Raw genomic sequence first — 144,179 nt, forward strand, 5'->3', positions numbered from 1 at the left:
TCAATTTTCGAAATAGTGCCTGCCTTATACCATTTTGCCAATCAGTCCTCGCCTTTCTCCCTTTGGTCTAGGGATGCTTGGCTCAGGCTCGCCCATTACAATGTGCTAAGTTTGAACAGGCACGTCTCGGACAAGCTATCAAGCCGAGCTTGATAAGGCTCAGTTAGTTGGAGACCATATATATATATATATATATATATATAAAATAAAAAAGGTCATTGTTAGTGGAGTGGGTAGGGCGTCCAACTTTTCTTCAAAAGGTATTAGGTTTGAATTCTGTTTTTTATTTTTTATTTTGCTAAAAGTTAATCAAAAGAATTTTTTAGTATGTATGTATTTTTTTCAGTCATAATAAAGGAAAGACATGGTTTCGCTTAATGGTGGGTCACTTTATTATCATTAAAAAGGTTGGTGATCGAATTTCACCATCACAAATTTCTTTTCCAAGATTCTTTTTAATACAATTGAAGCTAGGCTTGGCTCAAGCTTAGAATCGAGTCGAGTATGGACAATGCTATACAAGCTCGAGCCGAGCTTGAACAAAGACATTTTGAACTGAGCCGAGTTCGAACAGCTCAGGCTCAGCTCCAACTCCTCTAGTGTGCATCCCTACTTCTGTCAACCACTAGTTTGACCATGGTCAAACACTGACATAGTTCAACTTGTCTCCAAAATGCTCTTCATCAAATGATTGTTAGTGTACTTAGCTTTTTGAAATTTAATCCCTACCTTCTTCAAATTTCATAAATTGGTCTTCCTGTAAGAATCGACCAGTCAATTTGTCTGCCTTTTAACATTCCGGAAAGCTAACAGCTGTTAACCTCAAAGACTGATTTGCAAGGGTTAATGAAAACGCAGGGACCGATTTGCAAAAACGGCATAAGAGAGGGATGATTTTGCAAAATAGCTATAATTCATCGACCAATTTGCAAAAAAATGGAAAGGTTTGATTCTGTCTATATGTTTTGGTTGGTCCATAGTGACAAACGTTTGTTTCGTCAAAATCTCGTGAGAAATTGAAATTTTTTCATAAATCTCGCATTTTTTGGTGAAAACTTGGTAATAAAAAAATGAATAAAAAAATAAAAAAAAAATCTATAAGAAAATTTTAATAAAAATTATTTAAAAATAAAAATACACATGTTTTTCATGATAAATTGCCGTTTAAAATGTAAATATCATGTTTAAATTATGGTATTTATGTTTTGTTTTGTTTTGTTTTTATAAATCTCATGATATTTTGAAAATCTCACAATAAATTGTCGTTTTAAACTTTCAAGCAATTTCTCGCGATATTATTGCTTCATAAATCTTGCCATATTTGTTAATATGGGTTGGTCTCATGTTTTTTGTCCCTCTTGTCAAAGCTGCACAAGGGCAAACCGGTCATCTTACGGCTGCAGTGACATTGAGAGGGTGAGGAACTGAGGATGGCTCTTAACCTCAAGAACTACTTTGCAAGAGTTAAAGCAAAAAAAAGGGACCAATTTGCAAAATAGTTTGAGGCAGAGACGATTTTGGATTGTGCATTTTTTATTTGTAAACACGGTCTTGAAGAAATTCTAAAGTCAATTGCTTATGATGCTTACAAATTTTGCGATAGAACCCCTGTGATAAATATTGCGAGATTTATAAAAAATATCGCCGATATATCGCGAGAAATTGCCTAAAAGTTTAAAACATCAAATTCTTGTGAGATTTTCAAATGGTGACAAATATCATGATATTTATATTTTTAAAAGATATTTATCATGAAAACCCCAAAGCTTTATATTTTTAAATGTGTTTTATTTATACTTTCTTATAAAAAAATATTTTATATTTTTAATTTATTTTTTATTCCCAAGTTTTTTCCGAAATAAATGCAAATTTTATGAAATTTTTCAAAATCTTCTCAGTTTTTTGCCTGCCTAGATTTTGGCGTTTTTAACTTTTGTCACTATGGATATAACAGGGTTTTAGGCATATAGACAAATCTAGAAGGGCAGTTGGCCCAGATGGTATACCTATCGAGGCTTGGAAATGCTTGAGAGAGAAAGGTTTAGAATGGTTGACAAATCTTTTTAACAAGATTTGGCGGTCAAATAAGATGCCTAATGAGTGAATGTAGAGTACTTTGGTGCCTCTATATAAGAATAAGGGTGATATACAAGATTGCACAAACTATCGTGATATAAAACTCATGAGTCATACTATGAAACTTTGGGAGAGGGTGATTGAGTCTAGGTTGAGGAAGGTTGTCATGATATCAGAGAATCAATTTGGTTTTATGTCTGGAAGATCAACTATGGAAGCTATACATCTTCTTAGACAACTTATTGAGAGAAATAGAGAGAGGAACAAAGATTTGCATATGGTTTTTATTGATTTGGAGAAGGCATACGATAGAGTACCTAGGGACGTTATCTGGTGGACAATGATGAAGAAAGGTCTTTCTCTCCAGTACATTAGTATAATTAAGGATATGTATGAAGGAGTAGTAACCAATGTTCGCACTTGTGGAGGGGTGACAACCAATTTTCCTATAACGGTTGGGTTACATCAAGGATCTGCTTTAAGCCCTTTCCTATTTGCTATAGTAATGGATGAGCTTACGAGATCAATTCAAGAAAATGTGCCGTGGTGTATGTTGTTTGCTGATGATATTGTTTTGATTGATGAGTCTAGAGCTGAGGTTAATGCTAAGTTAGAATTATGGAGACAGACATTGGAAGCAAGAGGTTTTAAGTTGAGTAAGAGTAAGACAGAATACATGAAATGTCGGTTTAGTAAGCAACGAAGTAGTGATGAGAGTGTAGTGAAGCTTGGTGAGCAAGAAATACCGGTAGATGATTGTTTCAAATATTTGGGATCTATCATTCACAAGTATGGAGAAATTGATGGAGATGTAAATCATAGGATAATGGTTGGGTGGATGAAATGGAAAAGTGCAACTGGAGTGTTGTGCGATCGTAGAATGCCATTGCGGTTGAAGGGAAAGTTTTATAGGATGACTATTAGGCTCGCTTTACTATATGGTACGGAATGTTGGGCTGCCAAGAGACATCATATTCAAAAAATGAGTGTAGCTGAGATGCATATGCTGAGATGGATGTGTGGAAATACAATAAAAGATAAGATTCAGAACAAGGAGATACATGAGAAGGTAGGCGTTTCACCCATTGAAAATAAGATGAGAGAGAATCGTTTACGGTGTTTGGACATATTCGGCGAAGGCCTAATGATGCTCCAGTTAGAAGGATGGAGAAATGTGAAAATATATTAGTTAAAAGAGGTCGGGGTAGGCCTAGAAAGAAATGGATGAAGGTGATAGGAAAGGATATGAATGCTTTGAACCTCACCGAGGACATGGCATTGGATAGAAATGATTGAAGGAGAAGGATTCATGTGGAAAACCCAGAATGATTTTCTTTTTTGGTTCATATCGCCGACCCCAAGTTTTGGGATGAAGGCGTAGTTCCTGTTGTTTGTTGTTGTTGTAGACAAATCTCGTGAGATTTATGAAAATCTCATAAAAAATTACTCAAAAGTTAAAAACGGAATTTCTCATGAGATTTTCAATTTCTCGTGAGGTTTTTTTTTATCGACCTCAAAAGTTGCTGATGGCCACCCCCAAGCAATCCTCGACCTCGACTGGAGGGTCAAGAGCGTCACGACGCATCTCACAGCCCAAGACCGTCGGCCGCTTCCTAGGCGACTCAGTCATGAGCCAACATAGTGGAAGGCCTTGTACTTTGTGGTTCTTCTCCTAAGGCAAGACTGGTGCGACATGGTGAATCTTTGCGTTTGCAGATCTCTGCGGAACGTTATGAGGAAATGCTGATCCCAATCAAGTGAATGTTACTTGCTGGTTTTTCGGACGGTGATTCTTGCAAGAGCATCGAATATAGCTATGTCTTTCAGGAACTACGCGCAGTTTGAAAATTTGCTTCCCCTGTCAAATTCTCTGTGGTTGAACCATGGCTTATTTCTGATTCGATTGAACTCCATAGAAGAAATGACCCAGATCTTGCTGATCCAGCACCGGAGACATTTTGCCATTTTTTTTTCTAACAGTGGTTTTAAGTCAAAGTGCCCCCAATTAAAGCCCTTTTCTTGCTAGATGAACCATGTCGAGCTGATCCAGGTGATCTGATTGAGCAAACAAAGGACACCCTTATGATTTTGCATTATGTAATAAAATACAAATAACATGACAAAATATTGGGAGGGGGTTGTGTGTTCTCCCGCTAAGACAAATTCGTGTGTTCCCAGGTGTACAAAGGAATATCTTGGGACTCATGATAATTCATATGCCAATGTTACCCATGATGATTTTATAATAAAATAACATATAAAAAATAGATATGTGTTCGATGAAAATGTCTTCCCGTAAGATAGATATGTGTTTGACGAAAATATCCTCCCATAAATAGCTTTGCAAATTCCCGCAAGTCTAGGTTCCCGCCTTGGTTTCTAGCTTGTGTTACAACACATTGTCGCCTTTTTGTTCCTGCCTTGTGTTACAAAATATTTTTGGGTTTGTTCCTACCTCTTGGAGATAACTATAAATCGATCGACTGGTTCAATCATTGATGGTCGTCATAGGGGGATTTGTCGGCCATCTCTTTTTACAATCTTCTTTTTTTCTTCATTTTCGTTAGGCGGTATGAAAAAAGCAATGACGAACAAACATTCCAACAAGTGCCATTAAAGTGTCGTGAGTACCTTTTTATGTCATTAAGCTATTGTTGAAGAATGTATGTCATCGTGTCATTAATGCATTGTTTTGTTATTGCAGGTGGATGTTGGCTTTTCGACGGTTGGAAAATTAAAGATATTTGTAGGACGCTAGGACCTGTTGACAAGAATGCTTGGTTACATATGCGAGGAAGAGCCTCTATCCTATCCGATATCGTCCATTCATTCAGTATATGCAATGTATCACAAATCGCGGTTGTAGTAACATACTACCGATTTGTGAGATATTATTTTTTTTATTAATATCGATTTATAAGCTATTATGTTGAATTGTCGTATTGATTTGTAATATATTATGCAATATGTATATCGATTTGTAAGATATTATGTATTTTCTAGTGTTCATTTGTAAGATATTTATAGTATGATTTTAAAACGTGTGCCTGCAGAATTTATATTACTGCGCGCTTACGGTGGTGATTTGCGCATTCAAATCGCTTCTCATTTAGCGATTTCTATTGAAATTGCTTCACAACATCGTAGATATAATTAAATCATTGTCACATGAATCGCTATCGTCAACATATATATACGATAAATCGTTTATTTTATTGGCATGGTAAATAACAGCTCGATGCATAGTATAAGCAAATAGCAAATCGTTGTTGCTTTTATACTGTGATTCATTCAATTGTTTCTTTGACTTGCTTAACTAATAGATATATGTTGTTATATGCATCTTAAATAAATTGAACTAAACATATGCGTTGGCTAACACAAATTGATATCTTGCTTATGATAGTGGTAATGATGCGCATGATAAGAAGGGTGCAAGCATTAGATTCACTCTTGACTTGAATGTTCCAGCAGAAAAAATGCAATTTGATAATGAGGTAGACGATCATGACAGTACACTTGACTTTGTTCCTGTAGAAGGAACACAATTTAATAATGAAGAAACTGCATACAAATTTTATAATGATTATGCCTTAAAACTTGGCTTCAGTGTTAGAAGGCATTCTTGGTCAAAAAATGCACATGGTGTCGTGGTGAGAAAGACATATGTTTGTTCTAAGAAAGGTTGAAAGAAGTCAAGTGAAAATTCAACAAAGAGCAAGCCAGATTCAAGATGTGGTTGTTCAGCGAGAATGGTATTAAGAAAACTTTCGAATGAGAAATATGTAGTTCGTACTTTAATCAATGATCATAACCATGAATTAACAATTTTATTTATGACTCCTATGTTAAGGTCACATCATAAAGTAACAGAAGCGCATGTTGCAATTGCTGACATAGCTGATAGCGTTGGCGTTGCACCAAAGAAAACATGCAATTTGTGTGCGCACATAGACGGTGGTCGCAAGAATGTGTCATTCAAACCTGTGTCATTCAAACCTGTGAATCTAAGAAACCACTTGAGAAGGAAGATGACAAATAACATGAAGAATATAGAAATATGTTCTTTGAATGATTACTTACATAAGAAATCAAGTAATGACCCGGGTTCCTTTAGTGCAATACAACTGAATGAAGATGGATATATTGTGAATATGTTTTGGGCAGATTCAAAGTCAAGAGTAGATTATGAATGCTTCAATGATGTACTTATTTTTTATACAATAGTGAAGATTAATACTGAACAATGGCCATTTATGCAGTTTGTTGGAGTGAACCATTACTCATAGAGTTGCATATTAGGCGGCATTTTTTTTTATAACCAGACCAAGGAAACCTTTGAGTGGTTGTTCAGAGTATTTACACAGACAATGAATAGGAAACACCCTAAAATTGTACTTACAAAGGGTGATAATGCAATTGTGGTTGCAATGTCTCATGTATGGCGATATGCGTATCATCACCTATATTTGTGGCATATCTTTCAAAATGCAACAAAGAACATAAAACATATATTTAATCAGAAGACAGGGTTTGATAAAAAAATTATAACATGTGTACTTAAGAGCATAGACGAGGTCACCTTTATGTCTGATTGAGAGAAAATGATTTAGATGTGCGACCTTAAAGACTGTGTTTGGTTACAAAATTTATATGCAAACAAAGAAAAGTGGCCATTGGCATGTGAAAGACAATACTTTTGTGCAAGTATGATAAATACACAAAAAGTTGAATCTATGCATGTCACACTGAAGAAAACCTTGTATTCATATTTAACAATGTTTTGCTTCATGGAATAATATCATTTATTTGTAGACGGTCTTAGATAGAATGAGCTTAAACAAAATGTGAAATGCTTCAACACACTCCCTGTAACTTTAAGCATGAAAATATTGATGCGACTTGCAGATCTGTATACACTAACTGTATTTGAATGAATTAAGGAGGTTATACAGGTCATAAATTGCAACATAGAAGAATGTATGCAAATCGAGAATATACACAAATACTATATTGTATGGGAGGGCGAAGAGCATTCGAAAAAGCAAGAAGCATATGCTACGTACAATGTTGAAAATAGAACAATTGAATATACATGCAAAATGTATGAATTCAAAGGTATTTTATGTCGTCGTGCATTAAAGACACTTAATCAAGAAAAGATACAAGAAATACTTGAGTCATATTTAATGTAAAGATGGATGAGACAAACAAAGATTGAACTACTGGATACAGATAATGTCAGTGCATGTGATGTTGATGAGAAGTGCCGCATAGCCTCCCGTTAATAACAATTATGTAGGTCACTTATGCATGTTACAGATTTGACATCGAAAAGTGAATAAGCCTATGTATGCATGAGAAAAGTGTCAAGAGAGTTACTTGAAAACGTGCAGTTAATTCACCATCAGTTTGTTGTAGTTCATGAAGATGAGTTTAAGAAAATAAGAGCGAACAACGAAGGTGAAAATCATGCTTCTCCTGACCCGCATGAGAAGTTACGTCGAAGTGTAAACATCATCTTCAACAAGTCAAAAGTCAACGTTATAGATTATGATAGAAAAATTCACCTAGCGAAGGGTATAAAAAAAAAAGTTGCATTTGGTCGCAGTCGTCGAAGGACAAATGGTGCACTAGAATTGATTGGTAAGAAAAGGTCTAAGAAACATCCAACCCCTAAGCAAAAGCTACCAAGCCTTTTGCATGAACATGTATGTAATACATTATATTGCTTCCTATGTAAATTGTATTATATGCAACTTATCAATATCTAACTTGTGTAATTTCCAACATTCAGCAATACCCTACAGACGTGCACTACAAAGTTGGAACATTCAATCCTCCCAACCAGTTTGAGTGAAATAATGACATCAATTTTACAAGTGTTTTGGTATGTAATCAGTGTTGGGAGGATGTTCACATTTTTTGTTAAACTTAATGTAGTGTTTTATATTATTCTATTTCATGACAAGCTCAGTTCAATTCAAAAGTGAGCAATGGAATACATGAATCGCGTGTGAATTCTTCAGTTACATAATTGTATTTGATTGTATTAACATGATCGATCATTGTAATATGTATCCTTCACATATATAAATTATCGTCTCATCTAACCTACAACGCTACATCATTTTACATCTCGCTCATTTTAAAAATTGCTCACAAAGTATATAATAAACAAATAAATTATATTACGCATAAATACATAAACTTTATTTCATTTACAAATCGCTATAAAAAGTAGAATATCGAGATAAGATCTTCATAATATAAATCGTTTTATAGCCAAACTGTTGGTCATGATGTATTGTAACTAAATACTCATATTTTTTTTAAATGAATGTGGTTATAAATCACGTCGATTTGTATTTATGAAGTTATGAGACAACAATGTCTTTGTTTATTTTTGTGAACGATATCAATATGTAATATCATAATTTACTAATTTTGATTTGTAACTGTTACTAAAATATTATTTTAATATAAAACTAAAATCGGTATCAAGTTGGAAATCGATTTGTATTTATGAAATTACCTTAATTTGTACTTTACTAAGTCTAAACATTGTGTCAATTTGTTTATTGTTTTTCTTTTTCGCCTTTTATGAATCAGTCATTGTGTAAATTGCAATATGACATATTGTTCATATAGACAAAACTCGTAAAGGTAAATCACGATAAGATATTCAAACAGATTTGGTGGGATGGGATGTATTTGATTGAATTGATGAGTTTAGGTGGGGGAGTGATTGTATTGGGTTGGTTGTGAGACCCATTTAGCTATCATCAAATCCAAACCCAATTTAAACTATTATATATATTTTAATTAATATTATTTGGATCTCAAATAAACCCAAATTTTATTTATTTAAGTAGGATCCATTTGGAATTTAGATAGATCCAAAACTTAATATATTCTAGTGAAATTCACAGTACACTAAAAAGATTCATTTAGATCATAAGTGAATCCAAATCTTATTTTCTTAAGTAGGATCTATTTGGGTCTCGAATTGAATTAAGATCCAAATAAATTCATTTTACCTTTATGAAATCTATTTAGGTCTCAAATAGATCCAAAAGCCTTATTTACTTATTGGAATCCAATTGGATCTCTAAATGGGTCCAAATGTTAATTTACATAATGAAATCTAATTAACTCTTCAAGTAGATTCAATATCATATTTTCTTAGTATGATCCAATTTGGTCTCTAAATGGATCTAAAATACTTTTTGCATTATAATAGATCTATTTGGGTCTTAAATAGATCCAAATCTCTTATAAGTTTTGTTCAAACCCTGATATGAGTCTAAACTCTTTCCATATCTATGATGGTCATGTATTGTATCTAAGCCAAACCATTGATCATGATGTATTGTAACTAAATACTCATATTTTTTTAAATGAATGTGGTTGTAAATCTCATTGATTTGTAGTTATGAAGTTACCATAACAATGATATGTCTTTATTTGTCTTTGTGAAAGAAATTGATTTGTATTTATGAAGTTACCTCGATTTGTATCATTGAAGTTACCTCGATTTGTACTTTACTAAGTCTAAACATCGTGTTGATTTGTTTATTGTTTTTTATTTTTTGCCTTTTATGAATTAGTCATTGTGTAAATCATGATAGGACATATCGTTCACATAGACAAAACTCGTAAACGTAAATCGTGATTGGACAAATTGTTTCCGCTTTATGTCCGTAGCTGTAAAGATCGTGATTGAACACTTCTTCTATAAAAAATAAATCGTGATATCTTATAAAAAGAACTATATAATTATAGAATGTTACGTTACAACAAAGAATTATAACTGGTTGCAAGCCAATCAGTATCAAGCAAATTGTGATAGCACGTAGCCTTCATACGTACAAATCGTTTCAGCCTTTTATCAATCATTGTGTAAATCGTGAGAGAAAAAGAGCTCGTAAAAGCAAATCATAATTTTCACAGTACATAATGCTAAATGCTTCTTCGATGTTTATTTATGAAGGCCGAACATTACAATAATTTGTTCAGTGGCACTTGCGTGTTATATTTATTAAAAAAAGAATTATACAATTCTATAGTGTCACGTTACAAAAGAGAATTATAGAATTACAACAAAGAATTATCGGGATACAAAAAACCACATAATGTTTATTCAGTCACGTTGCACAAAAAGTTGTTCCGTGAATAAACTGTATTAAAAGTAAAAATAGTTGTCTCATCTAGTCTTCATATATACAAATCGTTGTACATATATTGTATTTGAATCATTGCGTAAAAAGTTGTTTTGTGAATAAACTGTATTAAAGGCAAAAATCGTTGTCTCATCTAGCCTTCACATATATAAATTATTATACATATATTGTATTTGAATCATTGCGTAAAAAACTGTTTTGTGAATAAACTATATTAAAAGTAAAAATCATTGTCTCATCTAGCCTTCACATATACAAATCGTTATACATATACTGTAGTTGAATCGTTGCGCAAAAAGTTGTTTTGTAAATAAATTGTATTAAAATTAAAAATTGTTGTCTTATCTAGTCTTCACATATACAAATCGTTGTGCATATACTGTATTTGAATCGTTATACCATATAGTATCGTATATCGATTTACACAATGACGTTTATGTCAGAGACAATGATTTGCTTTTGCTACAAATAACAGTTTTACTTATTGACGTATTTTAGTAAAAGTGTTTTATTATGTAGCTCATCAGCACAATTTACAACCACATCAATTTACATAGTATCCTATGTTAAAGGATGAAAAATATAGATCTTTTCATTCTGAAAGTATATATCAACATTTATCAGTATTTATCAACATTCCTCTTGAAATTAGGGTAATTGTTGAATTTTTATTTCAACCTACAGAGATTTACATAATTTGTATACACAGTCTTACAAAATTTATATACAGTCTTACAAAATTTTTATACACAATCTACAAAATCTGTTACAAATCTTTGTATATTGTATTACTCTTGAGGGGCTCACGTCGTTCATTACCTTCTAGGTATTCTTGTCATTTGAATTTTTTTATCTTTTGCAATTAGAAACTCCATCATTTTTTTGCACAGTTCTGTGCAAAATCGAGATATATCATCCTGCAACAAAAAGGTAACGTGAGACTAATATAGAAATTGAGTCTCCAATAATATAGGATAATAAAACATGTTTAAGTTTAGAGCGTACAACGTCGAAATCAGGTTCTTATCTATTGTATATTGCTTCAATATACTTCATTATAAATACACCATAATCGATGCTATTATTTTGTAAATGAGCATCGAGTGCGCATTGAAACCTCCACTCGTCAATGTTGACACCCAAGATGTCTTTGACAAATCCCACCTATGGTCAATGCAGAAGCAAGTAAATTCTGGGCCATCGTATAAGTAAATTTCGTCCTTCCCATTTATTATGGAAAGAAGAAACTTTCTTCATTGTGGAATTGCTTCCACCAGAAATACATTGACCCAGTCCTCCATCGATATTCCTAGAAGGGCCGTGCACTTGTCTCTTGTATTATAGTTTGAATCCCGTGCTAGGACAACACTTTTATGACACTTAAGACCCGTAATCTGCACTACATCTTTTAGGGTCATGGTGATCTCAAAACTATCAAACTGGAATGTGTTCGTCTTATGATTTCACTTATTGACCAGATGGGTCATGGTGTTCCAGCATGTTTCAAAATAATGCTGGTCTAGAAGGCCGTCAAAGTGCATATTTCGTAATAGGTTCTTCTGATATTCACTCAGTTTTTCATACCATGACAAAACTATAGGCCACTGACACCACCCTCTGAGCTTTTCACCTGGTGCTCCACTTCTCTTCTAACCTCTCTGTAACACAAAATAACATATTATTCGTATCAAATCATAATTAGTCTCATTTATAGTTTTACACGTCGATGTACATAATAATCGCTATATATAATAATCGTTGTACACTCACTGTCGTTATAATCGTATACACAATAATCGATATCAAAGTAATTGCTATACATACTAATCACTATTACGATAATCGCTATACATAGTAATTGCTATCACAGTAATCGATATATATAGTAATCGCTATCATAGTAATCACTATACATGATAATACCTATCATAGTAAATCGTTATGTAATCGCTATACGTATTAATCGCTATACATAGGTCATAATAATCACTATACATAGTAATTGCTATACATAGTCATCGCTATCATATTAATCGTTATACATAGTAATCGCTATCACAGTAATCACTAAACATAATAATACCTATCACAGTAAATCGTGACAGATATGAGCAATTTACGTACCTTGGTCACACTTTTCTGCTCTTCATCACAACCCTCCATCATTTGTCTTTCTTGTTGCTCCATCATTCGCTCATCCTCCTCTGCCTTTTTTGTTTCCCATTCATTCTCTCCTCCTTTGCCTTTCTTGTTGCTCCATCGCTTCGCCGCCTCCCTCCTCTACTTTTTTACTTTTTCCTTCATTCGCTCATCTGCCTCCCTCCTTTGCTTTTCTACTTCTTCCTTCCTTTCCCTTTCCTTCTCTTCCTCCTTATGCTTTTTTCTTTCTCTTTCTTTTTCTTCCTCCTCCTCCTGCTTTTTCCTTTTCCTTTTCTTATCTTCCTCGTCCTCTTTCTCCTTCCTTTGCCTTTCATTCTCTTCCTCGTCCTCCTTCTCTTTCCTTTGTCTTTTCTTCTCTTCCTTGTCCTTCTTCTCCTTCCTTTGCCTTTCCTTCTCTTCCTCATCCTGATGCTTATTCCTTTGTCTTTCCTCTTTCATCTTCATTATTTGTCTTTCCTTCTCTTCCTCATCTCGATGCTTATTCCTTTGTCTTTCCTCTTTCAACTTTATTATTTGCCTTTCCTTCTCTTTCTCCTTCTTCTTCTTTAATTGCCTTTCATTCTCTTTCTTCTTCTCCTTATTCTTTGCCTTTCCCTCTCTTCCTCCTCCTTCTCCTTCTTCTTCTTTAATTGCCTTTCTTTATCTTTCTCCGTCTTCTTATTCTGCCTTTGCCTTTCCTTCTCCTCCTCATCCATTTGCCTTTTCTTCCTTTGCTTTTCATTCTCCTCCTCCTTCCTTTGCCTTTTCCTCTCGTCCTTCTCCTTCATTTGCCTTTTCTTCCTTTGCCTTTTATTTTCCTCCTTATTCTTCCTTTGCTTTTCCTTTTCTTCGTCATCCTTCTTCTTCTTCATCATCTTTAGTTCTTCCTCATCCTTCTTTCTTTGCTCTTCATCTTCAATATCTGATGGACCAGGCTCTGCATTATACAATTCCAATGCTTTGTCCATGTCTTTATTATTCTCAATCTTCATTATATTTTGGTACGTTTCATAACGCCCATATATATCAGATTGGTGGATAAATTCTCCAATAGTCATTCCATCGAACGAAGGGGACTTTCTTGTCTTACGAATTTTAGTCATTGCTAACCTGCATAACACATAAATTTAACCACACCATTATATATTACAACCGCCTCCCAAAGTATATATCATTATAAATTATCACATTTGTTACACAATCACCAACATTATAAATCGTCAAAATATTTGGCTTCATAAGTAAACATCGTTGTAAGATTTAACAAACTTAAGTACAAATTGATATAACTTCATAAATACACATCGCTACTGCATCAAACATATAAATCGTTATTGCTTCAAACATACAAATCACTACTTATTTAAATGTATAAATCGTTCATGCTTCAAACTTATAAATTGTTATAAAAATTACACCTTTCGTAAGTACATATCGTTGTAATATTTGGGCTTCATAAGTAAACATTGTTGTACGATTTAGCAAACATAAGTACAAATCGTGGTAACTTCATAAATCATAAATACACATCGCTACTGCTTTAAACATATAAATCGTTTCTACATCGAACGCATAAATTACTACTACATTAAATGCATAAATCATTGCTGCATTCCAACGTATAAATCATTATAGAAATTTAGCCTTCATAAGTACATATCATTGTAATGTTTGGCTTTCATAAGAACAAATTATGTTAACTATTTTTCGATGCTCAGAAGATTGATATGTACAAATCGATTTGTTTTGGTAAGAAAATATGTATTATTTAGTATGAATAGTACAATCAATTGTAATATTTAGCATTCAGATTTACAAATCAATTTATTTACATAACAAAACCTTACACGAAACTCATCGAAACAACATGAGTTTTGGTAATTCGACAGTGGAGGAGAAACACCCAGAAGGTAGATGCAGACTATAGAAAAGGTTGCTCAGGCGACAACAGACGATGACAAAGAGTTCTCCGACGGTAATAGACGACGATAAATGGTGCTCTAGCGATAGTAGACGACGACAAATGGTGCGTCATCAAAGAGAGATCCTATTACAACAGATGGTGCAAAAGTTTACTTCTTAAGGCAAAAATAGAACGTTTGGACTTTGAAGAGTTAAGATCATCCTCCCTTTTTTGGATGAAAGATATTTTTGTTTTTTTCTCAAACGGTCGTTTCATGGAGAGAATGACGAAAATGGTACTTAAGTCTTTGCAACTGCACCATACTCCAATGTTGAGTGATGCCAACACACATGAGGATATGAGCCCCATGTGCTTATATATGTGGCACTCATTCGGACCCCCGAAGACGAACCTGCGTGTTTGAGGGGAACATATAACCTGCTTAGCAAAATATTAGGCTTTACACATGTATTTCATCCATACTAATCCAATGGATACCTTTTTTAACTTTTTTATTAGAAGAGGAAAATATTTGCTATTGCCAAGTCTCAATAGTATGTGCACTCTAATCAACGACATGTTTTTCTCATTTTTTTTTTACATTGTGAAAGATGTCATATGCAAGTCTGAAGGGCTTATTTGGTGGAAAACTTGTTTTAGATGAGCGACTCATAATGTGCTAAAATTTCAAAAATATGCTTTTATATTGAAATTAAGCAAACCAAAACCAAGATGTAATTCTTAACAAACAAACTATGTTGAATGCATCTATTAACCAGACAAATCTTGGGGTTAATATTGGCTACAAAACTAATGAGTAGAATTTTGTAGATCAAATGTTACGGATGTCATCTACGTGGTTTGTTTAGTATAAAATTTATTTTGAATCAGCTAATTGTGAAAAGTAATTAGCTTTTTAAAGGAGTTCAAAAAACAACGCACAATATGTCAAAATTTCATAACTCAAAAAATCACAATTTTACATCAGAAAATTATTATCCAAGGGTTGATCCCTATGTGGTTAGATCGAGTCAATACAACTTGCACTTATGATTTCTAACTCATATGTTCCGTGCCTTCAATAGTAGCCCATACTTATCTTGCACCTATAATTTTTAACTATACATAGACAGTATGATTCAGTGGGCAACAAATGATACCCTGTTGACTAAGGGGTGGCCATCGGGTGGGGCCGGCCTGCCCAACACGATTAGGACCTGATAAGGGTCCGACAGGCCTGACCCATGCCTCGGCCTGACTCATTCGTACTTGGGCTTGGGCAGGACTCGATCCAGGCCCTACCCAGTTAACCGGTCAGGCCTGTCAGGTTATATGTAATTTACACAAGGACCCGGTTCTATTACAGCCCGAGTCGGGTCCGGGCCTGCAAATTGCAGCCTGAGTCCGATCCGATTCGGGCTGGGTACCCTAAAGCCTGCGGGGCACCCGGCCTCCTGTCAGGCACCCTAAATAGGGATGGCAGTGGGGCGGGGCAGGGGACAAGGTCTCCACCCCTGCCCCGCCTCAAGATTTTATCCTCCACCCCCGCCTCCATCCCCGGCGGGGATGGATTTTATCCTCCACCCCGCCTTCATCCCCGTTTCATGTCCTCCATCCCCGGTTCAAACGGGGATGAGGCGGGGCGGGGAAAAGTACACATCCATCCTCGGACCGGGATGGGTTTTAACCTTCGTCCCTGCCTCCATCCCCGTTTCATACCCTTCATCCCCGGTCCAAACGGGGCGGGGCCCGGCTTTCCCCCGGTCCACTGCCATCCCTAACCCTAAACAACCATCAAACCATAATTATCTTGCTAAACATTCAGCCCACCGACGGTTTTAAGGTTTCACACAAAATGAATTAAGGATTGATTGCAAGCTAATAAAAGATTAACTATAACTAACTAATATTTGTTTTTTGTTAGGGCATGTAATGTAAGTGAAGATGCCTTTTTGAGAGTGACCTCAAACCAAATAAAAAACAAACAAAATTATGGACAAAATTGTTCGATGGCATGTTAGTAGATATTTTTATAATTTACGTCCCTATCTCTCTCTCTCTCTCTCTTGGGGGGGGGGGGGGCATATAGATTTTGCCTTCCATTTCTGACTCGGAGTCGTACCATTTTGCTTGTGGATCTCATCAAAGTACACAGATTTCATCACCCAACATCTCTCTCTCTCTCTCTGGAGTGAGATTTTGATTTGGGGGGCGCATAGATTTCGCCTTCAATTTGTGATTCTGAGCGTACCATATTACTTTGTAACTCTTATCAAAACACACAGATTAATAACTCTCTTTCTCTCTCTAAACTCGGGCTTGACGACAACCACTGATGGTGAGTTTCCCCAACTTCCGATCCGTCAAAATTTGCTTCGGTCACTTTTTTTTTTTGATTTTGCGTTCCATGTTTCATACGTCGGTTCTTCCGATTACCATCTTCGTCTGGATCGAGTTCTTCATTGTTTTATCCTTGTTTTGCTTTGAATAATTTTAAACTGTGGATACGTGTGTGTTCTATTCTTGTGTTTGTGCGTTAATAGAAGGTTTTGGCTACAATATGTCTATTCTGTGGTGATGGGTCTGGTATCGTCTTCGCTTGGACCTGTCGATGAGTGTTTGCAAATGGGGCAAAATACGGTGCCCATGAAAACCGTCCTGATATATTTTCTTTTGGAATTTGTGATTGTTGTTTTGGTTTTTTTATTGCCTTGGAACGTGAACAATTTTGGTTATGTATGTTTTTTCTGTTTTCTTCTGTTGGTGGTGGGGTGTCGAAAGTGGAAACTATGGCAAGTAGTATGTTTTTTCTGTTTTCTTCTGTTGGTGGTGGGGTGTCGAAAGTGGAAACTATCGCAAGTAGTTGGATCGGGCAAGTGAATTTCATAAAGAAAATTTTGAAGTGAAGGTGTTGATTGATGATCTGGGTTTTAGTCTAAACTTAAAATCATTGTGCTTTCTTTGAGATTTGGCATACGTCAGTTGTGTATTGTTGGATATGATGGGTGCGGATGAAAAAGAAGTGTCACCATTTGACAGTGATTAATTTCACAAAGTCTATTCGTAGCTTGGAATTGTTTGCTATGTTTCACACACTTGTTTTTTGAGCTTTTGATGAAGGAAAATGAAGGAATTTCGTTGGTTACAGTTCATGAATGATCAAGGTAATTATCTTTTGCAATGATAAACCTTTGAAATAACATCAAATGTGAACGCTGTTTTTAGATATGATCAATAAAAGTGTTGGGAGGAAGGTTCAGGACCAGCATGGTTCTTTTTTTTCTGATTATTTTGAATAAAAAAAATTAAATGAACTGAATGTTGTGCTGCAAGGAGAGGACATGACTGAAGGAGAATCTGGAATGAGGAGAGTGGTGACAAAAGAAGGATTAAATTTTGGATACTGTTCTATCTATTTATTGTTGGCATACCCTGTTTTCTTTGTTGCTGCTGATGATTGTGTAGCAACTTACATTAAGGGTAATAGAAATGTGAATCGTGCTGGAGAAGACAGAAGAGAGGAGGAAGATAAAGAAAATACAACTTGAGCAAGAAATTTGTGCAGAAACAGGATTTCACGTTCTATATTCCATAGTATTGGAGCTGTAGGGATGGGGAAATGCCTAATCCAAGAATTCATGCTCTCTTATGTTGAGAAAATTCAAAATCTTGAAAGTTCTTAAATTTTTTGCCTGCAGAATATCTGTTTGGACCCCTGCCTTGCAGATACTGTTAGTATGTTCTGGCTTTTTATTAACGAAGATGGGATCCCCTAAGTCCAAAACTCCAAATGATATGTACCATATGCTGTTTCATATTCACACCTCATGGCAAGGCCAGGGCTTTTAGCTTCCAATTGGCAGCTTGAGACAGAAAATTCAAAAGGCATGCTATTATTGCACATCTTAGCCTTGATATGTGCATTGCTGATATAGCTCAAAGAGAGAAAGTTTTTTGCAATATGAACTTGAGTTGGACTGTTGGAGGAACCCGTCTGTGGGTTAAGAAAATCTTTCTGTGCTGATTATATATATATATATATATAGGGAAGTGTTGCAATGCACAACCGTTTGTGCATCCTAGTAACATGCACAATTGATTTTAGGACACTATATGCCCTGAAAATGGCTTCCCTGTAATTCTTTTGTTGGGATTTCTTGTCATTTGCTTAAAAATATTTTTTAACATGAAAACCTAATGACAAGCCTACCCTTCCTTTAAGATGTCAGCTCTTTCCCTAACCTCTCTCCCCTTCATTCAATGGCTGCCCACCCATGATTGTATACCTACCGGAAAATTGTTGGAACACAATCTGCTGTGACACCTTCTACCATCTGGCCTCATTCAGTAGTTTCAATATTTCTCTCTCTCTCTCTCTCTCTCTTCAAAGAAACAAGAGGAAAACAATTGGATATGGATCTAAGTCTGAAGTTCACACTTGAAGGTCTATGTTGGTTGCAACCTAGGAAGATCTAAATGCGGTAGCCTATACCTAGTGATTTTATTTAGTGCTATATATTATTTTTTTCATTTGACATATTAAAAAAAACATAGTATTTTTTGTAAAATTCACAACATCCACAACTAGGAGTTGCCTCCATGAACAAATCACAGTCATAGCAAAATGGTACAGCGCTCCCCAACAAACCAAAAAGGGTCGTTATAATACAAGGTAAATTCATAAAAAAAAAATCCTCAAAATTATACTCCCAACTACAAGTTTCTAGCAGAAGAGCCATCGAACAATGTTGTGTTCCCTGCTGCCTACTAACCATCATTTCAAATTGTAAGTGAAACAGCAATTCTGAAATGCTCGGCATCTTTGAGAAAGAATGACTATGAATCATGCCACATGCAAGCCTACTCTGAGTCTCAACTGAGATGTTGCAAATGAGGGATATGTTAAAATATGATGTACTTATATATATATATATAGATTACGACACATACACATATATATGATATATATATGTCTATGTGTCTATCTATATATATAAATATATATATATATTTATATTGTAAAACCCGATAAGGGTATTTTCGTCATTTCACCTGTACACGCATATCTTTGATATGCTTTTTCTTTCTTTCTTTTTCTTTATTCTTTTTCCTTTTTGTCTTTTTTGTTTTTTGTTTTTATTCAATTGAGAGGGGTCCACATAGAGTCGTTGGACCCCTCCAACAGTCATAAATATGACCGTTGGAGGGGCTCCAATGACTCTATGGGAGCCCCTCCTTGGGTCCCTTGCTGTGTATAAATAAGGGGCACAGCCCCATGTATTCCCCAAACTTCCTGTGAAGCATTCTATGAAGTGAAATATATTTTTTATCTCTTTTTTGTGCTTCACCACTTTTGTGGTTTATTTTGCTCTTTAGTGGCCTCTTGTGTATGTGCGTGCTTCCGTGCTTTCGCTTGGAGACATTGCTCTTTTCATTTGGCACTTCATTACATGGTATCAGAGCCTTGGTTAAGAAGGCTTCATTGGATCCTCTCTTGACAAGTAATACCTCTCCCCTCTCTTGTCTTATAAATTTTTCTTCTAATGGCCAACAAAGATGCAAAAATCGATCTCTCATTCAAATTGGATGGGACCAATTATCGCATGTGGGCGGCCGCTATGGAGAATAATCTCAAAGGTAAAAGGCTTTGGGGTTATGTATGTGGAACCATTCCGGAACCACAACTAAAGTTAACTAAATTTGAAGGAGGTGAAGAAAAAGCTTTGAATGAAGAAGAAAAGGAAAATGCTATTCTTGATTATTCTTCTAAAATGGAAGATTGGGAAAGTGAACATGCTAAAATCTTAGCATGGTTCATGAATAATGTCGAATTGAAGATTTGTGCAAACCTTGCAAAATTCAAAAAGGCTAATGAAGCATGGTTTTTTATGAAAGGTATGTACACTCAAATAGACCTTGCTAGGCATTTTTTTCTACAAAAGGTAAGAGCTATCAAGCAAGGTGATATGAGCATTAAGGACTACTATAGTGCCCTATCCTCTTTATGGAATGAACTTGTTCTTCTCGAACCGCAATGGGAAGGAAGTGCTATTGCTATGAGACAAGAGCAAATGGAAAAAGAGAGGTTCTTTCAATTTATTCATGGGCTTCGTCCCGAATTTGAACAACTTAGAGGATCTCTACTTCATAGGGCCTCTACTCCTCTAAGCGATATTTTGGCCGATTTATGTCAAAAAGAAACCCGTTTGGCCTTGAAAAGAGATGTTGATGAAGTGCATGCCGTGTCTAGACCCGACAACAATGTAAGATCATATAAACCACCACATTTTTGGAAGAATAATGGTGGTGGAGGAAGAAAAATCATTTGTCATAATTGTAATGAACCGGGCCATATTCGTCCCGATTGCCCTAAATTCAAGAAGAAGGTAGCTTCCGTGGGAGAGACTCCAATCATCAATGAAGATTCAAAGAAGGATGGTGACATAAAGGATTCCATCGCTCATCTAACCGAAACTCTTCAACAATTTATGAAGATGAACGCCTCTACATCATCATCCTCACCTTCCACTTCCGGTGCCGCCATCTCTTCTTTTCCAGGTATGACTTCTTGGATTCTTGATTCGGGTGCCTCTTTCCATATGACTCCAAATGCATCACTTTTATCAAAACCAAGTCTCAATAAATTTAAACCATATGTATCCACCGCTGATGAAACATCTTTAAATGTTGAGGGTATTGGAAACCTTAAGAAAATTTATGACCAAAACAAAGAATTTTTTGTTCCCCAAATCCGGATCATCCCAAAACTTAATCTAAATCTTTTTTCCGTCTCTCAAATTACCGATTTTGAATGTAATGTCTCGTTTTCACCAACCCATTGCTATGTGCAGGATCTCCGGTCCGGGAAGCGGATTGGGCAAGGCCATAGAAGAGGGGACCTTTACTATATGGATTTTTTGTCTTTGCCATCCAAATCATTTTGTAATCATGTTCAATCCAAAGATATTGAGACTTGGCATAAGAGACTTGGACACCCTAGTATTTCCAAATTGTACCTTTTTCCATTTTTGGAAAAATTTTGTAATACAAATACATTTACATGCAATGATTGTATTCTTGGGAAAATTCACTCTCTTCCATATTCTCATAGCAATTTTGTGTCAAAAAGGCCTTTTGAACTTGTGCATTCCGATGTATGGGGACCGGCACCCGTTATGTCCAAAGGAGGCTTCTCTTACTATGTTTCTTTTATTGATGATTTTACTAGACACACATGGGTTTATATTATCAAGAATAAATCCGATGTCTTCACTAATTTTAAAGAGTTCCACGCTCTTGTTCAAAACCAATTCCAACACAATATAGCCACTTTTAGATCCGACTCAGGAGGAGAATACATGTCTAAAGATTTTCAAAGTTATTTTAAAACAAATGAAATTTTGCACCAACGATCTTGTCCTAAAACTCCGCAACAAAATGGTCTTGCGGAAAGGAAACATAGGCACTTAATCGAAACCACAAGAACTCTTCTTGTGTCTAAATGTGTTCCTAAAAACTTTTGGGCCGAAGCTCTTCTTACCGCAACATATCTTGTGAATCGTATGCCCTCTTCTTCTTTGAAAAATGTTTCACCCTTTGAAAAATTATTTAAAATTACTCCCGATTTTAATAGACTAAGAATCTTCGGATGCAAATGTTTTGTACTTAGTCTAGGACAAGATAAGTTGTCACCTAAAGCTATTGAATGTGTGTTCATTGGCTATGGTGAGAATAAAAAAGGCTATAGATGCTATGATATTCGAAACAATAAATTATATGTGTCGAGAAATGTAAACTTTATTGAAGAACAAAATGGTTTCGATATTCACACATCTAAGGAAGACATCGATTATTCTTTTCTATTTGACTTAGCTCCTAGAATTGAGTCTCCTGAGGCTATTACTTGTGATACTAGTTGTGATGGAATTTTACATTATAATGATATACCACAACATGATAATACCTCCCAAAATGAAAACCTTAATAATATAAATGTCTATACTCGGCGGATAGGAAATGAACATCAACCTGCTATTGACAGATACTCTCAAGACTTCTCTTTAGAAGAATCTACTGACAACAATCTACCTAGGAGATCTTCTCGTACTAGTAGGCCACCACAAAAGTTTGTGTCCTATGAATCCTTTTCTCCGAATTATAGGGCCTGTCTTATGTTAATACATTCATATCACGAACCTACCTCATTCAAGGAAGCTAAAGATCACCCACATTGGATTGAAGCTATGAAAATCGAATTAGAGGCTCTTAACAAGGCCCAAACCTGGAGCATTATTCCTCAATCTTTAGGAAAAAAGGCAATTGGGTGTAGATGGGTATATAAAGTCAAAACCAAATGTGATGGGTCTCTTGAGAGATACAAAGCTCGTTTGGTTGCTAAAGGCTATGCCTAAGAATATGAGATTGATTATGAAGAAACCTTTGCTCCTGTGGCCAGAATGACTAGTGTACGAACCTTAATTGCTTTAGCATCCATCAAACAATGACCTATATACCAACTTGATGTTAAAAATGCATTCTTAAATGGAACTTTATGTGAAGAAGTTCTTATGGACCCTCCGCCGGGTCTTGAAATTGGGAAAGGTAATATTCTAAAATTAAACAAAGCTCTTTATGGGTTAAAACAAACACCAAAAGCTTGGTATGATCTTTTTAGCAAAGTAGTTCTGGATAATGGTTTCTCCTCATGTTACACAGATACTGCTTTGTTTGTTAAATCCTCTAATGAATACATAACAATTTTGTTATTATATGTTGATGATATGATTATCACAGGTAATGATAAGAAAGGTATTGATTTTATTAAAAATATTCTTAAGAAAAATTTTGATATGTCTGATCTGGGTTTTTTGAGGTATTTCTTAGGAATTGAAGTTGCATACTCCCCCAAGGGGTATGTCCTATCTCAGATGAAGCTTGCCTCTGATATTATTGCTAGGTCTGGGCTGACAGATGACAAAAGGGTGGAGACTCCAGAAGTGATCAATGCCAAGATGAGAGCCAATGATGGCACTCCTTTAGCAGATCCCACACCTTATCGTCAATTGATTGGATCCTTAACATATTTATCTATCACCAGGCCTGACATTTCTCATGCAGTTCATAGTGCAAGCCAATTTCAGACTGCTCCTACCACCACTCACATGGCAGCAGTAATGAGGATTATCAGATACTTAAAAGATTCCATCACTAAGGGAGTATTCTTATCCTCTTCTTCACCTCTTACTTTACTTGCGTATACTGACTCTGATTGGGGGGTAACCCCGATGATCGTATTTCTACCACAGGTTATTGTGTGTTTCTTGGGGAGTCGTTTATCTCTTGGAGGTGTAAGAAGCAGCGTAAAGTTTCTCTCTCATCTACTGAAGCAGAATATCGTGCGATGGCCACTACCACAACTGAGATTATATGGTTAAGAAGCTTACTTAAAGATATGGGTGTCTCATTCTCAACTCCCTCAAAGCTGTGCTGTGACAACAAGAGCGCCATTTATATTGCTAGCAATCACACTTTTCATGAACGAACGAAGCATATTGAGATGGACTGTCATTATGTTCGAGATGAGTTTTTACGAGGCACCATTCAACTTCCATATGTTCCTACCGAATATCAGTTGGCGGACTTCTTCACCAAAGCTTTGCCTTCGCCTCGCTTCTTCTTCCTCCTTAGCAAACTCTCGGTGATTTCACCATGCGTTTGAGGGGGGGTGTTAAAATATGATGTACTTATATATATATATATATATATATATATAGATTACGACACATACACATATATATGATATATATATGTCTATGTGTCTATCTATATATATAAATATATATATATATATATATATATATATTTATATTGTAAAACCCGATAAGGGTATTTTCGTCATTTCACCTGTACACGCATATCTTTGATATGCTTTTTCTTTCTTTCTTTTTCTTTATTCTTTATTCTTTTTCCTTTTTGTCTTTTTTTTTTTTGTTTTTTGTTTTTATTCAATTGAGAGGGGTCCACATAGAGTCGTTGGACCCCTCCAACGGTCATAAATATGACCGTTGGAGGGGCTCCAACGACTCTATGGGAGCCCCTCCTTGGGTCCCTTGCTGTGTATAAATAAGGGGCACAGCCCCATGTATTCCCCAAGCATCCTGTGAAGCATTCTATGAAGTGAAATATATTTTTTATCTCTTTTTTGTGCTTGACCACTTTTGTGGTTTATTTTGCTCTTTAGTGGCCTCTTGTGTATGTGCGTGCTTCCGTGCTTTCGCTTGGAGATGTTGCTCTTTTCATTTGGCACTTCATTACAGGATAAAATTGTTCACTAAAACTCCCAACTCTTTTCTTATATCAGCATCATCTCAACCCTAATCACAAAACATCAACTCTCCACTATCATACCTGGAGAGAAGGCATGCAAAACAAGAACCCAAATCATGAAAAGAAGGAAGAGACATTACCAAGCAAACCAAAAATCAAACACAACCTGGATTTAGATCACCAAAATGCCTCTTGTTTTTTTTTAATATATATATATATATATATATATATATATATATATATATATATAGAGAGAGAGAGAGAGAGAGAGAGAGAGAGAGAGAGAGAGAGAGAGAGAGAGAGAGAGAGAGACTCAGCGTTAGAAGGTGTCACGGTGGATCGTGTTTCGGCGATTTTTCGGTGGGTATATGATCATGGGTGGGCAGCCATTGAATGAAGGTGAGAGAGGTTAGGGAAATGGCTGAGGTTTTCGAGAGAAGTTAGGGGAAGGCAGACATCTTAAAGGAAGGGTAGATTTGTCATTAGGACTTTATGTTAAAAAAGTATTTTTAAGCAAATTACAAGAAAGCCCAACAAAAGAATTGCAAGGAAGCCATTTTCACGTGCATATAGTGTCCCAAAATCAATTGTGCATGTTATTAGGATGCACAAATGGTTGTGCATTGTAACCAACTAACCAACTAACCATATATATATATAATGAGAAAATATTTGCTACTAACAAAGGTAAGGAACTAATGAGATAAAAATCATAGGTGCAAGTTGTAGCAACTCAATCTAACCACATAGATGTGTTCAATATGGTTTGTTTGCTAAGGATGAAGCTTTGGATCATGTTTTTTTAATGTAAAAATGTGATCTTTTGACTTATGAAATTTTGTGACATTGAGAGCCGTTGATTTTTGGACCCCTTTAAAAACCTAATTACTTGTCATAATCACATGATTCAAAACAAGTTTCCTACTAAGCAAACCATGTAGATTACATCCGTAACATTTAATCTACAAAAAAATGAAATTTTTTGAAGAAAAAAGTGATTTCTACTCATTAGTTCCTTACCCTCATTAGTAGCGAATATTTACCCTATATATAAATAAATATAGATATATATGTTAGTTTGGATCATGGATCCGACCCGCACCACATTCCAAGGATCCACCTCGGGATGCGTGGGCGGTGGCATGTTTGTAATTTAACTTTATTACTTATGTAATGTTATACCCTGTATAACACTTATAAATAAGAAAAGAAAAGGGAAAACCCTATTGCCGCCGACTCCTCTCTTCTCTCTTTACCTCATCTCTAACCCTTGCAGGTTGATATTTCTGACAATATATTCTCTTTTGTGGTCTGTTACCTTACCCTAATTTTGGTTTTGTTGATAAGATTGGTTATCCTGTGCTTGAAACCATTCGAATCTTCTGCGAGAAACTGTTATGGTCTATCATGAGAATGAGCTGCACATCCTTGGCCCAACAGGACACAGCTCGTGAATACTGTCAAGTAGCTAAACTGAAAATATTTACTGAACATAAGGGCCTAAATATTCAGAACTTGAAATAACATAAAATTGTTCAATTTCTAGTTTATGATCTTAGTCTATTATATTTCATTTCAGTACTTAGTTTCATTTTGACAATTTTACTAATTTGTTACTTTTTTCATCATTCCACATGGCAGTTACTGCTTTCTATTGCCCCCCACTTGTCCATGCTTTCTTAGTTTTCATATTTGATATTTAATCGTTTCTTAATTTTTCAACTTTTAAATTTCTCTTGAATGGTATATCTTATACGATTTATGCATTAAACTTTGTTGCTTATGCTTCATCCTATCAGAGCAAGGAGCCACATTTAATTTATAACTAGTTGTTGTTACTGCTTAAAATAAATTATGCTTGTATATAAAAGAGGGTATGTAATTAGAACAACTATGCAAAAGAGCAGATATGGCTGTGATGTAGTAAGTTCATGATGCTCATGATTGGATAACTGTAAACAGCTTTGCTTGTCTGTGACTACAGTCAGTAACCTTGTGCAGATTTTTTTTACTTGGTTCTGTTATATTTATATTTCATTGTTTTTTTTTTTGGGTCTATCACAGACATAGTGCAGAATGAGTGTGTGATGGCAGCAGCTGAAGCAAGGGCTGCTTGGCAGCGTACTGCAAACCGTTGTTTTGTCCAAGAGGATGCCAAAAGAGCTCCTAAGTTAGCGTGCTGTCCAACATCATCTGCAAAACTGCAATCTGACCAATGTCAGGGGAATGCAGGAAACATGATAGATCAAAGTGGTGCTTATTTTATGCCATTCAGCTGGAATCCTTCCAACTGTAATCTGTCCCCAGACACAAAGTGGTGGCTCCAGCTGCAACCCAACTTTGGAAACCAGAGGGATTTAATCTTTGAACAGCTAAAATCCTTGGAGTCTGAGCTTAATGGTATGGCATCTGCTGATATGAATTCATCTTCTGTATTCAGTGAAGAGGCATGTCACAACAGCAAAGATGGTCATGCTGACCCTGATAAGGTCAGCCATCCTGGTTTGGAGTCACACTGCAGGTCTTCAACTGCTTGTCTCAAGCACGAGTTTGAATCGAGAACATATGAGCCTAAGGCAGGAAATGTGGGTGAGTTGCTTAAGCATGACATAATTGTTAGTGAACATCTAAGGGCTGAATTGGGTGAGAAAATGTTGGCGGATTGGAAGCAGTTGGACCAGTTAATGATAGACCAATCAGAAAAGAATTTGTCTGATGTTTCAATGCCTTGGGTGATTGAGAAGGCAGGACCCTGGTGGCGAATTACTGATAAGGATAAATTGGCATCCTTGGTTGCAAAGAGTTCATTACGTCATATGGAGAATTGTGATCTTCCACGATCCCAAAATGCACATTCAAGGAGAAGTCCATTGGTTGGTCTTGAGGGTTTTGATAATGAGGAGCTAGATCCATCATCATTTGATCATAAAGTGTATGCAACTTTGTGCAATCCTGTAGAAGATTCTCATCAATGTCTTTCTTCTGCAAAGGCCAATAAGGCCCAATGGTCATCTGCTGAAACAGAGACTTCATCCAACTGTTCACACAAATTTTCCAGGTAATATGTAGTTATTGCTTTCTAATTTTGGGAAAAGGAAGTGTATCTGCTTTGTGATGTTAAGGTCAAATGTGCTAATTTTACAATTTTTTTCTGGAAGAATCACTCATTTTACAAATTATGGTCATATATTGGTGGTGTTTTTTGTTAAGATAAGTCGACCACGTTATAATTTATCTTCTTAAGGTTGTCTTTTATATTTTTACAAAGAATAAGGGACCTAAATGTAATTTTTATTCTTTTGGCTAATCCCTACTTAAACAGGAGATTAGACCTAATTTCTATATACGAGTAAGGTTTCTTTTCTCTCATCTCTCTGTTCTCACATGGTATCAAAGCCATCGTCCTTGGGAACGTGATCTCTGGATCACGTGAAGGTGGGTCACGTGAAGGTGGATCACGCGTGATAGCGTGAAGGTGAATCACGTGAAGAAGAGCACTTAAAGAGGATCAGCTGGATCACGTGAAGGTGGAACGCGTGAAGAAGATCACTTGAAGAGGATCGGGTATACCGGGTAAGTTTTTTTTTTTGGGGGTACAGATCTGTAGTCTGACAAAAGTCATGACTCAGCTCTGTAATCAGATCTAATAGTCGTGGTGGAGACATGGGTTTTAGGTATGAGTGTTGTGCAGACATTGTGATGTTGGCGACAGGCGGTATCAAATTTTTTTGTGTTGTTCTGGTGATGATGGAGTAACATTGTGGGACGGTATAATCTATCAGATTATGTTATAGTGATATGCAGTCGTCATTATCATTTTTTTTGTGGACCTGCATATTGTGGAGTGTTTTTTTTTCCGTTGATCTGATACAGATCTGGGTGTTGCGTTGAAGGCCTATTACTGTCGTCGATCTGCATATTGTGGAGTTTTTTTTGGTGTCGTTGATCTGATACAGATCTGGGTATTGCAGAGAAGGCCTATCACAGTCATTTTTCTTTCGTTGATCTGATACAGATCTGGGTGTTGTGGTGAAGGCCTATTACGGTCGTCGATCTGCATATTGAGGAGTTTTTTTTTGGTGTCGTTGATCTGATACAGATATGGGTATTGCAGAGAAGGCCTATCACAGTCGTCGATCCGCGTATTGTAGAGCAGATCGTTAGTACAAGAAGATTAATTCTTTGTGGAGTGAAAAGTTTTGTTTTGGTAATCGACCTGAATTTTAAATTGTGACAGTTGTTTTTTGCTCGTGGACTTCTATTGCAGCAACAACATTTGTTGTGGTTTCTGAGTTATTGTTAATCATTATGGGTGAAGTTCCCAAATCTGATTACAAGAATGAGGCTATTGGGGAATATAAAGCCTTCGCTAATCCTTTCTCATATGGATCTTCCGTGAAATTGAATGAAACAAACTATGCAAGGTGGTCAAGGACGTTTATGATGTCGGTGTCTGGACATCGTAGAAAGCTTATCTTATTGGAATCTGAACCAAATGAGAAAACAGGAAAATATAATACTTGGGAAGAAGATAATGACATTGTTATGTCATGGATCATGAACAATATTGAACCTCATATTGCAGATGGCCTAATTTATTATAATACAACTAAACAAATGTAGGATAATTTTCGAGATACATATTCTCAAGAGACTAATGTGAGTCGTATTCTCCAAGTTGAACAAGAGATATATAATTTACAGCAAGGTGATCAGACCTTGGCCCAGTACTATGCGTCTGTTAAGGCTGCCTTTGAGAGACTTAATGCTTATAGACCTCTATGTTGCTCAAAACAAAAAGACCATCAAGAACAGACTATGGTGGCTCGGTTCCTCACAGGCCTATCATCAGAGTTCACAGTTGCTAAAGTTCAAATGTTGACCGGGTCTGATGTTCCTACTCTTGCTGATGCATACAATCGACTAAGTAGACTTGCTATCTCTCTTCCACAATCTCAACCTACATCTCAGTCATCTGCTTTAGCTGTTCCATCTAGTTATGGATGAGGAAATACTCTAAATGTTAGAGGCAGAGGTCGTGGAAGAGGTTTGGCAGGTAAAGGCAAACTCTAATGTACCTATTGCGGAAAACCAGGGCATTTAGAAGATCGTTGCTGGGATAAACATGGTCGGCCTACCTTTTCTCCATTGAAACCACATGCTCCAAAGGCTAATGTTACAAAACTTGAGGCAGAACATGAAACCCATTCTCCTAGTGACTCGATCACTCTTAGTCGTGCTGAATATGATGAACTGATTGCTCATCGCCCTTCAAGTTCCTCTTCTTTTGTAGCTGGTGTGACTCTCTCAACAGGAGACCATCTTTCTCTTCGTGATAGTAAGTGGATTGTTGACTCTGGTGCATCTAGACATCTATGTGGAAACTCTCAAATTTTTTCAGAGTTAAAGACTATTATTGCACACCGGAGTGTTTCATTAGCTGATGGGAGTTCCTCCCCTGTTATTGGTTAGGGAAATGTTCCTATCTCCTCCTTGCAGTTGAACAATGTTCTTCATGCTCCTTCATTTCCTCAAAGTCTACTCTTAGTTAGTTGCCTTACAAAAGAGCTGAATTGTAGAGTGATATTTGATCCTGTGTGTTGTCATTTATAGGATTTGCTGACGGGGAAGAAGATTGATGGAGGCTGAAATGAAATGAGGATTTTCAAAACACGAACTAAGATCCGTAAGAAAGAGTGTCTTAAAAGGACACTTAAGCATAACCCTTAAAAGGGTATAAAAGGAAACAAAAAAAGAATAAAATATATTCTTTATTGAAGCTGGAGAACCTAATGCTTAAGAAGCATTGGAATACTTTTACAAGAGGGGCTGCACCCCCCTATATAAAAGTTTGAAAAAGGGAAGAAGAGGAGAGCTCTTAAGGAGCTCTCCTTGTAGCCGTTGGAATGGTCCAACAGTTAGAAATGTAACCGTTGGACCATTCCAACAGTTACCCTTCTAGTTAAGTTCCAAGTGGAACTTAACTCGATAAGGTTAGTCTAGTTCTATTAGAACTAGACACTAAAAAACACAAAAATAAATACAGAAAAATAAAATAAAATAAAATTACAAAAAAATATAGATATAATAATAATATTTATATTAGTATTATATCTATATGTTTTACATTTTAACACTCCCCCTCAAACTTATGGTACAATGAGTGAAAGTTTGTCTAAGAGGAAGTGAAAATGAGGAGCAGCGAGAGGCTTTGTAAACAAATCTGCTAACTGATATTCTGAAGTAACATATGGCAGATCAATTGTCCCATGTAGATATTCCTCTCTAACGTAATGACAATCCATTTTGATGTGTTTGGTGCGTTCGTGGAATGTTCTGTTACTTGCAATGTAGATCGCACTTTTGTTGTCACAACACATTTGTGAAGCTTTTGTTGCTTCAGCTCCCATGTCAGCAAGCAGACGTCGGAGCCAAACTACTTCCATGGTCGTGGTTGCCATGACTCTGTATTCAGCTTCAGTGGATGATAGAAAGACCTTCTGCTGCTTTTTGCACCTCCACGAGATTAATGATTCACCTAAGAAGACACAAAAACCAATGGTTGAGTGTCTGTTATTGGGATCACTTCCCCAATTAGCATCAATATATACAATTAAATCAAAAGAGGAGGAGGAAGACAAGAAAACTTCCCGTGAAAAAGATGACTGGATGTATCTGATAATACGCATGACTGCTCCTATATGAACAGAGGTGAGAGCGTGCTGAAACTGACTTGCTGTGTGAACAACATGTGTTATGTCTGGTCTGGTAATAGATAGATAGGAAAGTGCCCCGCCAAGTTGTCTGAAAGGGGTAGGATGTGCAAGAAGTTCTCCATCATCAACCTTCATTTTAACATTGACAACTTCTGGAGTGTCTACTTTCTTGTCATCAGTAATATCAGACTTGGAAACAATGTCAAAAACAAATTTAGTTTGGGACAATAAGTATTCTCTAGGGGAATAGACAACTTCAATGCCTAAAAAATATCTCAATAAGCCTAAATCAGTCATTTCAAAGTGAGATTTAAGAAGTGTTTTGATCGTTTCAACTCCCTGTTTATCGCTTCCGGTGATGATCATATCATCCACATAGAGAAGAAGCACAATGATTCCTGCATCAAAATTCTTAATAAACAAAGCAGTGTCAGTTAAACAAAATTGAAACCCAATATCAATCATAACACGACTAAACCTATCATACCAAGCTTTTGGTGCTTGTTTAAGTCCATAAAGGGTTTTTTCTAAGCGAAGGACTTTACCCTTAGGAATATTAAGACCTGGAGGGGGTTTCATGTATACTTTTTTAACTAGCTTTCCATTTAGAAATTCATTTTTGACATCCATTTGGAAGATGAACCATTTCTTGATGGAGGCTAAGGCAATTAATGTTCTGACTGTTGTCATATGAGCTACAGGGGCAAAGGTTTCTTCATAATCAATGTCATATTCTTGGGCATACCCTTTGGCTACTAATCGGGCTTTATATCTTTCAAGAGTGCCATCACCCTTGGTTTTAATTTTATAAACCCAACGACATCCTATAGTTTTCTTGCCTGGAGGAAGATCTTGAATATTCCATGTAGAAGCCTTTTTGAGTGCATCTAATTCAACTTTCATGGCTTCTATCCATTTGATATCATTTTTTTGCTTGAAGATATGTAGATGGTTCTTCATATGAGTGAATTAATGCAATAACTGCCCGATACGTAGGTGAGAAGGACTCGTATGACACAAACTTTCCTGGAGGCCTCGAGACTCGGGATGACCGTCTAGTTGGAATGTCAGAATATCTTTCAAGTACACATGGAAGATTAGGCTCTTGTCTCCTGGAATACTGTATACTAGTGTCTCTATGAACTTCTTCATTGTCAACATTATGATCAAGATCAATAATTCCTTGATCATTATCAAAGTTATAGTCAAGATCATATTCATCAAATTTTGATGTTAGATCTAACAAAAAAGAGTACTCAATGACTTCCTTTGGTTTTTCAAAATCAAAGAAGCTCTCCTTTTCGAGAAAGGAAACATTTCTAGACACATATAATCTATTATTTTTGAGGTCAAAACACCTATAACCTTTTTTATTTTCAGCATACCATAAAAAGGCACAGGGAATCACACGAGGAGAAAGTTTGTCATTTTTGTCGGTAAATATGAAACACTTGCATTCAAATATTCTCAGTCTAGAGTAATATGAAGAAACGCTCATAAGTTTTTCAATGATAGTTGTATTTTGCAAAGAAGAGGATGACATTCTATTAATCAGATAGGTGGCAGTTAAGGCAACTTCTGCCCAAAATTCTTTCGGGACTTGATTTGCTATTAATAAAGTCCTAGTAGTTTCCATAATATGGCGATGTTTACGTTCTGCCAGCCCATTTTGTTGAGGTGTGTATGGACATGACTTTTGACGTGTGATGCCATGTAAATTAAGATAATTTTTAAAATCTGTGGATAAAAATTCTCTCATTGAATCTATGCAAAAAATAGTAATATCATTTTGAAACTTGTTTTTAACCATATTATGAAATGTTTGAAAGTATGAAAATACTTTAGACTTATGTTTAAGAAAGTAAATCCACGTATGTCGGAAAAAATCATCGACAAAAATAACGTAATAAGCAAGTCCTTTAGAAATTATTGATGCAGGACCCCAGACATCCGACTGTACTAATTCAAGTGGTCTTGAAGAGATAAAAGTTCTGTTCTAAAATGATAATCTTTTCATTTTGCCAAGAATACAATCTTTACAATCAAATGATTCAGAGTTACAAAATTTCCCTAGATTTGGAAAATGTTGGATTTTGGCTTTATGTGGATGACCAAGTCTTTTATGCCAAAGTTCCAACTCAGTTTTCTGAATGTTATAGCAAAAGGCATTCTTCGGCATTTCCAAAAAATCCATGTAATAGAGTCCTCCTTCTCTATGGCCTTCTCCAATCTGCTTTCCTGACTGGCGATCCTGAACCCAGCAACCATGAGAAGAAAAGAAAATATTACATCCATAATCAGATATTTGAGATATAGATAAAAGATTTAAATTTAATTTGGGAATATATCTAACTTCTGGGATATAAAATTTTTTAGTTTTATGAATTTTTTCAAAATTTCTTATTCCTTCTATTTCAAGAGAAGTTTCATCAGCTGTAAAAACTTTTGACACACTTGTTTTATTTTTAACACATTCAGATAGATTTTGATTATTTGGAGTCATATGAAAAGAAGCACCAGAGTTAAGGAGCCAAGGAAAGTTACCTGGATCGGAAAAAGAGGAGGCAGCTGCTTCAGTTGAAGCTTCAGATGAAGAGGAGGCTCCTTTGATGAGAGGTTGGAGAATCTCTATTAGTTGAGCCATGGAAACTGGAGCATCGTGATCTTTGGGCTCTGATCCATCAATCACAACTCTTTTCTCTCTCAACTCCTTAAGCTTGGGACATTGTGGCCTGTAGTGTCCAGGTTCACGACAATAATGGCAAATAACCTTTTTCTTGTCATAGTCACTACTTTGTCGGTTAAAATGAGGTCTATAAGATCGTACATGATTCCCCGGTCTAGATACAGCTAGCACAGAATCATCTTCAGTCTTTGGAGTATTCTTCTTGATTTTGTTTTCCTCCATGGTTAATTCCTCTATAGTATCGACTATAGAGGAAACTTTTCCCCGATGAAGAAGGGCCGACTTAGTCGACTCGAATTCTGGTCTTAGACCATTTACAAATTGATAAAAGTGCTCCATGTCAAGTTGCTTTTGCTGGAGCTCAATGTCCTCGGGACAATGCCATTTTGGCTCTAAAATAACCAATTCACCCCAAAGTTATGATAGTTCATTATAGTATTCACGTATAGTTTAGCACCTTGGGTCATTGATCTCATTCTTTCTTGAAGATTGCACACATGTGCAATATCTTTTAGGGAATACATATTCTTGAGATATTCCCATGCCTTATCGGCATGTTCAAATTTGGCGAGACTAGAGCATTTCTTTATATCAACACTACTAATTAGCCATGACATAATTTTAGCATGCGCTATTCGCCATTCCTTCCAACTTTTTTCAAAGTTGGCTAAGACTTTGCTTTTCTCCTCTTCGGTTAAGAGAATTTCTTTATCACCTTCCATTTTGGTGAGGACAAGTTTAGGTTCCGAATCAGAACCATCTACTATGCCCCATAATCCTTTTCCTCATGTGTGGTGCTTCATTATTGAAGCCCACATTACAATATTTGTGTCGTTTAGTTTCATGGGTACGATGGTGATTTTATCTTGATCATCCATCTTTTACAAATGTGATAAAAGGAGAAAGAAAAAGAAATAAAGAGGAAGAGAGGGTAAATGAGAACAAACACAAGATTTTGATGCAACGAGCCTTCCTCTTTTCTCCTTCCTTCAAAGGGAGCTTCAAGGAACCCAACCAAGGTGATAAAACTGTGAAAGTATCTTTAACAAGATACTACAACCAATAGAACAATATTCTTGAAAATAAATAAGTGCATATACGCACAACAAGAATACTTGAAACACTTGTGCACAAAAAGTACAAAACACGAACTCACAAATGTGCAAATGCACTCATAAGATTCATAAACAATAAAAGGCTAGGCAATAGTCCCCAAACCCTTGAGAGAATACAAGAAATAGTGCCCATATTTATAGGGCATTTGGGAGGCCTTGGAAGGGGCTCCACATAGTCGTTGGAGCCCCTCCAACGGTCACAAATGTGACCGTTGGAGGGGTCCAACGACTAGTGGGTTGGGCCCCTCCCAAGGCAAGTACAACACTTTATTAAAAAGAAAAAAGAAATTAAGAAAATGAAAATAAAAGTACAAACATATTCACGAAAAAGAATGTGTAAAATGTCTAAACTACCCCTAAGACTAAAGATAGGAATATATATGTATATATAATAGGTAGATACATATACATATATATATAATAGGTAGATACATATACATATATATATATATAATATATGTATATGTATTACCTTATATATATAAAATATATATACAAAATTACAAAATGGATTTACATAATTTAACAAAAACACCTTTGTAAGCTTGGCATGGAAAATGAGGCAAGAAATTCTCACGACGTAGGATGAACCTTGCTCTGATACCATGAAATGAAATGAGGATCTTCAAAACACGAACTAAGATCCGTAAGAAAGAGTGTCTTAAAAGGACACTTAAGCATAACCCTTAAAAAGGTATAAAAGGAAACAAAAAAAGAATAAAATATATTCTTTATTGAAGCTGGAGAACCTAATTCTTAAGAAGCATTGGAATACTTTTACAAGAGGGGCTGCACCCCTATATATATAAGTTTGAAAAAGGGAAGAAGAGGAGAGCTCTTAAGGAGCTCTCCTTGTAGCCGTTGGAATGGTCCAACAGTTAGAAATGTAACCGTTGGGCCATTCCAACAGTTACCTTTCTAGTTAAGTTTCAAGTGGAACTTGACTAGATAAGGTTAGTCTAGTTCTATTAGAACTAGACACTAAAAAACACAAAAATAAATAGAGAAAAATACAGAAAAATAAAATAAAATTACATAAAAATATAGATATAATAATAATATTTATATTATTATTATATCTATATGTTTTACATTTTAACAGATGCTATGAAGAAAATGGAGTCTACTACCTACATCACCTTGTGGGAAACATTTATGCTGCAATCGATTCTTCCTCTAGTCCTGTTCAGTGGCATCGTCGTCTCGAACATCCTTCATTGTCGAAGCTTCGTCGTGTCATTCCTCAAATTTCGTCTACCACATCATTCCAGTGTAAAGCATGACAGTTGGGCAAGCATCATCGGAGTTCATTTCCTTCTAGTCAGAGTTCAGTCATAAAGTCTTTGAACTTCTTCATGCGGATGTATGGGGTCCTAGTAAGATTCTAACTAGGACCCAATGTCGTTATTATCTTGTTATTGTTGATGATTTTTCTAAGTTGTCTTGGGTGTTCTTAATAAAAGAAAGATCTGAAGTTCCTAACATTCTAAAATCTTTGGTCATTGAAATAAAAACTCAGTTTGGGTCAGTTGTTAAGATTATTCGTACTGATAATGCCCTTGAGTTTAAAACCACAACCCTGTTGCAATTTTATCGAGACCATGGTATTTAACCTCAAACCTCCTGTGCTTACACTTCCCAACAAAATGGGGGTGGCTGAGCGAAAACACATGCATCTCCTTGACGTTGCACACACCCTTATGATTCAATCCAATGTTCCTGCTTCATATTGGGGTGATGCAGTTACCACGGCCTGCTATTTGATCAACCACATGCCTTCATCGTCTATGGAAGACCAAATTCCTTTCCAAATCCTGTCTTCGAGTGCACCTCTCTTCCCTCTTTCACCTAAGGTATTTGGGTGTGTTTGCTTTGTGCACAAACTCGGACCTGACCGCAATAAATTAGCCACTCAAGCCACTAAGTGTATGTTTATAGGCTATCCAAAAAACCAAAAGGGGTATCGATGTTATGATCCGATATCTCGTCGGAAGTATGTCAGTGCAGATGTATCCTTCTTGGAGTCCCTTCCATACTATTCCAGTCCTAGTGCTAGGCTGCAAGCTGATCACGATGTATCCTTTTCTCTTCCTGTTCCTCCTTTTCCTTTGAAATCGGTGCCCCCATTATCGAATCCAACTTCGCCTACCGCACGGTTTCACAATCCTCCATTGGTATATGTACGTAGAGCTCCACCTCTGCCAATGCCTCCATCCTCTTCTTCTACTGAGGTAAGTACTCCTGATAGCAATGACATTCTTGTTGATGATGACAGGCCAATCGCTCTGCGGAAGGGGACAAGACAATGTACCCTATACCCTATGTCTAAGTTTGTGTCAGATGCCAGGCTCGGAAATCAGATGAAAGCTTTTATTTCAGCCTTATCAGCTGAAACTATTCCTCAGTTATCAACCGGCAGTACTCGACAGCCGGTGGAAGCAGACTATGCAAGATGAAATGGATGCTTTACTATCTCAACAGACATGGGACCTTGTTGATCCCCTAGGGGATGTGGACATTGTTGGATGCAAATTTGTATATACCATTAAGTATAACTCAGATGGTTCTATTGAAAGGTATAAAACCCGGTTAGTAGCAAAAGGCTATACTCAGACATATGGGGTTGATTTCTTTGAGACATTTTCCCTGGTAGCACTGATGAGCACCATTCGTCTTGTTCTTTCTGTAGCTGTTCACTGTGGATGGAGTTTGTGTCAGCTCGATGTGAAAAATGCTTTCTTATATGAAGATTTGTCTGAGACCGTCTACATGCAACGACCTCCTGCGTTCGAGGTTGAGGGGGAGTGTCAGAAGGTGTGTAGATCAAGAAAGGCGATATATGGTTTAAATCAAAGACCTCGTGCATGGTTTCAAAAGTTGTTTGAGTGATGTCAAAGTTTGGTTTTAATAGATCAACGTCCGATCACACATTATTTATTAAGAAAACTAACTCAGGCATAGTAGTTATGGTGGTATATGTAATACCCATGAATTCTAGCAGGTAAATAAACTCAAAGCTATTTTTTTTATAATTGTTATCCGTAGGTGGATCTCAGAAATCCTATTTGGATCTTCAATGATGGGTCCCTAATATCCTGTTTCAGAACCTCGATATTTTCATCCGAATCTTGGATATTGGATCACGGACATTAAATTGGATAATTGGTAAAAGATTTTGGTCTAATGGATCGAATCTCTGATATTGGATCTTCAATATCCGGGTTAGAATTGATATTGGATCCGTAATGATTTATTTGGATCCATGGTTTCAATCATGTAATAATGAGATTTTTTTTTGGATCATTGGATCCAGATTTGCTCACATGAAGTAAAAAACAAATAAATTTAAAGTAAACTATGCGAGGATCCGTAAGTTGGATCCATTTGGATCCGACCTGCGGATCCACCTTGCGAAGACCAACGGATCCATTTCACAAGAACATCGCGGATCCGAAATCTAAACCGCGTCCGGATCCCGGATCCCGATCTTGGAACCGACCCCGACCTGCACCCTGGAAAGTGAAAAAGAAAAAAAACAGAAAACATATATAAGGGTGCTACAGGGCTGCCCGATGAGAAAGAGCGTTAGGGTTCTCTCAGAACCCTAACGTAGGTAGCAACGATGGGGGGTTGGGTGTGCAGCCGCCGGAGTTGAAGGGGGGGATAATCACCTCCTCCTTCCTTTTCGGGGGGCCACCCACCTATAAATCCCACCTCTACTCTCATCTCCCTCTCGTTTTTGCTCGCGCCATAGGGAGCAATCGACGCCAACGATCTTCCTGACCGCGACAGCCACCTCCTCTTCGCCGGAACAGGTAGGATGCTGTGTTTTTTTTGTGGGTTATTGAATGTGCTTGGGTTGTGATAGTTGGGGATTACAGTAAATCCCACATCGGAAACCCCAAATCTTTGATTTGGGGGTTTCGGTTGTCACAAATAAGGGAATGGGAGGAGGATATGAGGGTTGTCAGAAACCCCAAATCAACCAATTTGGGGGTTCAGACTGTAACGACCCCAACTCATCCCCTTTGAAAATGCGGATTTTTTTTCTTTCTAAAACAGTGCGGAAAACTTCCCAGAGACCCGGGGTCCTCACAGTTCCAATTCCAACTGGATAGCCACAAACCACAAAAGAACTTGCAATTAACATCCATAAACTAACCATTACCTTTATTCATGAATTAAAAACTAATCTCAAAAATAAAGTGTCTGACTCAAGTAACTACTGATGACAATAAGCAAATAACAAGAACACTAGACTGAAAAACCAAAACAAAGAGCCACTCTGTCCACAAAGAAGACTGTCAAAACTCGTTGTGACTCTCGCGCCCTCGCAGTAGCTGTCGACTTCACTGATCACCTGTTCCTGCGAAAAACCAATGAAGTAGGGTGTCAGAATCGAAATCCTGAGCACAGCTACTTCTTAATGAAGCAAGTGAGATAAAGAGTCAAGATGAGATATCATGCAACAATTAATGGAAATACATACAAGACAGTTTATAGCAATTGAGAATTTATTCATGCAACAATCATAATTGCTAAGCACGCAAAGACAGTAAAGCAGTAGCATCTACTAAAATTTCAGCATGCAACAAGAATTTAACATTCAACATCTACCCTCATGTACTGAGTAAGGAAACCATTAAAGTATGCATGATCTAATGCATAACAGGAAAAATGCATGTCTTTTATGCAATGCATGAATCATTTTATTATCTTCCATTTAAGTTTCTTGTTTCCTTATGCATGCCCTATTAAATGCATACAACTTTAAGTTTCTCTTTTTAATTACCGTTGCCCGCGGATACACCAAACGGGTACAAACCCCGAGGTTAAGTTAGGTTCCCAGGGTAGCTTAGCACACAATTTATATTTTATTACTGGGTTCTAACTTAGCCCTCGACCGAATCACCTTCGGAACATTAGACCTCCACATCTAATGTCGGGGACACAAGGGACACCCCACGCCCACAAGTGCCACTTCCTTGGTACAAAAAAAAAACAACAGCTGTGTCAAACACACCACTCCCGGGTAAAGTGGCAGACTCTTCCTAAAACCGTGGCCAGGAGAAGGAACCTCAATATCGGGTTCAGGGGACCAAAATTAAGCACACGGAGTTTTGTATCCTCACAGTCTCCCCAAGACCGGATTTCTAAGATCCCCATTCTCCAGATGGGTGATCCCAGAAGGTATATTACACTGTGCTTTATTATTTCTTTTATTTAAAATTTAATTTCTTAAGTTTTGCAACATCATATGCAAAAAGAAAGATAAAAGCTCGCATCTACCTCGCGAGAGCCATCACAGGACTCCGGCCTGTGGAAACATATAGAACAGTGCAATAAAACTGAAATATTAATAAGGCATGATCTTTGCAATGCATTGAAATGAATGAGGGAAAACAATTCCACAACTCGGGTTTACCAAACCCTCGATGATTCATCATGATCACCGAAGCACTGATGCAAGAATCATAATCATAAGTATGCAGTGGTATTAACATGCCTGCAAGGGATAGGCATATACGTACCAAATTAACCCATTGACAATAAACATGAAATATGACATTCCCATATGCAAATTACACAACCCATGTTATATCCCATTTTTCTGTGCATATGCATGGTATGCGCATGCATGCCTCTTTATGCAATTATCACCACATATGGTTCTAATCATGAATTGTAATGAGATGAATAAAAGAGCATTCATGTGTTTATGTATATGCAACCACACCTGTTAAGTCCATAAATAAGTAAGCACTCAACAACTTTGTCATGGAATAAAGTGTAAGCATGCTCAAACACACATATGAACCACATCAACGCCTAACATATGTGAAAATTAAAATTTCAGGTACATGACTTATTCCCAAGGTTTAACATGCCGTAAGAGATTTAAAAACCTAACTTTACTAATTGCAGCCAGCCCTGTTTTTATAATTTAACACACTTATATCACTAGCATGCTACAATACCCACATGAGAAAAATTTTGTATCTAACAGCGCAGCCCAGCCGACCCGGTCGGCTGGGTCTGACAGGGTATTCACAGGCCCCTTTTGGGCCTGTGTAAGCTGCCAGGAAGCCCCTCCTGTACAGAAAAATTTTCTGTATAAAGTATACCCAAAAGTTTTCTCAAGGCCAAGGCCCAGGCCAGCACCCACTGACTGGGTCGACTGGGCCTGCCCCAGCCCTGCCAAAACCATCCACACACACCCAGCCAAGCACTTGGCTGGGCCTGTCGGTTCGGCCAGCAGCTGACAGTCAGCCGAGAGCCACTCGGCTGGCTGCCAGCCAGCCAAACCAACAGCCGAAACCTCACTAAAAACAGATTTCACAGTTTTTTTTTTTTAGAACAATGCCCAGCCCAGCCGACCCTGTCGGCTGGGTCCACCAGCATGTGCACAGGCCCAGTTTGGGCCTGTGTATGCTGTCAAAAAGAACCTGCCACAAGAAAACTGATATTTTTTTTTTTTATAAATGTTTTTGTTGCAAGCCTGCCCAGCCGACCTTGTTGGCTGGGCTTAACAGCATATACACAGGCCCAGTGTGGGCCTGTGTATGCTGTCAACAATCAACAGCATAAAAAATTTATTTAAGCACAACTGCCTACTAAAAAATATCATGTGTTCCTTTTTTTTGAACAAGGGAAGAACACCCAGCCCAGCCGACCCTGTCGGCTGGGTCCAAAAGCATACACACAGGTCCAGTTTGGACCTCTGTAGGCTGTCAAAGGTGACAGCAAAACCCACCCCACAAAAACTGGATTTTTTTTTTTTTTTTTGAGAACACACACCTGCCCCAGCCGACCCTGTCGGCTGGGTCCAACAGCATGTACACAGGTCCAGTTTGGACCTGTGTATGCTGTCAACAACAGCAGCACCACTTATTTTGCAAAAACTGAAATTTTCTTTTTTTTTTTTTTTAAAAAGATACCCAGCCCAGCCGACCCTGTCGGCTGGGTCCAAAATATGTACACAGGTCCAGATTGGACCTGTGCATGCTGTCAAAAACAGCAGCAAAACACCTCTTTTGAAAAATCTGCCCCCTAGTATGTCATATATATGTATCTATATATATATATTTTTCTGAAACAACAAAAATACAGCCTATACTAATGGAATCACGGTGGAAATCGAGGGTCCACTGTTCCTCTATGGATTTCCACCAAAAGAAGCATGGAAAATCCAATCTTTACCCTATTTCTCATTTATTTCAAGAAGTACCCGTACCTTTTTGGAAAAAGAAAAGAATAGAGGCTATGGGGGCGTGTGGCTGAGCTCCAATGCTTCCAACCTCCTCTTCTACCTCCTTCACTCCTCTTTGCTTTCTCCTCTTTCTCTCTTTCTCTCTCTCTCCTGTTTTTTTTTTCTCTCTAGCCAAAAGAAAGAAAAGGGCTGCCGCCCCCCCTTCCTTCTCCTATTTAATGCTGGAAACTCATTAGTGAGTTTCCAGATTTGGGTCTCCCACATTAGGGAGTTTCCAAATTCTAGACTCCTTCCCTAATGTACATTTGGTTGACTATTTGACCTCCTAATCCTAAAAGGTATGGAATCTTCAATACCCTTTTTTAATTAGGGAAGAGGGCTAACCCTAAACCCTCTTAACTCTATTCCCGAAATTAATAAAAATCATTAATTTAATAAATACAATTTTTTGAATTTACTTATTAATGGGTACTCAAAAGTTCTCAAAATTGGTCATGTTGACCCTGGAGACTTTTTATATAATAATAACCCCAATTTAAAGCTCCCAGCTGAAATTAAAGTCATAAAAATGTCAAGCTTGGGTTTTGGATCGGATCTGTATCCAAGATCCAAACCCATACTCATACAGGATTTGGATTAAGACTTATATCCATACTAGATTTTTGTAGGACCCAGCTAGGGCCCAAATTCATAAAAATTTGGATCCTATACCTTGGATTCAATCCGATCCAATTTCGGATCCGTCCTAACAAACTGCTAAAATTTTAGAAAAACGTGATTTCTGGGCCAACCGGAACTCGGATTTGAAAAAGTAAAATACCATTGCACTCAGAATTTCGAGACGCATCCAACGATATATTACATGAATATCAAATTCTGAATTTCGCCCGAAAATAACCCGAACTTTGCTTGAATTTCGCTTGAATTTAAAGGTTGAATTTAAAACTCTTTGCCACACATCGATTGGCTTGTCTAGACCCTGATGATGAGACTTGGGTCAAACCCAAACTCTAAGACCTTGGTCTAAACTCGAGCCTCAAACGATTTTCTTACCAGACTTAGCCAAATTTCAAAGTTTTTCATGAAGTGACTAAGGTCTGAAAACACGAGATCTTACACAGACTGCCATGATCGAAAAAAAATGGGGTCTATTTTCAGTTAAGGGTTACTAAATTGGGGGTTTTGGGTAATCTCAATACCTAAGCTAAGCGTCTTGCTCTGAACATTAATCTCTGTTAAATGATGTATTGTTTCTGTATAATTAGTCCACAGTAGGAACTTTGATTCAAGTGTATACATGTAAAAGCATGGCCCTGAAAATGTTGATTTTTTTTTAATTACTGATTTCTATAAAATATTCATGATAGCTACACTTTTGTTGGACTTCAAGAGAGGATCTGTGATAATCGAATTTGCTGTTTCATCAAAGGATTCTGGAAATCTATTTTGATCAGTCCTATAGGGATATCAGTGATCTCTGTTGAGTGTATATATATATATATGTTTAGAATCAAAATGCTTTATGAAATTGTTAAATTTATGTTGGAATGGGTGAATGATGCAGGCAATTGGATGTGGAAGGCAACATAGTCTGTCAGGCCTAAAATATATGGATATGAATCCACATTGATAAAAAACAAAAGAAATAAAAGAATTTTCCCTGCATTCTAATACATGCCAGAATGTTCTTACTTCTCTGTGTTCCCTTGTGCTTACATTCTAATACATGCAAAATTTTTCCCTGCATTCTAATACATGTTTGAATGGCCTAAATGAGTTTTGCATGATTCTTAGACATCTGTTTATGCCTATGTTTTTGGTTCTTCCTTTTGATGATCGTTTGAATGATATTTTGCCTGTTAAGAGCTGTCTAAATGCATAAATCTGATCCAAATTAATATGCTTGTTTTGTGGTTGCCATTAAAACATGTCAGTGTGGCATGCACTCATGTAGTGTAAATCCAATATTTAACTTGTGATTTCTGTTTTAAATGTAATGTATAGAAATCAAATTTCAGTTACACATGGTCAAATATGTCATGAATTTTCTGCATTATAGAAGTACTTGCACATAAGTCTGGTGGGCTTAATCTGATGAACGAAGTTCTCCTTATGCTTTAGTTTGGATTTAGCCTGATGGATATGAATGCATGTCTGTTAATATGTTATTGCAAAGCTTGTTTTGGTACAGGTGCATACATTATATGAATGTGTGCAACCCTGAAATTCCATTCCTAGGTTCGGGTTATGTTCATGTGGGTGGATGTTAACATATGTTATGAACAAAAAGTTTCATGTGCCTACATCTATGGGACATGTTTAATTATCGTGCATTTATGATTTGGTTTCAAGTACATGTGCATACATGAAATCGATGCGTGTTTGGCATGTACAATCATGCATAAATGTTCTCGTGTACTTATGAATTATGGATGAATGCATGTGTGTTAAGTGATTACATGAAAGCACTTGCACATGGATGGTGAACACATGCATATGACTGTGGTAACTCATGTACATTGTTAAATTGGTTTGGATGGATGTGCATTTGGAAGCATGTTGACCTCATTGCATACATTGTATATTGTTATGATTTTTGCATACCATGCATCGATGGTCTAAATGAATCATCACAGGCCTGGAGAGCCTTGAGCTTTGGTTTGCTCTTTCTTTAATTGTTTAAATGCATCGCAAAAATCACATTTATACTATGGTTTTAATTGTGTTGTTCTATTGTTGTAACAGGTGGTAGACCGTGAAGAGCTGCACATGCTGATTTGCGAGCTTATGGTTGCATGTTGATTTGCAAGCCTATGTTATTAATTTTGCATGTTGATTTGCAAATATAATTTTATTGCTCTATATTGCATTGTTCTATGTGTTTTCACGGGCTGGAGTCTCGTGATGGTTCTTGCAGGGGTAGATGCGAGCTTTTGCCTTGTTTTTGCATGCTGATTTGCAAAACTCAATAATTGATTCTTAATAAAAAAATAATGAATAAGAACAATGTAATATACGTTATGGGATATCTCATCTGAAGTATGAGAATCTTAGAGATCTGGTCTTAGGGAGACTGTGAGGATACAAAAACTCCGTGTGCTTTATTTTGCCTTTGAACCCGATATCGAGGTTTTTTCTCCTAGCCACGGTTTTAGGGAGAGTCCGTCACTTTACCTGGGGGTGGTGTGTTTGACACATTTGTTGTTTTGGTACCAAGGAAGTGATACTTGTGGGCGTGGGTTGTCCCCGACATTAGATGTGGAGGTCTAATGTTCTGATGAATGATGTTGTTTCCTGATATCGATCGAGGGCTAAGTTTGGAACCTAGTAATAAAATACAAATTGTGTGTTAAGCTACCCTGAGAACCTAAGTTGACCTCGGGGATTTTACCCATTTGGTGTATCCACGGACAACAATAATTAAAAAAAAGAACTTGAATTGTATGCATTTAATAGGGCATGCATATGAAAAAGGAAAACCTTAAGGAAAGATAATAAAGTGTTCATGCATTACACATAAATCATGCATATTTTTGCTATGCATTACGACACACATCTTTTATCTATTTCTTTAATTGCTACATGGTGGTGAATACATGTTGCGTAAGTTCTAATGCATGTTAAATATACTGCTTACTTACATTATGATTCCTGTTATTGATGTATGATCTGTACGCTTAATAACTACTCCATGTTGCATGAATGTTTACCTGAATTATGTAATTGTCATAATTGCATTCCTGTGAATTGTTGCATGAATTCGTATATGTGGTTAGGAGATAATTAAATGTTGCTATTGATGTTACCTGCCAGTTAGCTTCTGATAAATTGTTGACTGTCGTAGCGTAAATCTTTACTTATTCTTGTATATGCTGAAAATCATACACGACACTCACATCACATACTTGACACATGATATACCTGATCATGCATATAATTCAGGGTTTATTAACATTTAAATATGCATGATTTTATGAAATAATGTTTCAAAAACCCAATTTTATGTTAGTTTTTGAGTAAATGTGCTAAAATGATTTAAAAATAGAAAATGCATGAAAAATAGTTTTATTTTTACATTTTTATACATATTTTAGTTTTTGTTATAAGTAGTTTAGTTTTAGTTTGCAATTAAAATGAAATAAAAAAATAATATAGAAAAATATTTTTTCATTTTAAGTTTTGTTTTGTTTAGAAAAGAAAAATTAGTAGAATAGTTTTTTTTAGTTTCTTTATAAATAAGTTGATTTTTGAAAACTTTATAATAAACTAGTTTACATAGTTTTTTTTTTTTTTTAATTGAAAAAAAAAATAATATAAAATAACCAACCCGTTTACACGGTTTGGGTTTTTTTTGAAAAAAATTGATAAAATAATAAATAAACCGGCTGAACCGGTTTGAATTTTAAAAATAAATAAATAAACAAACCGGCTTGAACCGGTTTGCATCTGTTACAAACCGGTTCAAACCGGTATGTTGTTTTTAAAACCCCAAAAGAAGAAAAAAATCGGGCGCCTCCTCTCATTCACGGCTGAAGCCGTCTTTCCCCTTTTCCCCATTATTCCCTCTCTTCTCTCTTCCCTCCACCATTGCCGGTGGCTACCTTTTTCCCTAATTTCTCCTTCCTCTTCTTCTTTCCAGCCGGCGGCAGTGGTGGAAGCTTCTTATTCCGGCGATGGCAGTGGTGGTGGAGGTCGCCACAACACCTCTTCCCTCAGGTTCACGGTGAGTGCTGAGTATCCTTATTCTCCTACTTCTTCTTCTTCTTCTTTATTTCTTCTTCATCCGATTTCTTCTTTCTTCATCATCTCCGATTCATCTTCTTCTTCTTTTTCTTCCGATCTTCTTCATCCTCTGTATCTTCCTCTTTCTCATCTACCTCCAGTTCACGGTGAGTTTTTCTTCTTCCTCCGATTCTTCTTCTTCTCCTTCAGATCTTCTTTTCCCTACGATTCTTCTTCTTCTCCTTCAGATCTTCTTCAGTCCGATTTTTAGTTCTTCTTCTTCTTCTTCCTCCGATCTTCATTTTCTTCTTCTTTTTATTCCATTTATTTTGTGTAAAACGAAATAAAAATTGTAAAACGAGAAAAAGGAAAAAAAATACAGTCAATAGAATCCGATATTTTCTGATTTTATTCTTCTTCTGATCTGTTTTTTTTTCTTCATCTTCTTCTTTTTCTTCTTCTTCAGATTACTTCTTCTTATTCTTTTTCAAATTCTTCATTCTTTTTCGTTATTCATTCAAGTTGCTGTGTCTTGTTTCAGAAATAAAAAAATAAAAAAATGTGTGTAATTGTTTCCCTGTTTGTTTTCTTGTTATCTTTTCAATCGATGCTTTGTCATTTTATATTTAGTTTCTTTTCAAGTTTTATGTACACGATTTCCTGTTTGTGAATTCCTTAATTTTCTGTTTTACATATCGTAGATTTCTTTGTTTAATTTCCTATTTGATTAATTCTGTAATTTCCTGTTGCTTTTAATTTTTGAATTTCCTGCGTTTTTCCTTTGTAATATCCTGTTTGTTTTACTGTATACATTAGGTAATTTTCTGTTTTTTAATTGTTTCCTTGTTTCTTTATTTCCAGCTTTGATTTTCTGAATTTTTTATTTCATTCATTTCCAGTTGTAGTTTTAGTTTTGTTTTTACATTTTTTCAGTTTTCTTTTTATACTTTTAACTACTGTTTCTGTTTTCTTTCAATTCAGTGTAAATTCATGTTTTGTTTAAGTCTCTTTTGATTTCATGTTGAGTGTAAATTCAGTTCATTTTCTTGTCTTTGTTAAGTAAGCATTAGTTAGTAGTCCACTAAATAGTTAATTAATTGTTTTCTAATTAGTTAATTGTTTAGTAGATTTAATTAGAATTAGTTTTTCAATTGTAATTAGTCAATTAGATGTCTTTTATCATTTCTTTCATGTTCTAGCTCTGGTACTGCTCGTGTTCCTTTGAATTGTGCAGGATAGCACATGACTGGAGCGGAAGCGATTATGTGACACGAAGTACGAAGAATAAAGCGTCTTTTTGCTTTTATTTTTAGAAATAGGAATTTTAATTGGGTTTGTAAATATTGCACTTTATGCCCTCTGCGAAGGGTATTCATTTGTTGTAATAGTTAGTTGTTTTTTTTTACTTTTCTTGAACACTTTACATTTCAATAATTCGGCAATAAAGAATAGTTTAGACTTGTGTATTTGAATACAACATATTCCCGTTCCCTGAGTTCGACCCAGTCTCATCCACTAGTGAGAACCGGTTTTTATTATTTGATGTCTGGTTTTCACATGTTTTACAATTAAAAATCTTTTCAAAATTACAACGATTTAAAAGAAGACATCAAATTTTTGGCGCCGTTGCCGGGGAACGGCGTAATATTAGTATTCACTTTATTGCCTAGTGTTTGTGTTGCATTTAGGTTTAGAACCACGTATGTGCATATCTTAGAGAAGAGCTTACTTTTCTGCACAGCCCACCTATTAGGATTCCCTTAGAGGTGATTGTGTACGATTGGTACCGTACACATAGATTTTATATTTCTATGCATAATCTCTTTTATGTGTAACTGCGTGGTGTTTGTTTAGTTTTTGTTGTTTTTAGTTCACTCGCTTTGTGGTTTGCGTGGTTTGGCCGCTTAGTGCGTTAGTTAGGTAGAAAACCCAAAGTTAGGACGTGTGCTGCACCGGTCTACTCTAAGGTGTACGCAATGGCTGACGATCATCAATTGATCCGTCCTTTGAGGGAGTACTTCATGCCAAATACGTATACTCCCACCTCCTGCATCACAAGACCTGATGTAGGAGCGAGCCATTTTGAGATTAAGGCCAGTGTGATTCAAATGTTACCTTCGTTTCATGGCCTAAGCAACGAAGACCCATATAGTCATATTGATGATTTTCTGGAGATCTGCTCGACAGTGCGGATCAACAATTTTGGAGATGACGCATTGAGGCTGACGTTGTTTCCGTTCTCTCTCAAAGATAAAGCTAAACATTGGCTAAAGGCTCTCGATACGGTTCAAATTACCACTTGGGAAGGAATGCAACGCGAATTTCTTAAAAAGTACTTCCTAATTGGTAAGACGAATCAGTTTCGTAAAGCCATAATCAGTTTCTCGCAGATTGAGGGAGAACAATTCTACGAGACTTGAGAGAGAATGAAAGATCTTCTCCGCAAGTGTCCCCACCACCAGGTGCCTCGTTGGCAACTGGTGCAGTATTTTTACGATGGCCTGACCGAGAAGGACAGGCAAATAGTGGATTCATCATGTGGGGGCACTTTTATGCTCAAAAGTGAGAACGAGGCCTTGAGTGAAAACACGATGCATCATAATTTGTCTTCACGGTTCGATAGGACTACATCTCTGCCTAGTGGTCCTAGGAAAGTTGGGATTTCCGAAGTTGGGTCCGAGTTAGAATTGCGTACCAAGGTTGACCAATTGACTAGGAAGTTAGATAAATTCCTAGCCAATTCTTCGAGAAATCCAATAGAAAGAGTGTGCGAGATATGTGCTAGCCCTGCACACTGTGTTGCGGATTGTCCGGCAGCGCCATTATATCCTGAATTCGTTCAGGAGCAGGTGAATGCTGCCCAAGGTTTTGCTAGACCCATGCCTGATTCGTTTACATCATCATATAACCCAGGTTGGCGAAACCAGTCTATTTCTCCATCCCATCAGCCCTCCCAGACACAGTATAGACCCAGTAACCCTTCACAAGGTTACTCACATCCTATATTTCCACAGGTTCATCCCCAGTATTGTCTACCTTCACCTCAGGAGCCCATTCCAAGTTCATCATTTCAAGAGAAGATGTTAGAAGCCTTTTCTGATATCAAGGCCACTCTTTGTTCCCGTACGCAGTCAATAGCCAAGCTAGAGACTCAAATGGGACAATTAGCTCAGACATTGAGTAGACAAAGTCAGGAGAACCTTCATAGTCAATCTGTTGTCCCTAAGGGAGAGGATTCTATGTCATTTGACTTACAACCCACTGATTCACATCATGAACAAGTCAAATCTATTACATCCCTTCAGTATGGGAAGGCGTATCACTCCACTCAGGAATCGACTCATGATATACCTGCGAGAAAAATTTACAGGAATTCATACTTAGACAGTTGTAGTCTAATTTCTATAAATATATTATTTTTCAGGCGAAGGGTAGAGTTTATGAGCGGCTGCGGGATGAGGCATCGAATCGAGATTTTGGATTTACTGTTCTAGGGATAGTTCGAGAAACTCTGATGTTAGTTTTTATTGATATTAAAATGAAATAAATGATTTTGGTTTGCTCCCCACTGTAATGTTCCAGAATGTTTAACCTTATAGTATTACTTGCTTCTGCTGTATTGAAAAAAAAAATCTTTAAAATTGGGTTAAGATTTCGGAGCGTTACAGTATATGTGGATGACATCATCCTTATAGGAGATAACATGAACGATATTGCAACTACGAAGGCTCATCTTCAAAAACATTTTGTTACAAAAGACCTTGGTTCTCTTAGATATTTTTTGGGCATAGAAGTGGCCAGGGGCAGTGAGGGTGTGGTTTTGTCTCAACGGAAGTATGTTCTGGATTTACTAAAAGAGACAGGAATGTTGAGAGCTAAACCAACTAATATTCTCATGGATAACAAAGTTCACTTGCTGGATGAGGGGTCAAAACCTCTTGATAGCAAGAGCTATCGCTCATTGGTAGGGAAGTTACTATATGTGATCGTGACTAGACCGGATATTGCTCTGGCTGTAAGCAAGGTTAGTCAATTCATGGACAAACCGACTAAGGTACACTGGAATGCTACAATGATGATACTCTGGTACTTAAAATCTTCTCCTGAAAAATGATTGTTATTCAAGAAAGGAGGCACTCTGGAGGTAGTTGCGTACTCTGATGCTGATTATGCTGGAGCTGTAGAGGAGGATTCTGTGTATTTGTGGGTGATAACTTAATATCTTGGAGAAGCAAGAAGCAAATCGTGGTTGCTAGATCAAGTGCTGAATCAGAATATAGGGCTATGGCCCAAACAACAACTGAATTAATGTGGGTTCGAACCGTGTTGACTGATCTTCAAGTGAAGGTGTCATCTCCTATGGTGATGATGTGTGATAACAAGGCAGTCACATATATAGCAAATAATCCAGTTTTTCATGAGAGGACAAAACATATTGAAGTTGACTGTAATTACATACGAGATATGGTTCAAGTTGGATATATCTCTACCAAGCATGTAATCTCTGTGGATCAATTTGCAAATATTTTTACAAAACCTCTTGCTAGGCCTAGTTTCTCAAAATGTTGTGGCAAGCTGAGCATGATTGATATATGTTGAGAATAGGTGGTTTTAGGTTAAGTTCTCTTATATTGGAGGTTTTTTGAATTTTTTGTTCTCATAAGGACTTATATGTAATTTTTCCTTTTTGCCTCTCTCTATTTAATATAGAGAGAAGCCCTAGTCTAATTAACGAGTTGAGTTTTCTGTGCAACCGTCTCTCTCTCTCTCTCTACACAGGTGGCTGCTTCCTCCTACATGGTATCAAAGCCTACGATCCTAGGAGCGTGATCTACACCAGGAGCGTGACCCACATCAGGAGCGTGATCTGCTGCAACGATCTCGAACCAGGTGTGGATTTTCTTTTTTAGATCTGATGACAGATCTAGCCCAGATCTGTTATCAGATCTAATGACCAACTTGGAAGTGATCTTCAGGTCTGGCAATAATGACCCCCTTCTCTTTATCGAGATCTGCAAAATTTTTGCCCCTTCTCTTGATCGAGATCTGCAAATTTTTTTTTGGATTGAGCAACTGATAACATTGTTTACCTTAGTATGGTTATCGTGCCCCTGTCGTGATTTGATTACCTTCGTATGGCTGTTTGTCCTTTGAAGAAATAAACTTCCTGTGTTAGCAGTCGTGATTTACAGCATGCTGTCGTGAATGTCATGGGTGTCACGCTCTCTGTCGTCAGATCTAAGGATGGAGCTCCTGTCGTGATTTCCTGGAGCCGTAACCATTTTCTTTGATTATTGTTTTTCGTGGGGTTTGTTTTGTCATCTCCTGTCGTGATTCTCTAGAGATTGACGAGTGCCTGCTGGTGCGTGCCTGCTGTGATTGATGTTCCGTGAATGACGAGTTCCTGCAGTGCCTGTGATGCTGCGTGCCAGCCGAGACTGTCATGCTTTCTGTGCTGATTGCGAGCATGTCGTGATTCTGGAATTTTTTTTTGTGTTTGCTGCGTGTGATAGAGATATGATTGCTCTAGTAAATTGTCTTCTGAAGACTTATTGGTAGTTATGCTTTTTATATGATTGGGGGAACAACAGTTGTCGTGTTCATCTGTGTTGCAACGGAATATTCTTGTTGGCCGTGGTGTGTTTGGTGCAGCTATCTCTTTGTCGTAACAGCAGCAGGAGTGATTACCTGCTGGTTGTGGACTGTTTTCTTGTTTGGAAACAACGGGGCTGATTCCTTACAGTGTTGAAAAATCTACTTGATTTTTTTGCTGTTCTAGTGAGCAGTATGGCTGAAAATTCGAAATGTGATTCTAAAATGGAACAGATTGGAGTGTATAAGGCTTTTGCCAACCCCTTCTCGTATGGCTCTTCTGTAAGGTTGAATGAAACCAACTATGCCAGGTGGTCCAGAACCTTTATGATGTCGGTATCTGGACATCGTCGAAAACACATTTTGTTGGAAGGCGAACCCACTGAGAAATTGGGAAAATATGTTACTTGGGATGAAGATAATGACATAGTTATGTCATGGATCATGAATAGTGTCGAACCCCATATTGCAGATGGATTGATCTACTATAATACAGCCAAACTGATGTGGGACAATCTTCGTGATACATACTCACAAGAAACGAATGTGAGTCGTATCCTGCAAGTCGAACAAGAAATATATAATTTGCAACAGGGAGATCAGACCTTGGCCCAGTACTATGCCTCGGTCAAAGCTGCGTTTGAAAGACTTAATTCTCACAGGCCTCATTGTTGCTCGAAGCAAAAGGATCATCAAGAACAAACCATGGTTGCTCGTTTTCTTACAGGTCTTTCTTCAGATTTCTCTGTTGCAAAAGTTCAAATGTTGACTGGATCAGATGTTCCCACTCTTGCTGATGCTTACAATCGTCTGAGTAGACTTGCTATCTCTCTGCCACAATCTCAGCAAATAACTCAGTCATCTGCTCTTGTTGTTCCATCTAGTTATGGGCGTGGAAATATTCAGAATATCAGAGGACGTGGAAGTGGTATGGGTGGCAGAGAAAAGCTTCAATGTACATTCTGTGGAAAATCTGGACATTTAGAAGATCGTTGCTGGGATAAGCATGGTCGGCCAACCTCTTCTTCATCAAAGTCATGTACTCCTAAAGCAAATGTGACTACTATCGAGGCTACAAATGTACAAAAGAATATCGCTGAAAATGAGAGTAGTATCACCCTTAGTCGTGCGGAATATGATGAGCTGATAGCTCTTCGACCTTTGAGTTCCACTCCTCCTGTGGCTGGTGTTGCATATTCAACCAGAAATCATCTTCATCCGACTGATAGTAAGTGGGTTATTGACTCTGGTGCATCCAGACATTTGTGTGGCAATTCTCGTGTGTTTTCAGATCTAAAGGATATTAAGGCTCAGATTGGAGTCTCCTTAGCCGATGGGAGCTCCTCTTCGGTTGTTGGTCAGAGAAATATTTCTATATCCTCCTCATTACAGTTGAAAAATGCTCTTCATGCTCCAAATTTTCCTCAAAGTTTACTTTCTGTTAGTTGCCTTATAAAAGAACAAAACTGTAGAGTAATATTTGATCCAATGGGGTGTCATTTTCAGGATTTGCTGAAGGGGAAGAAGATTGGTGGAGGCTATGAAGAAAATGGAATTTACTACCTACATCATCCAATGGGTACTGTTCATGCTGCAGTGGAACATTCATTCAATCCTGTTCAGTGGCATCGTCGTCTTGGTCATCCTTCATTGTCAAAGCTTCGGTCGGTATTTCCTCAGATTCCTTCCACCACATCATTTCAGTGTGAGGCATGTCAGTTGGGCAAGCATCATCGAAGTTCGTTTCCTTCGAGTCAGAGTCAGTCTAGTAATAAAGTTTTTGAACTTCTTCATGCAGATGTATGGGGTCCTAGTAAGATTCCTACTAGGACTCAGTGTCGTTATTATCTTGTTATTGTTGATGATTTCTCTAAGTTGTCATGGGTATTTTTAATAAAAGAACGATATGAAGTTCCAAGTATTATCAAATCCCTAATTCTTGAAATGAAAACTCAATTTGAATCTATTGTCAAGATTGTTCGCACTGATAATGCTCTCGAGTTTAAATCAAAAGGTCTGTTACAATTTTACCAAGATCATGGCATCCAACCCCAAACGTCCTGTGCCTATTCATCTCAACAAAATGGGGTGGCTGAGCGAAAACATCGACACCTCCTTGATGTTGCCAGGACCATTATGATTCAATCCAATGTTCCTGCGTCATACAGGGGTGATGCGATTACCACTGCTTGCTATCTGATCAACCGCATGCCTTCGTCTTCTGTGGGGGATAAAATTCCATTACATATCCTAAAACCTAATGCTCCACTTTTCTCTTTATCACCAAAAATATTTGGATGTGTTTGTTTTGTACACAAACTTGGCCCTGACCGTGATAAATTAGCCGCTCAAGCTACAAAATGCATATTTATCGGTTATCCAAAAAATCAAAAGGGTTATCGATGTTATGATCCTATTTCTCGCCGAGAGTATGTCAGTGCGGATGTATCTTTCCTGAAATCCTCTCCATATTACTCTATTTCCAGTTCCTCGCTGCAGGTTGATCCAGCTGAGTCCTTTCCATTACCTATACCTCCTTTTCCTTTGGAATTTGTGCCCCCATTACCAAACCAAACTTCATCCACTTCCAGATTTAATAATCCTCCATTGGTATATGTGCGTAGAGCTCCACTTCCGCAAGAGCCTTCATCTTCTTCTTCTCCTGAAGTAAGTTCTACTGACAATAGTGATCTCCGAGATGATGATAACAGACCTATTGCTCTACGAAAGGGGACAAGACAATGTACCTTATATCCCATATCTCATTTTGTCTCCCATGCCAGAATTGGACATCAGATGAAGTCTTTTATTTCACAGCCTTATCTGCTGAAACTATTCCTCTGAACTATCAACAGGCAGAACTTGATACTCGCTGGAAGCTGGCTATGCAAGAAGAAATGACAGCCTTAATATCTCAGCATACCTGGGATCTGGTTGATTCCTCAGTTGATGCTGACATTGTTGGATGTAAATGGGTATATACAATAAAGTATAAATTTGATGGTTCTATTGAAAGGTACAAGGCCAGATTAGTCGCGAAAGGGTATACTCAGACATATGGAATTGACTTCTTTGAAACTTTTTCTCCTGTTGCACACCATCCGTCTTGTTCTCTCAGTAGCTGTTCAGCATGGTTGGAGCTTGTGCCAATTAGATGTGAAAAATGCTTTTCTATATGGGGATCTATCTGAGACCGTTTACATGCAACAACCTCCAGGATTCGAGGTTGAGGGAGAGTGTCAGAAGGTGTGTAGATTGAGAAAGGCGATTTATGGCTTGAAACAAAGTCCTCGTGCATGGTTTCAAAAGTTATTTGAAGTGATGTCAAGCTTTGGCTTTAATAGATCAGCAGCAGATCATACACTTTTTATAAAGAAAACTAGCTCTGACATAGTTGTTATGGTGGTATATGTGGATGACATCATTCTTATAGGAGATGATGTGAAAGCTACTGAAGCCACAAAGACTCATCTTAAAAAACACTTTGTTACAAAAGACCTTGGTTCACTCAGGTATTTTCTGGGTATAGAAGTTGCTAGAGGCCGTGAAGGGATGGTTTTGTCTCAACGGAAGTATGTTCTTGACTTATTAAAGGAAACGGGCATGTTGGGAGCTAAACCAACAAATATTCTCATGGACCATAAAGTTCAGTTGTTTGAAGAAGGGTCAAAACCAGTTGATAGCAAAAGCTATCGCTCCCTAGTAGGGAAGTTATTATATGTAACTGTGACCAGGCCAGATATTGCTTTAGCAGTAAGCAAAGTTAGCCAGTTTATGAACAAACCAACTGAGGTACACTGGAATGCAGCCATAATGATTCTCAGATATCTAAAATCTTCTCCTGGAAAGGGGTTATTGTTCAGGAAAGGTGGAACTCTGGAGATAGTAGCCTATTCTGATGCTGACTATGCTGGATCTGTAGTAGATAGAAAGTTTACCACAGGATTCTGTGTGTTTTTGGGAGACAACTTGATTTCATGGAGAAGTAAGAAACAAAATGTGGTTTCCAGGTCGAGTGCAGAATCAGAATATCGGGCTATGGCCCAAACAGCTGCTGAATTGATATGGGTTCGCACTGTTCTTCATGATCTCAAGGTGAAGGTTCCCTCTCCAATGACAATGATGTGCGATAACAAAGCGGCAACATATATAGCAAACAATCCTGTCTTTCATGAGAGAACAAAGCACATTGAGGTTGATTGTCACTATGTAAGAGATATGATTCAAGCTGGTCATATCACTACCAAATACCTAAAGTCGGAAGACCAAGTTGCAGATATGTTTACAAAGCCTCTTGCTAGGCCAAACTTCTCAAAATGTTGTGACAAGCTGAGCATGATTGATATCTATGCTCCAACTTGAGGGGGAGTGTTGAGAATAGGTGGTTTTAGGTTAAGTTCTCTTATATTGGAGGTTTTCTGAATTTTTTGTTCTCATAAGGACTTATATGTAATTTTTCCTTTTTGCCTCTTTCTATTTAATATAGAGAGAAGCCCTAGTCTAATTAACGAGTTGAGTTTTCTGTGCAGCCGTCTCTCTCTCTCTCTCTCTCTCTACACAGGTGGCTGCTTCCTCCTACAATATCCATGCTCCAGCTTGAGGGAGAGTGTTAAGATAAGTCGACCACGTTATAATTTATCTTCTTAAGGTTGTCTTTTATATTTTTACAAAGAATAAGGGACCTAAATGTAATTTTTATTCTTTTGGCTAATCCCTACTTAAACAGGAGATTAGACCTAATTTCTATATACGAGTAAGGTTTCTTTTCTCTCATCTCTCTGTTCTCACAGTTTTGATCGACTCCAAAAGCTTTCCTGGATGTCAATGGCTATAATATAACTCATTAAGAGGGTACATGAAGTGGATGAACATGGTGTGGATCTTTGAGCCTGCGGCCCCCACTCCACCCACACCTGCCCCTGGTGTGCACTTGAGAATCTGAGATGTCTTTGTTTATATGACAACTCTAAGCATTCAATCATCACTATTCATACATTTTGTATCCATCAAATTTTATGGAAAAAGCAATTCAGTGTAAGTTGAACTGGAGAGCTTGATGTCTTTGTCATTTCACAATCTGGTTTTTCTTTATCTTTGATTCACCGACTGCATCAAGAGATGCCTCAACAGGCTTGCATTGGATGCTGAATTCAAGGTGACCACTTAATATACATTAGATGTGTCGTTGTGGATCACCCCATTCAGTTCTGGACAACCATTTGCTACCAAATGTAGGTTAGTCCAATTCTCTCTCTCTCCTGTTTCATTTGTCATGACACATTAAGGTTCTTATAAGATGATGTAGAGACGCAAGTGACCACATAGATAAGGTTGAACGGTCCGGGTGGCTTTCTAGACCTATTTCTTGTTACTTTATTTTTCTGTTTGGTCAAATTGATTGCACTACCATTTGCATAGCATATTCTCTTTCTTTTATCCACAGCTTTATGACAAAATTTGAGTGTTGAAAAAAATGACCCAATGCTCGCATTGGTTTGCTTTTTACTTTATATCTATTTCTCAAAATATTGGTAGCTTCCATGTAACCAGGCAGTTTCTGAATTCCAATGCAGCAGCTCCACTGGCAGCAACAAGGAATCTGTTGAGAGCAGATTCAGCTATGATGTTGACACAAGCAAGGTGCAGCTTCTAGAGGCCCTTTGCCATTCTCAAACACGAGCAAGGAAGGCAGAAGATGCAGCCCAACGAGCGCATTCAGAGAAAGAGCACATCATCAAACTTTTCTTCAAGCAAGCGACACACCTCTTTGCATACAAGCAGTGGTTCCGGCTTTTGCAGCTAGAGACCATTTACCTGCAGCTCAAATGCAAGGACAATGCCATGGTGCCATGGGATCAGCTCTCTGCTCTCTTCCCTTGGCTGTCTCCAAGAGGCGAACCGTATGGACAAGCTTGGAACAAGAAGAGGAAGAGAGGTGGCATTCACAAGTATGATGTTGGTAAGTTTTCCTTTGCAGTGGCACTTGGATTGAGTCTTGCCGGTGCTGGACTGTTCCTAGGCTGGACCTTGGGATGGTTGCTGCCCACTTTCTAGATGCAACTCAAAGTGATTCATGCACACTCTTTGCCATGCTATATGAATATTTGGCACCATAGATATATGTCTTTGCCGTGTATGTATTTGTAAATCTTCTTTGTTATGTATATAGGATTTGGACTTGTAATATGTAATTGTGTATACTCTAGATTTAACACCTGTATGACTACATGAATGTATATGAGAAAATATGCTCACAGAACTTTGTACTTTATTCATTAAGCAATTTGTTAAATGCTTTACATTACCATTTTACCAACCTTTCATGATTCTTTGGTTTCTGTCAAGAGAACCCTCTTTTCTTAGTGGTTGATGTTCATTGCACAAGTTGGATAAAAGTTGACTGGTTATTTCTTATGCCTATCATTCTCAGTTTATGAGTAATTGAGAATTATGACATTGGGATCTTGAAACTGGAGAGCAGTCATACCTTGGATGTGTTTTATGTTTACTTTTTTTTCTTGAGGTCTTAATGGAGAAATGATCCCAGGGTTTGCCTACGTTTTCATATGTAGCTGTTTAAATGTTCATTTGGCGAGTCGGCTAGGTGTATTGGCTTATGGCGTTGAGCTTAAAGAACTGGGGTGTGTGTCCCTTGTTGCAGGGTTGAAGCCAACCGGAAACTTCTCTCGGTAGGCAGAGAGGGAGTACTCGTAAGAGTTTTACACTGCAGGCACCAAAGCAGGGCTACAGTCAACATGGCACCTCTCGGCCTGTAACAGGGCATCTGAACCTTAATGGTGATTTCTCCTCGTTATCAGAAAAACATAAAAAGGCTCATTCTTGGAAGCATGAATTGCACAGAATTTCCTTCCTGATCCGAGCCCCTATCCAGCCAAAAAATCTATTAGTGTCACCTGCATAGCTAAAACCAGTTAGTTAATGCCGGACGCCATCTAGACAACACCGAGTGACAAACAGTACAAGACCATAAGTGTGGAAGGCTAAGACCAGCACAGTCAGGTCTTCGATCCTGGGTGGGTTTGTCTGTAATAAATGAAGAAAACACTAAGCACCAAAAAGTTGATGCCATTCTTGCCTCAGATTAAGAGCCAGTGGACTCTCTGTTCTGTTGTAGAGCTGGGTACGTGAGAAGTCAAAGCTTGTTGACAACCGAAAGAGGTGATTCCTTAATGGTCGATCTTATATAGGTGCTGAAAGATGCTCTGATTCAGCAACATATGTGCAAACCACTGAGAAATGCACACTGAACTGCCTCTTATTGTCATTTTATATAGTATCAGAAAACCATGTTACATGGATACAGATACGACACAGATTCAAAGCATGAATACGGGTTTTAGACAAAAGGTAGGACACAAGGGCACATATATATATATATATATATTTAAATAACTATAACAGAATATATCACAAAAACTATTGAGAATATTATATTTAAGGTTTAATATAACATTAAACTAGTTGAATTTAAGTTTAGATGGATTCAGCCTTGTTAAAATGATTAAAATATTCTTAAAAGAATGATATTTTAAAAAAAATGTATGATTACTTTTTTTTATAGACAAGGTAAATTTGATAGGTTCATAAAGTAACTTTTTTGAAAAAGGTGTATAGCTTTTTATTTTTGTTCGAAGTTTAAAAGACCTATAATGCCCCGAAAAGTAATCATGTATTTTAAAATATTATTATTTTAAAAATAATTTAATAATTTTGAAAAGGTTGAATCATTCTAAAGTTAAATACAACTAGTTTAATATTAAATTAACCCTTAATAAAAAACACAAAAACTATTAAAAATAAAGGGGCTGTCAATCTCTAAAGTGGCAAGAACTAAACAAGAGTTTGTTATGCTCCACCCATGGTTTTAAAACTCGTTGACTTGTCACTCGGCTCGTCCTTGAGTGACCCGTGACTCGGCCAGGTCAAATTGGTAACTCAGTTGGGTCATGTTAACTTTAAATTATATATATATATATATATATTATAATATTTTATCAATATATTATAAATAATATATACTATATAATATTTTTTATAATATATTTAATATATAATTTTATTAATATATGTATAACTATATTTTTATATATAATATATATATTTATATTATGTTTCATATAATATATGTAATTATATATAAAATATATTATATATGTATATATGCATGACTCAACCATGACTTAGTCGGGTCAACTCGATGACTCAGCCGAGTTTTGTATAAAACAAGTTTTTTCTCATCTTTTATCCGACTGGGCGATCCGAGCTGAGTCAACCAAGTCACTGGGTTGACCGGACAAGTTTTTTAAACTATGGCTCCACCTAAGGGAAGCCTGAAAGAGATGCCTAAGAAGGAAAGTGTTTCGTCCAGGAGGTGTGAACTTATTTTGATAGGAAAGACACAATTTTGCATTTATTATGTGGGCAGCCCCACTATATATTTCTTATGGAGATGTTTGTTTCTCTCTTTTTAAGAAAAAGGAGCCTCTTTCCTATGAAAGAAGGTCTCTTTCATAGGATAGGGCATGAAACAAGCATCATCTAAAATTTCCAGCCTTTACTATTACTATTGGCTGCATTGCCTCGATGCAGGTTTATGTGCTTCAAGTCTCCTGCATTATTCTCTTCAAAATGAAAAAAGGAAAGCCCATTCTCTTATTAAACCTAGACAAGTTAACGGACTATAAAGTCCTGAGTTTGTAAAATAGGCGTGCCTAGCTTTTCTGAAATTGTCATGTACACCTGATATTGGAGAGGGCCGTCTCGCCGAGAGCAGGTTCCTTTCTTTTGATGTTAAGAGAGAAATGTCCGATTTCAGGGTCGCCAAGAGGTGTAACATTGTCAGTGCTCTATTCCAACCATAGTCATAGATATAGGCGATATTTTTAAAATATAACTGTAAATTCATAAAACAATATTAAAGATAAAATATCATGATATTTTGAAAGTATAAAAAATTTATCACGATCACGGTATTATAGTTACCTTTTACTTTTTAACTTATTTTCTATATCTTTACATTTTTTCTTTCTTTTTATATTTTTTAGTTATTTTTTATTATATAAGTATTGTATTACATAAACATGGATTTTTTTTCTTATTTTTCTTATTTTTATATTTTAAAAATTTTTTAAGTACCTAGTTTTTATCAAGATTTTTCTGAGATTTGTTAACTAAACATATATTATCACGAGAAATTACCTTACCGAGATATAGTGGAGACCGATATTTGTGATTATGATTCCAACACCCTTGGACTTTGTGTAAAACTTTAGAGGTATTCTCTTTTTTTTAAGCTCCTACCAAACTGACGGAGCCCTCTATTTTTTTTTTTTAAAGGCAAGCTGGGGTCAAGAAGACCCCTACCAGTTATACAACTATACCATTGGGTTTTGAACCTGCAAAGTCCCAACACAAGGTGACATGCATTAGATGCTCAGAGCCCCTCGGTTGGTGGAGCCCTTCTTTGGATCATGAGAAAGCTTTACTTTATGCATGAGATGCACCTTGCTCGTTTTGAACTCGAGATGTCCATCTTAAAACAAATCCAGTCACCCCTAGCTTAGTGTGCAGAGCTCATGGTAAATTACTTGCATCGTTTATGCATGATGAATTGTAATTTTACTGTCAACCCTGAGCATCTCCTTGAGTTATATGCAGAATGTTTCCCACACAAAAAAAGAGTTATATGCAAAATTACAATAAGTTATAAGCAATATATGTAAAATGACCATGCAAATCTTTTGAAATAAACAAAAAGCCGGGTCGCAAAAATTCTCCCACTAAGATATGGGTGTCAATGGGTCTGGTTTGACCAAGAACCGACACATACCAAACCCTATAGGGTTAGGGTTTGTCAGACTAAAATCGGGGTTAAACCCAAAGGGTCTCATTAATTTATGAAGCCAGGTATGATTTGTGAAATTTCATGTTAGATCTGATATTTTAAAAGAAGTTAAACCTCTTAATACAATGAGAGAAAAGAAGAAAAAAGAGTGAGAAAGAAAGAAAGAAGTGCCCCGTTGAAACTCAAAGAGACAGGTAAGCATAAGAGCCCAACGGTGGCAGGTAGTTGTTTCTCTTTGAAAATAAAAGAGGGAAAGAAAAGTAAAAGACAACCAAGATTGACTACAACAATCGTAAAGCAAAACATTTAATAATATGAGGGTGGCCTATGTGTCAACACACACACCACTTTTTTCTGTAAACACCAGAAAAATGTGTTCTTTTTTGAGGTAGGAGGATGGAGGGACCATGGTGCTGATGATTCGTTTTTTATCTAACAATAGATAAGAGCCGACCCACCTCTTTCCTTCTTTTTCTCCCTCTCTCTCTCAACTATCACGATAAGAACAGACACTCACCACCACCCTCCCTCTTTTGTCATTTTTTCATCGATGAAACAAGCAAAACCGACCAATAGGAAAAAAACCAACTCTGTCTACAAATAACCACCACCGCACCTCCATCTCTCTCTCTCGATCGAAAAGATGCCATTTTGCGAGGTGAGCAAGTATCAGAAAGGAGAGGACGGGTCAATCTCCACCAATGCGGTGAGAATCTTCTACCAGACCTATGGTCGCGGCTTCACCAAGGTCCTCCTCATAATTGGTACGCGCCTCTCTCTCTCTCTCAATCTCTCTCATGGTGGGCATCTGATTATCGAGTTGTCCGTGGGATTTTGTGAAGGTTTGGCGGGTACCCACGATTCATGGGGTCCTCAGGTCAAAGGATTAGCAGGGACGGACGCCCCCAACAGCCAAGAAGGGAGGGACCATCCGTCTCCACTCGTGGCCTCTGATCCTGAATCAAACGCCCTGGTCGGTGGTGGTTCAATGTGCGGTGATGATGGCACCGAGGTCTGCACTTTCGACAATCGCGGGATGGGCCGGAGCTCCGTGCCCAAAGACAAGTCGGAGTATACGTATGTATCATTTTTTGTCTATTTTTTGTTGGGTGTTGATCTTCACTCAAATGGCAATTGCGTAGTGGCATGATTTTGTAATTGAAATCCACTTTCTGATCCTTCTTTGCGCATCAATTTCCTAATTTCTGACGCCTTCAGTTTGTATGGTGTGATGGGATTCAATTTCTTTTCTGCTGTTTGCCATTACAGTGTTGTAGATTTTCAAATCATGACGGTAATATTTGATTTCTTTGTTGCCCATGATTTCCTTTTTGTTTCCAACATTTCCTTTATAAGGATGGATTTGATTAGTAGGATTAATTTAATGGAAGTAAGAGATTTTTATATAAGAATGGTTGTGCAAATTTCCAGCCCAAAGTGTGTCCCATAAATTTTCTCTCCCATAACCTCCTTTCTTCTTGCCGCTTGAGTTTATCTGAATAGATTAATTTATTAACAGGGCTGTTTTCCACTAAAAAATTTCTACAAACCGGATTTCGACTTATGATTTTTCCCTAAAAACTTCCTTTTCTTGGATAATCCATATGAAATTTAATTTTATGAAAAACGTGTTGATCAATTACATTAGTGCCATGGATTTCCGATGTGACTTTTTGTTTTCCCCTCGATTCTTGAGGTTGGGATTTAATTCTGTAGGTCTAGTATGAAAATCAATTATTATTATTATTTTTTTCCATTTGCACTTGAAGGGGACACGGTCTCATGCATTGCACACAGAAAAGAGGAGACGCCTCTAAGTTATTTTTATAGAACATTGATGTTATCGGCTATTTGGACCGTTTTATAGCCATAATTTAATTATTGTACGACCTCCATTCTCTCATAAGCGTGACGCTAACCACGAAGTTTCTTTTTCTCTTTGACCCGTTATTGTTTCCCTACAGCAATAGTTTTTTTTTATGGAAAGAGTACAACAATAGCTAAATTGAATTAAATAATGTTAAGAAACAGGTTAATCTATCATTGATACAGTCTTTTCATGACTCTATGGATTTTGTCCACTCTTCCCCCTCCCTCTATATTATCTTTTAAAGAAATAAGTATATGGCTTTTGATCCCTCCTCCCCCTCCCTCTTTACTATCTTATCTTTTTTTGTGTTCTTTTTCGTTGTCTGCATTGCCAGTACCTATCTTCTGCATAATTCTGCATGATTATATTATTTCCAAGTCTGAAACAGGAAAATTAATGCCATCATATAATTGAGCACATATTAAAATAAAATGGTTCTGTAAATTATGTATTTTAAAATGAATTAGGGGAGAAAAAACAGAAGATATTTATTCATGTGTTTACTAAAGTTGTTACTGATGGCAGCACAACTATCATGGCAAAGGATGCCTTAGCTCTTATGGATCATTTAGGCTGGAAAAAAGCTCATGTTTTTGGGCATTCAATGGGTGAGTCCATGTGCTCTTGATACTTCTTTTTTAAATATCTGGCCCATGTCATGATAAACTGACTTGGTATTATACTGAATGATGTACGACCATACTCATGAAAGTATAGTTTAGTACCATGTCTTGCATTGGCTTGAGTTACACATTGATTTGGAATGCAGATGAAATTATAGTCTGGATCCATATGACTTTCAGTTCAAGACTCTGGCTAGCTCGTTTAACCTGGTTGAGTTTCATGTCCAGCCATGATATCGTGATATCTTATCAAAATAATTTGGTTGATATCAAGAAAGCTTTGATGATCTATAGTTTTGGGAGAAAAGGGTTTTGCATATTTCCTGTCATCCTTCTGCATCATTGCTGGCAGCCATGGGAAATTGTTTCTAACTGTAGCTGCTCTTAGAACAGGTGCCATGATAGCCAGCAAACTAGCATCTATTGCACCAGAGAGAATTTTATCATTGGCTTTACTTAATGTTACGGGAGGGGGTTTTGAATGTTTTCCCAAGGTATGTTCTTGCTTATTTAGTAAACAAAAGTTTGGAGCAATTAATTCCTTGTAGTTTATTTTGAACCACAAGCACAAAACAAAAGGTACCCCAACTTCTTGTGATGGTAGAGTGGATAAATCATTAAATTCCACTTTATGATGGTTGCTTCTTTTCAAATAAGTTCCAGCCGTTTCTGAACAGGTTGAGAATCATGATAACCTGAAATTATCTAGCAGCGTTAACAAAATGGAAGGAACAGTTGATCTGGCTGAAGATTTTTACCTTATTTTGTGTTAGTACTTTCAGATGTAGGTTTAAATTACATCAGATTAAATTGTGACCAAATTTTTTAGTCATTTCTTTTTTCTAAACATGAATTGTTGCACATGATTTTGCGCAAATTGGCCTTGCATGTTATTGAATGTTGAGGTGCAATGAATATGCATGGATTGTTTTCAGATGGTCATGCTAACTCCAGCTTAATAGTTTTTTGTTTACAGGTGTAAGTGAAACGTGTCAAGTATTTTGAATGAAGATGTCAAGCTAATAGAAGTCCAAAACCTTAAAAGCAGTTGGATTTTCTGATCCAAACCATTGGGATGCATGAGCTAGCTTTAGCATAAGAAGCTAACAGATCTTTATTATGTCATTGCAATATTATAACCTGGTGAAAAGCTACAGAAAAAAATAGAAGTATAAATAACCTAGGCAATGCCAGCTTAGGTTTGATCTATATGAAAAAAATCATTAGTTTCCGTGGGAATGATGTTTTATATGTTTCTATCTTCAATCAATATGGACATGGATATCCATTTCTGCCATATGTGTGCACTGGATGAAAAAAACAGTTTGGTTTTTGTTTCAGGCATTGTTGGATACTTCAAGATTTTCTTTATGCCCATTTTGCACCTAGTGAGAGGTAGGTCCCATCTGTACCTTGGTAAGAAGAAACCGAAAATTAACTGTAAAAATGGTTAAAAACTCTGTTGTCACCAAGGGCATCCTATTTCTTAATGACCAGCCTCAGGCAGAAAGTCTGTGCAATTTCTCATGCAGAACCACCATACATAGGGTAACTGCATGAAGTCCACTTTGTGAATCAGTGACTTTAAACGAACATGAATATGAGGGAACAAATCCTTGTTATATGCAATCTGAAAATTTTCAGAAATGATCACTAGAATGGGAATTAAACGCAGTATTCATAGACAGTTGAAGGCATGCTGATCTTGTGTTGCTTATTTATTAGTAGAGCATTAGCATACTTTGCGCTTAGAAATCAAATATTATGGAAGACCATAGATAAGTTACAACCAGTTACTTTCTTTTTGACATGCAGGTCGATCGGAAATTCTTATCAGTTGCAATTCGTTTCTTAAAAGCAAAGACTCCTGAGCAAAGAGCTGCTGTTGATTTAGATACTCATTATACAGAGGTTAGTCAGCCTATGGATACTTTTGATGTAGCAGTTTTAGCTTGTCACAATATTTTTGATAGTGAAACACTTTTGGTAATAAAACTCCTGATCAAATACCTTTTATTGTTAATTTATTGTTGTTATTCCTGATTACACTGAAAAATTCTTTTGGTGTGATTGTTGCTTTTCATCATCATCATCTTGTTGTGTTAAGGGTTCTCTGATCACAGCTTTAATCTGAAATCTTATCTTTCTTTCTACAATTTCCTACAAGGTTTTCAGTAATATTGTGTGTGTGTGTGTGAAAACAATTGTTCCTGGCAAGCCACACTATCTGATCTTCCTTTTATAATTTGCATTTTGTTCATCTCGACCATTTTCCTTTGTATGTACTCGAGCATATGGCTGATTCTTCAATTTCTTCCCTCATTTCTGTCTCTTCATCCTACAGTGGTGAACATTTACATATAAAGTGTAACCATAGGACATGTTAGAACAACTTCATGCCTTTTCTTTTCCTTTTTAGCATGACTCATGGAATTAGCGTGAAGATTGATTGCAGTTTATGAAACATATTTGATGGAGCACATCTTTTCTACATCTCCAAATATTTATCTTCATTAGTTGAGGCTTTGTACTTGTGCATCTCTTTTATAAGAAAAGATCGGTATTCTACTCTTAATACCGGTATCAAAATTTGCCTATCTGAAGAAACTATAATCTTATCCTTTGGAAGCTAATATCGTGTGGTACGTTTATCTAGAAGCAGTGTAAGTAATTTGGACACTAACCTAGTGTAAGCAAGTTTTATGATGTATGAGAAAAAATTTAACTGTAGCTGTAAAGTGTTCAACTGTTAGATATCATTGGCACAAAACAATTGTTTTGCTATTACCCCTAAGCTTGCTTTTATAAATTTTCTCAGTATATACACACACATGTGCATGCTATACTCAACTAACATCACAAGATGCATTATATGCATTTGGATGCCAAATAAATGTTGTCACAAATTCATCTGTCTGGTGAGAGACTTTGTTAAGTAATGAGATTACTAGGCTTGATAGGAAAAATACAGCAGGAGAAACAAAATTTATAATATGATTTTGATTCTCAGATCAAATGGTGCATACTCTAGTTCCCAGTGGAGTCTCCTGTAGAAAGCAGAAAAACAAATTTAGACTTACGAGAATGCATGATTAGAAACTGGAGATTTGCAATTCATCATTGTTTAAGCAGCATAAGTTCAAGTTAATGAGTCAAATAGGGGTGCACAACGAGCAGAGCTAGCTCAAACTCGTTCGAGTAGATAAACGAGCCAAGCTTGAGCACAGGCTCAAGCTCGGTACACATAAACGAGCCATGTTTGATCAGGCAATCAAGCTCGGTTGGGCTCGATTAGCCCTATTAAGCTCGGTTTGTGTAGTTATATAGTGCACTCAATATAATATGAACAATTTATGTTTGCAAAGTAAACATATCAGAAGGCTTTGCTTAAACAGGTAAGGTGTTAACCCTCTTCTAGGAGGGTGGGTAGTTTGAAACCCACTGTATTCACTACACATTAATCTTTTTAAAATAAAAAATGCTTGGTTCGAGCCAAGCCGAGCCAAGCTTGAGTTTGACTCGAGCCGAGTTTGTACAAAAGTTGTTCAAGCCCGGCTTGAGCTCAGCTTGAGCTCAAGCCGAGCTTGAACAATTATTTTTTTGAATGAGCCGAGCCGAGCCAGCCTAAGCTCGGCTCGTGTGCACCTCTAGTCTCAGATTTATAGAGTATGTCAAGCTTGCCCTAACTTATGGCTCTTATAACTTTGATAAGAAGATATTGTAATATTCATCTTGGGAAGCAATGACTTTAGGAACCTTCAAATTCGTGTTCACTTATAATATAAAAAGCACATATTGACTAAAATATGCAACTTTTCATGATTTAAGAAAAATGTGTATGGAACAAAGTTAAATTTGAAAGCCAATATTCACTTTGAGATGCCTACTGCATCAAATTAGAGGACAGAGTATCTCGATTTCCATGTTATTGTCAAAATGCATTGACATCTCTCTTGATTTTTTCAATTAATCACTTCTAAACCATGTTATGTGTAATGAAATCATGCGAAAAACAAACCATAATGTGCATAAGCACAAGAACAAGTCCTACAGAGGACAACACAAATGCCAAATACAATACAAAAGCACCCAAGTGCATACAACAGCTACAAAGAGCCTAAATGTGCACAAACACAAGTCCACAAAGGGACAATACACAAGCCAATCAATGACAAATACAGGAGATCATAAGAGGCATCAAAGAGCATACACAAAAGAACACAAAAAACATAAAAAAAAAACTTTATTGAGATAGAATGCTTAGGAAAGCATTGCATTTAATGGGACAAGAGGATCCATATAGCAGTTGGGAAAGGCTCCAACAGCTAAAATATAGTTGTTGGAGATTTTCAACAACTATATTCACTAAAAGACAAAACTGAATATAGCTGTTGGAGATTCCCAACAGCTATATTGACTAAAAGACAAAACTGCCATTTACAAAAGTGTAAAGGACAAAATAAACATAAAATAAAAAGAGGTTAGTTCTACCCCTAAAGGTCCGAGCCTATTACATGTACAAAATCACCATTCTGCCCCTAATGGGCAGAGCCTATTACATGTACAAATTTACCACAATACCCCTAAAGGGTATTACCTATTACAGAGGAAAGAAAAACAGTTTAAAATTATATATATGAGTAGAGTGTAGCTGCTTGAGCACCTACTTGATCATGCTGGCCATCCATCACGCACTTGATGGACCGCTAGAGCAAAAACAAAAAAAATCCCGTCAAAAACAGGTTAAAATGCGCCAAAGGGGCATTAGCAGCGCTCATAAAGCACTACTAAATGTCCAAACGGACACACACATCATTATAATTTTGTAATAACGCGTGCATCCCTAACCCTTTAGCGCCGCTTTTTGAGCACCACTAAAGGGTATTTTGGGTGCAAAAATTTGTTTTTGACGCTGATTTTTTTGTTTTTTGCGCTGGTCATCCATCAAGCAGCATGATCAAGTAGGTGCTCAAGCACCTACTGATCAAGCAGCTACAATATATATATATATATTTATATATATATATATATATACACACACACACACACTCTCCCTCAAACTTACGATGTGATTACTGAAAGTTCGAAAATACAAAACAAAGAGAATGATCCAAGTCTTTACTGATAATCTTCACCAAATGCCTTCATCGGCTATCTCCATCTTCATGATATGATTCATGAGAAACAAAATTTCTTTCTCACCCCATATCATCTTTAAGAACCTGCAGAGAGAACAAGTTCCAACTATACAAAAGAAGTTTTTATATCCTAACTAAATAGATTTAAAAGAAAACGTTTAACACAATAGTTAAAAAATAGTTATAGATTATATGTCTATGGTTTCAAAACAAATATATTTTGAACAAGAATATTATATATATATATATATATATATATATATATATATATATATATAGAGAGAGAGAGAGAGAGAGAGAGAGAGAGAGAGAGAGAGAGAGAGAGAGGATGGTTAAGTTCCATAATAAAACATAAAGGTACTATAAACTAAGCAATTTTAAAAGTGAGTAAGATATGCACCTTAATCAATAATTTAAATTTTTTAGAAATATTAGCAATTCAAGCAAAATACAATAGCCATTAAGCTAGACACAATAAATATACTTCAAAATCATTTTTTTAAGAATTTCTCCTTTAGACAATCGTAACCATAAAAACAACATATTTTCTTAAGGAAACATAAATTCTGAACATAGTAGAATTTTGATTACTAAAATTCAAAAGATGAGCACATATTAAACATAAAATATCAATAAGATATAAACAATTTTACAATAATGTCCCAAAGGCTTAGGAAAACATTTCAAATAAAGATACAACTCATTAATTGTACTAAACAAAACATGACAACATGTATATTAAATGTAAGAGATCAAAGGAGCTCACAAAAAGAGGAAGAATTAATTAAATTCATACAAAAAAATGCAAGATAACCATCATGAAAAAAATCTAAATATCCTCAACATATATATCCAACATGCAATTAAAGCATATTTAATGCACATAATAATGCATGATAACATAATAGGGTTCATGTACAAGAGGCAAAAGAGTCACTCATACAACCCAAATATAGGTTCAAGTACAAAAGCCACTAAGGACCAAGATGATACACATAAAAATAATAATTTTATTAAGTAGAGAATGCACAAAAAATGCATGTAAATTTTTTAAGGGATTATCATTTTCCATACAAGGACAGACAAGCAGTGGAAAAGATTAGGAAATACATGAAGAAATTTAAAATATCCCACATACAACATAACAAGAGAAATGCTATTTGCAAATCTCAACAATAGTTTGCTCATGACAAGCAATTACCTCTTTGACCTCCAACTCAACATCCTCAAAATTCAAGTGTATCAGTGCATGAGACAAGATATCAAATACAAATGTCAACAATAACTATACTAGTGACGATACATAAATAATACCATCTATCTAAACTGACAATAAATATCAGCTAAAACCACAAGAGGTGCATATCCCTCACCTCACAAATGGTTGTAAAACTACAATCAATAATATCATACTCAAATAAGAGGGAAGAGTGAAGAAACAAGATAGGCAAAAATACTATGACGAAGACAAACTGTTGTCAATAAGCAAGAAGATTTGAAAACAATATCCAAGTCAAGGTAAACGCAATAAATTTTGCAATATTATGAGATTTAATCCATAAGGACCAATATGATCACAAACAAATAACAATCGAGCCATCACTAACAAAGATCGATACAAGCATCCAATAAACAACAAAGGCCAAAAAAGCAATTGAGTGATACAACTCACTTATAGAACCGGAGGTCAATCAATTATCAATCAGAGCTATAACAAGTGCCAATATGACACTCATAAACTTGACAATCTATGCTGACAAGAAGATAGAGGTGCACACATAACTCACCTCAACAACTAACTCTGGCTCCACAACACCGAGGTGCACAAAAACACAATTGAGTGATACAACTTACTTATAGAACCAAAGGTCAATCAAGTATCAATCAAAGCCAAAACAAGTGCTAATACAACACTCATAAACTTGGCAATCTATACTGACAAGAAGATAGAGGTGCACATATAACTCACCCCAACAACTAACTCTGGCTCCACAACAGAGTTGCACAAAACTCACATCGAAAAGGCCAAATAATAATAATGGATGTATCAAATAGAAAAGTGATGGTCTAAACTATAGACAAAATAAGGCAACAAGAAAACCTCGAAAAATACTTTCAAAAAGAGGTTATAAACAAGAGCTGATTTGTCAATCATATGACAAGATGCAAACAAGTCACTAAAACCTCATGAGGCCACATATAAGACATAGTAATATGCATAAAAAAATAAAAAAAGCCTTATAAGGAATGCAATGAGATGGTAATTTAAGAGAAAAATAGCCAATAGTGAAATAATCACAATGCCACTAAGGCAAGAACATACAATACTTAAAAGATTAATTTTATTAATTCTCACAAATCCACATTCAAGGCCATTAAGGGCACAAACACATGCCTATAAGGTATGGAAACATAAGCCACTAAGGTTGAGAAAACACATTTAAAAAAAAATATTATTTCATTAAGCTCACAATAATGCACACAGAATGCATAAAAAAGACATTATAATATCCAAAGAACAATATGATTCTATAGATCTAATGCATGTGAAGAATCATGGAGCTTTCGATCATAAGCAAAAGTTCACCCAAAATCAAAAGTGGACAAGCACAAAAGTGGTTATTATGGACACACCCACAAGTCCCACAAAGAGGATACATACAAAGAAGGCTCAAATAAAATAATAGTTTATTGATCACTCAAATCATGCAAGAAGCATTATGTTTAAATTCTCATGTGATGTAAAAACATGTAAGATAATGTTTACTAAAGAGCCATAAAACCAAGAAATAACACAATCACAAGGCACAAATGCCACTAAGGTCTCCAAAGAGAACTCTCACAAAAACATTTACAATAAATATTTTTATTAATGATTATGATGCACTAAGCATGTAAGGCACAAATCATTCAAGTGCAATGAGTGTACTCACAATAAACACTTCCTAAGAGGCAAGTACACAAGCCATAAATAGGCGTAACAAGAGAACACACAATAACATAAATATTTTATATATATATATATATATATATATATATTAAAAATACACATTTAGAATACAATCATAAACCTTATACGGGAGTTCAACATAAATACCACAAGTTTCCAAGTCATGCTTACAAGGAATAGCCTCAACAAAAGATCACAACCCTAAAAAACGAAAAGACATGAATTTGAAGTCGTACATAAAGACATGTTTTAATATTTATAACCATGAAGTGCTCAAATAAAGCATCTAAGTGCCAAAAACACATGCTCAAGAACTATATCACACAGACTCTTCTAATAGGGCACCACACCTGCATCGCACCCGCACCCAGGCGGGTGCGACACTTGGACACAACTTTCTTTGTGTTAGGTGAAGTCAACCATATTGAGGTCCATTTCTATCCAAAAGTAGATTCAATTAACCCTAATCAAGTCCATTTTTATCTATATATATATATATATATATATATATATATATATATATGCACACAAATACACGTAGGTTAACTTAAAATTGTTAAAAATTATATATATATCCTCCCTGCACCCAAGTTTTTTTAAAGTGCTGCATCCCACCCGTACCCGCACCTATGTGACATAGCTCAAGGATATTAGATTATATACATACATATTAAATAAAGAGAGTTCAAAAACCTAAGATTCAAACAAGATCTCATAAAAGCATATTCATGTATAAATATCATTTCACAAAATCAAATAAATATTATAGACCTTATAAAACATGTAATAAAGTTTTTTTTTTAATAAATTTGAAAAATATTTAAAGGTTTAACTTTTAAAAATAACAAATAATTTTTCAAAGATAAGAAAAATAAGTGTTTTCTCATACGTAATACATCAGATAGACAACTCAAAAAATAATAATATATATAAAGATTTAAGATACATACTGGGTCAACATCTCCCTTGAATTCAAGCCATACATCAATCACGATTCCTTCACGAAGCACGAACTTGAATCAAAGAGCCCCAAGACCCAACAAGAAAAATACCAAGAAAATTTTCTTGACTCTGATACCATGCAATGAAATCAAGTGGAAAGCAAACCATAATGTGCATAAGCACAAGAACAAGTACTACAAGAGACAATACAAATGCTAAAGGCAATACAAAAGCACCTAAGCACTATGTCACATGGGTGTGGGTACAACAAAATAAAAAAGGAAAAAAAAATAAAAAATAAATATATATATATATAGAAGGGGGGTCCGGGGGATTTTTTTTTTAAATTCCGCAGCCCATTTACAACAACAACTACGCCTTCATCCCAAAACAATTGGGGTCGGCGATATGAACCAAAAAAGAAAATCATTCTGGGTCTTCCACACGAATCCTTCTCCTCCAATCATTTCTATCCAATGCCATGTCCTCGGTGAGGTTCAAAGCATTCATATCCTTTCCTATCATCTCCATCCAAGTCTTCCTAGGCCTACCCTGACCTCTTTTAACTAATATATTTTCCCATTTCTCTATCCTTCTAACTGGAGCATCATTAGGCCTTCGCCGAATATGTCCAAACCTCCGTAAACGATTCTCTCTCATCTTATTTTCAATGGGTGCAACGCCTACCTTCTTATGTATCTCCTTGTTTCAAATCTTATCTTTTATTGTATTTTCACACATCCATCTAAGCATACGCATCTCAGCTACACTCATTTTTTGAATATGATGTCTCTTGGCAACCCAACATTCTGTACCATATAGTAAAGCGGGCCTAATAGTCGTCTTATAAAACTTTTCCTTCAACCGCAATGGCATTCTACGATCGCACAACACTCCAGTTGCACTTTTCCATTTCATCCACCCAACCTTTATCCTATGATTTACATCTCCATCAATTTCTCCATACTTTTAAATGATAGATCCCAAATATTTGAAACAATCATCCACCGGTATTTCTTGCTCACCAAGCTTCACTACACTCCCATCACTACTTCGTTGCTTACTAAACCGACATTCCATATATTCTGTCTTACTCTTATTCAACTTAAAACTTTTTGCTTCCAATGTCTGTCTCCATAATTCTAACTTAGCATTAACCCCAGCTCTAGACTCATCAATCAAAACAATATCATCAACAAACAACATATACCATGACACATTTTCTTGAATTGATCTCGCAAGCTCATCCATCACTATAGCAAATAGGAAAGGGCTTAAAGCAGATCCTTGATGCAACCCAACCGTTAAAGGAAAATTGGTTGTCACCCCTCCACAAGTGCGGACATTGGTTACTACTCCTTCATACATATCTTTAATTATACTAATGTACTTGAGAGAAATACCTTTCTTCATCATTGTCCACCAGAGAACGTCACTAGGTACTCTATCGTATGCCTTCTCCAAATCAATAAAAACCATATGCAAATCTTTGTTCTTCTCTCTATATCTCTCAATAAGTTGTCTAAGAAGATGTATAGCTTCCATAGTTGATCTTCTAGGCATAAAACCAAATTGATTCTCCGATACCATGACAACCTTCCTCAACCTAGACTCAATCACCCTCTCCCAAAGTTTCATAGTATGACTCATGAGTTTTATACCACGATAGTTTGTGCAATCTTGTATATCACCCTTATTCTTATATAGAGGCACCAAAGTACTCTCCCTTCACTCATTAGGCATCTTATTTGTCCGCCAAATCTTGTTAAAAAGATTTGTCAACCATTCTAAACCTTTCTCTCTAAAGCATTTCCAAGCCTCAATAGATATACTATCTGGGCCAATTGCCCTTCTTGATTTCATTTTCTTCAAAGCCTCTGCAATTTTTTTCTTTTGAATCTTGCGCATGAAGTCACGATTCATCTCATGAAAAAGAATGGAGAAGTCTCCAAGATCCTGAGCATGACTTCCATTAAATAGCTTATCCCGCAGCCCATTTCATAGGGCAAATTAAAAAAATAAAATAAAAAATGGACCCAAATGACCCTGAGTGTGTTGACCACACCCAGGGTTGGGTTGACCGCACCGGGTGCCGCACCCTTACCTGCATCGCATCGCATCGACGCGGGTGCGGCACCTGTCTAGCCGAATCCCTGTGACATAACCTAAGCGCATACAATGACTACAAAGTGCCTAAATGTGCACAAGCACAAGTCCACAAAGGGACAATACAAAAGCCAATCAATGGCAAATCCATGAGATCATAAGAGGCATCAAAGAGCATACACAAAAGAATACAAAAAACATAAAAAAAATAATAAGCTTTATTAAGATAGAATGCTTAAGAAAGCATTCATTTAATGAGACAAGATGTCCCTATTTATATACAAATAAGAGGGCCAAGAGGACCCATATAACTTTTGGAAAAGGCTCCAACAACTAGAAATATAGCTATTGGAGATTTTCAACAGCTATATTGACTAAAAGATAAAACTGCCATTTACAAAAGTGTAAAGGACAGAATAAACATAAAAATAAAAAGAAGTTAGTTCTGAGCCTATTACATGTACAAAATTACCATTCTGCCCCCTAATGAGCAGAGCCTATTACTGTATTACATGTACAAAATTACCACAATACCCCTTAAGGGTATTACCTATTACAAAAGAAAGAAAAACAATTTAATATATATATATATATATATATATATATATTTATATCAGTGTTGTGAAAAGCATTGAGGTGTAGCGAGGCGCTCCACCAAAATCTGAGGCAAAGAGTAAGCCTTGAGGCATAAAGCGTAAGCCTAAAAAAAAAAATTAACTTAAAAAAACTATAAAAAATATCTAAAATTACAAATAAATAAAAAATGCCTTATTGATGAAGCAAATACTGAAAATTAACATTGGAAAGAAATAAAAAATCTCAAATAAATACAAGCATGAGAGAGAGAGAGACTGTATGTGTTTTATCAGAAAGCATTAAGTACTGGAAACACTTTTTTTTAATTTTACAAATATTTACCAGCAGTAAAGGTAGTTTAGATCATCTATTTAGTCATCGATCTTACGTGTAAAAGAAGGGACTGGCATTCCATCACAGGTTGCCGATAAAACATCCAGAAGATCAAACTGATCTGTGAGCACGCAAAGACAGCTGTTTCACATGTGTTCATGTTGATAAACCTGATATATCCATTATCACCATAGATATAGAACATTCCTAGGGAGACCAATATACTAAGCTAAGAATTCCTTTAACTGGCCGAATATGATGGCTTCTAAGAAAATTTACATTAAGCTGTTAAAATCACCCCTTCAATACTTGACAATTGTCACAAATTCATTTGAACAGGTTGGCAATAGTTTTTCCCTATTATGGACTCAGGATATTTTATTGGTTTTGGGCTATGCACGTATATCTCTTTTTTCTCAAGAAAAGATGCATGTACACCATTTTCATTTTCCTTATTTTGTCTATGGGAAATGCAAACTGCAATGTCTAGGCAAGGAAGAACTCTTTTCTGCAGGCTGCGTGTTAGAAAAAAATGAGAGATGAGAGAAAGACAATACCTATTTTCGAGCTCCCACACGAGAGAGATTGTTGTGTGTGTGTGTGTGTGTGTGAGAGAGAGAGAGAGAGAGAGAGAGAGAGAGAGAGAGAGAGAGAGAGAGAGGCTGTGTGAGAGAAAACTAGAGAGGCGTGAGAGCTATCCAAAAAATAAAAGGGCCCCGATCTCTCTCTGTTTAAGCCCTAAATTTTGGTCAAATGAGGGTTTTGACCCTCATTTGACCAAAAGAATGAGGCGTGAGCCTCAAGGCTTATGAGGCGCACGCCTCAGGGCTTTTGCGCTTTATACATGCGCCTCAAGGCATAAAGCCCCTCGCCTTGAGGCGAGGCATGTTTTTTGCGCCTTGAGGCGCATTTACACTGATATATATATATATATATATATATATATATGAGAGAGAGAGAGAGAGTCGTAGCTGCTTGATCCATACATGATTAAAAACTTGATCTTGCTGAGCATCGCTCAGTGTTTTTTTGCGCAAAAATGGCATTTAGCGGCGCTTTTGAAGAACTGCTAAAAACAAAAAGAAGAATATCGGGCGCTTCCCCGGACAACCTTTAGCAACGGTTTTGAGCGCTGCTAAAGGTCCCAATGGAAACAGGACCTTTAGCGGCGCTTCAAAACCGCTGCTAAAGGTCTTTTTTGCATGTTTTGCATTTTTTTTGTTTTATGTGCATTTTGCATTTTTTACTGTTTTTTGTGCACTCTGTCCATCAGGTCAGTGCAATCAAGTTTCATCAAGCACATAATGGATAAATCAGCTACAAATTTTCCTTATATATATATATATACATTTTAACAATTATGTAGTGGTCATCATTAAGATGCTAGCTAACATTGAATTGCATATTCCAAGAACCTTGCTACCTCTAAAATGACCATATTCTAAAAGAAATGTTACACTTGATATAGTTCACTGGCCTCATTGTAAACTTGATATGGTTCACTTACTTCATTCTAAACAAATTGCTTATACACTTGTGTGTTGTTCTGCATCAAGATAAATGTTTGATGGCAGTGTTAGAACTTTGACAAGGAATATGTAGGTTTGTGACAACCTAGTTTATTTCATTTCATGATTTTTCATCTTCTACATGCTTCAATTTTCTTTGGCAGGCTTTCATTTGTATTAAGTATAATATTGTTCTTGTGATTTTCTGATGCTTGCTGTGCCATGTTGCTTTGATTGATACATAATATGTTATTTATCTTCCACATATTTTGAGTTCAAATAATCATTCTTGAATTTACTGTAAATTAAGTAGTGTCACCTCTAGACATTTGTCATATTGTTGTGTTTGTGTCTGCAGGAATATCTCAATGAATATATTGGAAACCACACAAGAAGGACAATTTTGCACCAAGTAAGGGCAATCAGCATCATAAGAACAATACATAATTTCACGTTTTACTTGAACACTTAGTGAGTTTTTCCTTTTCCAGACAATGCTTAAGCTTTTGGAAGATCTTGAGTGTGCAGTTATAGAATATCCACTTAATCAACTTTTGCATGTTGATAAGCACTGGATCTACCATTTGATTTCCTTCAAGAACTTGGAGGAAGTCTGGTGTCCATAAGAGATAATGAGACAACTTTCCAAATTTTACACAGGTACAAAGTCAACCATCTAGTTATACAAACAAAGGACAAACTGGTTTGTAAGGTGAATAGATATCAAATTCCCTGGTATGTGGAGCCTTGGAACCATACCCAAATAACACTAGGTACAATCAATTCTGATCTGCAAAAATCTTGGATTTCTAATTACTCTAGTGATGGTTCGAAGTTATAAAACCTTGTAAGAAATGAAGTTTGAAATGTCTGTAAATGCAACAGAACCATGTCATAATCTTGGCTCAAGGTTACATGGATTAAACTTGGGAATATTGTTGCTGTCATGATTCTTCATGAGTAGCTGTGATGCATTTGTATATTTTGATAACTATTTGTAACAGACAGTAACTAGTTGTACCCAGTTCACATTAATGAAATCACAAATATTTATGATCAGGGAAGAGGCCGGAGGCCTTTACAAAGTAAACACTTCAGAATATAGATCCATTTTGGAGTCTTTAGATTGCTATGACTAAATTTAGAGAATAATCACATGACACAAAGGACATTGTATTATTGGTCCATGGTTGCCACAGTGCAAGTGAAATTCAGTGAAAATATGCTTACCAGTTTGTTATGCAGAAAAATATGTTGATCTACATGGGGCTATTTATTTAACACTCTGCTTATTGAGCAATAGTTGTTTGTATGCCTGGCTGGCTTAAAATGCATGTGACTTGAGATAACTAACACAATAATTTTTGTGTCATTAGTCAGCAGTTTATTAGTTTGCCAGGCAGCCTCTTGATTAACCTCAATGGCTATTCATGTTAAGACAAGGAAGCTGTATACGACACTTCAAGTACAAGATTTTGATGATGAATAAGTGGAATAACTAAATTTCAGTTAAGGCAATAAAGCAAGATGACAAGAATTGAAGAATTCGTTGAAGAATCTTTGAAGACAAGTGTGCAAATGTAAATCTCTTTAAAAGTCTTAGATTCTTGTAAGAGCCTTCATTTGATTGCATATCTCACTTGCATTTCACCTAAAAATACTTAGGAAAAACTTTTCTAAAAGAACCCTTAACGAAAATTATTTTAGAAAGCTCTTTACTCACATTTTCAGGTTTATCAGTCGACCAATAAACTCATCAGTCAACTAACTTTTTTGCGCCAGTTTTTCAAAGCAAAACGTCAACTTTCTGATTAGTCGACTAATCGACTCTTAGTCGACCGGACAGAATGTTCGATTTCTAAAAAATTTAGCAGAGTCGACTGAAAGTTTTTTCAGTCTACTGATGATTCATCGGTCGACTAACTTTTCTTTAGTCGACTAAGTTTCAAAAACCAAAATTTAAATTTGTTCGGCTAGACAGAGTAGTCGACTAACTTTAACTGTCAGTCTGCTAATATTTGATTTCAGTCGACTAATAACTATTCCAATCGACTAATATAGCCGTTTTCTAAAACTTTTTAAAAGTGCGTCTTTTCAATTTTTCAAATGATTTGACTGTTCAAAACTGACTGTTTTGACACCCTTTCGTACCTCCAAAGTATGGAATTCCTCGGCTATAAATAAGAGTGTTACACTCAAAATAATTGAATTGAATCGAATTGAATCAAATTACATTGATTTGAAAGATCGAATTTCTTGTTTTTCACTCCTATTCATTCAAGTATTTGTTTTCTCACTCACTGAGTATTTTTACTCTGGTTTGTCACTCTAATTCTTTTTGTGAGTTAGTGAAATTGTGAGTTGAGTATTTCAAGAACCTTAGAAGCCTATTTTACTCCATTTGCATTCATAAGAAAGACTCGTAGGTTGATTATTTTTTCTGTAAAAAGAAAAAGGTCTCCTTGGTTTAAAGGAGGTGTTTGCTTTCAACAGGGTTGTTGCTAAAAGTGGAACCGATTTTGGTCTGTTTGAACTTGTGGTGACACAAGTGTGATAGTGAAAATTTCAAGCAGATTTTGCTTGGGGACTGGATGTAGGTCTGGAAGACCGAACCAGGATAAAATTCTTGTGTTCTTTGTGTGTGATTGCTTTGCAGTATTCAAATTCCTTCAAATTTCAAAAGAGGAAGATTAAAAGCACTATTAACCCCCCTCTAGTGCTAGTTGCATCGAGTAATTCAGTTTCCCTGTGGCAAGAGCTACACTGGTTCATACTTTATTGGATTGATAATTTGACTGTGTTGTCTAAACACAATTATCTATCTAATTGTCTATAATGCTTAATGACTAACAATAATAGAGACTTTTATATTGTCTATAGTGAGTGAGAACTAACAACATTCTCCAACGATAAATAGTCAGAATGCCCATCCTATCCATGGGTATTGTATAACTATCTTGTGTATCAGTATCATCATTGTTGAAGAACAGTACTCCTTTCGCTGTATCATCCTATCATAGCCATGAACTAAAACAACAGCACTACCATATTCATTATATGTCATCACCACATTCTTGTGATTATATTAAACTGCCACTACTTGCATCATTGTTGTAACCAAGGTTGTCAAAAAGGAAAATGGAAAGTTTCCACAAACAAGTGAGGCCTGCTTTTTAATGGAGCAAGCAGCAAAATAGAAACAGGGAATGAAGTCTTTTCTTTTTTAAACTGGGTAGGGGTGCAAAAGGATTGGGTATGGTCTGGATCATGCCAGATCTGAATCCAAATCCAAAATACAAATAGTTGATCCAAATCCCAGTCTAGATTTGAATCATAACCAATGAGGTAGGGTATAATCATGATCCAAATATATGTGGAAATACTGGGTCTGGACTCTGGATAAAAAAGATTAGAACAACCTCTTTATTTGTAAAAAATGCAATTGGATAGGCTGAATGACAGCTGGATGGTAATGTTGCAGCATTATAACTGAAGGGTCTTCGGGTTTGAACCCACGGAGTTTAGCCTCCAGTTTGCCTATTGAAAAAGAAATGCAATCGGATCAGATTTTGTTCTGAACCTAAATTAGGCCGGCCTAAAATATTGATCCAAATCCATTCTGAATCCACAAATAATCTGCTTAAACAAATCTGAATCTGATCTTACTGCACATTTGAATCTTACTATATGGATTCAAATCTGGAAATAACATCTCAGATTCGGATCGAATATCTAATCCATTGCACTTCTAAATGAACTTGATAATCAAAATAAGAAATGAATTCGGAAGCATTTGGAAAGTGAAAATGGTTTTCCATTTTAATTTCAAGTGTTTAAAAGGTTCAAAACAATACTAATACAATACATTAACTGACAATCTTTTTCTCAACTTTTTTTTTATAAAATATTTGAATACATTGATTGCATCTGTATAAATTTACAATCACATATTCATACAAGTTATTCATATTTTGCACAAACAAATTAATCGGGCACTGTAGGGCTACTTAATATCAGATACAAAAATTATATATTGTAATAATTAAACAAAATATTAAGATAGTTTAAGAAGGATTGGAGAATCACACAAGTTTAAGTGTTGACAGCTTGCTACAATGGGGCTTTATGGTCTAGAAATTAGATTTAGAACTTTTAGATGAATTCTCAAAAAACTATTGTTTTAAGTGTCAACTCAAATTACATAAATAATCTCCCTTGTATATCATATTACATTCATTTTTTAATGTTACAAGATTTTTCCATAAATATACAATTAAACCTATGTCCAATGGGAAAATATGTTTTCTTTTGAATGAGAAATGTTTCCCTATATGGAAGAACAAAATTTTGGAGAACACTTCTCTTCATATTTAACTGGCCTTTCTAAATTGTTCCAAAAATGTTGCATTTCACATTTTGGAAATGATTTCCTTGGCTAATGTGTAACTAGCATTTTTTTTATAACCCTAGTTATAAATCTAATATCCTTGCATAAACTGCTATCATTATCAATCATTAAAAAAACCATGAGAATGTTAAACCATCCACCACACCTCGATTCTCTGTACAGTGTATTGGATAAAAATATATCTGTTGTTTACAGAGAACCAGCCAATCTGTGACATAAGTGAAGCTACCTTTAACTGTACGAGCGAATAACTAGTCTAAAGCATAATATGTGTCACCATACAAACAAGAACACGAATATCTAGCGTTGGTTTCATGTCTCTGACTTTCACATTACCATCTATCCAAGTAATGAAAGAAAGTAAATGTTTTATCAAACACTTCCTGTTTCTATGCCATGTTTTTTATGGTTTCTGACAAGGGAAAAAATAATAATCATTTCCAAGTGATTAATTTAGCTGCTAAATCTTTCAAGTAAATGTGCAATTGTGTTAAGCATCATAATGTAATGTAGCAAGCTGTTTGTGTGCAATGTTCAAATCATGATACCTATCCATTATCAAATGGATAGGATGTGCTCACATTTGGAAACAAAACCATTTTGCAGGAGTATGTGAAGAACATCTCCTCCACTGGCATGCAGTCCAACCATGGATTTGAAGGGCAAGTAAATGCCTGCTGGACACACAACATGACATCGAATGAATATGATATTCTTCGCTCCTCTGGGTTTCTTGTTTCTGTCATTCATGGCAGGTTGGTTTTATGCTGAATTTTATTATGTGCTAAGTTTATTATTTATGTACTGAGCTTCTTTTTATCACTTTCTGCAGCTACCAAGCATTGCAACTCTAGCATTCTGATAGTATGATATGCATCTAGGAAGCTTGTCATTATCTGATGAACATGGTTTGTTGAAGAATGGTATACAAATTAAGGTTTGTTTTTTGCAGGGATGACATAATTGCCCAGGTTTCTCATGCAAGGAGAATTGCAGAGAAATTGTATCCTGTGGCAAAAATGATAGAACTTGATGGTGCCCATCTGGTGAGCCATGAGAAACCTGGAGAGGTGGGTTCATTATTGTAAACTGAGAAAGAATAGCACCAGATAACGTCAAGTGCATGAAACATTTTAGGTTTCAACTTTCAATGCATAAGGAGCTTATCTTATTGCTTGGTTATCCTTTTTAAATTTCGTGTTCCCATGGGCTGGCACAGCAGCACAAATTATGACATTGCGCTGATAAAATAAGCATGTCATTAAAGGTGGAAACCATGGTCAACTTTGCATATGTAATGGTCGGAGAAATCCTAACCACCAGAATTTTGTATTAACTTAGATGCCTTAAGACACCGATTGGATTTTTTAACAATATCAATGGATAAAGTTGATTAATATGATGATATCTACTGATGATGTCATCATATTCCATGCAATAATTTTCAGGTCAATGAAGCACTAATAGATTTAATCAAGGCCTCACAGTCCAAGTTGGATGCAACTGAGTGGAGTAACTTGTTCAGGATTGGAAGTGAGTCTCTCTCTCTCTCTCTCTCTCTCACACACACACACACACACACACACACACACACACACACACACACACACACACACCAGCCCTATGCGTGGATCTCTTGAAAGCTGACTTTGTCTATCTACATCTTTTTCTGTGTCACCAGGTGGGGAGGAGATAACAACACTGTCATGGATTAGGAGGACAAGTGGATTCATTTCTACGCATACACTAGACTATGTCATGAAGCTACAACTTGGCTTCTTGTACCTCTTGGGCTTACTTGCCATGCTGCTAGACCATGGAAGGAACACAGTCCAGAACCTAAAGCCAGTGAAAGTTGCAGCTGCATCATCTTAAGGCGGCATCCACTGACTATAAGACACCTAAAAACCCCACTTGTATAATTGACAGCATGAAGCATATGATGATTTTGTAAGATAACATTGGAATAAAGACTTGTTACATGAGTGGTCCTTCAATAGGATGATAACAAGTCATCTGAAGAATCATTGATGGTTGAAGGTGTAATTGAAGCTCCTTTCAATAGGAATGCGGGATGGCCAAAGTCATACAGCAGATGGAGGTTCTGTGGAGTGCTGATAACCAACTATTGTTATAAGAATTGAAGAAAAATGTTTCCATCTCAGGGTGGTTGTATTTCTTTCCATAGCGACATGCATGAAGGTTCATTGGTTAAAGATACCAAGATTTTCTTGATAATAAGAGTCCGGCACATGCAATCAAGAATATTGAGAAGAAACCCATGTTTATTTTTTGGGGTAGTCCATAGTATGTAATGAATTGCCATAAGAACTATTGCTTAAATGTATTATGTATATTCACATTTTGCTCATCTTGTATGTCTATCTATCTGTGTCCATATTTTCACGGAAAGCTGCAGTTTACCCCAAAAGAGGGAAATAAATCAGTTGTACTTTATACGGTTCAAATTCGACAATACAATGTATGTCACTTGTATTATCATGATGTGTGACAATAGTTGAATAAATCAGCCATCTCAAAAAAAAATTAAAACCATGCTAAAAGAATGACCGTGTAAAATTCTGTAGATCACTCTAAACGAACTTGGTATAAATTATAAAGGAGCTATTATCATGATATATGTGACAACAGTTGAATAAATCAGATATCTCAGAAAGATGTAAGAGTATGCTAGTAGAAATGATGTAAATCACCCTAAATGAACTTTATATAAAATTTACCATGTGTATAGAACAGGATGGCGGGCGATGAACAAAAAATAAGGATATTTTAGGGGAAAAGCTATCTCATTTCTACGCTTTTGCAGTTGGCAGTGGATAACAGTGGGAGCTTCTTTCTTCAGAGGGCATCAAGCAATCCTAGCTAGCAGATGTTAGAGAATAAGTAGCATAAAAAAATTTTGTTCCCAAAATGAAACTCCACAAGCTGTATACTACCACGAAAGTGCACATAACAATGATTTTCCTTGTTAGATCCCAGCCTAAAGAAACATATTCCATATATTTTGCTTAATCTGAACTTACAGACGTATTCTAAATAATTTACTTGGTAGAAAACATATTTAGATGAAGTATCTGTTATGTTTAGATGTCTTTTTGGAGTGATCAAAACAATGGCTCATATCACAATAAAACTTGATGATGGAAAGAACCAATATTTTCTAGTTAAATTGATTTGATCCAAAACATGATTTTTAGTAAATAAACAATAACAAATACATCCATAGCTTTAGATTAAGGAGAAAACAAACCTGTAAATTGTGCTTTATTGAAGTGTTTGGAATCTTTAGGAGATAAAAGCAAAACTATTTAGGAATTACCAAATTTCACACACATGCATATAGGGAAAATATTGGCTACACTCATCTCTCTCTCTCTCTATCTATATATAATGTGCCAAAAATTTGAAACGGATCGTCTCACAAAAACTAAGAAACTAGAATCACGTGTACCTTTTCCTTGTTTCTCACTAAACTCAGCCTAAAACCTCTTCCCAGTTGATCTTATTGAGCCCCTGAGACAAGCTAGATCGTTTCTTGAAGGCCATACATGTACATGATCACACTATCTTTTTTATGTTTTCAAAACCTTGATTCTTCAAATAAATTAGTGCAACACATGGCGAGTGCCCAAAGTGGTTTGCAGCAGTTTTAAGTACCATGGTAGGGAAGCATACCAAGTAGGAGCCCAAATTTTTGACAGGTTCTGGTTAGTACAGTTTCCACCAACATGGGATTCAGAGAAGGCAAGGTTGGTGGCATTAGCCCACACAACAACTTGGGTTAAGACACTTCTACATCCAAGGCCACACCAATTATTAAACGTGAAACATGCACAAACTATACAATAAAAGGGTGTCATGGAATTGGACCAGTGATTGTAGCAAGAGCAAGGTAAAGATTCATACCTCAATCTGGATTTTGTGAAACCATCTTCTCTTATTCTTTGATACAAAAGAGAGAGAGAGAGAGAGAGAGAGAGAGAGAGAGAGAGAGAGAGAGAGAGAGAGAGAGTACCATCTTCTTAATTTTGTATGTGGGTGGTGAAACGAGGAAAGGAAGATTCTTCTGAACTGCCATAATATTCTTTAAGAATATGCTTTGATGCCAGGCTTGAAGATGAAGTGGCGTTGGTCTCATAATAGAGGGCCCTTTTCTTCATTCAGGATTGTGATGAGCCCTCCATCTGGAGATGGGACCATTGGTTCGTTGCGGCTAGGGTGCAAAGGGTCGGATATGGGCCAGGTCTTGCCAGATTCGAATCCAAATCTGAAATTCAAACAATAGATCTGAATCCAAATCCAGATCCGAATGGGTTCTCATGAGGTAGAATTGAATCATAATCTGAAAATATGGTTGGTAATACTGGATCTGATAAAAACAGATTAAAGACAAGCTCTTTACATGTGAAAAATATAATTGTATCCAACTTCGATCCGAGTCTGAATTTGGTGTGACAAAAAATACTGATCCAAATAATGAAATGTGTCGGTGGAAAACAGATTTTTATATCACATAGTGAAGTACGGAATAAATGGTTGAAGTATAGATCATTATAGATGCTTCCCGATCTGATCAGGGATACATATGTCTCATTTACCACTAATACTCTCTCCTTTATGATTGAGCAGGTCAGACTGTTTTTCAACCTACACTAACTCCATGTTCAACTCAATGTGTTCAACACATAAGCTTAGTCTAACCAAGTCTCAACTTACTACCCATACAAATATAAGCATAGTTACTGGGGTGCATGATGAGCCGAGCTAGCTAACTTGAGCTCGGCTTGGTTTTCGAGTTCATTCATGCACGTAAATGAGCCGAGCTAGCTAACTTGATCTTGGCTTGGTTTTCGAGTTACTAGGGGTGCATGATGAACTGAGATAGCTAACTTGAGCTCGGCTTGGTTTCCGAGTTCATTCATGCACATAAATGAGCCAAATTTGAGTAGAGGCATGCACTCTTTTTTTATAAACAAGCCAAGCATAGTAAGCTTTTATAGGCTCTATTAAGATCAATTAAGCTTGATCAAGTTTGATTAGGCTCGTGAAATATGTTTGGTAAGGGGAAAAAACAAAATCTTACCACTATCAGATAGGATGTCTAGATCTCATAAGTCCAGCTTCCTCAAGTTTATTCGATATAAATTTCTTTTAAAATAAGCTCGAGTGGATAGAGGGAGTACTCTGTGGAGTTTTACATTATGCATACTAAAAAAGGGCCACGATCAACATGGCGCCACTTAATTAACAAGGGGATATCTGGACAATAATAGGGGTTTCTTCTTGTTATGCTCGAGCTTAATTTTTCTTTTTTAAACGAGTGCTGGATGCCCCATGTGGGTTTCGAACTCGTGAAGTCCTGTCAACTTGTCACCCTTACTAGATGGGCGGAGGCCTTATGGGCAACCCTAACACTAACATATTTCATCATTGGATGGCATAGAGGATCTATCTACATACAAGCCTATTGATAAAAATTGGTGAGCAACCATCGCGAAATGCTCAATTTTGAGCCCCCGAGAGAAGGAAAGAGCGACCGCGAGATTGAGGGGCCGTCGTAGGGGGAAGTGAAGGTGGGAGTAGATGTTGCCGGAGAGGCTCTTCCATACGCACCTGAACCAACCTCATGAGGGACTCGCCGGAAACCTGCTCAAGATGTCAACCATGATCTCGTGGGGAATATCTTTGGGTGGTGCCGCTTTCGACTTCCTCTTCTCTCTCCCTCTCTCGCCGCCTCTTCTTCCCAACTGAGGAAGACATATATATATATATATATATATATATATATATTTATTGTAAAGATTTTTAATATTTTTTTAGCTAAGTGTTTGCAAGTGTTAAATAAGAATTGGGTACTCTTTTGTGGGCAATACCCATTTGAGACATGTTAATTTAAACTTTGGACTTTAAACCTTGAATCTTGAACTTTAGATTTGGACTTAGACTTTAGATCTTGGATTGTAGATTTTGAACTTGATCTTGAATTTGAATTTTGGTTTCGGTTTTAATTTTTGTTTTGGTTTGGTTTAATCTTTGACCATTCTTTTTAGTACTTGGAACTATTTTAATATTCAAGTCTAAGACTGATCAATTGTTGAGCATTGAATGGGTTATTTGAATAGGTCCTTACCTTAACGTTCCTACATGGCCATTAATTATCCCAATGGTTTTATACTGCCCAAGACCTTTAACCGTTGGCCGTGCACTAGGTTCAAGAGGTTTTTTTACTCTTATAAGGCCATGTTTATCTTGTTGACCAAGATTTTTTTGCCCTTGATTTTGCTTACCATTTATTGTTGGCAGTTTAGACCACTAAAATACTCTTTATATATACCTCAACCCTCTCTCCTCTTCATCACTCAACTCTCCTCTCTTCTCCTCACACAAGCTTGATCCCTTTCAGTCACTTTTTCTATCTTGTGTGTTCCTTGGTGCTCTAAGCTCTCTTACATATCCCTTGTGAGCTCACTATTTCCCAGTGCTCAGCCTATATGAGCTCTGTCCCTCTTCATGTTCTCTGCTCTAGTGGGTAGGGATGGCAAAACCTGACACGACCCGCCAACCCGCCTCTTAGGCGGGTTCGGGTTTGGAAAAAATGAAAACGGGTCGGGTTCGTGTTAGGGGTATGCCAACCCGTCAACCCGCCTGACCCGTTTAATAAACGGGTTAGGCGGGTGGGTCAACCCGCCAACCCGACCCGCGAACCGAGAACCCGTTTACCCGACCCAACCCATTTATTAAATGGGTTGGCGGGTCGTGTCGGATTACCCGTTTATTAAACGGGCCGGGTTCGTGTTTGCCACAGCTGACCCGTTTAATAAACGGGTCGGGTTCGGGTTGAGGTATGCTGACCCGCCAACCCGACACGATTGCCACCCCTACTAGTGGGTAGTTCAAATCAAGAAGGAGAAGCCTTGGTTTAAGAGACTAAAGAATATACTCGTTTACATTCAGATGAATTGTCTGAAACAGTTCATTTGTCCAAGGCCATAGTAGAAATAAGCTCTCACGGTTAATGGTAGTGAAGTAAAATAAAAGGAGTAAAAATGAGCATCAAGTTGAAAACAACATTCACTCATAAAGCAGCAGTGGTGAAAAAGAATTTTCAAACATAAAAGTATCTGAAAACAAATATATTTGAAAAATTAGGAAAAATGAACATAAAATTGAAACAAACATAAAAAACGAAAAAAGTATGAATGATGATCTCATCCCAAGATATCGCTGACAAAAATGTAAAATACCACAATAAAAATCATTAAATTTTTATCAATTATCATCATAATTTGACAAAATTATTGCGCCATTTTGGCTGTTTAAAAATGGCTGACGATTTTCATTACAGTTTCAAAATTATCGTGATATTTGGCGAACTATCCACAACCAAAAGAAATTCAAAATCATGAAAATTGTAGACTTTTGGCGAACTCCAAACACATATACCGAAACGGGGAAATATTTGAATGGGAATCCAAGTGAGAATTTTGAGTCTTCAAAATGAACATATATATATATATATATATATATATATATAGAGAGAGAGAGAGAGAGAGAGAGAGAGAGAGATTGGTAGCTCTGCAATCCTTTTATGCGCAGCTATGAAGCAACGATGCTGGCCGTCCATCATCGTGCGTGATGGACGACCATCACGCTTAAATGGCTCAAAAAATTTTGGGCTTTAGCGGTCGAAACCATCACTAACGCCCCATGGGAATACACTCAACATTTTTTAAAAAGATGATTTAGCGTCCAGAACCGCCGCTAAAGGCTCATTTTGCATAATTTTGATGTTGTTTCAACATTTTTTCAGGAAAAATGTTGATCGTCCATCTCAGCAGCATTCCACTATGGATTGCGCTCCTACCTATCACTATATATATATATATATATATATATATATATATATATATATATATATATATATATATATATATATATATATATAGAGAGAGAGAGAGAGAGAGAGAGAGAGAGAGAGAGGTGCGAAAATGATACATCTTAAATGGTTTTTTCTGCATTTTTTTGCAGTTCCAACCACATAAATGTGTTGGGCATCGACAATTTATGAAGAATCTACACTTGGATCACGTGTTTTTGATGGAAAAATGATATTTGGAGTCTCAAAAATTTACATAGATTTTGGACCATTGATTTTTTGAACCTTATAAAAGTCCACCCATATGTGGGAAACGAACACTTTCGAGAGCTGATCCCTACAAAATCAAGTACATAGATCACATCTGTATGGCCATAATTTAAAAATAATATAAAAAACTCATTTAGCATACATACATATATATATATATATATGAGTAATGCGCTTGTTCTGCCCTGTTAGGGCCCTTAAAAAATTGTAGTTTTTTGGTATTTTTTCTCACATCTAACACCATATATGCGATTTATAAGTTTTGTTTAGTGAGAACTGACTTTTGGATCACCGAAATATGATCTGTATGCATGTTTTTTCGGTGATCCAAAATCACGAGCTATGAAGGCATCAAATTTTCCAGGCTCATAAAAATATATTTTTCATTAAAAAAACATGATCCAAGAGTAGATTAAATCGAGCATGCTAAATACATCTAACAATTCAGATCTATCATAAAACACTTCAAACTATGGGAACTAATGGGGGCAAAATGAGAAAAGAGGGCCTAATATATATATATATATATATATAAGAACTGAACATATTAAGCCCCATTTCTCGTTCTGCATCATTCTGCCCCATAGGTTTTGAGTCTTTTATGATAGATCTGAACCATTAGATGTGTTTAGCATGCTCAATTTAGTAGGAGTTGGCTCTTGGATCATGTTTTTTTTGACAAAAAAGACATTTTTATGAGCTGAAAAAAACTCGTACCTTTATAGCCATTGATTTTGGATCAACGAAAAAACCTGTAGACAGATTTCAATGATTCAAAAGCTGGTTTTCATTAAACAAAACCTGTAGATCACATTTGCGATGTTAGACATGAGAAAAATACTTAAAACTATGATTTTTGAAGGGGCCTAACAAGACTTTACGAAAAAGGGAGCCTAAGGAACACATTACTCTCTCTCTCTCTCTCTCTCTCTCTCTCTATATATATATATATATATATATATATATATATATATATATATATATATATATATATATATATATATATATAAGAATTGAACATTAGGTCCCATTTCTCATTCTGCCCCATAGGTTTTAAGTGTTTTATGGTAGATTTGAACCATTAGATGTGTTTAGCATGCTCGATTTAGTGGGAATCGACTCTTGGATTAGTTTTTCTTGACAGAAAAATATTTTTCTGAGCCAAAAAAAATGGGTACCTTCATAGCCATTGATTTTGGATCATAAAAAAAACCTGTATATAAGTCAGATTCTGGTGATCCTGATTTCCACTAAACAAAACCTATAAATTACATCTACAATGTTAGACGTAAGAAAAACTACTTAAAACTATGATTTTTGAAGTGGCCTAACGAGTTAACAAAAAAGGGGGCCTAAGGAGCACATTACTCTCTCTCTCTCTCTCTCTCTCTCTCTATATATATATATATATATATATATATATATATATATATATATATATATATATATATGTTTGTGTGTGTGTGTGTGTGTGTGTTGATAAAAATATTTGAACGTTAGGAAGATGAGACTTACCCAAATTACGTAAAATCCTTTTTTTTTTAATGTGGAGATGTCGTCTGCAAGCACCGACCGTCCTTTGCCTGACATGAAGGTAAAGACGTGACATATTTCTTAATCTTTGTAGCTCGAATCACACTATCACAAATTCCAATATGCAAATAAAAACAAGAAATGTGTATAAGTACCTAATCAAAAGAATAAATAAAATTAAAATAAACATATTAGGGATCTGAAAAATACTTTTTTTGGACTCGAGGGTTCATTTTATCATTCAAGGTCCTTTTTGTCCGTTAGCACCTTTGTGTAAGTATAAGTGTTCTTCAATGGTGTCGAGACAACATGCCGACAAGGCTTGAGTAGGCGTGTTCTTGCAGGGTCAATACTTAGGTATTTAATTTTCCAATGATCAGACTATAAGGGTGAACCCCTAATTATAGAGTTCTGCACATGATATGGATAATTGGATTTTTTGTGTTCAGATATGATTCTAGATGGATCTTAGTCTATCCTGGATGAGGATAAGGCCTATCTAGGAGAGTCTTTTTTTACGAAAATGCGTTCAATAAAGTCCTTCCATCAAGGCAATTGGGATAAGATAGAGATAAGTCATTTAGCTTATCCACACGTTTAGTGCAACAGACAACGAAAGAATTGTTCTGTCTCATAGCAGATGATGCTATATTCTGTCGTCCAATAACAAACGACATTTACGTTTTGTCATTTTATAGCAAACGATGGTCTATTTTGCGGTTCAGTAACAAATAGTCGTTTAAGGAGTTGCCCACTAGATGAAGGGGTTCCCCATTCCTTCTTTACACCTGCAAACACTTGTAAAAAATATCATCATTTGGGCATCATAAAATTTTGGTGACTACATATGCCACTCTTTATTATTAATCGAAGTGATTTTGTTTATTACAAAGAAGTAGACACTCAAGGCTTGGAGCACTAGGTCGTCGAGACTATATTCAGTCATGCTGAATGAGGTTGGGAAAGTATTTGAAGGAAAACTAAATTGCCAACACCGTGATTGGTCTCATTGAACAAGATCGATGCCAATATCCGAAGAGATGAGTTGGACTATTGAGACTATTATGGGTCTCACCAAGCGAGGTCAGATTAGTCCAAGGATAATTGGATTGCTAAGACCATTTGGTGATCTTATCGAGCAGGGTCGACGCCAGTGTCAGGAGATGAACTGGGTTTTTGAGAACATTTGTGATCTCACCGTGCAAGGTTAGGCCGGTTTATAGATGACTGGATTTCTAAGATCATTTGATGGTCTTGATGAGTGAGGTCAATGCTAGTGTAGGGACAACTGGTTTGTCAAGATCATTTATTAGTCTTACCGAGTAGGGTTGGTCCAGTTCAGAAAACACTTCATTTGTAGTAGAGAGGGCTTCAGGCAAGGATAACACAAGAGGAATGTGTTTCTCTTTCATGCCTTTTAGGCCAATTTTGATTTTTGATATCTTTTGATGATTTTCCTTTTGAGAATTTGTGGGTGAGAGCATCAAGAGTCCTATACCTCTTGTGGGTTCGTAAATATGATAGAGTTATCCCAATAAGGTCTTAGGAGAAAGATACCTTTACTAAGATGACCAATTTAAACATAAGACTTCTTGCCTCAGTGAGGGGAGTCAGACATATTTTGGTCAGGTAATACCAAAAAAAGGACATATTTTTTTGTACTCTTCAAACTCAGGATCCCTATGGCCAGACTTTTTGATGTATGCAATAAACTTTTATGATATACAATGAGACTCATATATTTATAGCAGAGTTGGTAGCATATGACAATCAAGAATGATTGATTATATAAGGTCAATGAATTTTATTATTTTCTTCCTTCTCCAAATTAGAACCTTCCTAACAAATTGATTTCTATACTTGAGATTCCTACACTTTGGACTTTCCTCCTCTCAAGTTAGTACAAGATAGTGACACTCGGTTTTATTGATATTTTTCTTCTTTAATTTTGCCTTGGTTTTTAAGTGACTAGTTTTAGAGATATTATATTAAGTTTCAATGCATTCTTGTTAGGTTTGATGGTCTCTATTAAGACTTGTACTCTGAAGGATTAGGGTTTTATGAGAATGCGTTCAAGTGCACCTCTTGTCTCTAATTAGGTTTCTTGGAGTCTGTGTTGTTAGCTAGAAAGAGTTTATTCTTCACTTTTGTCATCCATTGATCTGAGGCTTGACAACCATGAGTCTCATGGCTTTCCGGTCTAGGAGGGATGCCCCTAGCTAACTAACCTCTGCCTCCAAAAGCCATATGACTGGAGCATACCATCTTGCCATAGGTTAAGATGTAAGTATTGACTTTCTCTTATCTCTCATTTTTTTATTCTAACCTCTATCCCTAAGGCAGTTTCATGATTGAATCATGCCACCTCCATGGACTAGGAGTAGGTGTTAGCCTAAATGTACAGATCTTTTTTATGCCTTGTTTTGACGTTCTTTTTCACTTTTATGTTTTTTAATTATTTTTCCTTATCGAGATAAAAGAAAAGGTTACTCAGAAGACCAACCTATGAAGCTGATTAATTGGAGGTATTCAACACCCAACCTCTTTTCTAGAGAGTTGGTTGCATAAGTAGGTTTTCATTTGATCTACATTCATGCATCAATAATAATCCCATGTCATATAATTCATCATTATAGACTCGTAGGTTAAAATTATTGAATTAAAATACCTTAGCCTCATTGCATCATTACCTTATCTCCTCCTAAGACTTGGATGTCTTATGTGGTAGACTCTCGGATGCAGGGACATACTTGAGGTAAGGACTGTTTTGAAGAAAGCTTGATTTGTTTTGAGAAAGATCCCTAACCTTTAATAATCTTTCAATGATATGTGTTTGCATCATGATGAAGCTCTATTCTCTTCCTATGACTGTGAGAGTTATGATGAACTGGATTGTCAAGACCGTTCTTCGTCTTGCCGAACAAGTTCATACCAGTTCAAGGATGACTACAGTGGGGGGACCATTTTATGGTCTCACCAAATGAGGTCAGGATAGTGTTCGGGAAAACTAGAATGTGGAGACTATTGTGGGTCTCACTAAACGAGGTCGGGCTAGTGTCCAGAGGTAAATTAGGCTTTCAGACAACTTGGGTCTCATCGAAAAAGGTTAAGCCAATTTGAAAATTTATATGCTTGGCTGCTAGAGTTCCCTTCTTGTTTAAGAGATTTGAACTTTAGAAGGTTTTACGATGACTTATTCTTGGGTTTTGTATAGGTTCAAACTTCTTTGACATGCCCCTACATGATTTGAATAGGAAGACATAATTGAGAATGAACAAAGAAAACAAAAGAAAGAGGTTTGAAGAAAGATTTCTTAGTCTTGTCAACAAGAATAATATGATCCTGCAACGAAGATGATAACTTAGATCGTAGAAAAAAATCTTTTTGAATTTTCTTGGCTTTTCTATTTTTTTAGATTTTTAAAATATTTTATTTTATTTTTTGAATATTTAAAGTTTTTCCATTTTTTATTATTTTTTTAGATTTTCAAATAGCTATTTATAAAGTCTAGGTTTTGAAGGCTTACTTGGGGTCATGGGATGATGGCTCATGCAGGATGTCTTTTCTTCTCCATACTATGGTGGTTCTGCCCTAACTTGTGGAAACCTTGTTTTGAGCATGGTGTCTTCATTTTGGTAAAGAAGAGACAAAAGAGTCAAAATTGCCTTGTAGCCTTTTCTGTCCCAAGCTCAGTCCTTATAGGGGGAGTCAGACCTATGCTATATGGTCCCTTTGCTGAGCTTATGATGATGGCCCCTTTTGTGAAATGGTCCTTCAGAACCCATGTGAGCTCTTTTGGCCACTTCTTCATTGAAGGCTCTTTATAGTCGAGATCTTGGATTCTCATTATGGGTGCGGCTAGAAGAGGCTCTCTTATGACTTTGGGCCTTTTGGAGAGGTTTATGATTAACACTTGGCCCAAACTAGATGATGCCATATTTATGTCTAAGCTTGTTGAAAGGATCATTTATTTCTTTGATAGTACTGTTGGTATGCTAGCTTGCTCCTCAGATTTAGACAATATGGGTTGTAAAGAGAGGCTATCTTTTTTTGTAACGAAATTTTGGTGCTAGGACGTTGAGAAAGGAGCTTTGGTATGTTCATTGTCTGGTGAGCCCAGATCATTCATGTTTATCTATTTGACTTCCTGGTTTTTCCATGGAATTCATCTTTCTTAGACCCTTTGCCCTCCTTGATAATGAATTTAGGGTATTAGAGGCATCGAGTGAGAATAATTACTACAGATGAGGGATCATGGAGATCAAACTAATGTGTTGTTATATGGTCCTTTCTCCATACTTTTCTTCGGCAACCAGTTCTCTCTTGCTTTATAAGCCCAAACCACTTTTTTTGTGATGCAGTCATTATTCCTCAGCTCTAGCTGTTTTTCATTCACCAATAACTCCCTACTCTCTATTTAGTTTTGGATGATGTGCCTGAGGATAAAGTAGTCCTCGGTGTCCTGACTCACAGCTCTATGATATTTGTAGTATTTGGCTGAGTCTTTACCCTTCATCTATGGTGGATTAGACACCTCAAGTAACTTGACTAGACCATCCTGTAATAGTAGATGCAAAACCTGTGGTTGAGGCTATTCAAACTTGGTGAATGTTCGGTGTCTGGTTCACTTGAGATTGCTCTCATATGCGTTCTCATTCTGCTTTTTTGGGGAGGCTCTCTGGTTATCTACGTTATGTCTTTGACCATTATTTTTCTTGGCCTTTTGCCCCGTGGCCCACAATGTGTTGACCTGGCTTTTAGATGGGTCTGATTTCCTATATATGTTGTTGTCTTTGATGTTCGTCAGGAACCCATCATATACTTCCCTCTTGATGCCTACCATGAAGGTTGCAGTCTTTTTGATGAGTTTGACGTAAGTTTCAACTTGAGCTATGCTGATGAGGCTCTGTAGAGGTTGAGAGAAGTTGTCTATAACTATGACTAGGGCATGAGAGTTAGAGATATGCTCCTTCATTCTGCTGACCATGGACCACCACCGATTGATGAATTCATGAGCACCTTCCTCTTTCTTTTGTTTCAGGTCATACAACTGACTTATGGTAGGGAGGGCCTCAACATTAAAGCAGAATCGTTCTATGAACAAATTGATGACCTGCTTAAATTCTCTGACATTTTGGAGGTTTAAGATGGCATACCATTCCAATGTCTCTCCCTTCAAGATTCTCTGAAACCAATTAATTAGCCTTTTATCATTGTTTTGATATTTGACTATACTTTCCATAAATAAGGATAAATGAGTCCTTGGGTCTCCCTTTATGCTGAACTTTAGGAATTTTGAAGGGGTCTCGTCATCTTCATCATCGTATCCTTCCATCAGGAAGTCACCCATGGAGTATTCTCTCTAATCCATATCCATGTATCTCATTCTTAAGGTTAGGTTCTAGACCATGTCTTTTAGTGGTTTGATCTTTCTGTCTGACTCAAACGACGTGATTGACGAGTCAACCTAGATCCATGGACTCTCCTCTCCACATAAGACACTTGGGACTCTCCCCATTGATTATACTCTATATCTTCTTGCGGCTTCAGAGTTTGTTTGGTTTTTCTTCTAGTTTCTCTGTCGGCACATTCCCTTTCACATTATAATTCGTGGGATCTTTTAGTTCTTCTTTAAGCTTGTGCTTGCTCTTATTCTAACTGCTCTTGAATTTCTCTCATCTTTTCCATTAACTTTTCCATGTTTTGTCTAGCTTGTGCTAGCACATCCGTTTCTCTAGATCGGGCTTTGAAATGTGAGGTCCTGGGGGTTTATTTTCTGGTAGACTCACATGTGCTAGAACTGTCCATCTCATAACCTGCGTGGGAGACTTTACGATACTGTTGAGGGTGTCATTCTTTTGACCAAGTTTTGTAATGTGAGGTTCCTAAGATTCATCTTTTAGTAGACTCATCCGTACTAAAATTACCTGTCTCGTAACCCGCTTGAGAGGCTTTACAAGATTGATGAGAGTACCCGTCTTAGACTTGAGGATTAAAATTGTTCTAAGTGCTAAAAAGAATAGTCAAAGAAAACCAAATTGGACCGGATCGAAAGCAAAGTTGAGTGATAGAGAGAATGAGAGAGGGTAAGGGTATATATATACCCATGCCTAACAACTAGTAATCAAGCTACATAGAGAGTATTTAGTGGATGCAAACAACCAACAATGAATGGATAAGTTTGGCTAAAAAATGAGAAAAAACTGAAGGCAAAAAGTCTTGGTCAACAGGATAAACATGACCTTATCGTGGTCAAAAACCTGATGTGCGATCAACGATCAAAGGTCTTGAACACTATAAGAACATTGGGTCAATCAATGACCATGCATGAATGTCGGGTCAAGGTCAAGGAGCAGTTCAAGGCTCACAAATTGGTCAGTCAATGATTGATCAACATGGTCGGTCTTAGACTTAGAGATTAAAATCCTTTTAAGTGCTAAAAAAAATGGTCAAAGACTAAACCAAACCGGACTGAGTTGAACTTAATTGAAACCCAAACCCCAAAAAAAAATCAAGTCCAAATCCAATGTTCAAAAATTGATATCCTCTCAATGGGCCTTGCCCATAAAGGCAACACCCTACATAATATAGCGAAGTGAAGTTCTCGTACTTGTCGATTTAGAAGGAATAAATAAATACCCAATAACTTAGGTAACGTAGGAAGATGGGTAGGCAAACCTAGATAGGTAACTTCTCTCTCTCTCATTGCTGCTCAGGCTAGTGGCATGCGTCTGGCCATCCGCCATCCGACAGTCTCTTTGGTGTTGTAAATGGTAGGACTTCTTCTCCATGAGCTTTTTTTAAGGTTAGGGTTTTTTGGTGATTTTTTTAATTAGCATTTGATTTAAGTTTTTTATTATGGTTTTGTTCAATTAGCATATGAAATTATGAACGTTGTTTATTAGGATTAGGATTTAGGTTTTTGATTTACTTTTTCTTAAATAGTTGCATTTTAATAATTAGGTTTTAGGGTTCATTTTTTCTTTTCTTTTTGTGGAGTTAGGTTTTTAGGCCTATTTCTCCCAATTTTATTGCCCTATGTTCATGTATTATACTGTCTAAGATTTTCTTTCCCTAATTTTTGTATCTGTAATGCAATGCATATGTATTTGTTGCTTCTGTTTTTCATCAATATCGATAAACTGTTGAAGATAATTGCATGATTCCTATTGTTTTTTTAATTTATGTCATAAATTAATATGGTACAAACGTTTGTAGAATCTTATCAAATTTAAAGAAATCATTGTTACTAAATGTCTTCTGAACGCTTCATTGTCGGGATCGTTAAAAAAAGACTTCATTATTAGAAGTCATCTCTAAACTTATGGGAAAGATGGTTGTTGTTTTGTTGGTGATTAGGTGAGTTTGGCACTATTTGTTCAATAGGATAATCTTCATTTTCATTGTGTATTGGAGCAACAAAGATGATAGGAATTATTTATGTATACCAAATTGTCTTTGCTGTTTTGTATCACTTGTATAACAATTGGAGTTGTTTCAATGTGATATTTGATTTTCTTGGTATTGGTTGTGTAATGGTAGATGCCTTTATGGATAAAATGAAAGAATAAAATTGATATTTTTATTCTTTTGGTATCATTTTTTTTTCAATTAACATAATGTACGAAATATGATGATTGTTAAGGTGTAAATTTTTTAGTGGCATGAATATTTTTTTAAATAGGGTTGTGTTTTTTTTGTTTTTTGTTTTTTTTGTTTTTTGTTTTTTTTTACTCAGAGAAACTGCCCGCTGGCTCAGCATGCCGTACTTACGATCGTTGTCCTGTCAGCATAAAAGTCTGAGGGCTTACCCCTTGACCCCAGGAAGTTGCCAAGCTTTGGCTTATGTAGGAGGTGACACCCATGAGATTTGACCCTAGACTGCCCGGTCAAGCAGAATAGGCCCCATCCCACTATGCCTTGTATACATTTTTTTAATTAGCATTAGGCATGAATAATGAATACCTGCTTTTTGTTAGAATATTAAGGGTTTTATTTTTTTCTCAATTAGCATAAATCCGTGTTCATATTCATAGGGTATGATTTTCTTTGTTGGTTCATATCGCCGACCCCAATTGTTTTGAGATGAAGGCGTAGTTGTTGTTGTAGCATAAATCTGAGTTGCTTTTTAAGATTTAGGGTATTGATTTAGATTTTTTTTAAACGACATGAACGTTTAATTAAGGTTCTAGGGTTTTTTTTGTGTTATTTTACTTTACAACTATCATTAAACATGATTCCATTAATTCTCTAAACCTATTCTTTCAAAGAGTATTTGATTTTGGTTATCAAACCCTTAAATCTGATTTTTTTATGATTTAAATTTTTTATTTTGGTTTTTCAAATAACATAAATATTTAATTAGGGGTGTGGTTTCTTTTTTTTTTTCAATTAGCATATCTATGAATGATGTTTACAAAATGTATTTGATCCTTTTTTTGAAAACACATATTGTAAGTATATCTTTTTCATTTTTTACTGTATGTTTGTGCCCTCCTTAGTCTAAATTTCTGGCTACACCAATGTGCACTCATTAGTTTTAAAGAGGAGACCAGAAACGTCACATAATTTAAGATGAATTCCATAGATCTGAATGAGCTCTTTAAGATCTTCATGAAGTACAACCTTTTCCATTTCTAATTCAGAGGCGTCTCTGTGATTCAAATTACCACATTATTGTTCATGTCCTCTTTTTTCGTTGATCTACAGTTGCAGTTCCAAATTTTCTCACTGTATTGATTATGAAATCTCTCTTGGGTATTTGACTTGATGCTTCTTGTCAGACTTTTGGAAAATCAATTCTTAAAAGGATCTGAATAGCTAATTCATTCACAATGTTGAGGGCCTTAATGTGTAGACATAATTCATGCAGCAAGACTGCATGCATTAATGGCAAAAATATACAGTAGATACAATGAGCAACTGTAGCCATTGGCCCATCACTATGACAATCTATTTATTGCAGCAGGAGAATCAAGCTATCGCTGAAGTAAGACTCATGCGAGGTGCAGTTTAATCTGTTGTAGAACCAGTGAACATCACCCAACTACTGCATCTCCATCTTGCTATCCTATGCCAGCTGACTTTTTCTTACTCAATCACCTTCGAGTCAAGATTTATGGAAAAACCAGAGTTGGATCTTGGATCAATCAATCTTAGATCCAGAATTGTAAATAAGATTTTCAAGCCCAAATAATTTCTTCTTGATTCTTCTTGATCTTATCCAGGTCTACTGTAAATCAATGACATTGAGTTTGGGTCTTGGATTTTTATTTGGAAGGTTATCTCTCATGAATTTTTATTTGTATTCTATGGATTAGCATCATTTAGGAGGATCGATATAAATTGATTTTATGTTTAATGAACTGGTAGGGATCTGCTTAACCCCAGCTTGCCTATAAAAAAAATCCTATGCCAGCTAAAGTCAGCATATATAGGTCCTGTTCTTTATCTCCATCAATAGTCCATATCCAAAGCTAGCTTCCCTAAAAGGCTGAATACTTTCTCTGTGGCTCTGTAATTCTGCAAGAATTGGATATGTGATCCTTCTAATCACAACTCAACCTTAGATATGCCATGATGTAAGCAGCAGAAAGGTCATTTCTGAAGGTTCAAGCTAACGTAGAAAAGAATTGGAAAAATAAATCACTTAACTACAAAATAACAAGAAAATATCAAAAGACAATTCAAAAAATCCGATAAATATACATATCCCAATGTTAGAAAAAATGAGTTCAAATGGATCTTAGTTTGGATCTTCTCATGATTTGCATCATGCCACCAAACGATCATCAATCAAGTTGTATATCACATGCATTATCTAAATGTTTCAAATGAGACCACCGTTCTCATTCCTCACTAATCAACTTCTTGCTTCAAAATGTTGATGATATATGGAGAACTAGATCATGCTTTACTTTTTGTACTATAGCAACTTCACCTGGCAGTAGTGGTGGGCATCAGACTAGTCCAGACCCATTTGGAGCTTGGCTCATCGAGATTCGAGCATGCCTGGCTCTGTAAATGACTTGTCCCATTTAATAACGGGCCTGGTTTAGGCCCGGTTCTTAATGGGCTCGGATTTGAGAAAAAAACATAGCCCGGCCCAATGAGCCCCAGTGAGTCGGTCCAGCTCGATCCAAATTCATCTGCAAGATATTTTTGAATTAAGTTAATAAATTAATTCTTATAAGATAAAATACAATATATTAAATGATAAATTATAAAATCCAAATTAAAAGTTCATAACACCAACCAATTATCTTTCTAGTTTCTATACAATTAATGCAAATAATTAGGTAAATGATAACTAGAGTGCTCAACAATTACCAAGTTACCATGCAGCCACCTAATTAAATGATAAATTATCAACTTATCTGGCAATAAATAAGCACATCAGGCCCATCGGGTTGACCCGGTAGCTTGTGAGACAACCCAGGCCTGGTTCATTTATATAACAGGCCGCGTTTCTGCCTGGTAACAGATGGGCCAGGGCCTAAAATCCTGACCCAAACCCAGCCCATGATGGGTCTGGTTGACTTGGCTTTTCGGGTTGCCTGACCTGTTGCCCACCCCTCTGTGGCAGGTATGGCTAGTTGACAATGCTTGACCATAAAATCCAGGTTGAGTGGATAAACTCTTCTACTGCAACTGTTTACCCTTGATCCAAAATGAATCTATCCCCACTAGAGTGAATCTGGCCTAGAGAGAGAGAGAGAGAGAGAGAGAGAGAGAGAGAGAGATGCATGTGCTTTTGCTGAATCTTAACTTGTAAATGTTGTTGTTTTGACTCAAGATTATTAGCCTTTTGAACCAAGCTTGTTGGCCAAATAACCCTATCTTTGCTTAAGTCTTTTGAGAAATACACTACAAGAAAATTGTTAATTAGCGACGGAAATTAGCGACAGATTTTTTCCATCGCTAATTAGCGATAGATTAGCTAGAGATAGAATCTGTCGCTAATTAGCGACGGATTAGCGAGGAAACACATTTTATCGCTAATTTGTCGCTACTTAGCGATGGATTAGCGACTGCATTTTTTGTCGCTACTTTTTATTACAAGAACACCATTTTAGCGATGGATTTAGAGAGGGAACTCTGTCGTCGCTAATCCGTCGCTAATTAGCGACGGCGTAGCGACAGAATATATTCCGTCGCTTTTTTTGTATTTTGATTTAGCGACGGCTTAGCGACGGAATGTTTCCGTCGCTAAATGTCGCGTAAATCCCTAATCCCATCCCTCTTTCTCTTTTTCCTGTTTCGCTGTATTGCTCCCGCCCGCCGCCCTCTCCCTCCCGCCACCCGTCGGCTCTCGCCACCGTCTGGCCGCCGCCGCTCGCCAGCCGCCGCTCCCCGTCCACCGCTCGCCAGCCTGCGCTCGCCAGCTGCCGCTCCCCGTCAACCTCCCGCCACCGCCCGGCGACACGCAGGTAATCTTCTTCTTCTTCTTCTTCTTCTTCTTCTTCACGCTGTCGTTGGTTGTTTTCATGAATGGCGCTGTATTTTTTGCCTAATTAGGTTTAGTTGTTCTCTTTAAGGGGAGTTTGGGCATCCGGTCTTTAAAGTTTGAGTTAGTTTGAAACGATGAAAGTGTTTATCGTGATTTTGGTTTTAGCTTTCTGACTTTATGATTGATTTGTAATGGTGGGTGGGTGTTAGGAACTATATTGTGTTTGTTTTACTGTTGTATTTTTTTGTTGTTCTATTTATCCCAAAAGGTACGATAATTTGGGATATTTTTCTCTTCAAAATGAAATTATGATGATTCTTGTTTCTTGAATTATGATACATGTATCCTGAAATGATAAATGTGAAAACTGTGATGCAACTTCTCCAAATAAAGTCTTCTAGGTTGTTACCTTTATCTAGATGAATGAATCGGTCTAGATAAATAGTAATTGGTTACTTTGGGCCTTTGGCATCAGTGAGGGAGAATTCTTCGTTAAGATGTCTTAAGTTCAGGTCGACCAACTGTTTTATTCAGTTGTTGTTAATGATCTCCAATTGTGGAATAACCAGCTTTCTATGTAGCACGAGAAAGTTTTTCTATGCACAAATACACAAGCAAAAAAAATTATCTTTCATTTCCATTCTGTTTTCTCATGCTAAACAAACAAGCAAAAAAAATCTTTTGGAAAACTTCTCATAGGCAAATCTTTCATTTCTAATTTGTTTATAACTTTGTGCTCCTATATCAAAATGACATGATTTTTGTTAAGTCAAAAAACTAAGATTGACTAGTTTCAACTTTTTTTAAAAAAAATAACTTAAAAAATGCAGTTTTGATATATATAAAAAATGCAGTTTTGATATAAATGAATATCGGCTCTCTTTTTCTTCTTCTTCTTCTTCTTCTTCTTCTTCATACATGGTCATGTACATGTTACCATTAAATGTATGCACCCTATAGGCATTCTAAACACATGTTATTGGAATAATCAAAATCACATTTCTTCCTTAAGATTCCACATGCTTGTGTTAATTTTTTCTTCTTTTTTCCACTTTGGTGATGATCATGAATGTGTGCATCAAGCATGAAAGAATCAGATTTCTTTTTTTTTTCCTACTTTGGGCGAAAAGTTTTGTAACATTGGTGCAATTTTGAATTATACTGAAAACATGGGAGCAATTTGAAAAATTAGCCTTTAGTTTTTTCATCGAGTTCTCACTACAATTTGATGTTCAAGCTTCAAAAACAAGGTTCGGAGTGCACTTATAATTTTTCTCCCTTTTTTTTAGGGGAAGACGCTAGTTTAAAAAAATATATCATCAATGCTTCTTTTTCACTTTATTTCATCGCATTTCATCATTAGATATATCATCAACAGTTTAGTTATTTTTTGCATTGCATAAGTGTTTGTGTTTCCCTAATTAGCTTCAATATTCATTTTAACACAGTGTTTTTTGCAGATTTTTCAACGGAACTCGCTTGTGCCCCGCCACCCGTGGTAAGTAAGTGACAAAAACAATGCAAATCGGGTAAATACCCGTGGTGAGTAAGTGATGCAAGCGTATCACATGTTATTTAATTTATTGAATGTAACACTTTATTGTTCACACACTCACTTAGTTGTTGATATCTAGGACTGCTTTGTTGGAGTTCAGAGATCATGCTGAGCATGATTTTAATGTATGAGGATAGAAGTGTTCTTATTTTTAGAGTGCGGAGTCCATGCTATGCATGGTAGTAGTTAGTGGGATATTGAAGTGTGTTTGTTGCAGGTACATGTTTGACATTTGTTTGATATGAATTATTTCGATGTATTGCAATGTTTGATGTGATTGTATCCATGCTTACATGTTGTTACTTTCAATTTGATTATGTCTTCCATGTGAAATTGTATACTGAAAGCATGCTTCAAATGAATGTATCGTGTCATGAATAGTTTGCACATGAAAATATTAAGTTATCAATGCATGCATCATAATTCTTGTGATTGTATGACATCATATATTGCATGATAAATTTGATATTTTGTTCATCATAGCATTCTGATGGTTCTCTTTTAACTGGTTAGGATACTATTCGTAACATCATACGACAGAATGACTGCAAACCGTGAATGGATGTACCGTAGGTTAGTGGACAATGAGTTATCGCATGAATATATGGATGGTGTCGATAGTTTTATTGAATGCATTGTAATACTTGATGTGAATGATTTCAATTATCTGAATGTATTATAATTTATGCAATTAACGAATGATTTGAATTAGTGCAATACTTGATGTCAATGATTTGAATTATTTGAATGCATTGCAATGCTTGATGTGAATGACTCGAATGCATTGTAATACTTGATGTGAATGATTTCAATTATCTGAATGTATTATAATTTATGCAATTAACGAATGATTTGAATTAGTGCAATACTTGATGTCAATGATTTGAATTATTTGAATGCATTGCAATGCTTGATGTGAATGACTTGAATGCATTGTAATACTTGATGTGAATTATTTGAATGTATTGTATGACATATGTTATTTGTTAGAATATGATTCGTGGAGGTTATAGTGGTCGCTCATCCAGTAGTAGTCAGGCTCAACCTTCAACTTCACGGGCTCCTGTGATAGGTATATCATATAACTAATTAGATGCTTGATTAGTTCAAATGCACATTCTGAGAATTTCTAATGTATTTTTTTACAGATGATGTTGCGCCTGTACACGACCCACCTACACCAGTTGATCGCACAAGTCAACAGCCAACACAGGAAACAGGGTCTTCTCAGGCTGGCACAAGAAGACTCATTCGAATAGTGTATATCGATAATCGACCGTAAGTATTTTGTTTTCAATTATTGCATATCTTTTAAATATTTTATATTTATATTTACTGTGTAACAATTCATGTACAGCACGAGGTTTGAGCCACAAGAAGTAGTACGGGAGATTAGGAATTCACTTCTTCAACATCTACCAGGACCAGTTGCTCAATGGAAAGAGTACCCAAAGGAGGTGTTAGACAGATTGTGGTCCTCATTCATGGTATACAGTTGTTCCTCATAGTTAATGTGTTTCATATTTAATTTATTTAAGCAATGTCTACTAACTTTCTGAAAATATTTATAAGCTTCGAATCGCTATGCAACTACGGTGGAAGAAAATGATGCAATGAAGGTGTGGCAGAAGGTGGCTGCCAATCGATTTGCAGACATGCTGCACACTATGAAGACTGCAGCAAAAAAAGCATCTGGCGTAGTGGTGTGAGTTTTATGAAAACCCTTTTTAAAACAATATTTTTAATGAAAATCCAGTGAAAGCCAGACACAAAAATATAAAAACCGGCTCGCACAAGTGGTGGAGTCCGTGTCAATCTCAGGGAACGGAAAATACTTCGTATTCAAACACACAATCTAACTACTCTCTATTGCCAAAATAAAAAGAATTAATTAAATAATTAACTACGAGAGTACGGCCCTACACAGAGGGCTTAAACAAAATAAATAAATGGTTTTATTACAGACCCAATTAATAAAATAAAATAAAACCCTAATCTAAAAAGAAAAGAAAGGCTTCAGTGCTTCGAGTCTTCTTGTCCCTTCTTGAAGTAATGTATGTTTTCTTGCACTTTTGCTTCTCTGAGGGCTCTCTGAGGACCTTTCTGAGGGTCAAAATCGCTTCTATCGCACGTCCCAGCGCTTCCCTGCAAAACACAAAAATCAAACACAAGCAGTACTACGAAAACTATACAAGAAATTAATAGCTAATGATTAAAAATATTCAGCAAAAGCACGATTTGAATTAGCTAAACTAAACTAAACATGAACTAACTACGAACTAACTTGTAACAACCTATACTAATTGACGAAATAGCATAACAATTTACTAATTAATCAAGAATTCAACATCTAACCAACTAATGACTAACATCTAGCTAATTCAAGAAATCGAGAATTCAAGAAACTAAAGTAAACTAACACCGATAAAGAAAGTACTCCACTGAACTCAAAAATTAATCCAATCAATCCATTAATCTAATATCAACAAGCTATTAAAAGTAAGCAGGACTTAAGCAACAAAATTTACGAGAAAACAATGTGAATCGGCTGGCAAGCGTTAATTAACACAAATTACTAAACTATATGCAAGACTAATGGCTATCAATCAACAAAATAAAACTTGTTGTACGGATGCTAAATCTGAAACTACGACTAGCTATGTAATATTATTAATCACTAACTACTTGAATGAAAACAAGAATCAGCTACCTTAAATTAGCCTAAGCTAATTACCCTAATTAAACTAAGTTAATGACATTCAAATAGGAATAGCACTAAACTAATTGCTGAAAAGGAAAGCATAGTCCACATGACAGTTTAGAAGACAAAGATTAACTAATACTACACTACAATGGGCTCACGGCTAAAGACATTAGACTATACTATACTATGTAATAGGAAAACTAGTTAGAAACATAGACTTCTATGTGCTGAGTGACAAAACTAAGGAACACACGATATAAGGTTAAAAGGAAGTGTTGAAATAACCAACTCAAACAATATAATATTACCCAAAAAAAAACGACTAACATTAATTTCTAACCAACGACTATGCTGTTGAATAAACCAAAACGCTGGTGCATCAAACCGACTGAATAAAGATTGATAACCTAAGCAATTAACAGATCTAATTAACTATTGTAAAACCTGACGCTAATGAAGAACACTAATCTATAAAAACGCTGATTGCATAAAAATTGCTGATAAATAAAATATTTATTTCAACTGATAATTGTATGCACACCGACTAACAACTCAACATATGCCAATTACTAATATTCTAATGACTGACGACTAACTCTTGCTGAAAACATGCTGATCCATCAAAACACATAGATTGTTAACGTATGATTGAATAGACTAAACACACTAAATAAACACAACGTTGAATCTCAAAAGAACAAAATAAATGCAGAACCTATGAACCAACAAAACATAGAGCCTATGGTACCAGCAAAGACAATAATGAACTGAACTCAAATACGTGAAAAGAGAGGGGAGCAGAAGAAAGGATTACCGAGTGGCCCGGCTGGAGTGGTTGCGAAGAGAGTGGTCTCTCCCCATGAAATCAACACGCTGCCTTTTTGTGTGCTGGAAAAATAGAAGAGACTACGAACTGGATGGTGAAGAGAAAGAGAGAGAGAGAGAGAGAGAGAGAGAGAGAGAGAGAGAGAGAGAGAGAGAGCTTCAAAGTGGGCTGCGTGAATTCCAAAGTGAGAGACCCCTTCCTCTTTGCTGAGTTATGCTATTTATAATACAATATTAGGTTAAAATAAAATTTTCAAAACAAGTCCCAAAAGTTTAGCAATTTTCAAAAGAGGCTTTGCTTGAAAAGATAATTTTCCTAAAAATGCCTATTCCTAAATTTACTAACTTAGCTATTTAGAACCTAATATAATCAAAGTATAACTAAAAGAAACTTCCTAAACCACTAAAACACTAAAAACGCAGGAAAAGCTTTGAAGAATACGATTTTCTGATAAAATTCAATTCGGTGCGGTTTCTCAAAACTAACGATAAAAATGAGTTTTTATAGTAATTTTAATCATGGATCATGCATAAATAATGATTATTAAAATGCACATATTATGCATGATCAAATACCCCCATGCTTATCGTTTGCTAGTCCTCGAGCAAACTGAAGCAAAAACAAAAATGATAAACTAATCAAAACAAAAACCTAACTCACTTTCGTAGGAATCCCGGTTGCATTTAGCACATGCAACAAGCCCTTTAAACCCCTGGGTTACCCCAGTGGACAATTAAGGTCTCGTGAGGGTTTGCAGTGATGCTACCCACAAACATCTCTATCAAGTATGCATAAAAATTTTAAAGCACAAAGCATTAGGCAGTTAAGGAGTTCGTTTTCACAAATATTTCATGTCATTGCATTATCAAAACATGATTAGAGTCTTCTACCTGCCACCACAGAATAAAACCTTTTCTTTCACTTTTCTAAATAGCATAATCATTTATGGTTCAGTCTCAGAAATTCACACACATACATGTTATTATTTACTTATCCTCACTCATATGTGTTCTGCACAGGTTTTCTCAATATTTGCTTCTAAGCAATGAACTTTTCTCTTTTACGCTCTTTTCTTTTTCTTAATTTTCATCATTTTTTTTTTCATATATATATATATTTTTTATTGAGCACTATATCAAATTTTCAGTTTTCGTGACCCGTGTAACGAGCTTTGGGTCAGTGACTCCCAGTCAGACGACCTTAGGGCACCAGATACAAAGTATCCCTCAGACTTAATTGCTCGAGTCACTAGACTTTCAATTTTTTATAGTTTACGTATAGTCTACTTCTCTGTCATGTGCAATGTCAATATTTATTAGGCTCTCTATAAAGTCCATGTAACGGGCTTTCGGGCCGGTGGCTCCCAAACCAGATGGCTTTAGGGCACCAGGTGTAAACACCCCTCAGGCTCTACTTGCTCGAACAAAATAGGCCACAGATATCAACGTAGACAAAGAATTGACTTCCTTCGTTATCCTTTTCAACATGGACTCAAACACTTCAACTTGTGTCTAAGCCCAGCTACTAGGGAGTACGAAGATATCAAACAACTAAACGTATGCTCGTTTCATTTTTTGAGCTCTTAAATGCAATATTGTTCATTTGCTTAGTTTTTCAAAGATAAAACTGTGCATATTCATACTTGTGATTCAAAATAAACTCTAACATGCATCCATAATCATTTCTTTGAAATTCTCATAAATAACCATGATTTTCTAGATTCGTGTCAGAAAAAAAAAATCGTGGGGCTTAAAAATTCTCTAAAAACGTTAGATGTTGCAAAGCAGTCATATAAGTTCAAACTCATTCCCTAAAAGCCTAATCTTTATGAGTTGACATAAAAATGCAAGTACAAAGACATGAAAAAAATTGGGTGTGCAAACTACACCCTCCCCCATGCTTGAATGACACTGTCCTCAGTGGCACTCCCCCATGCTTGTATGAAACTAAGGGAATGCATATGAAAACAAAAAAAAACGGAGAGAAAAAGGAGTAGAAGTCACCTGATCCATACTGTGAAACCTTACCAGATACGACATGTGAATGGCTCTGCATAGGTTCCACCTGTCTCACAGTTTACAACTCATAGAGATATGCAAAAGAATGCAATGCATACATGATCTAGGCTTGACGCTCACGAAGAAAAACTACCTAAAAACAAAAAATATTAAAGCTACTAATGGTACATCAAAAATATGGGCTGCCTCTCATAAAGCGCTAAGTTTTACGTTCTCAGCCAAACGGATCTCTGAAAAAAATCCTTCATCGTCCATGAGATCAATGGACATAAAGTCAGGCTCAATCGGGATCTCTATGAAAAAGAGTGTCATCTGTGACACTACGCACTGTATTCCCGCCCACTCGACCCCGAAAAATAATATCATGACTCTCGCTACAGGAAGAACAGAGGTTAGTCTCCTCTGAGAGACTACTCTCAAAAGGAGAGTCTAGGACCGATTGACTATCGATATATGCAACCTCAAACAAGTGGTGGTCTTGATCCTGCTTGACTAGGTCAAGCATCTTTTGCATCTGCACCTCTTGCTTGCTAAAAGCAATCAGCGGTCTGAATGCCTGGGAGACTGGGGCTCGATGAATATATGATGACTGTAGAAGCTGTGGGCCTTGCCCCTTCTCCTGGGGCCTAATGGAGGAGATCAACTCATCAGTGAGTATGACATTGGGTTCATGAATCGATTCTTGAATGGGGTGACACGCCTTCCCATTCCTAAGGGATGTAACAGATTTAACCTGCGCAGGATGTGAATCTGTGGGGTGCAGGTCAAATGACATAGGATCCTTTCCCTTTGGGTTGACAACAGACTGACTAGATAGCCCCCCCTCGCTTTGCCTACTGAAGGCCTGAGCCAACTGTCCCATTTGAGTCTCTAGCTTGGCTATTGACTGCGTGTGGGAACAAAGAGTGGTCTTAATATCAGAAAAGACCTCTAACATCTTCTGCTGGAATGATGGACTCGATGTGAGCTCTTGAGGAGAAGGTAGACTAGACTGGGGATGAACCTGTGGAAAAATGGGATGTGAGTAACCTTGTGAAGGGTTACTGTGTCTAAACTGTGTCTGGGAGGGCTGATGGGATAGGGCAATGGTATGGTTTCGCCAACCTGGGTTATATGATGGTGCAAATGAATCAGGCTCAGGCCCAGCGAAACCTTGGGCAGCATTCACCTGTTCCTGAATGAATTCAGGATATAGCGACGCTACCAAACAATCAGAAACACAGTGTGCAGGGCTAGCGCATAGCTCGCACATTCTTCCTACTGGACTTCGCGAAGAAGTTGCTAGAAATTGATCTAATTTCCTAGTCAACAGGCCGACCTTGGTTTGCAAATCTCGCTCGGACCCTACTTCAGAAATCCCAACTTTTCTAGGCCCACTGGGCATAGATGTGGTCCTATCGACCCGTAAAGACAAGGCATGATGCATCATGTTCTCACTCAAGGTCTCAAATAAAGACCAAGCCTCGTCCTCACTCTTGAGCATAAAAGTGCCCCCACACGACGAATCAACCATTTGACGGTTCTTCTCAGTAAGACCGTCATAGAAATATTGCACCAATTGCCAGCGAGGCACCTGTTGGTGGGGACACTTGCGAAGAAGATCCTTCATCCTCTCCCAAGTTTCGTGAAATTGTTCTCCCTCAATCTGTGAAAAATTGGTGATGGCTTTGCGAAACTGATTCGTCTTACCAATTGGGAAGTACTTTTTAAGGAATTCGTGTTGCATTCCTTCCCAGGTGGTAATCTGAACCGTCTCAAGAGCCTTTAGCCAATGCTTGGCTTTATCTTTGAGGGAGAACGGAAACAACGTTAACCTTAACGCATCATCTCCAAAGTTATTGATTCGCACAATCGAGCAAATCTCGAGGAATTCATCGAGATGATGGTAGGGGTCTTCGTTGCTAAGGCCATAAAATGAAGGTAGCATTTGGATAACGCTGGCCTTAATCTCAAAATGGCTTGCTCCTATATCAGGTCTCGTGATGCAGGAGGCAGGAGTATACGTATTTGGCATGAAGTACTCCCTCAAAGGACGGATCAAATGATGATCGTCAGCCATTGCGTACACCTTGGAGTAGACCGGTGTAGCACACGTCCTAACTTGAGGTTTTCTACCTAACTAACGCGCTAGCGGCCAAACCACACAAACCACAAAGCGAGTAAACAAAAAAACAACTAAACAAACACCACGCAGTTGCACACAGCAAGGATTATGCAAAGAAAATAAAATCTATGTGTACGGTACCAATCGTACACAGTCACCTCTAAGGGGACCCTAGTGGGTGGGCTGTGCAGAAAAGTAAGCTTGTCTCTACGGTATGCACATACGTGGTTCTAAAACCTAAATGCAAAACAAACACTAGGCAATAAAGTGAATACTCGTATTTCGCCGTTCCCCGGCAACGGCGCCAAAATTTGGTGTGAGTTTTATGAAAACCCTTTTTAAAACAATATTTTTAATGAAAATCCAGTGAAAGCCAGACACCAAAAATATAAAAACCGGCTCGCACAAGTGGTGGAGTCCGGGTCGATCTTAGGGAACGGAAAATACTTCGTATTCAAACACACAATCTAACTACTCTTTATTGCCAAAATAAAAAGAATTAATTAAATAATTAACTACGAGAGTACGGCCCTACGCAGAGGGCTTAAACAAAATAAATAAATGGTTTTATTACAGACCCAATTAATAAAATAAAATAAAACCCTAATCTAAAAAGAAAAGAAAGGCTTCAGTGCTTCGAGTCTTCTTGTCCCTTCTTGAAGTAATGTATGTTTTCTTGCACTTTTGCTTCTCTGAGGGCTCTCTGAGGACCTTTCTGAGGGTCAAAATCGCTTCTATCGCACGTCCCAACGCTTCCCTGCAAAACACAAAAATAAAACACAAGCAGTACTACGAAAACTATACAAGAAATTAATAGCTAATGATTAAAAATATTCAGCAAAAGCACGATTTGAATTAACTAAACTAAACTAAACATGAACTAACTACGAACTAACTTGTAACAACCTATACTAATTGACGAAATAGCATAACAATTTACTAATTAATCAAGAATTCAACATCTAACCAACTAATGACTAACATCTAGCTAATTCAAGAAATCGAGAATTCAAGAAACTAAAGTAAACTAACACCGATTAAGAAAGTACTCCACTGAACTAAAAAATTAATCCATTCAATCCATTAATCTAATATCATTAAGCTATTAAAAGTAAGCAGGACTTAAGCAACAAAATTTACGAGAAAACAATGTGAATCGGCTGGCAAGCGTTAATTAACACAAATTACTAAACTATATGCAAGACTAATGGCTATCAATCAACAAAATAAAACTTGTTGTACGGATACTAAATCTGAAACTACGACTAGCTATGTAATATTATTAATCACTAACTACTTGAATGAAAACAAGAATCAGCTACCTTAAATTAGCCTAAGCTAATTACCCTAATTAAACTAAGTTAATGACATTCAAATAGGAATAGCACTAAACTAATTGCTGAAAAGGAAAGCATAGTCCACATGACAGTTTAGAAGACAAAGATTAACTAATACTACACTACAATGGACTCACGGCTAAAGACATTAGACTATACTATACTATGTAATAGGAAAACTAGTTAGAAACATAGACTTCTATGTGCTGAGTGACAAAATTAAGGAACACACGATATAAGGTTAAAAGGAAGTGTTGAAATAACCAACTCAAACAATATAATATTACCCAAAAAAAAAACGACTAACATTAATTTCTAACCAACGACTATGCTGTTGAATAAACCAAAACGCTGGTGCATCTAACCGACTGAATAAAGATTGATAACCTAAGCAATTAACAGATCTAATTAACTATTGTAAAACCTGACGCTAATGAAGAACACTAATCTATAAAAACGCTGATTGCATAAAAATTGCTGATAAATAAAATATTTATTTCAACTGATAATTGTATGCACACCGACTAACAACTCAACATATGCCAATTACTAATATTCTAATGACTGACGACTAAATCTTGCTGAAAACATGTTGATCCATCAAAACACATAGATTGTTAACGTATGATTGAATAGACTAAACACACTAAATAAACACAACGTTGAATCTCAAAAGAACAAAATAAATGCAGAACCTATGAACCAACAAAACATAGAGCCTATGGTACCAGCAAAGACAATAATGAACTGAACTCAAATACGTGAAAAGAGAGGGGAGCAGAAGAAAGGATTACCGAGTGGCCCGTCTGGAGTGGTTGCGAAGAGAGTGGTCTCTCCCCATGAAATCAACACGCTGCCTTTTTGTGTGCTGGAAAAATAGAAGAGACTACGAACTGGATGGTGGAGAGAGAGAGAGAGAGAGATCTTCAAAGTGGGCTGCGTGAATTCCAAAGTGAGAGACCCCTTCCTCTTTGCTGAGTTATGCTATTTATAATACAATATTAGGTTAAAATAAAATTTTCAAAACAAGTCCCAAAAGTTTAGCAATTTTCAAAAGAGGCTTTGCTTGAAAAAATAATTTTCCTAAAAATGCCTATTCCTAAATTTACTAACTTAGCTATTTAGAACCTAATATAATCAAAGTATAACTAAAAGAAACTTCCTAAACCACTAAAACACTAAAAACGCAGGAAAAGCTTTGAAGAATACGATTTTCTGATAAAATTCAATTCGGTGCGGTTTCTCAAAACTAATGATAAAAATGGGTTTTTATAGTAATTTTAATCATGGATCATGCATAAATAATGATTATTAAAATGCACATATTATGCATGATCACGTAGTAGATGATCCATTACTGTGGAAGGGCCATGGTCCTATTACTATCAGGAGAGATTACTGGGATGAAATGTGCGATAAGTGGGCGGGAGATGCATTTAAAAATCGCTCTGCGAAAGCTTCACAAAATCTATCGAAGATGCCCGAAGCCCATCTACACACAGGTGGATCTAAGACATTTGGGAGCCACCTAAAGAAAATGGTAACTCATCAATATATAATATTAATTTTATAAGTATTGTTGCAAACTTGTGTACTAAATCTTTTGTCATTTAACTTCGCAGGAAGCAGAAAAAGGAGGCTGTGTACCATATAAGGATGTGTTTGTAGAAACACATAAACGGAAGACCACGGGAGTCTTCGTATCAGAGAAGGCGAGAACGACAACAGTATGTATTAATTCTATTAATAATCATTGCAATATATATGCAAGTTATCATAATGTTATCATTAATTATTAATGAATACTTTAAACATTATTTTGTAGGAGGCATATAAGCAACAGATGGTAGAGCGATATGGCAAAGACGCTACTCAGCATCCATCATTTGATCCTACAGCATGGGTGACTGCAGCAGGTGAACCCAAAAAAGGTCGCGTGTTCGGGTTTGGGAGTAATATGAACACTTCACCAGTTATTGGTTCTTCCAGTTACGGCTCACCGACTTCTTGCGCCGACATAAGCTCCAAGCAGCCGACTATTCTTTCCGGTGATGATGTACGCGAGATCATTAATGAATCACTGAATAACTACTTCCAATACATCGTCGCCCCCTTTCTCCGAAATGAGATCAAGGCCGCTGTTCAGGATAGGGGATCTTCGATTCCAGGTCCCTCTCAGGTATAATCACATATATAGTTTTTTTGACTGTCTTAAAGCACATCTGAGCATGGTAGAATCACATATAGAGTTTTTCTAGATGCCTTAGAACACATATGAACATGCTATAATCACATATTCAATTTTTTTACTGCTTTAGCACACATATGAGCATGATAGAATCACATATAAAGTTGCTTTGCCTGCCTTAGAGCACATATGAGCATGCTATATTCACATATTCAATTTTTTTACTGCCTTAGCACACATACGAGCATGATCGAATCACATATATAGTTTTTTGCCTGCCTTAAAGCACATCTGAGCATGGTAGAATCACATATAGAGTTTTTTTAGATGCCTTAGAACACATATGAACATGCTATAATCACATATTCAATTTTTTGACTGCCTTAGCACACATATGAGCATGATAGAATCACATATAGAGTTTTTTTATTGCCTTAGATCACACATGAGCACATGATAGAATCACATATAGTGTGTAATTTATTTCATTATATTTTGTTTATCAATACTGACTGTTCTTTTCTTGTGTAGGCTGCTAGCGATAATCAGGGTAGTGGAGCTGAAGGGACAGATAAAGACAATGAACAAGCAGACGCACAAAATCTTGGCGATGATTAGAGGAATGTGTTGAAGAAGTTCTATTTTTTTTATTTTTCCTAAATGTAATTGTTGAATTGTAAATAATTAAACTTCTTAATTTTAAGGTGGAACGATTAATTATTGTAGATACTTGTTATATGAATTTTTTTGTGTGGTTTGTTTTTTATTTACAGGAAATATAAATTGTATAGGAAAAAGAAATTGTACAGTTCTCGGTAATTAATTTTTAATTAATTTTTTTTCGTGTTTGCGACGGATTAGCGACGGATGATTCCGTCGCTATTCATATTAATCTAGCGACGGCATAGCGACAGAACCATCCGTCGCTACGGAATTAAATCCGTCGCCAAGCCGTGGTCGCCGTTTAGTACCGGCGGATTGCCGACGGAATATAGCGCTCGTTATTCCGTCGCAATTAGCGACAGACCTGGCGACGGAATAATTCCGTCGTCAGTTAGCGTCGAAATATTCGCGACGTAAGCATACTGTCGCCTCGTTGTCGCTAATCCGTCGCTAGCCATGTTAGCGACGGAATGTGGTCATCGCTAATCTACTGCTTTGTTGTAGTGATAAATTTAGAAGGAAAAATTTACTTAATAAATTTTCTTTTAGTCTTACATTGATCATTTTTTTTAAAAACACAATGGGTTTAAAACATGTAGAGTTGACTTTCAGGGCAAGGCCCTGAGGCTTGTCAACTGAACCTTGACTTTGGACTTTGGCTTTCACTTAAATTTGGAATTGACTTTGGATTCAGATTCAACTCGATCTCAGTTTTGGTCTTGGTTTGATATTGACCAATATTTTTATTACTTCTTTTGAACCATTTTGTATCCCTTAAAACTTCATAGAAGCTTTTATTAAATCTTTTTTTTTGTGTTTGACCAGGGCAGTCAAAGGTCATTTATTTACCTTTCTGAAGAGCAACACCTAGTCTAACTGCTAGCCTCAACTTCAATGCTATATTGGGATGGTGAGTGAGCACATGTAGCCCATTGTGAGTGGCCGTTTGGACCTTAAATGGTGCATGCTACCTGTTTAGGCCTTAAATGGGTGCATGCTACATGTTTAGGCTTTTATGGGCCATGTAAACAGTTCTCTAGATTATTTTGCTAGGGTCCATATAAACTCTAGCTATTTCAAGTCTCTCATCAGTGAGTTTTAACTCTCCTCTTCCTCTCTCTCTCTCTCTCTCCCTCTCTTTTTTTTGAAGTTGTTTAGGGTAGTCGGGTCATGGTGGCCAACCTTCTCAGTGCTAGGAGTGGTTGATATTGCATGTGAGTTGCAAACTTGGTTGTATCTCAAAAGCGAGCTTGTATTCAACCCTCTTGTACCCGAGTTCACACCTAGAGGGACACCTATCACTTTTAAGGAAGCAACATTGTTGCACACCTCCAAGCTATTGATCCCACTTATCGTGAAAAAAAAATTCAACAATTTAAAAGTGACAACCAACTTCATGGCGTCAACTGTCAAGGTAAAAAACCATGAGCTTCCTAAGATCTCCCAATTTGATGAGACCAACTTTAAATGGTGGCAGAACAAAGTGCTCATCTTCCTTATCACTGTTAAGGTGGTGTACGTAATAACCAAGCCCTACCCACCAGAACGAGAAGAACAAATTGTTGCTAAGAACAAGAAGCAACACAAGTGGAAGGAAGATGATTATGTGTACCGAAGGCACATCTTGAATGCCTTGTCTGACCTTTTGTTCATTCTATACTCAGATGTGGGCTCTACACAAAAGTTATGAGAAGCTCTTCAGAATAAGTACAATACAAAAGGTAGAGGTAACTGTAGGTTTCATATTATAAAATATATGGATTTCATATTTTTAGATGACAAACCCCTTCTACCTCAAGTGCATGAGATGTAATTATTGGTTCACCAACTTAAGGTAGAAAACATGAACCTTGATAAGCCCGTCCAATCCAAGTGGCTGCTATCATTGAGAAATTACTCAAATCATAAAAGGACCATCATAACATGTTGAAACATAAAAATGAAGATTTCATCTTTTAGCAACTTCTTTCTTATCTTTAGATTGAAGAAGAAGCTCATCATAGAAATAACAAAGAAGATGTTAAAGAAGATGACACTAAGGTAAACATGATGGATTATAAACCATGGTTCAAGCTTGTTTTGAAGTCTAAAAATAAGAAAACTAAATATTTCAAAAAATCAAAACATAAAATTATATGAAAAATTGAGACATTATGCAAAAGAGTGTCATCACCGTAAAAGACAATGCACAAAGATAGTTCTTTAAGAGAACCTAATGTTTGTAGTAAGTTCAATTTTCATGGTTCAAATGAATGGAGAGTGGTATCTTGATTTATGATGTAACGACCCCAAATTATACCCTTTGAAAATGCGGAATATTATTATTTTTTTTTCAATCAATGCGGAAACCTTCCCAGAGATCCGGGGTCATCACAGTTTCAATTTCCATTGGATAGCCCAAACACTACAAACGAACTTGTAACCATTATCTATAAGAACCAAAACAATTCTTTTATTTATGAATAAAAGTAAATTTCAGAGACAAGGTTTTATTCAACTGAAAATAAAGCAACAACTGAAAAAGCAAGAAGAACTGAAACAAAAGAAAGAGTCACTCTGTTCTCTACTAAAGCTGTGAAGCCCAAGTATGACTCTCGTTCATTCCCAGTAGCCAGTCCAACCTCACTGTTCACCATATCCTGTGAAAAACCAACAAAGTAGGGTGTCAGAACCGAAATTCTGAGCACAACTACTTCTAAAGAAACCAGGTGAGACAAAGAAAATGAATACGATTTCATGTAATGATTTGAGTGAGTGCAGATATAAAAATTTTCAGAATTTAATTAGTCATACATGCAACCAGTTACATATGTCAGGCAGAAAGAAACAGTAAAACAGTACCAGATATCAAGAACTAAATAACCAAACCTTGAAGTATGTTTTTAAGAAGTAATTTATATACTACCACCATATCATGTCATGATATAGTGAAAAATTCAAATATGCATGATCTAATGCATAACAGGAAAATGCATGATTATGTGCAATGCATGATTCCTTTTGTTATCTTTCATTTAATTTCCATCTTTCCATATGCATGCCCTATTAAATGCATGCAACTTTAAGTTCCTCTTTTTAATTACCGTTGCCCGCGGATACACCAAACGGGTACAATCCCCAAGGTCAAATAGGTTTCCAGGGTAGCTTAGCACACAATTTATATTTTATTACTGGGTTCCAACTTAGCCCTCGACCGAATCACCTTCGGAACATTAGACCTCCACATCTAATGTCGGGGACACAAGGGACACCCCACACCCACAAGTGCCACTTCCTTGGTACCATAAACAACAGTTATGTCAAACACACCACTCCCGGGTAAAGTGACAGACTTTCCCTAAAACCGTGGCTGGGAAAAAGAATCTCAATATCGAGTTCAGGGAACAAAATTACAGCACACGAAGTTTTTGTATCATCACAGTCTCCCCAAGACCGGATCTCTAAGATTCTCATATTCCGGATGAGATATCCCAGAATGTATATTACATTGTTCTTATTCATTATATTTTTATTAAAGTCAATTCTTTAAGTTTGCAACACCATATGCAACAGTAAAGTGAAAACCTGCATCCTCCCTTGTGGGGACCCTTACGGGACTCCAGCCCGTATAAACAACTAGAACAGTGTAGTAATGTGCCAAACCATCTTATGTGGTTTAAGTGATGCAGTTAAAAACATATGTGAAAGGAAACCAAACCCACGGCTTTCCAGGCCGATGATGGTCCAATTAGGCCATCAGTGCATCACATAATAAAACCAAGTAGTGTTTATTTATAACACTAGGCCAATAGTGCCAAAAATATGGGCACTCATGCAAACATAACCCAATCATATGCATGTCATTTCTCAATCATATGCATTTTCACTGTGTGGTACCTACATCATATACGTGTATTAACCAATGCATATTTCTTTTGAGTGTGTGAGTGTACACATGCAATACAGATTCTCATCAAGCGTACATGCTCACAAAACTATCAATAACCGATCCATGATCACATTCATGATTGAACAACCCGTAGAGTGATATGCTAAGTTAATACTTCACATATTCACCAAGCAGAAGTGTAAGTTTCTGCATATGCTAGAGAAGTTGGTCGGACTTACCAATCCCGAACTCCCATCCTTCTAGCTAAATAAAAGATATAGTAAATTCAGCCCAGCCGACTACATATCAACCAATCACACTGAAATGCCATAAATTTTCAGGAAAGAAAAATACAGTTTGTATAATGCCAGTAATACACTTGATGCCACCACATATTGAACAACATATTAAAAAGCATATAACCCCATCAGCTATTCACATGATAACCAAATGAATATACCTTAGTCAAATCATGCATCTAACATTAAATAACGAGAATTTTCACTAAAATTATACAGAATACAACGAAATATCCATTTAAAACTTGGTTCAACAACCATAGATGTTGATTTCAGATGAACATGTTCACAACTAGGTATGACAGGTAAATCATTCCGGTTTAATTTCATTGTCTAACTATATTATGTATTGTATTTACTTGTCATTTATTCCTACATTCTGAAATTCGATTAACAGAAGGAAAAATCTTGATTTTCTGAACATCAGTCAATGCAAAGCATGTCAGATCATAACATAGCTACTTAAATTTTACACTAAGAGGCATATCCGCAAGGAAAAGACAGATTCAGTTCTTTAACAGATCAAATGTAAAGAGACAGTAAGAAAATATGCCATAAATACATAAGTAAATAAATCGTGACTGATTTCACAAGAACTGCAAGTTCGACCTGATTGAGATACCCCCTTCATATATATATATATATATATATATATATATATATATATATATATATATATATATATATATATATATATATATATATATAACATATAACATGAACAAAACCCTTCTGTTAGGAAAAATCCGAAATCCACCATTTCCTTTTTTTTCAATTAGATGAAATCGGCCAACATACGTTAACGCGTGTATGCTATGATTTATTTATTTTTTCGAATAAAACCATCACTATCGGCCCACCAATTCTGTAAAGAAAACCCTCAAACTTGAGTTTATCGAATCCAAGAACCGAGAACTCCCAATCTGGGATTACTCAACATCAAGAAATCTGAAACCCAATCTGGGTGAACCAACAACAGAAATTGAAAAACCCCAATCTGGTTATTCAACCATGATAACCGAAATTCAAACTGGGTTTACCCGATATTACAGTCGGAGACCTCCCGATTTCGAGGGCCAGAGTCGAAAATTCCCAAATATGGGGTTAACCGACACTAAGAGTCGGAAACCCCCAATTCTTGGTAATACCCGATACTCCAAAATAAAAAAACCCCATCCCTTTTCTTCTTTCAGAATTCTGAAATCCCTAAACTCTAAGGGTTAGGGATTTCCGACAACATAAACCCCTCCTCTCAAAGGATCACACGAGATCGAGACCCATCTTTGATCCCTCGCCCAAATCGTTAGAAGCACCGTACCTATTTTTGGCGACCTTTCCGGCGATCGGAGGCTGAAGGCACGAGTACAGAGCCGCGGATGACGCTCCTCGTGACAGGGCTACTCGTCGTGGCCTTCAATGGCAGCCGGTGGCCCATGCTGTCTGATGATGGCGTTTTGCCCTCCGGCGTGCGCTCACCGAGAGAGAGAGAGAGAGAGAGAGAGAGAGAGAGAGAGAGAGAGAGAGAGAGAGAGAGAGAGAGTGAAGAGGGCGAGACCCCCTCTCCATTCCCCGTTTATCGGCCCAAACCCCCTCCCCTCTTGCCGATAGGCGCAGGGTTGATTACGCTCTGCGTAACCCCCCTGCCCCTTTCTTTTTCTGCTTCAGATTTATCGGGCAACCCTTATCAGGTTGCCTCTTTTTTTTTTTTACTCTTATGCTCGTTACATAGGGTGTGGCCCGGGTCCGGACCCGAGACCTGGTAACCGACCCCAAGTGGGGTTCGTGTTTTACCCTTTTATATGGATCCACAAGTTGGATCCGGATGGATCCAACTGTGGATCCTCATATTAAGTTTATATATACATATATATATATATATATTTATTTATTTGCTTTAAATATTTATTATTTATATTTTTATTATAAATGTGGATATAAAGACCACTTTATGGGTCCTAGATCCGAAATATGGATCTGAGGCCCAAATTGCATATTTCGTAATATTTCATAATATAAACAAATTTTTTTGGTTTTTACATATGATCTACAATTCACACTTGTAATGACCAAATTATATTTAAAACATATGATATCGTGAGAAAAGAGAATCAAGTATACATGAAAGACTCTCCTGCGAGAGTTGAAGGAAAATAGATTGTTGAACTTCAATTCACATATGAGAAATGTCTTATCCTCACAAATGTATATCGTGTACCACACATGGTTTTAAGCTTATGGTTGAATCCAACAATTTAATATTGTCGAAGAACCATTTGTTCATAGGTAAGGATTTTATTTTTTTTTGACCCGTTCAAATTGAATATGATCAATAAGATTGCTTTTGTTTTTGCTTCTGTTTACTTGGTTGAGTTTTATTAATTATGGTATGCTAAATTTGGTTATGTGCATTATGGTTCTATTAAGAAAATAGGTAATTTAGGCTTAATTCCTGTATGCAAGCATGATCATTATAATAAGTGTGATTTGTGAGTTTAAGCAAATTTTTTTTAAAAACCTTTTCATGGAATGGAAAGAAGTTCTAAAATCTTTGAACTCATTCATAGTGATGTTTGTGATTTGAAAAATACTTTAACTCATGTGTATAATTTGTATTTCATAACCTTTATTAATGATTAGTATAGATTTTCTTATGTTTATCTTATAAAAAGAAAAGATGAGTCTTTTGAAAAATTCAAAAAAATTTAAGGTCGAAGTTGAGAATTTTCATAAATGCAAATTACATCAATTAGGTCAGATAAAGGTGATAAAAACTTGTCTCATGATTTTATCAAATTTTATGAAGAACATGACATATTGAAAGAAAACAATACACCCTACATCCCCAAGCACAATGTTGTTCCAGAACATGAAAATATAACTTTAATTGATATGGTGAATGCAATAATTGTTAGTTCTGGTCTTGATTTTAATTTATGGGAAAAAACTTTACTTACTGCAATTTATATTTTAAATTGTGTGCCTTACTTAAAACTTCATATTACTCCTTATGAATTATGAAAAAACCAAAAACCAAATTTGAGTTATCTTAAGGCTTAGGGTTGTGTTGCTTATGTAATATTCAATGAACCTAAACTAGCTAAGTTAGGACCTAAAAGTTGCATATGTTTTTTATTGGTTACTCTTCAAATAGCAAAGCATATAAATTTATGAATTTTGGAAATAGAATAATTTTTTAATCTATGCAGGCCAAATTTAGACACGGTCTAACTTTTAAATATTTACAAAATCCTTATTCTCCCAATTCTTTACTTGAACCTATATCCAAAAAGCATGTTTTGGAATCTGAAAATCTAAAAATTTGAAAAAGCAAAAAAGAAAAGAAAAAGAAAACCTAATTATTTTGAGACAGATCTTCACCTTTATATGATTGATAGAGATCCATTAACTTTTTCTAAAGCAATGTCCTCACCTGATGTTGTATCTTAGAAAGAAGTTGTTCAAAATGAAATTAAATATATTCTTGAAAAAAAACATGAGTTTTAACAGTTTTACCACTTGATTTTAAACTGTTTGGTTGTAAATGAGTTTTCAAAAGAAAGCTTATAGTTGATGAATCAATTGATAAATTTAAAGTGAGATTAATACTAAAAGATTAAAAAAAAAATTAGAATTGATTATTTTGATACATATGCCCCATATTTAAGAATTACTTCAATTAAAGTTTTTATAGCCTTAGCTTCAATTTTCAAGTTTGAAAATCATAAAAAATAGACGTTAAAACCACTTTTATAAATGGTATCCTAGAAGAAAAGATTTGCATGAAACAACTTGAAGGTTTTTTAATTCCTGATCAAGAGAACAAAGTTTGCAAATTGCTTGAGTCTTCGTATGGCTTGAAACAAGCTCCAAAATAATGGCATGAAAAGTTGACTAAATGATTTTGGGTTATAGTTTTAACATTCATGAAAACATAGTCATTATTTGTGTGTATGTAGATGGCATGCTAATATTTAGTAATAATGTAGAATGTATAAATGATACTAAGAAATTTTCTTTTTCAATTTGATATGAAAGACATGAAACCTGATGATGTGTTTTTTAGGATTAAACTCATTAGATATGAGCATAATTATGATTTGACTCAATCACATTATATTAATTTTTTTTAAATGATTTAAGTACTTTAATTATGAATTTGTTGATACTATGTTTGATCCTAGTGTTAAATTATTCAAGTACACTCAAAGAGGTATTTCTTAACTTAAGTATGCTAGTTTTATTAGTAGTCTTATGTATGCTATGAATAAAACTAGACCAGTCATAACATTATGCATAAGCAAACTAAACAAAAATACTAGCAATCCAAGACTTGGGCATTGGGATACAATCTTTAAGGTATTGAAGTACCTTAAAGGCATATTGAATTATGAGTTATTCTATACATGAGAACCTGCTAACCTTGAAGGGTATAATGATGTAATTTGAAATTCAAATAAAGATGATTCCATATCCACAAGCGAATAGGTATTTACCTTTGGATCTGGGGTAATATCTTAGGCATCTAAGAAGCAAACCATTATAGCCGAATTTATTGTAAAAGCTAAGCTTATAACACTAGCATCTACTAGTATATAAGTTGAATGACTGAGGAATCTCTTGATTGAGATTTTATTGGGTTAACAAACCTTTTTCCCTTTAGTGATTCACTGAGATAGACAAGCCGCTATATATAAACCATATAACAATATACAAAAAAAAAAGAAATCTAGATATATCAATTTAAAGCGCAATACTATGAGTAACTTGCTCATGCAAGGAGTAATATTAGTTGAATATGTAAAATCTTGCCAAAATTTGGCAAATGTACTTACAAAATGCCTTCTATAAAAAATCATTAAAAATATATCTGAGGCAATGAGATTAAAACTTACTAAAGAAATTACCTATGATGGAAATCTAATCAAGAGACTTGGGTTGGATGAGTCATCGTTTCACTAGGATGAACAAATCACTAGAGTAATTAGGTGAGCACTAAAGAATATATAAAGATAGAGAGTATCTTCATGTCCCATTATGATATAAGTGTTTGAAAACTTATGATACAAGGACGAGTCTCATGACTCTTAATGATATTTGTAGGCCAAATTGACTAGAGTGGTACAACCAAATTTTTACTTTTTACAGACTCACATATGTGAGTGTGAAGGTATGCATTATCTTTTATGAGATTCAGGTTATCTTGAGAGCACTCATGAAGTGGGATACTGTATATGACCCTTAACATATGAAATATTTATATATTGATGACACATATGGTCACCTGAAAGGAGTGTATGTGTGAAGGGCTTAGAAAGTTCACAAAACTTAGTTTTGAAATTATTTTAATCTTATTCAAACTAAGCGAAGATTCAAACTCAAAAAGTATCTTCATTCATGTATATAACTTTCAGGAGCAGCTTCTCATTTTCACTGTTATAATCTTGACCCAATTGGGAGATTGTTGTTGTTTTGACTCAAAATTATTAGCCTTTTAAATCAAGCTTGTTGGTCAAACAACCCTCTCTTTGCCTAAGTTTCTTGGAAAATAAATTTTTGAGAGAAAGTTGACTTTATGAAATTTTTTTAGTATCACATTTTTTAGAAACACAATGAGTTTAAAATGTGCAGAGTTTACTTTGAGTGCAAAACCCTACGAGAGCTTGTTAATTGAACTTTAAACTTTAGGCTTGGGCTTGAATATGGATTTGGATTTGGACTTGAACTTGGATTCGAATTCGAATTTGAATTCGGCTCAGTCTCAGTCTCAATCTTGGTTTGACTTTAACTAATCTTTTTATCACTCATTTTTGGATTTTTTTGTACCTCTTAAAACCTTATAAAAACTTTTATTAAACCATTTTTTTATGTTTGACCAAGGCAATCAAAGCTCATTTTTTACCTTTCTAAAGAGCGACACCTAGCCTAACGTTTGGCCTAAATGTCTATGGCATGTTGGGATGGCAAGTGGGTGCATGTAGCCGGTTATGAGTGGTCGTTTGGGTCTTAAATGGGTGCATGTTACTCGCTTGGGCCTTAAATAGGTGCATGTTATCCGTTGGTTCTTACAAGCTCATGCAAACAATTCTTTAGACCATTCTGCTTGGGTCAGCTACCTCAAGTTTCGTAAATAGATTTCATCTCTCCTCTTCTTCTTTTTTGTGCTCTCTCTTCTTTTTAAAGTTTTTCAGTGTTGCCAGTCTTCTTAGTGCTAGGAGTGGTTAATATTATACATGATGTGTAGACTTAGTTGTATCTCAAAAGTGAGGTTGTATCCAACCCTCTTGCATTTGGGTTCATACTTAGTGGGGCAACTATTGTTTTTAAGAAAGCACAATTGTTGCATGCCTCCAAGTTTTTGATCCTACCTATTGTGCAGAAAACTTTAAAAAATGCATTGATAATTGCTTAATCACTAAAAACATGCTTATGATCAATTCTATTTGATGAGAAACCTTGATTTTTATTTTACCAAATTTTAGTGTATTATTGTTTTTTAATCATTCTAAATATACATCTAAACATAAAAAATGCCTAAACTAATACATGTTTCCTTTTTTTTTTAAAGGCAAGCTGAGGTTAGGCATACCCCTAGCAATTATACAACCATACCATTGGGTTTTGAACCTGCAATGCCCCAACACAAGGTGACATGCACTAGCTGCTCCTAGTGAAGCCCATGTTGGTAACTAATACATGTTTCTCCTAAGATATATAGAATCCTCTATGCATTCAAAATAAGCAAACACCCAAATCTTTGTTCTTTGAAGCCGATTAGGATGGTTTAAATAATTGGGGCTAATCTTTAGTGTGTGTGTGTGTGTGTGTGTGAGAGAGAGAGAGAGAGAGACCAGAATATGAGAACTTCGATGTGAACTAGGAATTTTCAACAATTTGTTTTTTGCAAATTCAACCATGTACATGGTGAATTTGCTAGGAATCAATTGTTGGAACCTGTATTTTCAATAAAAAATACAAAATTTGGATGCTTAAATATTTTGTGTAGTTGATTTTAAAGGCTTAAAATTACATTATAATCGGATGATTCAAGAGTTGATCCTTATAAAACCAAGTCCATGAAAATGTGATCTACATGCTTGGTTTTACAAGGACCAACTCTTGGATCATCGACTTTGATGCATAAGCAAGATTTTTAAGACTTAAAAAATTAATGACTCATAATCTTCATAAATATTCCAGCATCCAAAAACCATACCTTTTCATAAAAAAATACACGATCCAACAATTGATTATTAGCGACCAAACACATCTACATGATTGGATTTGCAAAAAAAGTGTTGAAAATGCCGTGTTCACACAATCTCATATTCTAGTGACTCTCTCTCTCTCTCTCTCTCTCTCTCTCTCTCTCTCTCTCTCTCTATATATATATATATATATATATATATATATATATATATATATATATATATATATATATCAACGCAACCACCAGAGAAATGATGCTGGCCATCCATCTTAGGGCTTGATGGACTGCCAGTGCAAAAAAGTTAAAAAAATGCTAAAATGTGCTTTTTGTGCGTTTTAGAGTCTTTAGAGGCGGTCTTTTACCATCGCTAAAGGAGAAAAAAATTCAAAAAAGCACATTTTTGTATTTTTTTAGCCATCCATCACGCTTGTGATGGACGACCAGCGTGGTTGCGCAGGTAGCTGCACACTTAAGGGTTACACCGCTACCACTCTATATATAAGCGCCATCAGTTCCAGAGGGTAACATACTTCAAGGTTTTTTTCATTTTTATTTGGTTGGCAAATATCAACATTACACCATTTTCTTCCTATTGCTTGTTACCTTGTGTGGACACTTGGGTGATGGTGTTTTCGCCATGGGTCAGTGGGCACTTCACTCAAAAGTAAGAGTTTTTCTTGAACATGACAACATTACAGCGACCAGATAATGCCAAACCTGCTAGTTTGCATTAAACTAATGAAGATTTTAATCTCTCTATCCAAACCATGCTCCTTACGGGTGCATTTGATACACCGGATGCGCCTAGGCTGCGATAGGGATGACAGTGGACCAGGGGAAAACAGGCTCCATCCCGCCTTGCCTAGTTTGGACCAGCGATGGAGGACATGAAACAGGGATGGAGCTGGAGATGGAGGTTAAAATTAAAACCCATGCACGGATTCACTTATACATTTTCCCGCCCTGCCCCACCTCATCCCTGATCCCCATTAGTAAAATAATTAAAATACCCTTCAACGATTCAACCTCCTTCTTTAGGGATGGCAGTGGATCGGGGGAAATGGGGTCCCGCCCTGCCTCGCCCTATTTGGACTAGGGATGAAGGACATGAAACGGGGATGAAGGTTAAAATTGAAACCCTTGTAGGGATGAAGGTGGGGATGGAGGGCAGAATTTTGAGACAGGTCGGGGGTAAAGATCTTATCCCCTGCATCTGCCCTGGTTCACTGCCATCCCTAGGTTGGGACTGACCGGTCCCTGTTTGGGCTGTGTCTCATGTTTGATATGCACAGGACGTACTGCATCCTGCATAGTTGAATTTGGTAGGACACACAATGCCATGTATCCTGCCCATGCAACATTTGTCCAGTGTATCAAACACATCCTACATATACATAGGGATGGCAATTGACCGGGGCGGGGGCAGTGGCGGAGCCAGAAGTTTTTCGTTGGGTGGGCAGACTTCGGGTCTCAGGAACAATGCTATGGTCTTGAAAGATGATCCATTTATTCGGACCAGTGGCAGAGCCAGAAAATTTTCCCCCACCCATCGTCAGAAGAAATTTTGGTTGTACTCTTCTAGAAGCGGCCTCTCTGGCCGGATAAGGCGATGGCCATCAAGTTGATGGTACCATCTGGTTTCATCATTCTGAGGGCCTTCATGGCATCAGCCTACCCGTGGCCAGGCTACAACACACTTTCAATCCCTCTTTTCTTCCATTTAGTGAAGCAAGCATAGTGTTTTGCATGGCACCCATAACCACATTTAGGTTCCAGTCTTCCATATCGCCATTCTTGTCATTAGGACCTCACCGATGCAAGTTGTTTTCATCAAATTGGATCATGTGTATGTGATTGACATCATCCATTTAGTGAAGATCAGCATTTGAATAGACAGAATCCGACTTATGTGCAAGACTTTTTGTTGATTCAAAAATCAATAACCATTAATAAAAACATGGTTTTTTTTGTTAAAGAGCACTGTCAAAATAAATTGAAAATCATGTTTTTTTTTGTTAAAGAACACTATCAAAAGATTGATTTCTATTAAATCAACCATGTTGAACCCATTGATAGGGCCAGATTGATCAAAACAACTTAGTACCAATGAGATCCCAGAAGGAGTTATTACCACAGAGGATGATACAGGGATGAGTGGAACCGGGTTCCCCCATAAACGTAGGTTACACGGTTTCACAAAGAACAAATGACAAAAGAAGAAGCTGGGAGAAAAACACACAGATCTTTGTTGAATATTCACAAGACAGAACTCCAACTCCCACTAACTAATAACCCGTCTCTTCTGCGGTTTTTACACAGTTCAATAAGGTGAAAAAAATTAAGGGAAAAGATTAGCACTACCATCGTCAGAAGAAAACACACATGGACGCATATTCTTTCTTTAACATCGTCAGAAGATTTTTTTTTTCCGGTTTCTAATTCTGGGGTAGGCGATCGCCCACCCATGGCTCTGCCAGTGGGCGGGGGTGGTGGACAAGGTCTCCACCCCCATCCCGTCTCAAAAATTTTTCCTTCATCCCCGTATGGGTTTTGATTTTAACCTTCATCCATGGTCTATTCCCTGTTTCATATCCTCAATCACCGGTCCAAACAGGGCGAGATGGGGCGGGGCCCCTTTTCTCCAATCCTTTCGCCGTTAGAAGAAAGAGAGGAAGAAGAAGTGAGAAATGGGAGCTCGTACCACTTGTTAGAGGAAGGAGAGAAGAGAGATTCCAGAAATGGTTTTATGTTAAGGTTATATATATATACAGGATTTTATAATATGTATGAAGGTATAATAGTAATTTCCTTAACAACGATGAGGGACGGGGTGCGGCGGGGCAAGAGTAAGTCCATCATCGCCTCCATCCCTGCACAGGTTTTGATTTTAACCTCCATTCCTGGTTCATCCCCCGTTTCATGTCCTCCATCCCCAGTCCAAATGGGTCGAGGTGGGGCAGGGCCCCGTTTCCCTCTGGTCCACTTCTATCTCTACATATACATGTAATCGGAACAGATTCTGATCTGAATTCCAATTAGATCTTACCTAGAATACTGATTGGCTCAGTTTGGCTCATCACGAACTTGTTCGTAGTCAGCTCGTGTAGCTGATAAGACAAGCCACAAGCAGCCAGCCCATTTAGCTTAAACCGGTCGAGCACGAGCAGAGGGTGTTCAACTCTACTCGGCTCAAGTGCTACTCAATTCTACTCATCCCCTATGTCATCCCCATTACCATGCCCTATATTGGGATCTTTGAAGGTTGTTTTGATCAAATATGGCCCACAGTTGGACTCGACATGGTCAAGTTTATCTAGGAATCAACCCTTGGATATCATTTTTGTGACAAAAATAAAGTTTTTTAAATCAATAAATTTTGACATTTTTTGTAGCCATTGATTTTTGAATAAGCTAGCAAATCCACGCATTTCAAAGTCATTATACTTCCACACAAATTGACAATGAATCTAACGGCTAGCACACCATGTGGACCATGCAATAAAAATAGAACAATCCCATATGAAACCATATGGGTCTGACCCACTAAAGCTGATAGGTTTAGCCGAGCTTAAGACTTGGACTTGTCAATCTTGAAGATGTAGGTAAGGTGTCAAAAAAGAGTCGAAATGATTGAACAATTTGGCATATGTTATTGTATCAAACAAAACCATATACTTTGTCAAACCTTTGAAGTTTGAAGGCTAAAATGGCTCAAGTGCAGTGGAACCGCATTCCCTCCAAGCACACTTTCAAACAGCCAAAGTAGTATGGCCAATATTTACTTGCTTTTTTTTTTGTCTTAATAAAAAGACTGCTGCCTGCATTTATGCACGCACACCTCGCTATTAGGGGTGTCAACCGGTCAAGCTTGGTTCAGAAACTTGAATCTGATTTTCGGGTATGGTATCGGGTCTGGACTATGGTCTAATCGGGCTCATTGTAAGAAAACCATACATGGACCCGATAAGAACTACATGAACCAGACTCGAACCATACCTGATAAAACCATATTTTTTTTTATCATTTTTACATTGAAAATTTGTGAGTTTTAATCAAAACTAGGTCGGGTCTAGGTCTGGTATAAAATTTCACAAACTATACATGGGTCCTTGTATTAATCGAACCTTCGGGTCTGGACCCTAATCTTAATTGGGTCTTCTTATTTATCACCATACTTGGACCCTATAGGGTTTGGTTTGGGTCGGATCTGGGTAAACCCAACCGGGAATTTAAGCGCATTTAGTACAAAATTCTATGTAAATCAAATCATGTAAGTCTCTCTCTCTCTCTCTCTATATATATATATATTATACATTTTTTTCATACTTTTAACGTACGAAAATATATAAATATTTAATATTATATAATCATCACGTAACTGGCATAGAAACCCTATCTTGAAATGCACAACTGACGATCCAAATATGGCAATGACTAGAGCACCTCGGGTTTCATGTCACTATGAAAATGTGTGTGTGTCGTTTGCACCTTGATACAGGTTCATCGATTGAATTGGCGAGCAGAGGGGCAAGAAAGGTGGCTGAAGGTAGTGCTCTTTCGTCCGTCTTGCAGCGTGACAGAGAAAGGAGGATAATCGATGGGTGGTAGTGCAGGGTGGTTGGGCGACGCCAAGAGGTGGTACAGTGGCCCTGAGGCTAGCTGGAAGGTGGCAGTGGTGAAGAGTGGTGGTGATGAGAGCACTCGGGTGGAGGAGGAGGAGGCACCCGGCTGGTGTCCTTGTGAGCACGGGGGTGAGACAAAGAGGGAGTGAAGTGGTGTAGTAGAGAGAAAGAGAGATGGAAAATAAATGAAATGGGAGATTGCGTATGTGAGTGTGAGATGAGTGAAGCAACTGAGGGAGGGGGTATTTATAGCAGAGGAATAAGATAAATAAAGTTACAAATGGAACATTTTATGCAAAACGTGGAGGGGAATGAGTTAACAAGTGGAATGTGGAAGTGGTAAAAATGGAATACGTGTAGGGGTTTAAAATTATGGATTTAGGTTGAATTTGTATTGGATTCAATTGAGATCCAATCCATGTTCAACCATAATCAAATCTGGTTGGCTCCTTAGTTTGATTAACTAGGTCTCCATCCAATTACATCATTAAATTCTAACTAAGTCTCTAAAAAGAAAAATAACCAAAATGTATTTTTTAATAAAATTTTAGAAATGACCATTATATCGTTTGTAGAGTTTGAGTGAGCAGGTCAACAAAGGTTTGGATGACTATGAGCTTAGGATCATAAATGTCCCCAGGACTTTTTTAAAATGACTATTTTATCTCCAAACTTGTTAGGCATGCTTCAAACTCATTTCAACATCATTTTTTATGAAATAAAGATCATTCTCAAAATTTTGATACAAACACAACCATTCACTCAAAAATCATAAAACAAGCTTCAAATTTTTTATTAACTAGATATTGTAAAAATTAAGAAAAACACCGAAAAATGTCAGATATTATATCTTACCTCTCTTAAAAAAAAGTTTCCTCGAAATTCTATTCTCAAGAACTCTTTGATTAAATTGGGGTATGAGACACTTAAGGTCAATAGGAATGCACACACCCAATAAGTAAAAACCCAAACATGCAAGCATGTGTAACGATCAAGACAACTCACAATGAATCTCTCGGAATCTCTCGGGGAGGTTCAAGGCTAGCTACTTAATTTGGTGGCCTTCGCTTCCTTAAGAGTGCTATAGTAGAATCAAAGAGTCTTGCCAAAACCTTTCTTAATTTCTTAGTTTGTCGCACATATTTCTACATTGTTGTCAAGTACACATGCTACCATTCATAGTTATAGTCACTGGGTTATACAAAATTCATATTGATTCTTACTTTTGGGGCAAAATTCACAATTTCAGGTGGACGAGTTATACTATACCAAAAAAGGCTTAACCTAGGCCTAACAAGGTATCTTACATCTACTCGCTATCCTTCAGTTGTTCTGATGTGGTGGCATAGACACAACCTGCCACCTTCTTGGGTTACTATTGTTATTGTTGAGGCCAAGATATTCTAGGGTTTTGCATATGCCAATTTGCCACCTTCTTACGGTATTTTGGGCAAAATGTCTCAATTTTCTGCAATAGAGGCAACCTCCAATGTCGTGAGGACATGATCATCCTTTCTGAAAATGGTTGCATCCTAGGCATCTCTTGTTTGATTGCTGGGGCAGGGCTTCTTCTTGTTGCTTTTGCCTCTTGGCCTGAGGGTCGAACTTCTTTCCTTCAAAATTTCTCTAAGGCCAGCTCTTCTGACCATTGAATTGTTGTTTGATTATGGTTGGCTAGGTCTTTTGTAATTTTGCTTAGTCACCATCCAATAACGTAGCCGCTTTAATAGCCTCGTTAAGTGACTTGAGTCCATGGGTGTAGGCCTTTGTCCTTAAGGCTGACTTCAATCATCTGGAAAATTTCATTGTCTGGTCTTCTTCTTCCATGTAGACATTAGGGAAATACCATTCCAGGCTTCTAAACCTGGTGGTGTAATCAATCAACAAGGATCCTCTCTGCTGCATGTCTAAAAATTCTTGCATCTTTCAGCTCTTTTTGTGTTTTAAAAAATAAGTCATATAGAAAACTTCAACAAATTATTCTCAAGAAGTCCGCTCTAGAACTTGACTTCATAAACAATTTCCCACCAACGTTCAACATGGTTCTTTAACTAGTATGTCAAAAGTCGACTTTTCGATTATCAAGAATTTTCAATACTCGAAAGGTTTTCTCGATTTCTTAGACTCAATTCTCGGTGGCTTTTGGGTCTGACTTTTCAGTAAAGGCAAGCGGGTTCATATCCATGAACTGCTTATAGGTGATCCATTGCCTAAATTTGGTCGATCTTGGGCAAACTGCTGCAGGTTACCTAGCTTCTGCCAGTTGACCCATGGCACTTGCTAAATTATTTAGGGTGTCCATGATGTCATTGCATCTACCTTGCGAAGCCATCTATACAAACAAAAACTTGAATAAGTGTGTGATATCACAACACATATTCGATGTAATAAGTAAAGCTTAGGAGAATTCATAATAATGAAAGTATAAATTATATATATATACTGTAATATTCACGATAATAAAAGTTCAAAAACCCAATATTGCGAGTTGATATCAACAAAAAGACACATATCTAGTAGGAATTCATCATCCTGGCTCAAAAAACAAAAACTCCTATGTTTCTCATATGGGTGTTTTGAGAATTGTCTCATATATTTTCTCTTATTTTTCATGCACGTTGGTTTGTGAAAAGTGTGGGAGGATGAAAACAAAGTGTATACAAGTGATGCCAGAGCGTTTATGGCTCTCTATGGTTTGTCATGCCCACCATTGAGTCCAAAGAAATTATTTCTATTGGCTCGGGTGATTCTGAAGGCTCGTCGATGTATGAAGTCTCATTAACAAGGTCTTGATGCTGCTAGTTGTCTTCTGTTATATATTTCTTTGAGATGGCATGTCACATCTCTCCACAGACAATACAACCCTTTAGCTTCATAGGAAAAATCTTTCCAGTATGCATTTGGTGTCATATGTTGCCTGCAATGTCACCCAACCCTCCTTAGTTGGTGTTTTTGTGATTCAATTGTTGGATATGAAGTTTTATCTTCTAAAGGGCTATCTTAGTCAAGGACTTTAGTGCTTCAACCATTTCAGAGTGTGACATCTACCCAAAAGAATGCTTAGTACTCTTAAGTTATACTATGTTCGATAATATCCTATATTATCATTGATATATAAATAATAATCATTTAAGCAAAAATACTTACAATCCAATATCGGGTGAAGGACAGGTCTTGAACCAAAAATTTAAATCAGGCTCTAATATTAGTTGTAATGCTCTGAGATTTTAACCCAAAATTTTGCGTAAAAATTTAAAACTTTTTGTTCTTATTAAAATCATCAGCAAAAACCTTTTTAACTTGGGTTCAAAACCTCAGGCAGGTTATATTTCATACAATAACATTAAGACTGATTTTAATTATCAACTAGTACTTAGGATAAAAAAAAATCCTAAGTCTAGCCCTAGATCCTTAGAAGTTCTGGTTCTCGATGCCATAACTATATTTTGCCATCCACTTGTTCAACAAATCAGCTTTACCTATAATCCTGTAAAAAGGGATAGACTCATGACAGACTGGTAAGTAAACAATGAGTAACAAGTAATCACATAACATTAAACATATATTCACATAAATTGATAGCACACTACTCCAATGAAGCTATTTGGCAAGAAAATTATGAAGTTACCATTTCTGAAAGCAATAAAACATGCTATCATGTTAAAACACACTTTCACATATGGCTTGCAACATCATTCAAAAATATGCTCATCATCAGGTTTTATTCATTAAATTAACATGCATATTTTTAATACAAATTATGTAAATAAGAAAGTCTTGGTTTCGATATTTACATTCATTATGGGTATGCACAGTGCCACTAATTATTTCAGACTGAAATCACTTACGGTTTATTATGCCATGTAATTTAATAACTCGGGTGACTAGCTAAAATTAATCCAAAGGGAATGGTACAATGACCAAGAGAAAACTCTCTAGAGGCCACTAATGTTCAGTAAGGATACATCCATGACTAATTACAGTAGTCGGGGCCTATCACCTAGAACACTTTGATAGCTTGACCTCCTAATTCCTGAGTAATGGGAGGCCAAAAGGAATGCCTTGCTCCCATAAAACATAATAAATGTTACTTGAGGTTGTACCACCTACCATCTCCAAGGTAAGCCTATTATGAATGGGTTATAAGGGTCATCTTTATAACATGACTAATCATTTAATATGCCTCATATCAATAGGCAATTCAAAGCTTTATAGTATAGATACCCCTCTAAGGTAACCCTTACATTATGATTAATTTGTATGTACCTAAGTCATTCAATATTGCTCTAGTGCCTTTAGCCCATATGAGTACTTCACCCATGAAGGTAGATACAACATATTAAGTGTGTGTATGCATATATCATTCATTACTCAGAATTGCTTTGATGCTTTTAGCTTTTACAAGCACTTAGCCTACAAAAGCGGATCCTAAATATCATATACCTCATGTATACAAACAATTCATAATTAAATTCATGTTTTTAAATTCATAGATCACATGCTATACACAACATAGTGTTCAAACTGCACCACAGAGGTTCTTCAAACCATAGCTCTGTCTTAAACTAAACTTTTCTTATGCATGCACATTAAATTTATGGGTTTTACATATTTATGTATCAATATGGCCCATAGGGTTTCACAAACCCTAGTTCTATGGTTGAGCTAAACATTTATGCGAGCATAGAATAATATATGTGAAGCTTGTAAATGATTGCATGTGAGCATGAAATACATATGAATCATGAATTTATATAGGCTATTGCATGAAATAAGACAAACAAAGCATTATTTTGTTCATGCTTGACTTTCAGAAAAGAACATACTTCACTAACATTTCATTCACTTAGATTATCCAAAAATGAAACCAAACAGACATAAGTTGACTCTCGAATGACAAAAGTCAACTCTTGCTAAAATCAAATATTAGGAGTCGACTCTTACATGATAGGAGTTGACCCTCAAAGTCATTAAATTCAAATATACAAGCAGGGGTCAACTTTGATAGTTTACTGGAATAAAATGCATTATTAGCAAGGGTCAACCCTTGCTATACAAAATTGAATTTCAATACACTAGAGTCGACTTTGGCAATGCATGAGTCGACCCTTGTGAAATCAGGAGTCGACTCATAGTAAGGTAAAAGTCAACCCACAAGGCTTTTGAATAGAAACATAATAGCAGAAGTTGGCTCTTGCAAAGCAAGAGTCAATCAACAAGGCTTTTGAATAAAAATAACATAATCAACCTACTAGGCTTTTGAATAAAAACATAAGTTGACTTTTGCAAAACATGAGTCGACTCTTGTAAATCACAAGTCGACACAAGAGTCGACTCATGCAAACCATGGGTCAACCCACTAGGTTTTTGAATAAAAACAACATGAGTTGACTCTTGCAAATCATGAGTTGACCCACTAGGCTTTTTAATGAAAACAACATGAGTGACTCTTGCAAAGCATGAGTTGACCCACTAGGCATTTAAACAGAAGCATAATGGTAAGGGTTGACTCTTGCAAAGCATCAGTCCACTCACCAGGCTTTTGGACAGAAACTGAATAGCAAGGGTTGATTCACCAGTCTTTTAAACAAAACTTAAAAAAAGGGGTTGACTCATGACTCTTGCAAAGCATGAGTCAACCCTAGAATGCATAAAAATGCAGTTTCTTTATAACATCAAATACGTGTAAAACAACATATGGAATTTATGAGCATTTGGTATAAAATCCTATGTAAATCAAATCATGCATCATTATATATATATAGTGCATTCTTTTAGTACTTTTTACATACAAAGATATGCAAATATTTAATATCATATAGCAATAGCGTAATTGACATATAAACCTTACCTCAAAATGCGCAAAGTAAAGATGTGCTTGCCAACGATTCGAATGCGGCGATGACTAGAGTGCCTCAGGTTCTGTGTCACTATGGAAACACGTGTGAATGTTGTTTGCACCTTGATGCAGGTTCGTCGATAAAGATGACATGCAGAGGGGTGGGAAAGGTGGTTGAAGGTGGTTCTCTTTCATCTATGTGGCAGTGTGACAGAGAAAGAAGGAAAACCGAAGATGGGTGGTGGCACAAGGTGGTAGAGCGGTGACAAGAGGTGCCACAATGGCTGTGAGGCTGGAAGGTGGCAGCAGTGAAGAGTGGTGGTGATGAGGGCACCCGGTTGGAGGAGGAGGAGGCACCCGGCAGGTGTCCTCGTGAACTTGGGTGAGGCAAAGAGGGAGTGGAGTGGTGTAGTAGAGAGAGAGAGAGAGAGAGAGAGAGAGAGAGAGAGAGAGAGAGAGATGGAAGATAAATGAAATGTGAGAGTGCGTATGTGAGTGTGAGTTGAGTGAAGTAAATGAGGGAGAGGAGAGGGTATTTATAGTAGGGGAGTGAAATAAACAGTGACAAATAGAAGGTTTTATACGAAACATGGAGGGGGATCAGTTAACAAGTGAGAGGTGGAAGTCAACACTTGTTAAAAATAGAATATGGTTATGGGTTTAAAGTTATGGATTTGGGTTGGATCTGAGTTGGATCTAATTGAGATTCAATCTGACTCCAACAATAATCAAATATGGTTGGGTTCCTAATTTGGCTAACTTGATCCCCATTCAATTACACAATTAAATTTTAACTAGTCTCTAAAAAGAAGAATAACTAAAATGCCCTTTTTAATAAAATTTCAGAAATGATCATTACATCCCTTGTATAATTTGACTGAGCTGGTCAGCAAAGGTTTGGATGACTATGACCCTTGGGTCATAAATGTCCTAATTTTTTTTTGAAATAATTATTTTTCTCTAGAAACTTGTTGGGCGTGCTTTGAACTCTTTTCAACTTCATTTTTGATGAAATGAAGACCATTCTTCTTAAAATATTGATACTGCAACCATGCACTCAAAAATCATAAAACAGGACTCAAAGTTTCTATTATCCAGATATTATAAAAATAATAAAATTACCCAAAAAATGCTTGATATTACAAAGAGAACCCTAGGATTGAGGAAGAACTGATTCAGAAATGAATTGGCTACGCAACCGAGTTCAGCCCCATTACCTTAACCTTTCACTTTATAGGCAAACTTTTGGAATTGGTTTAGAGTTTCAAAGTCGGTTTCAATCCAATTGAATCCATTAAAACCATGTTTTGGATCATAGTTTGGCCCAAAATCCAATAGACCAAACCCAATATGATTGAAGTCCTTGTGTCAACTCTATGAGTTGGACCCAATATCCACCATCTGACCCATCTAGCTCCTATTTTGATCCTTACTCATTCCAAAGCCTACTTAAACTAACTCATTATAACCTAAATTCCTCTTTAAACCAATCATATCCTACCCATATCTATCCACCATCCTATATAACCCCATTTGATTATGCATATATCCAACACCATGATTGCCCAATCTCCAACCTAACCCAAACTCTACAATTGATCCAAACCCATTCCCAAGCTAAGAAAACCCCACACGTTTCAATATCCAATCTCACCAAGGCCCAACTCAAGCATCCAATTGATCAAGTGGATCCATATCCACATGTTGGCCGAGTTGAAGCAGGTCTAGCTTGTATAAAATGTTTTTGTCTTTATCAATGCTCTAGATTAGTGCAAGACTACACAGAAGAGTTCAAACACCTAGTGAAACAAGCTCAGATTCAGGAGACTTGTGGAATAGATTGCTAGTTATATTAATGGACTTGAATCTTGCATATATAGCAAATTGAGGTGTATTACAATTACGTCAATGGAGATAGCAATTGAGAATGTGTTGGGATCTTGAAGCAAAGTTGAAACAAAAAGAAAAGAAACCCTATAGATCCCTAAAACTACTACTCAAATAGGTGAAACCTATTTAGAATCTAATATGGATAAACACTCAATAGAACCTATTCGAGACCTTCCTAAAGACCCATATCTAATGAAAGAAGATTTGAATCCGAAATCTCATGATGAGTTCAAATCCATTTTATTGGTTACCAAAAAACCCGTATTAGAATCTGTTAACTCTTTCTTAGATAAACTCAATTTAAACTTGTACCAAATTAAGCTTGTCTACTCCAACCCAACATGGATTGTTCCATATCTAGTAACCCAATTTAAACTTGTGCCAATTACCTAGTAACCAAATCCAATTGGATATGACCCAAAATAAGCCATCTCAAGCCACATCTAGTAACCAAACCCAAAAACCTCTTATATTTGAACCCCATAACCCAAACCTATCCAAACTCTTTGATTTGGTTGAAGAAGAAAGAATGATGGATGTTTTAGAGTATACAATCTAATGTGACTTCATGACTGCGTCTTTATATTCGAGTTTTCTTTTGTTAGATGAGTTATGATAGATGATTATGGTTGATTTGGCAAGAGCATACCTAACTTTTTTGCACTTCTCAGATGGGGCTATATTTGGCATGTTCATGACATATTGTATATACCTGACTTGAACAATAGAGCAAAACTAGAAAAAACACAAGCATGATCTAGCCTTGAGTTCTAGTCTTCTCCAACTTGAGAATAATGAAAAAAGAGTAGGAATGAGACACTATTGGGTTCATAAGGTTTATTTGGATTCAACTTTATTATTTGTGTATTTATTAATTATTTAGTTAGTCCTGGGTTTTGGATCTTGTTTAGATCATAGTTGGTATCATATCTACCTTGGATCCGTTTTAGGATTAGTATTTCTAAGGTTTTTTTTGTTTTATATATAGACACTAGAATATGAGAAGTACAATACAAAAACTATAAAATATGGGCATTTCCAATATGTTTTTTGCAAATCTAGTCATGTGGATGTGCTTGGCATGGTGAATTTGCTACGAATCAACTATTGGATCGTGTATTTTCGATGAAAATTATGATTTTTGAATGCTTGAATATTTATGAAGATTATGAGTCATTGATTTTAAAGCCTTAAAAAATCTTGGATGATTCAAGAGCGGGTTCTTATGCAACCAATCATGTAGATCACATCCATACAGTACAGATTCAAGAGAAAAGAACAAAAAATCCATGAAAATCAAGGTTGAATATTAGTTCTCATATTTTCATTTCTCATATTCTAGTGACTATATATTCATTGTAGAGAGACAACAATAGAGCTTAATGAATGATTGTGAGTGTTTTTTTAGTTAATTTCTTGTAATTTTTAGTTATTTTTCATGTTTTTCTAGTTTCTTAGATTTTGTAGTTGCACAGGGTACTGATTTTTGAAGGAGTATCCAACCCTACTTGAATTCAATTGTTCATGTGTGAGCATAGCTTCTCACGAAGGTGAGTTGAGCTGCTAGTCTTGTTTACCAGCCCTACATAGAAGTGCTGACTCAAATGTTATTTAGGTCAACTTAAACCTAAATCTGAGCAATATGCGAGTCGGGTTTGAGATATCTAATTCGACCGAAATTGACCAGAGTATTTTGTATGTATTTTTAAAGGGTTTATGTTTGGTACAAACGATTATAACTACAATCTAGTTTGAATTCCACGATGCGAGTTGTTTTGACACAATCTAACCTCATAGATGTGTTCAACATGCTTGATTTAGTAGGAATCAACTCTTGGATAATGCTTTTTGATGTTTTTATGAGTCAGAAAAAATTAATGCCTTGGTAACCATTGATTTTTGGATTGCTGGAAAAACCTATATGCAGGTCGCAATCCAAAAGCGGGTTACCACTAAAAAACTTGTAGATCATATCTATATGATATTAGATGTAAGAAAAAAACCCCAAAAATAAGGTTCCCTCCTATTTGCTAGGTCATTGGTACATACAAACCACTGCAGCAAACATAAACCCACTTTTAAACAAACCAATGCTGCATGGTTTTCCATACAGCAGACCTTCATTGGTGATGTCCACTGTCAAATAAAGGTTACATTATTCTAAAATCTTAAAAGATGCTTTTACCCTCCTTTTTTGGGCAGAACTTTTCTAAGTATTGTCAAAATCTTTTTCCACGTTTGCAATATTCCTTTGAAGGGTGTATTATGGGATCTCAGCTATTTTGGAATATTGAAAGTGTTACTCTAGGTCCTAGGAGCCTAAGTGTCCAAATCTTTTTAGTTTTTGCTTTTGCTTTTGTCTGTTATGATGGACCTTTTTACTCCCATCACTGGTGCCAATAATGGTACATGCTAAATGGTGCAGCTTAAAATGCTGTGATGGATCCACCATGGTGAGGGATAGATTATTTGGAAATAAGCTTAGCAAGTTGAGCATGGACAGAGCATTTGACTCAGCTTGGCTTCTATAATAATAAATGTATTTTATATCATAAAGTTGTTACAAACAACAAATTTACAGTTCAAATTCTATTGCTTATAGCTTTGAAACAATGTAATTATTTCTTAAACAGAGTCAGTTTGACCATGGCTCAATAGGTTTAGAATCCAAATTATATTATTAATTTTGAAAAATGTATTTTTTGCAACGAACCAACTTGAGCTCAACTCGTTTAACTTTGGCTCGCCATGGGTTTGAGCTTGGTTGGGCTTGTCACAAGAAAGATCTGAGTTTGAATGCTCTTTATTCAATTCGTTTGGGTCATTCACCAGCCCATGTACTTTGGAACTAAACTGGATTTAGAGGTTAGCTTGAAACAAAACACTTATTTTGGCCCACAAGGGCTCCCCGGTCATTTGGTAG

The 144,179-nt window shown here is 36.4% G+C and overlaps 2 protein-coding genes across 3 annotated transcripts; both read left to right on the plus strand.

Moving 5' to 3' along the window:
- Positions 1-16,367: 16,367 nt before the first annotated feature.
- On the plus strand, positions 16,368-58,948 carry LOC149843407 (uncharacterized). Of its 2 annotated transcripts, none has more exons than XM_089999772.1 (3): positions 16,368-16,639; positions 26,692-27,685; positions 58,242-58,948. In XM_089999772.1, the coding sequence occupies exons 2-3, from the start codon at positions 26,715-26,717 to the stop codon at positions 58,720-58,722; spliced, it is 1,452 nt and encodes a 483-aa protein (XP_089855898.1). In that variant the 5' UTR covers positions 16,368-16,639; positions 26,692-26,714; the 3' UTR covers positions 58,723-58,948. The 2 variants fall into 2 exon arrangements, with proteins under 2 accessions (XP_089855898.1, XP_089855899.1); XM_089999773.1 differs by having other exon boundaries at positions 58,245-58,948.
- Positions 58,949-62,874: 3,926 nt separating this feature from the next.
- Positions 62,875-85,358, plus strand: LOC149843408 (uncharacterized). The gene is made up of 10 exons (XM_089999771.1): positions 62,875-63,297; positions 63,376-63,610; positions 64,929-65,011; positions 65,420-65,520; positions 66,842-66,937; positions 78,938-78,991; positions 83,594-83,742; positions 83,940-84,057; positions 84,436-84,520; positions 84,669-85,358. Exons 1-10 carry the CDS (start codon positions 63,177-63,179, stop codon positions 84,860-84,862), a joined length of 1,236 nt encoding a protein of 411 aa, XP_089855897.1. The 5' UTR covers positions 62,875-63,176; the 3' UTR covers positions 84,863-85,358.
- Positions 85,359-144,179: the final 58,821 nt, after the last annotated feature.

The sequence above is a fragment of the Nuphar pumila genome, chromosome 3, assembly GCF_984573655.1.
Source record: "Nuphar pumila chromosome 3, dmNupPumi1.hap1.1, whole genome shotgun sequence".
Classification (NCBI taxonomy): Eukaryota; Viridiplantae; Streptophyta; class Magnoliopsida; order Nymphaeales; family Nymphaeaceae; genus Nuphar; species Nuphar pumila.

Bases quoted from the DNA above. Each gene is read 5' to 3' on its own strand.
- LOC149843407 (XM_089999772.1), top strand. From the start codon at position 26,715: ATGGCAGCAGCTGAAGCAAGGGCTGCTTGGCAGCGTACTGCAAACCGT. The intron at 27,686-58,241 runs GTAATATGTAGT...ATTCCAATGCAG, and splicing joins TGTTCACACAAATTTTCCAG to CAGCTCCACTGGCAGCAACA.
- LOC149843408 (XM_089999771.1), top strand. From the start codon at position 63,177: ATGCCATTTTGCGAGGTGAGCAAGTATCAGAAAGGAGAGGACGGGTCA. The intron at 65,012-65,419 runs GTGAGTCCATGT...CTCTTAGAACAG, and splicing joins TGTTTTTGGGCATTCAATGG to GTGCCATGATAGCCAGCAAA. The intron at 78,992-83,593 runs GTAAGGGCAATC...ACCATTTTGCAG, and splicing joins GAAGGACAATTTTGCACCAA to GAGTATGTGAAGAACATCTC.